The sequence below is a fragment of the Antennarius striatus genome, chromosome 16 (assembly GCF_040054535.1).
Source record: "Antennarius striatus isolate MH-2024 chromosome 16, ASM4005453v1, whole genome shotgun sequence".
Lineage (NCBI taxonomy): Eukaryota > Metazoa > Chordata > Actinopteri > Lophiiformes > Antennariidae > Antennarius > Antennarius striatus.
Genome location: NC_090791.1, coordinates 10,478,985 through 10,623,163, shown reverse-complemented (window position 1 = coordinate 10,623,163; position 144,179 = coordinate 10,478,985). Strand labels below are relative to the sequence as shown.

The window sequence follows — 144,179 nt, the reverse complement described above, 5'->3', positions numbered from 1 at the left end:
TTGTTGGTCTGGCTGACCTTCAGTCCTGCTGAACCGTTACCAGTCTCCAGTTCTGTTAACTCATCACCAGTCTTCTGCTCAGATCTCAAGCCCATGGGTTTCATCCTTCAGTACAACTATACTCCAGTTATGACACCCAGCCTGGTGGCTGTTCTCTGCATGACCGGATTGGAGTCTTACATTGAAATTTGAAATTGACATCAATTTAAAATAAACTTCTATAAATGGCAAATAAACATATTTTCCCTGAATGTTTATCCTTTCCTGCAATCATTCAGTACACTTAGTAGTTTTATTGTGCTGTGTATGCACTTGTGTTGCAAATAAGTAGCTCTGTAAATTTGATTTATGCAATTTGCCTGTTAGAGAGGGGCACAAATTGTACCAAGGGCCGGACGCCCAAAGCATGTACTTGTGAGTAACGTCGCCATCCGCCTCCACGGTAAAATGCTATTAGGGGTTCTTGACCATGCAGGTACACGGCTTCTCTTTGCCCACGGCTGAGGCCTGGGAAGCTGGTGGAGCTGGTTCCAACAATGACGGTGTTATGACTGTTCATACTAAGCTTATTATGAGTGTCTCACTCCAGAACAAAGGAGAGAGACACGTCCAGCCACAGCAGGACCCTAAGCTGCTTCCTCAGCTCCAGTCTAGACGCACAACATAACATGCCAGTGCTAGACATGCAGGCATACATGCTCAGCTTCTCGTGTATCCAGTGAAACGCACATATCCTGTTTTACATTCCTTTGTTCGTCTATTTCAATTGCACACAGCTATAAAAACATTTAACTTTCTAAACACCATTCTGCTCATATTATGCCACGTTTGCACTCACACAGACTGCCGGGTCCGAACATCTGCTCACCACATGAACACCAGTGTATTCATTTCACCGAAGAGGTTAGGTATCTCACAGATACAAAAGTGTGTCAGTGTGACCATAAGTTATGGGTTGTTTATGTTCTTTAAATCAGAGGGAGAACATAACAAAATGTACCATATTGGGTTGTTGTGCAAAAACAGGTCAAAAGTGAATAAATGACAAAACCACAGCTGGACACGACAACAGTGAGCCATCAACTGTGATACAGATTTTAGTGTTAGTAATGCACAGCAATGTCACAAGTAATTAAAAAATTAATAATCAGACATGGTGAAGGTTTAAAGGAACGGATAACACAGATAAAAATTGGCTAAAGACTCTGAGTTTGAATGATCTACATGATTACATTATTTGAACTGAAGGAGCTGTCTCTTTCTGCAGTGGCACAACATAAAATATTGAATATCCATACAATTCTCAGATTATCTTTCTTTAAAAAAGAAACATTAGGTAACAATTCTATGACTACATGGTAAAATAAAAATCATCTAAAGATGACAAATTGCCCAATAAAATTGGACAAACATTGCATTAGCGTTTGCCGTCCTCTAATCCTTTCGGAAACAAGCAGTAATGTAATTGTCTGTTAGGTCTAGTGAAGCGGCCACATGACGTTTGGCAGATACCTGTTGGATGAAAATGAGCACTCTTCTTAAGTATGCAAACATCAAATAATCTGTTCCATCAGCCCATAAACGATAATAATCCATTTTTAAAGTATTGCTTACATTGTCATTTTTATATTTCTATGCTTCTACTCTTCTGATAGTTTTACATTTTTTATGTCTGCAGTTGTCAGCCTTTAAATACAATTTTGTTTCAACATTTCAGTTTTCATTATTTATAGTTACCACTGCCTCCAGTTTTGCCAGGGTGAATTTGCAAACGTGTTGATGAACTATCTCAATACAACTTTTAACCTTTAATGTCGATGCCAATTGTTAAAGTTGTGGGGATGAATGAGAAACTTTCTCCGTTTCTCCCAGTGTCTTTTCTGGATAAATTGATGTTTTTAATGTGTAAAGCATTTTGTTATGCTTTTGATTTTGGATGCTTTTTGATTCCTTTCATGGCTGGTGTAAAACAATTTCATGACAGAAAATGTTTAGAACTGTTGTTATTCAGTAATCATCTTTTATTTAGCATAGTCTCTCATTGTCAAGAATAATGAAGATGCATCATCCAGTCCACTAATGCTATTGAATTTTCATATTCAAAAAAGCAGGTTTTGCATTACTTTAATAGACTTAACTACATAAAAGAAAAGGGCATCTTCTCTTCACAAAAGGTGGTGATCATAGTTTGAGGCTGAGCTTATTCAAAGTTTGCACGTCGTCGCCCTCTAGTGGTCGTGAGCTGAAACAAACAATTACAGAAGTACTCAAACGCAATAACACAGTACTAGACAGTACATGGACAGTTTACAAGAAAAAAAGAGGAAAGGGCTCAAGTATTTCACCATGCTTTTATCAAAGAACAGATACAGGTCTTGAGAACAAAGAAAACACAGCTTTAACAAGATTATTTCTATATTTCTACAAGTACACAGGACGTACTGTATATAAAAATATCACTCTGAATGCATAGGTTAAGTCAAACTGTATTCTGCTTTTTCTAGAACAATGAGTGACCTCACATGAATGTTAATCATCTCCTTTCCACAGAAGGAAAAAAAGAAGATCCTATAAAAACCTAATTCAAACATGCAGCTCACACTCAAACCCAGGGCACAAAACAGCCAAGGGGATCTTCTCCATTCATCCTTCCACTTTCTCCATCAAGTTCCTGCCTTAACACGTGGCATCACTCCACCTAAATGAGGGCTGAACGTAGCTTGAAACTCAATATAAGAACTTTTGATAGTCGTTCTGTCTGACCGCAAACTTTTTGCAAACAAATTCTTTATCCCCTTCCATCATTCTCTCAGATTCAACTGTAGAATCTCTGCTTGTCCCTTGACTGAACTTTTTCTTGCAGACTGATACTAACACAACAGGCCTAGCTGGTTAAAAAAATTAATAAAAAATATATCATAGAACATACAAACACAATAAGAGCTTCAGGTGTAAATGTGAACAGTAAACAGTTACCACTAGGTAATAATCTTTTACAGTGTCAAGCATGCGTAGTGTTCACCAACTGCAATGCTTGAAACGAGGCCCAGCATTGAGAATTAAAAGAAATCTAAAGTGTAGGTGAAAGCAGCATTTTACCTTCTGACACTTCACAGTCCAATTAAATCCTTAATACACAGTATCAGAATGACATTTCCTGTCAGTTTCCATTAAAGTCAGATGCCAACGTTCTGATTAACATACAAAGCAGGAACTTTTTAAAAATAAAAAGGTATATATGAGCAGTAGACTGGCCTGAGCAACCAACCTGAAGCCACATCTATTCCTGTTGCTTTTCAAAGATATCTATTCAATGTACATTAAGTAAATATCTGACATGATGTGAGGCAACAATAACCACAGCAGAGATCATGCTGAAGGAACAAGGAAGCACTAACCAGGCGTCACAAACACAGATCCACACAGCCTTTGCTCTCTTGCTTATGTCTTCATTTTTAATAGGATGGGTCAAACTTTGCCCCTCTCTTCTGTTTACTCTGCAGCAGGTGTCTCTAATGGATAGATGAGTTTTTGGTTTCTATTTCTAAACAGTCAGGCAGAGGGACGCTAAAGGAAGGCGTACTTTGACAACAAAAGTCAAACACAGCGATACAATCTTTGCTGGGACCCGAGGCTTGTGACAGTGAAGAGTACCTTGTGACTCAAATTAGTACAGAAAACTCAAAAATTTAAATAAACCCTTCATAGTTGTCAGTTTGTTATGCCTACAAAAGGTAAAGCGAGGCGAAGCCTCAAATAAAAATGTTTCAAAGTTACTGCAAATTAATCTCTATAAATTACTGATTAAATCAAATGCAAATAGAACAAAATCTTCCTTTTCCTCTGGATGACGTTGATAGTGAAAGCAGTACTTCCACTCAAACGCGTCCAACCCTTCATTGTAGATGAAAACACACCGTGTGTGTCACCATTTTAAAGTACTCGTAGCCCAGTGACTAAGCTTCATCTTGTGTCGGATCACCTCCACCTTCAGAATTAAGACGATCATGGATGCCCTCCATCCCAAATGCTTATAAGACATGGTACACCAGCTAGACTCCTAAAACACTCGATAGGTCAGTGTGTTAGAAGTTCACACTGTTGTGTGTGTGAGTCCACATCAGTGGACTGATAACGAACAAATCGTCAAGACTTGTGGAAATCCTTCCCATCGTCCTCGGCTCTATTTTTAGATCTTCCTCTTCTTTCCACTGTCCGCCGCCACAGGGATGTCGTGTTCGTGTAAGGCTGTCGCAGTAACCCAATCAAATCCAACCTGTAAGGAAGACAAGCTGATGCTCATCCCCCCTTTGTTCTCCCACCATGGCAACAGAGGAGGGGCTCAAATACTTCCGCACATAATCAGGGACACCATGCATTTGTAATTGCTTACAACTGGTTGGAAACACTAAAGCTGCAGGTGAGCCAAGAGGACAGGAAGAAGGTTATAGCTACAGAACCTGCAAAAAAAAATGAAATCCCAGTTAGAAACCTGGCAAAACACTAAATCCAGAAGAAGCTGTATCAAGGGCCTGGGCGGGCAGCGATTTGTAGTGGCTTAAGGGGAAAGCAGAGAAACCCATCGTAAGCGAGGAAACCTCAGGCTCTGTGGCAGCTCTAGTAGGTGAGGCGGGAGGCCCTCATGTTGTAACAGGGTCTGTCTGTCAGGCTCCCCGTCCCAGAGAAGAGGGATAGACCCTCGGCCTTCTCCAACACAACTTCCAGCTCTTGAAAGTCCTGCAGCCGAGCCACATCCTTGTCCTGGACAGTAGAGGAACACATTCCATGTAAACCCCATTCACAAAACATTTTTACGAGGCATTAAGTAAAGAAAATCCCGTTATTATTAAAAGCACAGCAGTGACATGTGTTGGAGTATTAAGACTGCAACAAAAACATAACAGATCCAATCCAACAGCTAATCCAACAGCTTCAGTTTCTCATTTTGTGCAGGTCTTCTTGTACCTTTCTCAACATGGTGTTTGGCAGCTTGCGGATCTTCTCTACGTGTTCAGAACTGATGTCTAATTCACGACAGCAGACCCTCAGGAGGGAACGATAGGTGAGTTCCTGGCGGTCCAGTTCCACTTCAATGAAGTCGTTCTCCCGTGCGTTGGGGTTCTGGATACGCACCTTCAACACCAGCTCTAGAGGACACACAGCGATACTTCTGTTTGTGCTGTTTTCAATGAGTTGATAATAATAATGTCTGAGTCTTTTGAATGAAATCAGTTTTATATGATTCTGTAAAGTAAGTAATGACCCTAGATATAGTTGAACCTGTTTCATCTCCTTTTCACAAAAGATTCTCTGAAACTTTGAACATCTTGTGTTTAAAAATGTGATGTGAAAAACTACAGATAGTGAAGATAGTCAAGCTTCTAGTGACAGTTAAGTCATCACAGAGAGAAATTACAGTACTGTACTACCACTAAGTATACATTTGGCAAGTCAGGTATGGTGACGTCTTGTTTAATGAACTTCACCTGATGCACTTTTGTGTATGTCTATGTATGGATCAGTTTAAGATAAAATAAAACACATGATCACACGCTCACCTTGCACATTGACAGGGAAGGTGCTGGTGAAGAAAAAAGGCTGAAAGGCCGGCATAGACCCACCATTCTGGCTGTAGCTCAGCTGCTGTGGGATGGACTGCTGTCTGCTCATGGCTGGGTTAGCGCCAGCCACCGAGGCCTGGACCTGACCCCCACCGCTGTTGGCCAGGCTGGGGCTCTTCGAGGGCAATGGGGGCGAACACAGGGTGCCATTGTGTGCCACTGTATGTGGCACTGCATGGTTGACTAGGTGCGGTTCGACTGACAGGTCCATGGGCACTGCACAGTTAATAGAATGATTGAGTGATGAGGCCGAGCAGGGTGACACACCGTTTTGTTCAATCACAGGAATCAGCTCCCCAGCATGGGTTTGTCGCTGGGTTGAGGGGTTTGGGGGAGAAGGGGCACCATCAGAAAGGATGCTCTGTGATTTCTGAGGCTCATGAGCTGGGGAAAGAGAGGCTGAATCAATCGGTGTGTCCTCACTGTCTTCTGCAGAGCCATTCGGCGTATGGTGCTGGCTCACCAGGACATCTGACTTGTTAGAGTACATGAAGGGTGGGTTAGACAGGTAGTTGGGAATGATTGGCAACTCTGGCTCCTTGACTTCAGGCATTTCCTCCACTTCAACTGCAGTAACAACGTACACAAAAAGAGGATTTTCTACTTTAAAAAAATTCTTAATCACACTGAAAGGTTAATGAACCTTGTGCAGGTTAGAAATATTCCGTTACATATCAATGTTACATTGACTGTGGAACAAACAAGATCAAAAGGGAAAGAAGTTTTTAGTTTACCTCCTAAAAGTCGTTTGATTTCCAGCTTGGAGGTGAGTTGTGAGGCCAATTCATCCTTAGCCGTCAAGATTTCCTTGTCTGCACCACAGGTGAGCAAGTAGGAAACTATGTGCTTATGGTTCCTCTTGCATGCCCAGTGAAGACATGTCCTGATGACATAATTGAAGCATGAACACAGTTTACTGGGCCAAAAATCTAACATGCTGACAAATATAAAATGTGCATTTATGACTAGAGGTCATTTATCCCCGATATAACATCCCAATTGAGTTGAAGCCATGTGTGACTGTGTGGCAAACCCAGTGGGAATTTTATTGCCTCTCGAGCAGAATTCAAATTCTCTTGCTACACTACTTTGTAGGCAGTGGCAATGGAGGTATTTATGCTGCATTCATGCCTGACAACATGGAATGACTGTGTTGTTTATCACTGATTCTGTAGTGACACGCAATGACTGTTCCAATGACACAATCAAGGTTCTGTCCTTTGTGGAATGAGGATGTGCTTGTTACATGTTCATCTTGTTTTGATGAACTCCAGTCACTATTCACTTCTCGTTATTTTGAGTTTGCTGGTACGTCACTTTACACTCCCAACTATTCCACAATTATACATGGCGGGTTATTTTCATTTAAAACCTGGCTACCAGTAAGTGAGCGCACAGCCTTGTTTTGTCCAATCAGATAACAGTGATCACTTCAAATGTAACAACGCAATGAGCAACACTGAACTTCTCAAGACAACGAGGCCAGTTTCTCGTTGATGTGGTCGAAACACTCACCATCCATTTATTTCGTTCTGTGAATTAACATTCACTCCACTTTCCACCAACGACCGCACTTCGTCGATGTCCCCGATGGCAGACGCCTCTCTTAGTTGCTCCTGCAACTGCTTATCCAACGAAGAGGTGGACATTTTCGTATGGACAACTAGCGCTGTGATGTCATAGGATAACTTGAAGCCGGTCGGATTAAACTGTCAGTGCTGATCAACTAGCGATCCCTCTACGAGTGCCACACAGATAAACTATGAATAGACTTGACAACCAACATTAGCTAACCGGCTAATAGGACCTACTGTCTAGCTTAACGAGGCGCTAGCAGTCTTTAGTGCTAGCTTGTGGCAGCAAACTGCTTCCTCTAATGCAACTTCGTGTTGATAATCAGTCTTTGGTTTATATTCTGAAACTTCCGCCCTCGGCATTCATTTCTCATATGTCACGATCTAGTCCCGCTCTCAACATGCATGTAATCCCTTGGTGGTGTCAGAGCTCCGTCGGAAGGCTGCCTGGAACACCGCCGCCTCATCTGGGGACATTTTAAGGTGTAACAACGGTGACGACAAACTTTAGTTCCCACATGAAAATAGACACGTTCCGGTGTAAATCCGCGTTTTATTAATGGTTCTATCCATTGGTGTGAACAATCAGCTCTAAAAATTTAATTCATGAACGCATAAGTGTGTCACTGTGCTATCATTAACTTGACAGTCACTGGGCTCTAGAAATCATTATTGGAAATTTTAGTCACACAATATTATTTTAAAAAATCAGACTATGTTTTGTTAATGATATAGTTATTAACTTTTAATTTTATGGAAAATCAATATCTTATACAGTCATAAAGAGACAAATGAGATAAGTTGTATATATGAATCCTAAATTTGTGGCATTTAAAAAAAAAAAATTGCATTGAAAGGAACACGTAGAAAGTAACTACTGTACCAGTCTTGAAAACTTTCCGCATGTCCATGGTACAAACTGTTATATAACCAGGATCCTATATATCCTGGTCACTCCCAAAGAGGACCTCGGCATCTTCATCTTTCCTACCTCCAGCTCTGTCTCCTGTCTTTTCGTCACTGACACTGTCTCTAGACCAAACAACATCGCTGGTCTCACCAGTTTTATACACCTTTCCTTTCACTTTAGCTGAAACTCTTCTATCACACATCACACCTTACAATTTTCTCCACCTGTTCCATCCTGCCTGCACACTCTTCTTTTCCTCTTTTCCACACTCTCCATTGCTCTGGACTGTTTGACCCTAAGTACTTAAAATCCTCCACCTTCTTGATCTCTTCTCCCTGTAACCTCACTCTTCCACTTGGGTCCCTCTCATTCACACACATGTACTCTGTCTTACTGCGGCTAACCTTCATTCCTCTCCTTTCCAGGACAAACCTCCACCTCTCTAGCTTCTCCTCCACCTGTTCCCTGCTCTCACTACAGATCACAATGTCATCCTCAAACATCATAGTCCATGGAGATGCCTGTCTAACCTCGTCTGTCAGCCTGTCCATCACCATAGCAAACAACATTTGAAGGATTTTTAATCGTTAGAACAAAATCAAAAATTCTAGAGGTTTTGGTGATACTGCGGTGCATCAAAACTATATTACTGCATATTACTGCATAAAATCCTTGAAAATACGTAAAAGTGCATTTGCCTTAGACCAATGACGTGCAGTCAGGGGAGACAGGTGAGGCACGGCCTCACCTGCCATAATGAGAGAAAAAAATGAAAAATGGAAGAAATTAAAATTAAATGGTTATATTTATCCAATGATGAGTATTATAAAGTTATTTTATATTCAACATCACCAATTTAGGTTATTTTTACTCAAAATTGCTGAATTTTCCCATTCACCGCTGAAATACAGAGCAGAGACCTGCGGTGAGGCTCCAGCCAGCCGAGCCTCACCATGGTTGATCAATGGCCTGGCTCGCTGTGCTGGTATGCTATACAGTGAGACCGTAATGCTATCTCACTATATGTCGCAATTAAAATGTTCAAACACGTTTGCTCTATGAAGTAAATTTCCATAATTTAGCTAATGTATTAGTGTCACTGGAAAAAAAACAAGGTCTATGTTGTGAGATAAAAGTCGAGTTTGCAAGATGTCATCACAGCAGCAGCACCGGCTCCATTCTCAGGTGTGGGTCGGTAATGCCTCATCATTGATGGTGTGTTGTTACTGTACGTCAGGTGGAGGGAACAAAGCAAACACTTCACCTGTAAATTAAAATTGACATGTGTGTGGTTTATTATTGTCTACTGTGTGAGCAACAGAGCCTGAAAATAAGTTTATTAGAAATTAAAATCTACTTTGTTCGGCGGCACCAGTTCTAAATGTTTCCAGACTTGAGATCTTTCTGCTTGGATCCATTGTAAAGTAATTACGACGCAAACTGTCAGCAATCGGAACGCTTAATGTGATCAAGTCAAGAGACATTGACACGATTGTCAGCGCACCGCGCTGTTTCATCCATTGTAACACATCTGGGACCGGCCGGTGTGTCGGATCACCCACTGAGCACTAAACTGTTTCACCTGGTGAATGGAGTACCAATGTGTCACCTGGTGAATGGGGCCCTTAGTGATTCAGCACACGTGTGTGCCAAACGTCATCAGTCACGTCTTTTCTCCATATTTGAAGCAGGCTCCGGAGCAGCGCTTCACACGGGGACGCCCACCGAGGCCGGGGCGTTTATCGGAGCGCCGGAACAAATCGGACATCACTACGTACTAGGAAGCTGAGCTGTCCGTCCGGCAGACCTTCATGGTGGCCCAAGCAGCAGTCAGGTCGCAACAAACATCACCATCGATCAGTCGATTGAATCGGTGATTCAATCGATGTCGGTCGCGCAAGTAAAGGCTCGTTCACTTTGAAGTGAACGACGGGAACCGGCTCCTCTGTGCCTCGGTGTCTGCGCTCAGTGCGCTCCTGCGCTGAGCAGAGGAGGGAAGGGCAGTTCTTATAGTTTAGTTTATTTATTGTTGCACTGAAGAGTAATTATTATTAAATTAATATTGTGTTTTGTTGCGTGTTTTTAAGGAATTCTGTGTTGCTTGACTTTACCTATGTATGTTTGTAAATCTAATTATGATGAGATCAGTGCCTCACCAGCCATGAACCTCACCGCACGTCACTGCCTTAGACATGTTATATGAAATAATTATATTCTGCTTAAAAGCGGTGATGTGTTGTCATTGTCAGTGTCCCTGAGTGTACAAAAGTTGAAATTTGACCTTCACTTAGGTTCCTCAAGTCAAGGTCATCATCTCATTTTCATCCCCTTTAGCACCCGAATAATGTGTTTTTTGTTTGATCTTTCTATCTGCAACGGTTGCGAAGATATTTGGTGGACATACGAACGAACGGACGAACACACGAACACTGACACTTGCAATACTCCACAGCTTTGAAGCGGGATGTAATAAATCCTTTCACTAACATCTAAATAGCTATATTCAAATAGGTATTGTGCTGCTCTTAAATTATCATGATTTACTTCCTCATCACTTAATAAAAACATTTCATATTAAAGTTCATTCATACGCGGCCGTGTGTACATTTGTGCATTTATTCAATGAAACAGTAATTTTACCGTCAAAATAGACGTCACTCTTACACTTCCGGTAATTTCCTTCAAAATAAAACGTGTTGAGTGTGTCAATTTAGTTAATTTTACGGTTAAAAGTGTGTATTGAATGTCAACATCTATTTTGAGCTAAAAAAAATCAGTATTAGACATGTTGTTATTGTTATTATCCATATTCCAGTCTATTTTCTGTCTAATTCAAATATATCTGATCAGAGATATACAGTACAGTATATGGACTGTGACGACCTCAAGCTCCAACTTAGGTTGTTGAATTTCACTTGAAGTGGCAACTTTTACTTCCGAGTCAGAGGTCAAAGGCGCTACTGCTTGCAGGCTGTGGTTGTGCCTGTACGGGCGTTGTTGTAACGGTGTCTGCCATTTTGGATAGTACATACCGCGCAGTGCATGGTTTGAACTAGCTACTCAATAAATATCTTATTTGACTGTAAGCTACACTTTCAGGAAAAATGCTTTCGGCAGCCCAACTACTCGATGAGTTGATGGGCCGAGATAGAAACTTGGCACCTGACGAGAAACGATGCAATGTGCGATGGGATGATGAGAGCGTAAGTTTAGCTTCCAAGCTAATGTTAGCCTTTTTCATTTTAGAAGCTAGCAGAACGTTACCAAAGTAAAGTATTTAAAATAATACCACGATGGAGGAATTGATAAAAGTAAAATTTGCAGATCAGTACTATATAATTACAACAGATATTGATCTACATCGTATGAAATTGCCCTATATAAATCTCAGTGTTGTGTAGCCACTCGTTTTAACGTTGGCACTAGGCATTGCTAATGCTAACAGAAGTGCCTTTGACCACCTCAAGGCGAGAAACCCTGTTATATTCCGTGATAGGAGCCGAAGCTTCTTGTATCTTATGTTCTTCTTCCCACCATATGTGCCTTTTTTAGTGGCACTACAAGGTTAACTGATGCTTTAATTCACGGCTTGTTAGCCCTGGGTCAGAGTTCTTCTTCCGGAGGAATTAATAGTAATTATCGCTGCCTTTTCCAGGTCTGTCGGTACTATCTGTGTGGTTTTTGCCCAGCTGAGCTTTTCACAAACACCCGCTCAGATTTGGGTAAGTCATGTGATAATACATTTTGTACAGCAGAAACTTAGATGTCTAAATTTTCCTTGAAAGTAATTAAATGTCAATTCTTTTACAGGCCCCTGTGAGAAAATCCACGATGAAAATCTAAGGACAACGTATGTTCTGATGATGTTTTTATTATTATTATTATTATTATTATTTGAAATAAATCTTGATAAGTGTACCTTTAAAAATATTTTGCCCACATTGTGTCCAGGTATGAGAAAAGCTCCCGCTTCATGAAGGAGGGCTATGAGCGTGACTTCTTGCGGTATCTGCAGTCCCTCTTGGCAGAGGTGGAAAGGCGCATTCGTAGAGGACATGCTCGTCTTGCACTTTCCCAGGCCCAGCAGAATGCAGGGGTTTGTGCTTAAGTTTTGAGTCGTAATGAATTTAAAACCTGTGCTTGGCACTGCAGTGATATTCATTGTTCACATAGGGTTCATGCTTGCAGGGCCCTGGTCCGTCAGGAAAGAATGATGAAAAGGTTCAAGTGTTGACAGAGAAGATTGAAGATCTGGTCATACAGGTTTGAGAAATGAGACTTTCATAACCTCAGTCATTTGATAGCTGGTGGAACAATAGGACATTGCTACCATCTAATTAAATACAAACTATTTTCTCAGTGATAACACCAGAAATGTAATTATTTAGACATTAGCTGTAATTACTTGAGACTATTTCTTTTTCTTAGATTGAGGAGCTGGGGTCAGAAGGTCGAGTGGAGGAGGCCCAGGGAATGATGAAGCTGGTGGAGCAGCTGAAAGAAGAAAGAGAGCTGCTCGGCTCCACTCCTTCGGTGAGTTTTTTAGCTCCAACTTTGTCCTTCTGGCCGCTTTTGTAACATTCGCTGGTGTTACCAATTCTTTTCCTTCTAAACGTACCCAGACGATTGAGAGCTTTGCCGCCCAGGAGAAACAGATGGAAGTGTGTGAGGTGTGTGGGGCCTTCCTCATTGTGGGTGATGCACAGTCTCGCGTTGATGACCACTTAATGGGAAAACAGCACATGGGCTATGCCAAGATCAAGTCCACTGTCGAGGAGCTTAAGGTATTGACATTATCACAATGCGTAAATAGATGAAATGTAGTTTTGTACGAGTTGTTCATTATTTTTGGAAAAATACTTGTCTGTATTCAGTCATCATATATCAAACATTTTTCCACTTTAACTGTTTAACAGTAGAAATGTGCATGTATTCTTTGAAATTTTAGGAGAAATTACGTCGCCGGTCAGAAGACCCTCAAGGTGAAAACCCAGCTCTCAGGAGGGATAAAGAAGACCGAGAGCGTGAGAGGGAAGAAAGGGAAAAAAAGCGCAAAGAGGAGGAAGAGAAGGAAAAGGAACGGGAGAAAGAACGTGAGAAGGAGCGAGAAAGAGAGAGGGAGCGTGAGAAGGAGAGAGACAGAGAACGGGACAGAGATAGAGACCGGGAAAGGGAAAGGGAGAGGGAGAGGGACAGGAGGTCACGCCGCAGCCACTCCAACAGCCATCATTCCAGTCGAGCATCGGACAGGAAGCGGAGCAGATCCCGTGATCGCCGGCGGTCTAGGAGCAGAGACAAGGACAGAGAGAGGGACCGTAAACGTAGCAGGTACGGGTGACTCCCATTAATAATTTTTTTTAAACATCATGTGCTTCCATCTTCACTGGTTGTGTAGCATAAAACACAACAGCAAATGTGTACCGCTGCATGAGAGGCATTACATATCAAGCTTTGTAGTGTTTTTTAAAATAGTTTTTTATGCATCTTTCACTGGTTTCCCATGTAAATCATTTCCCTCGCTTTCTTTACAGGAGCCGAGACAGAGACAGAGAAAGGGACAGGGAGAGGGACAGGGAGAGGAGGCGCAGTCGTGAACGCTCCGACAGGAAGCGTCGCTCCCGCAGCCGTGATAGGAGGAGGTCACGCAGCTCCGACCGGAAATCCCACCGTCATCGCAGTCGCAGCAGAGAGAAGGAGAGGGAGAAGGAGAAGGACAGAGAGAAGGAGAAGGAGAGGGAGAGGGAGAGAGAGAGAGAGAAGGAGAAGGAGAGAGAACGGTCATCAAAAGACAAAGGTGTGTACCGGGAGATTGGTTTAGTTTGAAACACATGAATTTGCTCTCAAGAAGTATTAAGTTGAGACAACTGATTCAATAATACCATAATCCTTATTGTGGTTAGTGAAAACCGTGGAGACACTTTTATCTTTTTGATGGTGTGTGTGTGTGTTTCCAGATCGTAAGAACACAGAGGAGAGGAGCAGCTCTAAGAAAGACAAGCACGCTGACGGCGATGCACCTTCCATCAAGGTTTTGTCAGAAGCTGAGCCGATGGAGACGGAGGCGGCTGCCTCCGCCTCCTCCCCTCTGCTTAACGGCCAACAAGAGCTCCTCCATTCTGAAGGTGACACTCAGTCCAATTAAAACTGATCTGATAGGACCTCAGATCAGGCTCAGGTAAGTGTGGCCTCCTCCTTGCTACCCCATGGCTCTCACCCCTACCCCAACCCTCTCCCTCAACCTCCCTCACTTTGTTTACTTTCAGTTTGATGCCTATGATTTTGTCTTATGTACTACATGCATATATCTTTATCCTGTTTTCGAACAGTGCATCATAAGTATGCACTGAAGATGAAGGACTAGCCCGATGAATGAGAAGAAAGTAGAAAACATTCACACAAAGCCAAGAGGGAAAAGCCAGTGTAGCCCTGAGCAAACATGCCCGGAGGTACCCTTGTTTTGTATCGGTTTATAACATAACATAGTTGTCTTTGTGGACACGATGGCAGAAAAATATTAACCAGTCCAATCAATTTTCCTGCCTGTGTTCACTTGTTTTTATTTTCAATTATTTACTTTTTTTTTTTACTCTGAAGTAGGAAAGTGTCATTTGTAGTTGCTGAGTTTTTACACTCCGTATGTGGAGAAAGCTTCAGACACTGTGTGTCTACATACATGTATCATAGGAATTTTTTCCTGCTGACATGTAAACACACAGATATCCTGCGAGCTATCATCAAAGGTGTGTGGGTGTGTGATATGAAAAAACAACAACAACCAAGCCATTTATTTTCATCATGACTCAAAATGCCATGGATTTGTTGTCCAGCTGACTGTGCCTGATGATGCCATGCAGTGTGTGTTTGGGGGGTGTTAAAGCACCAGGGGCCTTACGTCACTAACTAACTGGAGGGCAGGGTTTATCAAATGAATTGCAGCTGACTTCCCATACCTCACACAGCGTTGGTGTTTGTGAGCGAGACCACATGAGAAAAGGGCAAATTAAAAATCATGGATACTCTGACTGTCAAACTGTGCAGGTACTCACCCCAGGTACTCCTTTCTCTACCCACATCCATTATCTGAATGCTGTTGCCAGAAGAACAATTCTATATTTCTCCGGAACTTTAATTTAAAAGAAAAACTTGACTGTATATATATTTTCTTGTAATTATTTTTGTTTATACTGCTATTAACATTTTAGTGTGTTGGTGGTTGGTGTCATTCTGTTAAAGATCAGAAGCATATTTTAAATGCTGAGATGCACACACAGCCTGCTTGATATACCTATACCAACGGCTGAAGTTGTGTACAGTGACTTTCCCTGTTGGTCTGTGTTTCAAGACTAACATTTTCTCACAAACATGTCAAATTGAGTCCTTTGATTAGGTGTTTTGTTTCTGTCCTTCATTGGTCATATAATCGTTTCTAAAGATGTCAGGTGTTCTTTGGCGTTGGTGTCAGGAATATCAAACAGGGTTTCCAGTGTTTTTAAAAGATAAGGGTCTATTTTAGGATCTTGAAGACTTTATAGCTCTTGTGTGCAAAATTCTGATCGAAACAGGAGTTAAAACAAATTGAAACATGCAACCCATCAGGATCTTCTGGTAAACTCTTGTGTTTAGCATTTCGATAGCAGTTATTAGAAGTTTCTCTTGTGATTTTGCCCTTTCCTCTTGGGCTAAGTTGAGGGATATATTTGACTAATATTGCTGCTACAATCACTTGTTGTGGAGCCCATGCTAAAGTTGCATTTTGTGGACATTTTCACTCAGCAGGGGAAGCTGGGATATCTGGTGGAGGAAGTTGTGGAAGAGCGCTCCCATCCTGAACCTGATCCTGATACCTGGCTGCTTAAAAACAAGGTGAACCACAGATGTGTAGTGGCTTATTTAAAAACATGAACATACATGTGTAAATGAAAATGAATACATAAATTTTCATGTTCCATTACATGTTTATCTTTTGGCCAGTTGAGGGTTATTGTGGTTCATCTGATATACTTCTTGGTCTGGATATCAGCCGGACATCACTTTAAATACCAAACGTAGAAAACGTCGTCATGGGTTTTTGTGTTCTTACTTTGAAAATCTTTACACATCCTCCTTGTTTTTTGGCATTTAGTGAAAATGAAATAAAAACCGTGCTTGTGGTTTGTTTTGGTTTGTCAGGTCCACTTCGCTTCCTGACCTGATTTTTTTAAGTCAGTTGAACGCATATGTACATTGCTTGTCCCATGATGGGGCATGTCTCTTCTCCTCCACTTAGATTCTCATTGTAAAATGATTTAATTTTGAACAAATAAATTTTGAAGACTGAAGATTTGTTTAATTTTGCCCTGCTTTTAGTGTTGATGTTGTCTTGATGATTAAAGAAAAGGAATGTCTTGAACTTGAATGTGTCTTTTTTTTTCTTCTCCCAGCCAGACTTGTGACGGTCGGTTGGGACAGAAGTGTTTTATCCATGCATGGCTGTATTATACCAGATTTTGTGTGTGTGTGTGTGTGTGTGATCTAGACTTATTATTTTTAATTATTTCTATACATGCACAGTAAAGATAGAAACCAAATAAAGCTGCTACTACAATTTTTAAAAATAAGTTATAATGAAATTAGTTAAAACTCTATGGAAAGAAGTCTTCGTTTTATTAAATTACTTGACAAGTGGCCGCCAAGCCTTACACTCCCTGTTGTGGCACGTTTGGACTTTGATGACGAGGGATGTCTCATGGATGAAGACACCAGGGGCTTTGTGTACAGTAAGATCACATCTTCGAATCAGTCATCCAGCTACAGGCAGTAAACAAGGATTTATCATACTGCCTCATGACCTTGGAAAAGAAATCCCTGCTGGCACGGCTCCAGTTCCAATCGCACACAATCTTTGTGTGTTTATCATAAAGGGCTTATCAACAAAATCGGGTGCCTTTCCACACAAGCAGGTTTGTCCTGTTCTTTTAGATTAAATATTAGCATTCCTTTGATAACCAGAAGGTGAAATATGAGTCAGTAATGGTCAACAGAATCATTACTGGCTAAAAGCAGCTGGGGTAACTCGTAGTTCATCTTGTATGTGTACAGCCTAAAAATATACAGTATGAAATCATCTTAATGTAAATTAAAATCAGAATTCCATAGTCAACCTCCTTTGTATTTGAACAAGGGCCTGGTTTCTGCCAAACTAGTGAGTGTTGCCTCCTGCCTCTGGATATGCACTAATGGCACATTTTAATTCATCATAAGAGGCGAAAGCCTCTTGTTCAAGTATACTTGACTGGTCTGAGTGTGCTTATCCTGCTGAAACAGTCGAAGGTTACCACTTTATTATGCTTGGCCTTCAAAACCGTTGATTTCCTGTTAAATGATTAATAGAGGGGACTTAAATGGGACCAGTTATAAAGCATACAAAAAGGTTTTATCTCGCACCTTTGAATGTGAAAAATATGCAGCGTTTGCAAACAGATGTTCCACTGTTCACTGGCCCCAGATCCACCCAGACACGGAAACTGTTTTAGATATCTTGCAAAAGAATATGTCTCACGTCTATTTTTCCCGGATCTGTATCACAGGCTTATGTCTCAAAGCCTACAGCAAAAGCTTTTCCTTTTACATAGCTCTGAAACGCTGCAGTTCTTTGCAAGTTGGTGTGCAAGGAAACCTTTTCTCTGCAAGTTTTGAGATATCTTTAGGTGTACAAAGATGATTGACTGACTCCCACAACAAGTAATCACATGATGCATTTGTTTTCTGTGTGAGATATCTTACATTTGTTGTAGATGATGATTCGATTGGGATGGATTTGAAAAAGAAAAGTGTTGTCCATTTGCTCAGGGATTCGGCTTCATATTTCACCTTCACACACGCACCCACACACACACCCAGTCTCATAGAGTCTATGTAGGTAGGATTTTAAACACTAAGCAGAGACAAAAAAATTACCTCTGAAGTTTTATACGACAGGCAAATGCTGTAGTTCACACTAAACCAACAAAGCTATGGTCTGAGCAGCATTTGCTGTCTGTGATATTTTGGGTGAGTGCCCAGATTGTTACCCTTTAGAGAATCTGTGGGTGCATATGAAGGTTAAAGTGATTGACTGAAAATTTGAGGTCACTGACCAGCTGTGGGAATCCTCAGAGATAAACAGAACCCCAGTCAAGGGCCACAATGTAAGGCTTCCTGACAGTCTGTCCAAACAGCTGACAAGTCACTAGACAATTAAACATACCTTGTGCACAGTTATTAAATGTTGTGTGTAACATTGTGTTTAACCTGCTGAGTAATTATTAAAAAGTATACTGTATATATTTGTGTTTGCCCTTTGCACTTCATTTTCACAGAGTCCAATTTTGCTTTAAAGATTATCAGTCAGCATCATATCAATAATCTTATGCAACAGAGAAGCAAGGATGTGAGTGGTAAAAATGCATCTAATACATTCATAATACGCTTGCCTACCAACAAGGATGAGTTCACAAGTAAGAATTCATGATGATATGGGCATAGTTTAGCATTATCGCTATGATGTTTGTCTTGTCTTCCAAACCTGCTAGAGATATATCAGTGCCATATCCTTTAGCAGGTCATTGTTTTGCCACATACTATTAATCCCACTGACAGAAGGGAAATCACAGTTTTATATGTTCACATATGAACTCAACAGAGAAATCAACAGATTTGAATGTTTGCTCACCCCAACATCAAATGATTTATTCATTACACAGTCATGCATATGGGATCCTCTTGGATTGACTTGCCCTTAATCAAAGGTGGCAACTCATCCTGTTCAGTCACAGAACACTAAAGCAGTGGGCTTCAGATAGTTTGTTGTTTGTTTGAAATATGGAGCAATTGTGCTAACCCACTGAGATTTCCACCCAACAGCTGCAGATAAACATGATTAGCAGCTGGATTCAGGGGCAGGTGGCAATGAGAAGCTTCCTTCGTGCAGGTTGAAGACGCTTCTTCGTGTTTCTGAACAGCAGGGGGCAGTGTCCACCTATTTCTCAATCAGCTCACACTGGTGCAGATGCATTTACTGTATTTAGACATGGAGTCTAGTAAAGCATGTTGCTTTATACACATGAGCAGGGAGGAGTCCTTAGTCTAGTGTCACGTTTAGGCAACATTAGCTTTCCACTTTCCCTGCAGTACAAACTCTGAACATGTCATTAGGAGTAGCATCATTTCCCCTGGGGAAGGAGATGGAGCTGTACTGGAAGAACTGGGAGATGTAGCAGGAACATGGTGATAGAGCTGAAAACAAGGGGAGAGATAGAGGGAGTGATCGGGATGTGAGGATAAATAACCAGGGTGAAAAGGATAATGGTGATAGATTGTCTCTTCCTTTCTTTACTTCTACTCTTTCGTCTCATAGACAGTCAATCTCAAGTGAAGGTCGAAAGGGAACGCAGCGTGTAGATTATGCAGTGGAGGAGGCAATTCATCAGGGCTGTCGCCGTGCTGTCTGATTAATGACACACACACACACACACACACACACACACACACACACACACACACACACACACACACACACACACACACACACACACACACACACACACACCAGCATGTTATTATGTCAGCTGTCAGTCAGTTCAGAAAGGGGTAGCTGCAGTTTCACCCTGAAGCTGTTTGTGCTGAGCTAGTGCCAATTGCATTATTAGAAACACAACTGTAGCAGAAATATTCCATTTTTGTGCTTCTCATCATGTTATTTCAGGTGATGTAATGATACTATCCTCATAGGAACAAGTGCAGGCTGCTGGCTCTGCAGCAACAGGGTAGCATTGTATTTTTTTGTGTGTCTTTTGTACAAATGCAAACCTGAATTGAATCTTCTGGACTTTGTCAAAAAATATTGATATTTTAGATGAATAACAATACACTGTGACAGGGTCCCAACAATGAATTTATGTGAATTCACATATTTTTAATCCTGTGTGAGGATGAGTAGCAGGTAGGAACATTTAATCATGACATATTGAAAACGTTTTTTTAATTGGTTTTCTTTTGGGTCCAGCCCAATTTCAGATACAATTTCATTTTATTTAAAGCTTGTAATATTATTATTATTATTATTTGTTATCTCACAGTATTGAATTCAAGCTCTATAAATTCAAACAGTCTGAATCATCAGATCTGGTATATGACTTTAATCCACATCAGAATGATGTGTTGTCAATCTTCTGCAGATGTCATTCAGAGAAGGTAATGACACCGCCGCCTTTCTTTGGTGTTTTCACTGTGATTCCTCAGTTTCATTATGTTATATTTGTTACTTGTTTAGGTAAAGGCAGATTAAAGTGCTTTCACACCTGAAAGTCCAAACCATGATCCAATGCAAGATTTGGATTTGTGTTGTATTACCTATATCTGAATAATTTTGGGTTTTTTTCCATGTTATAATTTTCTAAGCCCACGATTCATGACCTACCAATGTCCTGTCACTATAGTCTAGGAGGACTGCCTTTTCTATAAAATGATTGGTTGCCCAAGCTGTCCAGGTCATCATAAAATAGAAAAACATGTTGATGTAATGCACCGCTTTTACTGCTGGCATTAAAGACCTTCATGCAAGTCTCCTGTTTTATACATTATTTTTGTTCATTTAGTTTCATTTCTTTATCAGTCCACCTATTTTAGTTTGGACCAAAGAATGATTCTCTGATCCAGCGTTGGTAAAGGGGTGGTTTCACTAAATTGATGCACTCAAGAGTCTGGGTAATTGTGGTAGGTGTGACACAACCATGACCATTCAGGACCATGTGCACCATTTAGGCAATCAATCAATCAATCAATCAATCAATCAATCAATCAATCAATCAATCAATCAATCAATCAATCAATCAATCCATCCATCCATCCATCCATCCATCCATCCATCTACTGGGAATCTAATCTAATCCGCTGTTCTAATCCATCTAATCCATGACTTTCACAAAGGTAGGTTTGATTCTGCTGGATTTCACTGCTTGGACTGTCAGGTTTCTGTCGAGCTTTCAATGGTTTCACTGCAAAATTAACACTGTCAGTCGTAATAATGGAGCCGAAGTGGATTGTGTTTCAGTGTTTGCACTGCGCTTCGTCTCTCTCTTTGTTTCAGCAGATGGCTCCACCACAGGAATGGGCTCCGGATCAATGAATAACAGCCCAGCAGCTCTTCTTTCTGCCTCTCTCTATGACAATCTCTTGCTTCATGTATTCTCTTTCTTTGCGCAGTTTTTCTTTTACCCTGTGCTGCTTGCAGTTTTGGCCCAAAACGAGCCACCTCAAGCCAAGAGCCAAGGTGGCAGCCAGTGAGATTTCCCCTCTCTGAAAACTCAAGAAGGAATAGTTGGAAAGAGAGAGTGACAAGAGAAAAGCAAACAAATAAAAAAAACCAAAGTGCTAACAAAACTGCTACTGTGTCTCCCAATACAACCGATATGGGAGAGAAACCTTGGAAAAGCCGCAGTAAAATAAAAAAAATAAAAAAAATAAAAAATTCCTGCCAAACTCTTGCTGACTAATGTGAAGCAATGGAAAAAGAAAACTGTTGCTTTCACATGACAAAGAGTACAAATCAAAGATGCACTTTGTTTTAGCTGCACTAACATGAAGATGACTTTGTTGCCCTCTAATGAGCTCCAGCACCCTAAGAGCCTAAACATTCCCTCTAATTATTGATCTTTCACAGTGGTACCCACAGGCTTCCCATTACAAATGAAATACAAGATGCTCCTTTTTAATCTTTGTCAGTCATGAGTGATCATTGTTCTCGATGTTCATTGGTATTGACCGAATCATTGCCTGTAGATTGCCACTAGATCGACTCATTTATTTTATACTCGTATGAAAGAAAGTTTTATTACACTGTTATGTGTTGCAGAAAGATGCACTATTGATTATTTCAAGATTTGTGTTTTTATTGTCCAAGGGACAGTTATGGGAAACTTAAATCATAGATCAGTCATCTTTGATTTAAACTAACTCTCATTAAGGTGGTGCCCTTGTCCCAAGTGGGCTAAAAGAGGGATTATACAGTTTTATCTGAATTACTACAAAAATGAATGTGTGACATATAGGGCTGGTGTCGATAACCTGAACATTTGTGTGGCTAATATTCAAGGAAAGGATGATTATTATTTCATGTACTTATTCTCCACAGTGATGAATTGGTGATTGTCCATCTGGCAGTTCAGTTGTAATAGTAATAATAGTAATATTGTGAAACAAAAATGTAAAAAAAAAACAAAAAAACAAAGTGAAAGTCAAACAAGGGGGGGTGGGGGGTGTTACTGGCTCTTCCCCTCTAATCCAGATCCACTCCAAAATTTAGTGGACTCTTTCCTATCACTTGTCCGAACCATACTACATGAAAATGTGAAAGCAAACATACAAGAAACAGGGAAATCAACTTTTGTGTTTTCTGAAATACTTTGATTGACTCATTATTTAAATTATTTAAAATAATGCTTCATCTATGATGGTATTTTAAATCACAGCATGTTTGTCACACACAAACACACACACACACCAGTGTTCTCATCTATCTTCTCCTTTCCAAGAAATTGCTGATGGTGCGTTCTTGTCTTCTCTCTTTCCCACCCCTCCTCTTTCACAGCTCACTTTTCCTTTCCATGAATTATGTATCTGATTAATTAGGCATGTCATTAGGCTATATGGTCAACAGTAAACCCTCCTCTGTTCTCGTTCAAACATGAAAAGGATCTTTTCCCCTTGTCCTTTCTCCCTTTACCCTCATTTGTCAGTTGTGTTATGAATGATAGGGAGGGCCCTGGGTATTTGTTCCACCCCTCCGGGTGCTGTGTGGCATTGCACATGGGAATACAATGAAATAACAAGATAACAAGATAAAAGCCTGGTGTGCGGCTTCAAAGTGGGAACCTTTACTTGAATAGAAGCATCATTTTCGCCTTGGTGATTTCGACAAAACACATCTGCTTTTGTGGAGGGAAGGGGCTTGAACAAGATATGCAGACATGGGATGTTGCATAATAACACAAACACACACACACAATGGTGTGAAGATACAAACACTGTCATAAATTACCTTCATGTCACACCAAATAATGGCGGCAGCCTGCCTCTCGGCACTGGTGTCATTTATACATTAATATGGCACTACGGCTTATCCTAACGTAATTCGTATTAATCCGAGCCCATAAATGCATTGCAGTCCTTATATTTCTGTTCTCCTTTACACTCCATAAAGTCATTGGCATGTCACCAAGTAACCTAAGGGTGTAAATCCCGAACAAATGTGTAATTCCTGCTAGACCGCAACTTTCCCAGCCTAAGGTGCTGTCTGTGCAATAAATTAGCTTAGGAGGTATTGATCCACACTGTGCTCACAAAGGTTGGCTGTCCTGGCAGTAAAACATGCGTGCTCATACTCTCCAGATGCAGGCAGGGGATATTCAGCCATATAATTCTGCAGGTGTCACGAGCAGGGCTTACTTTTTCTTTGCCAAATGCGCACGCCCACATTCAGGCTTACGTTTTACAAGCTTTAATGCACCGCTCTCACACAACAAAGTAATGGGAGGGTGTTGGGAGGTGGCCTCTGCATTGTGAATCCTTTGGCCTTTCATCGATTGGAGGCTTCAATAGCCCTCTATTGATCGTCCCTCTGTCTTTGAGATCAGTCATGTTCCTGTCCACTAATGCTTTGCAACCAGCTGTGCAGCTGTTCACGCTAACCCAGCTGTGAGATTATGCCAATGGATCAGTGACAGGTAAAGTTTAACATGCTAGAGTCTTATGCTAATTAACACACGCGGTTCAGAGCAAAATCACTCAAAGATTAAAGCATCCTTGAGCACAAGGTTTCTAGCCTCTGAGACAATGCATGCGAATTTGACCCAATGTGTGCAATCATCTTTGCCACAGTTCAGCTGCAAATAGAGCCTGATGGCTTCATTGTGGTGAACAGTATTTGTATGCGAGTAGGTGTGTAGGTAGTTACACCTGCATTTATATGTGTGTGTCTTCGCTCACTCTCCGTTAATCACCCTGTGTGCGCTTGACGTGAGAAATGAAGCACTGGCGGTCTGGTTGATTCTGTGCAATCATGTAAATCAGCATCCAGTGAGGATATTGCAGCGATGTTGGATACTGAGCAGCACAGACCTCCTCCTGGCTGATTTACTCAGCACTGCTTCCTTGTAAATTTCACCACAACACCAGTGTCAAAGATGACAGGAAAGGAGAAAGGCACAGGGAAGAAATTAGACACAAAAAATCTCAACAGTTAGAAAAAATAGTCCTGGATTGCTTCATTACATATTTCTGTGTTTTCAGATTAATGTGTAATTTGGACAGAAAGCATACAGAAAAATGTTAACACCTGCCTTAAATAAAATTAATGGTAAGAACATGTGTGTGTGCTAATACATGACAGTTGTGTGTTATTCTGTGAGGTAGCCAATGAGAATTGACACTTGACCTGATGCGCTCTGACATGGAAATACAGCACAGACTCACAACACCTGATTCTCTTCTCAAACCCTGCTTGTCTGCTTTAGAGCTCTAAGCACAACTACACAAATTTATTTTAAAGTTCTCACTCACAGCATACACATCCAGGTAACAGTGTTCTTGCACTGGTTGTAAGAGAGCACCAGTTTAATAAAGCTAATTCACTTCAAATTAAAAGTTTGTTACCCAATGCTGGTCAAAATGAAATTGATGTTCTGGCCTTTGGCTGCAACGAAGCATCTTTAATGTCAATCATGAAATCATTTAATGTCAATCTGACGTTGTAATTAAATGTAATGGGGAGAAACACAGACTTTAACAGGTGACTCGTGTGATGTTACACTCCTTTATAATAGTCAGCTCTGTATTTCCCCATGTCTGACAATTAATTTACCTCACCTTCCACTGCTCTTTCCTTCCTCAGCCTTTGCAGATTTTCAGGCATTCATCGCTATCAACATTACTCCACATTGTTCTTTTCTCTGATCTCAGACCTTAGCCATTTTCTTGAGTCCGTACCCTCAAGTCATGCCCTATTTGTCCGTGCAGTCAGAGCCATGTGTGGTTTCTGTATGGATATGATTTGTTGGCTTCAGAACCACCACATTGCCTTGAATGTATAACATACAGTATGTTCAAATGTAAAATATGGATTTTTTTTTACCACTACTGGATTTTTAGAAATACAGCAGAATCTGTTCTCTTTCCTTGTTTCACAGATTCTTTCTTGGATGTTTTTGGCTCATTTTTCTGTGTTCTTCATTTATTTCTGAACTCATTCTACCATTCTTTTGCTTTCTTTTGTCCACAGTGCAGTGTGCGCCTCTTTCTCATTCCCTGTCTTTCTCTTCTTCTCTAAGCCAGGTCTGTCTGTCAGTGATATTGTCACCGTACATGAGTACAGACAGACATGGCAAGGACAAAAGACATTTTCTGCAAAGGAAGCCCGGTTCGTTTCTTGATCTAAGCTGCAACAAAAGACAAGAGCACTCAACACTTAACAGATCCTCAAAGCTGCATTCGGAGTGAGGATGACAGTCTCTTCCTTTCTATTTCTCAACACACACACCCACACGCACACACACACACACACGCACGCACGCACACCCACACGCACACCCACACCCACACACACACACACACACACACACACACACACACACACACACACACACACACACACACACACACACACACACACACACACACACACACACACACGTACCTGCAGACAGGCTCTGCTGTGCAGGAAAAATACTTGCCCAGTGAGGACCTACATGTTCAGCGGAGCGCCTAATTGCAGTGATAAATATGAAATGTTGGAGATGGAAGACAAAGGCATGTAGGAACCTTCCTCACATGAGTTTTCAGAAAGGGAGGTGTTTGTTAAATGGACCTGTCGGAGAAAGTTACACATGGACTGTACACTCACACACAGTCGTCACAGAAGAGTGTGTCCACAGAGACATAAAAACACACATCTGGCGCATGACATAGAACAATAGACACAGAGAAATATCATGAAACATGACCTTTAATGTTGCTCTGTAGGTATCCTTACAAGGACTAGTCCTTACACTTTTAATGTCTTATATCCAAGTATGAATCTAATGAATCTCTAAATAGCCAGAGGTGAAGACAGTGGTTACAATCAGGGACCTTGGAATACATTATAGTCATGCTGTAGAAAACTAATAGACTCAGTTTGAATAATAGGTTCATGATGATATTAATTCTCTTGCCAATGTAATATGCAGGGCTCGTTTTTATGTTTATCCCTCTCATAATTGTATTATTGTGCATTTAACTCTTAACCTGTGTGCGAAATTTCCAGAAATACACATGTAAGATCACTGAGTCACTGTTAAATCATCTGTATAATAGCTGAAAGTAGGAATTGCAACCTTGGGCAAACAAGGAGAAGTCTATCCAGTCTTTTAATATAAGTGGAGGTTGTCTCAGTTTTGATAGATATGCTTCCTTTGCTAAATATTTGTGTTTGGAGATTTTGAACTTATCATCAAGACAGCTTTGGTATAATTAGGCTTTAACAAGACTAGGCTAGACTTGCACTGCCTTCCCTGTTATGTATGCAATGTGTGAAGCTAGTACTAGCAGGGTAATAAAATCTTTTCACTTAAGATGACTGATCTTATTATTCATAGATCAGTCGAGAAGCAGATTGAAAGGAAAAGCAGAATAATAAAGATGAATGCAGATAAACAGTTATTATTAACTATTAAATGAAAAGCAGAAGAGAAAAAATATATTTTAACTTGTAAGTTTCTTATCATAAGGGGAAAAAAACGGAATGAAACTGAGGTGAATAATAACGCTTTAAAATAAATATATAAATACTATAAAATAACAATATTTTTCTTTCATGCTTTACAAATATCTTCATGAGCACCCAAGGATCTGAGGGCAAGAGTAAGTTCATGTCTTTGAACTGAGGTCATAATTATGTTTAAATTTCAGACATGTCAAGACACGTTCAGAAAAAATTAAGTGTGTTTGGATGTGTGTGTATAAACAGAATGAACAAATGTAATACTGTTAAAAAAAAAAGTACAAGTGCATTCCTATATAAGTGAAACATCAACAATGCTGAAACCAAGCACTCTCTGTTTGTGCTCTAGTCTACATGACTATGAATTAACTTTCATGTACAAATGCTTTGAAGTGCGAGAGGATTTTACAAGGTTAGCTTAATTAAAGATCCAACTCAATGTGAAATAATTAAATTGGATGAATAAAAACCTGCTGCCTTTGTTGCTCTGGATGCTCCCTGATTTGGAGGCCAAACTACAAACTTTGTTCTGTACACTGTAATTTCACAGCAGAGCAAACTTTATTACAGATTCAGCAAATCTGCATAATGAGTACCCGGTAGCCTTATGTAACTTTTTTTGTAGTGTGAATGATTTATGTTTTTTACTCCTAAATCTTCTCCTAAATCCACTTCTGCATTGTAAAAAGAAGAGTGAATGTTTGAATGATCCTTTGTTTGCATGCAGCAGCTGAATAATTTATTCTGAACTGTGCTCTTACCAACAATCATTAAAAGTAGTTGGGTTGTACAGGAGAGTTTTTGTTTGTCTTTATGCAATTTAAATACACACTGTTACAGATAGAACGTCAGTAAACATGGAAATAAAATAAACCATGAAAAAGATTTTTCACCTCAATATCTGCTTAAATTTAATAGGAAGGTGAAAAATAATGCCACGATCATTTGTTTCATTTTTGGCATCTCGGTGGTTAAAGACAATCAGTAAATTTGGTGTAAAAAAAAAAGAAAGTACCAATCCAAAACACATGGTTACTGTCAGTTTTTGAAATTATTTTGTTTATAAGGGAGACGATAAAAATGTGATAGCATGTTTTATATTTGCATGAAAAATACCTCAGTATGTCACTTCCTCCTCAAAAGAGCCTGTCGAATGACAAACAGTTGCTCAGCATTGCTACTGTATTATTTTCACTATTCTGAAACAGCGGGCCAGGTGTTTATAAAACTCGTCAATCATCCATTGTGATAAGTGCAGTGGGGCTGAAATAAGCAATGTCAGCATTGCTCCAATCTCACAGTTTCAGCTGTCACAGCGTCTCTTTTTTCTCTAAATGGCTTTTTGTTGCAGAGGTACAGCGGAAGAAACAGGTAGAGAGATTGCAACGGGAAAGCAGTCTGTTGGGGGGATAAGCTGCAGCCATTAGCACTGATCCTCAGACAAGCATGCACCTCGGCAGATTCACTCTGGCTGCTGCAGGGGAATGGATCTCTTTCTTCATGTGCATGAAGGTTTCGGTGTGTGTGTATGTGTCTGCATGTGTGAATTAATGTGTGTGAAATTCAAATCATATGAGCTTCACCATTGGAATCTGTGCGGAGAGGGAGAATTATGCTCAGCATCCTCTGAAGTCATAAAAAGAGTTTAGTGCTCTGGCTGGAAAGAGAGGGAGAGAAAGAGGGTTGCGGAACCAAGTGTTTGTCTGTGAGCAGACGGAAAGAGGGCAGAAACAACTGGAATGAGGTAAAAATCCTTGAAAGCAGCTAAAAGAGAGTGTGCATATTATCTGATTGACAGCTATTTTCTCTGACACTTAATAGTCGGATCATTGCTGTGGCACCTCATTCATTCTTTTGTTGAACCACATTCATAACTGGCCTTTATCTGGTTGTCTCCCTGGAGTCCACAATACAATTGATGGGCCTGGAGAACTCCCTGGACAGTTACCCTTGATGGCTGACAGGAGCTGGGTCCCAGACACAGGCTTGATATATGAAAGTCTGCTGTGAGTTTTTACAGAGTGATATGATTAAATAAAATAACGGAAAAAAAGACATGGAGGGGCAGATGTAATAAATTGTTAAAAGGTTCATTCCTTCAATTATGATCCCATAAAATTGAATTAAATGTTAAAATATATAACACTTACTGATGTGATTTTTTCAACCCTTCAAAATGAACTGATATCTCTCTGTAACCTTTCTAGGAAGAATTTCTCATTGAAGCGTGGCACTTACCAGTCCTTCCTCTTTCATTATAATACAGGCCTGATTTAATTTATACATGTTCCATGTTCCTCATTTGAAGCAGTAACTGGGTCACATGACCATTTATTGAAGATAATCTGTCAGCATAAGCTGTCGCTGTGTGAGAAAACACCAAAACGCGGTCCTGATGTTCTCCCCTGGGAGAAAGCTATTGAAGCGATGCACCTAGCAAGTTGATACTGTTAGGAGTCTCCAGTTTGCACCTTTTGAGTACAGCTCAGAAAGAAACACAACAGTTTAGACTTTGTTTATCAGATATGTTTGATAAAGCTTTTGGGTAAGTTTTCCATTTTCATTTTCCAACAACCTTCAGATCCAGAAATTAGTATTTATTTTTATCTACAGTGAAAGGAATCTGAAAGTTGCTTTAACTGTATTGGAGCTGTAAAATTGCAACCAGATGTCATGCTTTATAATTGGCAGTGTGTAGGTTATACTTGAGCGGGTCTTCAGGTACAGCATAAAAAAGAGGAGCTAACATATGAGAAAGAAACATTGAAAAAGGCTTCATACAAATGAAATCATCCCTGCAGCAACATCCAGAAAAGAATATTTAAACCATGCAAGTACAGACCTAATTTAATGTGTTGCAATGGAAAGACACACAGGATCCCAGGAAGCCCATTACATCCTCACTTTTAGATTTACTGTATGCCATAAGAGGTCATGCTCTTACTCCAGATGATGGAGGACAAAATAGATTTCATAAACCCAAAACTCAGATGACAGTCTGAGTACCACTACTATCCATTTAAAGACCTCACAGGAAACCCCAACAATGACATATCCAGTCACACGTACGTGTTTGTGCTTGCAATACAGAAATGCACACAGCCTCTGAGACACATACATTCTCACCACCCAGTGCACACACATGCACCCCTCCACAGTGACATTTGAAGGACAGGGGGCCTGCAGGGAGAGCGTGTTTTGAGAGGTTAGGTGAGGTTGAGGGCTGGCTGCTTGAAGGCGCAAGGTAAACAACACTTCAGAGTTCAGCGTGCATGCCTAATGTGCTCTCTAAGACTGGCGGCTCCGTCGGGCAAGGCTGTCTATTACAAGCTGTGTGAAGTCTCCTGCTCCAGACACATCTTACAGCCTCAGTCTATGAAGCTGTTTGTAAGTTTTACTTTGTCTTCATATCTCATCACTAGCTATCTCCACCCTGCTTTGGAGTGTCCCATCTCTTTTGGAATCCTTTAAGACCACTTACTTAATCATTCAAATGTAAACAATGTGTGTAAAGGTGAAGACTCAACAGCAGTGTTTCCTTGCCCCCAAAATGTAGTTTTTAAAATATTTTTATTATCATGTGAAGCATGTATTGGAAGAAAAGAGTTTTTTGTGGATCAGGCTGATTATTTTGTGATTATAGCAGCAGTCAAAAAACACTGGGGCAGTCCCTTATTACAAGTTTATGAAATGCATATTAATGATATAATAATAGTCACTGGCGGCTTTGTACACATGCAATTTCAAATACAAAGATATGCACATATATGAGTTGTACACTCTTAAGGTGTGTTCAGACTAAAATTAAAGCACATTTCTTGGACAATGTGATCGCATATAAAGTAAACAAAGAGGTGAGGGCAATTTTGTTCATGGTAATGCAGACTGATGGAAAAATGGGCTGCAAAAGTTGAAACTTTAACGAGAAATGTGTACTTCTCACGGGCCTTTGTACTCCATTCCATGAATATATAACAAGAAGAAAGAAGTGAGATTCTTGAAAAATTATAGAAACTGGTATGGAAACACTCTGAGCTACAGCAAGCATGTATTGTACAAAGGCACACTATGCTAACATATACAGTTCCACTGTTATGTAGCTACAGCCGACATTGGGATTGTGGGTGCCTTTCATTATTTGTAGGGCATAAACCCTCCAGCAGTCAAATTTGTGCATCTAGTTTTAGTTTGAGCACACCTTTACAGCTATCTTTAAATTTTCTCTAGTGGTTTGTAACCCCTGACCTGAGTTCAACAATCTTATTTGTCCATGTAGTCCAATTGCAGACCATCTCTCTTCTGATTGGCCACCCAGAGGGCAGACGTCTGATTTGTTGTTAGTTTTGATGAGTAGAAACAACACAGACAGCAATGAATACTGCTCTATTCTGAAAAGATAAAAATCACATTGACATCATTTACTCAGGGCATACACATATAACATTTATTGCTGCGAAATCAGGCTTTAACCTTTGATGTCAATTTCAGTGACACAAGCATTTATTTCAAAAAGATAGGAGAACATATCTTTGAAGCTAAAACAGCCCTTGGTTGCATCGTGTTTTCTGTCTTCATCTAATAATCTCGGGTATCCTCACTGAAAAACAGGACACTTCAGGAAAAGGCAATCACTTCACCTGAAGTCATAAATAGACACACATGCACACATACACACCTACACACTTTCTTTTCTATCACTCATTAATATTGAACACAATGTAATTAAAATGTAGTCATCGGAGTGATTTTGCATGATTTAAAAAGGTCTCACCCTCAGACTTTCTCATATCTAAGTCATTCTTTTTGAGAAATTAAAGATCAAAGTAGTGACCACTTCCAGAAACTAGGCTTTAAGTTGTGCGTCCCCTTGTTGGATGGAGTAATGAATCAAGTGGTAGAAGTCAAAAATAATTTTGCATTAAAAAGATGCAAAGCTATTTTTGTTATTACAGTGTCAGCTTTGATATCAAACAATGCTATGTTAACGGTTTGCTACAACACACTGAATGTGCGAAGAGATGGAGAAGGGAAGGTGAGTGCATCAGGGTGTCATTTCAAGAAAACGCATACTGTATTGCAGTCCCAGAACCATGCTTGAGGAATGAATCCATAATCGATATGTTGTGGTGTGAGTCTGAAATTAAAGCTTTCATAGAGATGGTTTATGTTGTTCGTGGTTTTTAGGATAGGAAGGTAAAAGCAAACAAGTTTCCCAGTGTGCAGCCAGGGATGCCTATGAGCTAGAACAATCCTGATGTGCTGAGTGAATATGGCTGTTCCCGTGTTTGGTTGTCCACTGGGATTCCAACATTCCAACAAAACCAAAAACCAAAAAACAGAACAAAAAAACCAAAAACAAACCAAAACAAAAAAATACATCCAAAACAAAACAAAAACCCCCAAAAAAAGATCCACGAGCAACCAGCATTCCCAAAGAAAAAAGTGCCAGACGAAACAGTCACCTCAGCACACAAAGTCTGTTTGAAATTTTTTGCTTCGTTGATCATATACTGTCCACATCTTTAAAAAAAGTTATAAAATTGGAAGCCGCTGTCAGACAAAATGTCCAAAACAACAAGTCAAAGAGATCGCATGGACTGAATTCAATGAAGACAAATCATGGTAACACTTACACGTGCCTATTCTCTTTTCTACAAAAATAGTGGAATAGAAATCACATCGTTATCACCCAACATTGACACACTTCTCTATACAAATAAAAAAAATCTTGGTTAAATGCAATTCCATCATGCAGTCAAGGACTTTTGCAAGTCTTGTGTATATGTCCATTTCATCTGAAATTCACCAGCACGGTCAGAGGAAGTGGCATCGAGAAATCAGTCTCACTTTATTGAGTAGCTGTGAACACAAGGCTCGCACAGAGAAGTTTCTTCTGATGAGGTTTATAAAGATCTATACATCCTGGTTTTATTTCAAACTGATTCCCTCACTTCGGAACAAGTGTGAAATACTGGAAATAGAAAGAATAATTTCACAAATCACTCCATGCACGATAACACCTCTATGATGTGACAATTCATTTTCATTTTCTGTCGCCACTCAAGGCTATTTTGACAGGAGGCACAAAGCTTTGATCAGTCGTACCCACCTCCTTATTCAGAAATACAGCAGTATGATGAAGTAGTAAGAACAATTTAGTAAATGCCTTGGATTGCAGAGGCAGTGGTCTCACACGCAAACATGCAGTGAGAACACCTTCTTAATCTCTCCACCTTGCCTTTTTCATCAGCGGAAGGTCCTGTCCTAGTATGAGCAGGACCTGTTGTTTCCATCTGCCAGAACAGATGGGCATTATATCTGCTTTCTGGTCACCCAGTCCGACAAATGGCCTGCTTCTCTGTTCTAGCCACCCTTAATATATTCCACCATCTCCGGGCATTCTCCCCCTTGCTTCTGTAGGGTCTCCAAGATGTAAAGGAAGGAAAACAGTTGCTGTTGGCATTGTTAGCAATTTTGATTATTTCCATTTTTGCATTTTCATCCTCAGCACACATCAGACAGAGAGAAAAGGAAACTACAGTAGAGACGCAACAAGACTCTTGGAGTTTAAGTTGTTCTGTCTCTGCTTCAACTGATTCCCTGATATCAATAGGACTCCAGGTTTTTCTGTGAGCACAATCTTCCGTGGCCTCTTACACGTGCATCACCCAAGAGGATCGTAAGACCTATCTTCAGCCCTTGGTAGTTAACCCTGCGGGCCACTTTCTTGTCAGCAGGCCAAAACCAACACCACTCCCCTAGGTCCCTCAAAATAGCACACAGGCTTGTCACAAATGTATAGAAAGGGGTTGATGGGGCAAGATGAGGGTTTGGTTTCGGAGTACAGGACATCATGTGCCATCATGTCTCTCTCTCACTGATGAGAGCAAAGAGACTGAGAGGGACAACAATGGGTTAGATCCAATGAATGGAGAGGCATAGAAAGTATAAAACAGTAGCTTTCATCTGTTTTCCCGACAAGGCCCTACTGTTGTTTGACTTGAGCTCTTGCCCCATCCTTGGTCGCCATCTGTTCTCTCCCCTCGTATTTCTTCTCTTCTTGTATCTGCTAGTACCCCTGTCCAGGGGTTGGCCAGGAAGCCTTGGGGATTTCTAAGTTCAAGGCCCATGATCTCTCTTCGGCCTTCCCTACCTCGTGAAGACAACAACACCCCCCCTTGTTCTAGGCTGCCTGTGCTGTTGCATTTCTTCACTGCCCCTCTTGGGTATACCAGTGAGCTGGGTAATAGTAGTGATGTCAGTGACAAACTGCTCAGTGTCTCTGATAAATGCTCACTGTTGCCTGCTTGGCTGGAGCCACACCCACCAATTGATGATCCAATACCGATGCCCAAATCTTCATCTGAGGGGTCAATTGAGTCATCACGAGTGTAACCTGGGCTAGTACTGCCTCGTCCACTGCTTTGGCTCCGCTGGTGGCCCCTGGTGGCCTGGAGGGTTAGGGATGATGAAGGGGTGGGCCTTGGTCTCAGGGTCTGGACTGGGGAGGAAATAGCTGTGTTGTCATCTGTCAACTGGAGAGGATGCATGAGAGTCTGCAAAGGCAACTCCAAGTTCTGTGGTGGAGAAATGCTGAAGCTCAGGGCTTCTTCCAGGGTGGTCTGGAGGCTGCCCTCGGAGCTTCCTGTAGCCAGGGATGAGTCACTGTGGGATGGGTACTGTTGACAAGAGGTAGGGAGAAAGGGGTGGAGAAAGAAGGTGCAATGTTACTTCATGACAAATATAACAAGCAATGTGATGTAAAACCTGTCATTTTGATTGGACACGGACCATTTTATTGCCTCTCAAAGGCTTACTACAAATTAGCATTCAAATCATAATTTCAATTACAATCACTTGTTGTCAGTGACCAAAAATGCTATCACCTTTACTACGGGACATAAATAAACCGCGATCTTGCTCGAGGCTCTACCTCAAGATAACCATTACAACTCTCTTCTGCATTACCTAATTTGTGTTTTGCCACTTTCCATGTCTCCCCCCACCTGTGTACACAGCATCTTGCTGTGGGCTCCCGGGGAACGTAGTGAAGCCCAGGAGGCTGGCGATGTCAGTCGAAGCCCTCTTGACAAACGAAGGCTCCTTCTACAGAGGGGTGCTGGAATAGCTGCTCCTGCAGGCAATTGGAAGAGAGAGGAAATGCCAGTGGCTCGCACTTTCACTGTTGTTGCTTTATTTGTGATTCCACACACATCACCTTGAGGAATCAATGGGCTGCCTTGTTTTATAATTTTGTCACTTTATGTACTGTTTCCATTATTCAGTTGAGTATCCTCTGCATTATGATCCTATTATATATACTGTTTTGTCCAAACAGCAGTTTAATGGCCATTGAGGCAGAAAGCCATACAGAAGATTGCAGGTGGATGTCTATAGGGAATCCCTGTCCCAGTCTACAATGATGCCCTTAAATCCTTCTGATGTGTTCCCCCTGTTGCGAAATATTTCAGAAGAATGTTGTTTGTGATACTATTTTGTTTTGGTCACACGGCGTCTGATGACTTCTGATGGCCATGTGGCAGCTCATTACAATAATTATAAGTTATACTTATTAGTTGTTCTTACTGAACAAAATCTTCAGACAAATTTGTGCGTTTAAGATGACTGTACTGTTGAATCATCCATCATTTTATTTGGTCTCAAATTAATTTAATTGGCTCGCTGATATTTAAAAAGAAGTTTTAATAAATAAACAACTTTGAAAATATGCCTTGTTGCACAGCAATTACAGTAACAATATGGTGATACTCACCAGGACTATGGTGAGGGGAACACGTATGAGGTTGGTGTGATTGCATCTCATCCTGTAGCACCGTCTCCATCTCACTGTCAGAGCTAAGGGCCAGACAGGGTTGGCCCAATCCCTGCACTTGGCTCTCCACCACAGTTTGTATCTGGTGGGCTCTTGGGTGACTACAACCACCTCCAGCTTCTTCAGAGCTGTGGGAGTCACTGCTGTACCTTCCCTGGTAGGGATAGATGATGTGACATTAAGGAGAAAGTCTTTTCTCACTAAACCTTCAGGATAGAGTAATTAAGTAAATGTGTAGCTTTTCCCAAACCACTTTTAAGAAAATATAAATAAGACAGGACGGGACAAGTTCTATGTAAAAAACAAATACATTTTGGGATGAAAATTGGTGATTAACCCTGCCCCTTTGTTGTTAGCCACTGCAACTCTGTCAAGCTGTCAGCATCGTGCCCACATGTTCATTAATTGCTCTCCCAGAAGAAATATTATATAACATTTTAAAAACAAAGAGAGAGAGAAGCAGACAGTAGGCTATGTATTATTTGTTTGAAAGAAATACCCAAGGTGCTGACTCAAAAGAGAAAACAGATTAAAATGATAAACTAAAGCCAACAAATCACAGTGTAAAAAACAAACTACTACATTACACACAAAGATTTGACTTTTTAAGACAGAACCAAGTCCTTTGGGATGCTTTCCATTGTGACACCAAGAATAAAAGTATGACTCTAGATCTTGTCGTTGGATGCGCTTAAAAAACTGGTTGAGAGTTCCTTGAATTGTTTTCTTCTCCTCCTCAAGAATTTAATCATAAGGAGCGGCAGTGGCTCAGCGGTAGAGCAGACGTCTTGTAGACAGATCGCCCCAACCATCGGTGGATCGAATCCCGCTCCCGCCAGGATGCCACCAGGAGTGTGAGCTGACGGTGGGAGGCATCCGCTCACCTCCAAGCCACTGCCGAGGTGCCCTTGAGCAAGGCACCGTCCCCCCTACAAGCTACTCAATTGGGGCGCGTTCCAGAAGCCGCTGCCCGTCACTCTGCCTCCCTGACGTGTGTTGCTTGATGTGTACTAACTGCATGCTTGCAGGCCCCTTTGTGTGCTGTGTTCAGGGGGCCGGTGTATACATTGATTGTTAAAAAGAACTAACACAACAGCATGTATTGAGTGACTGTGTAATTTCCCTGCGGGGATAAATAAAGTATACTTCTTCTTCTTCTTCAAAAGTTTACTGTGAGTAAACTAATCTGAATTTAAAACAAATCACGAGTGACGATTAATAGTAGATATTGGAATAAAACATACAAATTTTAAGTTGATAGCCATATGACATACAGTAATTCATATGATGAACAGACGAGAAGTCTTGTACTTCCCCATCTCATCTTTAGCCATTTCTTGCGCATTGCTGGTAACGGAGGTTGCTATTGGCTAATAATATGCTTTTATTCTGACTTAATGTACAGTAACATGATATTATGTCCTTTAAAGGGTTTCTAGTGATTTTACAATTCCAATATTTGTGGCAGACAGACGTAAATTCGAGTGAAATGACGTGAGCCGGATTTTTATTTTATCTGTATTTCTTTTTCAAAAACGAACGTATAATCGAGAACGACTTACTTTAACTCGAACTGACTTGTACAGTACCTGCATTTTATTTTATTATGCTGTTTTCTTCTTCTTTTCCTTTCGGCTTGTCCCTTCAGGGGTCGCCACAGCGAATCAGTTGCCTCCATCTAACCCTGTCTTCTGCATCCTCTTCTCTCACACCAACTACCTTCATGTCCTCTTTCACTACATTCATAAACCTCCTCTTTGGTCTTCCTCTAGTCCTCCTGCCAGGCAGTTCAAAACTCAGCATCCTTCTACCAATATATTCACTATCTCTCCTCTGGACATGTCCAAACCATCTGTCTGGCCCCTCTGTCTTTATCTCCAAAACCTCTAACATGTGCTGTCCCTCTGATGTACTCATTCCTGATCCTATCCTTCCTGGACTCTCCCAAAGAGAACCTCAGCATCTTCATCTCTGCTACCTCCAGCTCTGTCTCCTGTCTTTTCTTCAGTGACACTGTCTCTAGACCAAACAACATCAATGGTCTCACCACAGTTTTGTACACCTTTCCTTTCATTTTAGCTGAAACTCTTCTATCACACATCACACCCAACACTTTTCTCCACCCGTACCATCCTGCCTGTACACGCTTCTTCATCTCTTTTCCACACTTTCCATTGCTCTGGACTGTTGAGCCTAAGTACTTTAAATCCTCCACCTTCTTGATCTCTTCTCCCTGTGACCTCACCCTTCCACTTGGGTCCCTCTCATTCACACACATGTACTCTGTCTTACTGCGGCTAACTTTCATTCCTCTCCCTTCCAAGACAAACCTCTACCTTTCTAGCTTCTCCTCCAACTGCTCCCTGCTCTCACTGCAGATCACAATGTCATCTGCAAACATCATGATTGTGAGTGAGTGAGTGAGTGAGTGAGTGAGTGAGTGAGTGAGTGAGTGAGTGAGTGAGTGAGTGAGTGAGTGAGTGAGTGAGTGAGTGAGTGAGTGAGTGAGTGTGTGTGTGTGCGTGTTTGTATGTCTTTATATGTGGCTCCGCAGTGCACTGGCGTCATGCCCGGAGTGTCCCTCGCCTCACGCCCTATGCCAGCTGGGATAGGCTCCAGCTCCCCGTGACCGGCTACGGCGGATACAGCGGTGGTACATGACAATGAATGAATGAATGTACTTGTTTGTGAGAATGCATACATTTGTGAGTCTCTGCAATGGTTGCAAAGGCCAGTAGGATGAGGCAGATTACAGTAGTAGTAGTGTTTTTTAAGCTCTTAAATTGTTTGCTTTAGTTAGTATCATTTAGGAAGTGAGGAATCATTTATCTAGGCTTTTGTGTATATGTGGCAATGCTTTTAAGCCTCCATTAGTGTATTGTATGTCTGAGTCAACCTGGCCCAGCTCCTGAACAGCCCTTTGACAAATCTCAAACAGACTTGGTACCCAAGCATAGTGGCATCCTCAACACAAACACAACACAATACCAACATATTCCTCTTTCTACTGCGTAGGTGTAAAACATTTTTTCTGCCAAGAGCTAGCACCTGTATAAATAGCAGGACATACAGGATTTAGTTTTTTAATAGACCATACTGAAAGGAAACAATTGTATCTTCAGCATTTCTGACAATATACGGAGAGGTTCTTATACACATAAGAAATTCATCTACAAAATAAAAGCTTCATGATTTTTAGAACTATTGGCTAACCCCACATGGAAAAACAACAACTATGGAACGACTAAAATAACAGAAAAAGTGAAAAATAACTCTTATAACTCTTAATCTTAAAAATATATGTCAGTGAAAAATGTACCCGTGAATAGATAAAATTCTTGTGTGCAGCCTTTTGTCATAACAACATTTGGAAAATGTAAGAAAACTTTTTTTCAATGTACTGTAGTACACATTCTATTTTGTATTTTGTTTTTGTGGTTATTCATGCTATGTTTATTGCACTCTTTATTTTACATGGAAATATAGATAAAGACAAAGCTAAACTATTTTCACTCTTGGAAAAGTCCTCAAATTTGAAGATAAATAAACCTCATTAAGGTTTTTTTCTGTTGTTAAAACAGCTGTGGCTCCCTTAAGATAATACAGAGGGAAAGCAAATAAAATCTCTAACCTTAGCTTGTTTCTGACCTTCAGCCATGCCCTCTTAATCTTTCTGTTTCCCTCTCTTTTTGTTATCCTCTAATGAGTAGCATTCACAGCCTGGTGGTAGTAGGATTATTGGGCTATCCAGAACCACTGAACATTACCACATTATAGTGGAGGGTATCTGGAAGGACGGATGATAGGGGATGGCGATAGAGGGAGGTGCAGGAAATGTGTGCAATTACTGGAGGACTAACACTGAGAACGGACAGCCATGAAAGATGACATCAAAAGGAGGAGAGTGGGTGCAAGAGAGGGAAGCACCCTGGATAGCAACTGGGGAGAACAGCTTTATTCATGTGGACTTCTGTGGTGGATATAGACACTGTCTTCTTCAAAGACAAGATCGTTACCACTGACACACAGAGACGAAGAGATAAAATGGCCTTTGGAGCCCACGGTTTATGTCAGCAATTCACAAGAGACCCATATCGTAGCAGTCAAAAGGGATTTTATAACGGTCATCTGTTTTTTGTGCAACAAAATTAATACAAAAAAATCACCAGTCAGCCTCTGCTATTTTTTGTACTCAGCCTCTTAGGGAAGAAGGGCAAAGTGCTGCATATTGTGCATGTAAAACACAAAGCAGTGCACATATTTTGAATTAACAGCTGTGAATTGCAGATGCTAGAAGTGACAATTGTTGTATCTTTCACATTTAGTAAAGCCAATATAAGCTTACGCTGATCTGCTTTGGCTTAAAAGTCTGTTTATAGATGATGAGCAAGTGGACAATCCAGTTCACACTCCAATAAAACAGGCTCTCACTCCCTGTGTCCAACACACACGACACTCTTTCTCCTGCCAAGGAGATTGTTTCCATCTTTGCTTGTTGTTCTCTTTGTTTGTTAGCAGAATGTCTCAAAGGTTCTTTAAATGTTTTACAGACATTTTGGAAAGAGGTAAACCTTGGAATGGGTTTTCAGAGTTATGGACTCTCTATGTGTCCTTGTTATTATTTTCAATATAGTGCTGTTATGACTGGGCAGTGTTATCCAGTGCAACATGAAATTATGAGACATCATACATTGACATTCATTACCAGACACAATATTTCAGATCAATCATTTTTTGTAAGTCTCCGTGTTAAAAAAAATCATAGCATAGATCAGAGTAAATTTTGTGACATTATAAACTGAGGTGTAGTTTTGTACTTTCAAGGTTTTAAACAGAACCCTCCATTTGCTCACACCTACCTTGCCCTCTCGCATCACCAGCTGGTAGGCAGTATGTTCACCCATGCTGAGGTCATCTGGCAGAGCAGGGGATGATTTGTCTGACAGCTGCTCAGACTTCAGCGATGCTTGCTCAATCTCTGCCATTCTGATCTGCTGCAAACATTTTTTGAATATGTTATTCATGTCTCAAGATGGGAAATAACAGAGGACAGCAAAATCTGTCAGTCTGCCACAGGGCAGCTGTGGCTATGTACGTAGTTTACCACCACCAAGTATGAATGAGGTGTGAATGAATAATGGATCCAATGTAAGCGACTTTGAGTGTCCAGACAAGAAAGTGCTATATAAATCTAATCCATTATTATTATTATTATTATTATTATTATTATTATTATTATTATTATTATTATTATTATTATTATTATTATTATTAAAATGACAGAGGACAGAAATTCACATTTTGAGATAGAGCATGGTCAAATCTGCATAATACAGTATGTATAATGTATAGTATGATTCATTCTTGGGTGCATTCAGACCTTACTACATTTTCATTCACACACATTTTACATTTCTAAAGGAGAACAAACAACATTTTCTTTTTCTACACTGTAGTCCAGTCTCTCACAGGCCAATATGGGCTGCACAGAGAAAAACAAGACAGATGAAACCTCCAGGTTTTGATACGCTTCATCAGGTGGTGACAGGTCAAAGTGCAAAGTCCAAAATGATGCAGAACCTGTTTGTCAAGAAAGCAGGGTGAGAAATTTCAAGAAGTAATAACAGCAGGAGAAGTGATAATTTTGTCACCATCATATGTAAAACTATATCCCAAGCAACAGATTATTTGTTTTTTACTTGAATACAAGAGTTGAGACACCAAAATCTCATCACTCTCATCCTAATTTTTTTTAATTGAAATGACTGCTAGTGGTTTTAATCTCACCCCAACACAGCAATACTGAAAAGACACATTAACAAATACTGAATATTAGTGAATTAACAACAGTTACTCTCAACTGTTAAACCTCTTTCCCTAATTTGTCCTACAAATGGCTCCAGCTAAGTTTGTTTCAGCAGGACTGCAGCTGACTCAGGCCATTTAGACACTGGATTGGTTTTAAATTCTTGCTGGATGAGCCTCCTGTGAACTCAAGCTTCTCAGCCAACACTCTTCATTCCTCCCCTTGCAGCACTTGTTGTTCACCATTTCAAAATACACTGCAAGCTGTAAGCTCGAGTGGAATTTCACAGTTCTGGCGGCGCTATGATATGCTCAGGCAGTGTTTCTATATAGAGACAGAGTAATAAACAGCCAAAGAGAAGCATTTAATGCGGCACTTAGAGAGGGCCACGTTAAATCCAATGGAGTGAGGCCATTTAGCGACATATTAGCATGCGCCTGTAGGTGACAAAGACATGGATGTTCATAGAGAAAGATTCATGGATGATATTCAAGAGTAAATTACCATTGCCCAAGTCTCCAAGGACAGAGAGAGAGAGAGAGAGAGAGAGAGAGAGAGAGAGAGAGAGAGAGAGAGAGAGAGAGAGAGAGAGAGAGAGAGAGAGAGAGAGAGAGAGAGAGAGAGAGAGAGAGAGAGAGAGAGAGAGAGAGAGAGAGAGAGAGAGAGAGAGAGAGAGAGAGAGAGAGAGAGAGAGAGAGAGAGAGAGAGAGAGAGAGAGAGAGAGAGAGAGAGAGAGAGAGAGAGAGAGAGAGAGAGAGAGAGAGAGAGAGAGAGAGGAGAATAGGCAGAGACAAAACAATGAAACTCATGAATTTGAAAGACCACTTTGTAGTGTTTGTGTTTTATCCACACGTATCGCCCCTCACTATTGCTTCCATGTGAGAATACCACATCTGCTGACGTGCTCAGTCTCTCAGAGTCGGCTTGTAAATGGCTTCAAAAAGCTCTCTGCGACTCATTGGCTGGTGCAGTTATCCGCAGGTAATGGAAACCACAGCCTTCCTGGTCCCGTACTTTTCGCTGTGCCTCCACAGATGGTGAAAAAAGGGGCACATTGTGTACAGGAAGACTCGGTTCTACAGTGAGTAAAGATACATTAAATGCTTCACGAATAAGATGGAGGACTCAGGCAAGAACCGATTGAAAAATGTTCAGCGCAACCTAAAAAAAAACGGTGTGACAAGGCTTTGCTTCATTCGGTGCAGCTGCAAGGCAATGAGGGGAGAAGATCGTGTGACTGAGCAAGAAAATAAACTTGAGTGATGTCTCACAGCTACGTCACATGACCCATATCCTGACAGTGTAAGCATATGCAACATCATTAATGCTCAGGCGGACACCAGTGTTTTTGATGGACATTTTGACTGTTTTCCAACATGCACCAGATTTCGTCACATCATGCAGTATTGGAAGCATGTTGACAGGCGTAGATTAACATCAGTACTGATTGGTGATTTTTAGCAGTATGACTCTTGAGTTTAGTTATCCTGTGGTTTGACCAGTCTGTTCAGGTAGTGGTCAGATTTATGCTTTGAATATCATTGCAGAAACTCCTATGGCACTTTTCAAGATTTAGACCCCACTTTCATAAAAGCCATGTCAGGAAAATTTTTCGGAGATACTCATGTCTGTCACTGAACTGAACGGAATCCACATTGAACCCTTCTCTACAGATGTAAGTCTTAAAATGGGGGATCTCAGGTCCTTATTACCTGATGAATACTTTCACTGTCACACACACTGAGCTCCACTGTGCCTTCCTGTCTTTTTAAACAGAATAACACTTTGTTTAACTCTTGACAGAGAAAGACTTTGAAGATGGCATACACTCACTCCCTCTTTCACACACAAACAGAACCGTATATAAGTCTGATGGTTAAAGAGGAGGAAGTAGATAGAAACAGGACATATGAGAAAGAGAGCATAATTGATTGATGGGTTGACAGCATCTGCAGACAGGCAGAAAGCAGGGTTGACAAGTGGAGATGTGTAGAGTCTGGTTATTGCTTCAGCTGAGCTGACCTGCTGCACTTTACCACATACAACACAGAACAGTATGTATGTGAATGTGTGTTTTACACACAGCCGCATCACCACAAAATTCATCCAAATGCATGCACAAGTAAAGAAAAATGTTGACGTGTCCTTGCGTGCATGCATCCATATCACAAAGGATTGCTTGTGCACGTGCATGAAATGGGCCTCATTAATACACATTCCTGTACATATGGAAGGTCTTTTATCTTGTGTTCATATTGTGTTCAATTAAGGATTAAATTGTCGACGAAATGATTTATAAAGCATGAACTTAAACCCGTCTTCCCATTGAAAGTACTCTTTGTGATGAATGAAGCCCTGTGCCTGTCAATTAAATTTGTGGAAATGCATCTTCCAACACATGAACCAGTTTCAAACATGCAGTCTCACCCAAAATGTTGTGTGTGTGAGTGTTTGTGTGTGTGTGTGTGTGTGTGTGTGTGTGTGTGTGTGTGTGTGTGTGTGTGTGTGTGTGTGTGTGTGTGTGTGTGTGTGTGTGTGTGTGTGTGTGTGTGTGCGTGCAAGCATATGCAATATGCATGTGTATGCGCAGCTCACAGCCATTATTTGCAGATAAAATATGTTTCACAGTTGCAGTTTTGTAATATGTGTACACACACAGTATGCATGTTTAAGTCTTCTATTCCAAGCTTTACTCATTCGATTTATCAATTTACTTAAAAAATTTATGTAATAAGGAAGTCCCTTGCGATTCAATCTCTTGGCCAAGACGGCGCACTAGTTCAAGCTTGCACATCTGTTGGGGGTTTGTGTGAATTAATTTCCAACAGTTCCTAGGTTATTTTCATCCAAACACCTGGGCCATATTTACCAAGCATGTCAAAGCAGAAAATTGTTGTTACCTGGCCCAAACTTCAGGATATATTTGGTTTTACTGTCCAGCACAAAAATAAAAGCATCTTATTTGCTCAGATCATTCTTCTTATATTAGGGGAAATTATAGCTGAATAAAAACCATTCACGCACTGTGATAAACTTGCGGATAATGAGTTTTGACATTGAATTTGTTCATTGTTTTACCTATAAAGCTATAAATCTACTTCGTATTAAATTATAAAATGATTTTTTGTGGATATTTACACAAAGTGACAGCAAGTGTAACAGCAAACACTAGAATCAATCACACCTACATCCTCACGTCTCGTGAGTTTAGACATGCTTGAAAAATGTAGGTCTCCAGGTTGGTCCTGTAAAGCTTAGTTGAATAAACTCCCTATCAGTACTAAGACAATGTAATTCATCAAAGCAATCTAATGGTAATAATGGCGCCTCTGCACGTGTGTGTATGTATGTGTGTGTGGATGAGTGTTCTGGGAGGTACCTCTTGTGGGTGGCTCTTGCAATCCTTGCAGATTGGTGGAGGAGATGAGTAGTGGTGGAAGACGGAACCGGAAAGGTTGTCGATCATCAGCATCTCCCCCTCCAATGTGTCCTTGATCAGGAGGGACACGCTGTCTAGCCATTGGCTCTCCTGGAACACATACGCACACGGACACATACACACGGGACGCAGGCGGGCAGACAGGTTTTGCACGCAGGCGCAAACGTGCACATGTGGACATGCGAGGACAGAAAACACGCAGGGAAATGCATACACCATTGTAAGGGTTATAATAATGCCATTGTGCACACGCAGGTATGCTGTTACACTTTAAGCACTCATATACTGTACACACACACACACACACACACACACACACACACACACACACACACACACACACACACACACACACACACACACACACACACACACACACACAGTCACATCTGCATGCTCACTTACACGTTGTATGCAGATTTCAGTCTAGACAAGCTTTAAGTTCTAAATTTCCCTACAAAACTGAAACAAAAAATGAACTCTGTCAGAGATGATGTACAAATAACCTTGGACAAATGGTCCTGTCATCCACCATCGGCCTTCAGGGCTAAACGCTGTTGTCTTTTTAAAAAAAAAAACAAAAAAAAAAACAGACTGACTTCAAACCCTAATTAGCAAAGTAACACATAATTTTATTATCAAAGCCATGAGCACCACGAGTAGTGCAATTATATTTGATATATTGCCTCAATTAGGCCATTCAATACCTTGTTGAAACAATTTTAGATTCGCTTTGTGCTCTGGGTATTATTAGGTTTAAAGCAATTTAGGCTGAATCAGTCAGGGCCTTTTCTTCGACTTAAATGATCCCTCCTTGCTAGATTCTCATCCGCCAGATTGGTTTTCCAAAGACCAATTTGGCAGAAAAAGGGAAGGTACTGACAGAACAAACTACTTTAAAGAATAATTCCTGTGTTTCTTTGCAGGATACTCAATTTCACAATGGATTGGACACATTGTGCCAGTAGCACATTCACAACATAAAATAACTGGATTATAGCAGCAGATATTTTCCAAAAAGATGCTGCGAAATAAGGTCACTCCTCTTCAATCCCCACACAAATGCATCTCTGCAGTGCCGCTTAGAGGACTATACTTAGATCTCTTATGCAAAAACTAATTTCTGACTCATGCTGTTAAATTACAATCACTAATGTCATATTCTGAAATGATGGGGGTAAGAATTCCAGAAGAGATGTTATTGTACTTCAAGCCATAATAAGCACCTAAAAGATTCTGGTTTATGAAACAGCCACACTTGGCACAAAGGCTGACTGGCAGCGAGGCTGACTCCACCATAACCAGCTCTCTTTTTAAATGCATGGACAAAAATACTCTCTCTCTCCCTCTCTCTCAGACAGTCCCAAGATAGTGCATCCTGTGTAGGTTGAGAGCTCGATATAAAAATACTGTTTGATTGACTATGTGGCCTATGTGCTGGCTTCCATTAATAAGTGTATTAGGGGACAACAATAGGGCCTGTCTACAGGGAATAGAAGTTAAAAGAGAAAGTGAGAGAGTGAGAGAGAATAGACAGAGAGAGAGAGAGAGAGAGAGAGAGAGAGGTGAAATTAATTACTGCATCTATCTGACTGTCAACGGCTGAGCTATTATCTCGCCTCTCTTCTTCCTTTGCTTCCTCTCCCTCCATGTGTGTCAGCTTCCTGTAGCGTCCCCTCTTGTCCCTGTGCAATATATTAGTGCTGTTTCACCATAGAGCCAGAAATTAATTTCTCACTGAATATTATGGCACATTATCCTTTATTACTACGTCAAATCTTAATACTGTTCCATCAACACTCTTTGAGCACAAATATATAAAGTAATTTGACATCTTAAAAAACGTATTTCTGTTTATAAATATAGTGTACCATAGAAAATGTTTTGTTTTGCTGGAGAAACCAATGGACGTATTATGAAAATACCGAGGGATGCCTAGTTTTCAAGAACCACAACACTAGATGTCATAACACACACACACACACACACACACATACATAAACAGGCACACACACATGCACAAACACACACACACATATGCAAGCACACGCGCACAGACACACATACACACACACATACACACACACACACACACACACACACACATACACACGCGCACACATATACTCTCCAACCTGTACACAGAATAAATTGCATCGCTCTGCCATCTCTCACTGTGTACCTGAGAGACAGAATAAGAAGGGCGAGAGCGAGCATTTTCCTTGTACCTGTTTCGACCAACACTGAGCTAAAAATGTCTTCACTCTGCCAACTTTACCTCTACAAAACTGGGATTCTTTCCTGCAGCAATGAATTTTTCTTTTGTCTTCATATCCGCATTGATAACAGACTATCAGCGATTTAATGATGGAAGTCTCAGATCTCAGATCGCATGAGAGACAAGCTGCTCTTACATACAGATTAGATCAAAACAACGCAACCTGTGTGTGTACGTCTACACAGTCTTAGGTGTGCATTCAAAGGCTAATGAAGCTTATGTGAAAAACTTAATTGAGAGAATGATTAAAATTACCCTAGTATTTTTGCTGACATTGTGGGTTGCGACAAGAACGCACTCTCCAAAAGATAAAAATAAAACTATACGACCCGGCTTTTTCTCTCACCCGCCTGATATTAATTTGGCAGTTAAATTTAGTTTGAGAAAATGCAAAGAAGAAGCAGCTGCCATACTGTTCTTCCTGCTTTAGAATCCAACTTATTATTTTCTCTGTTTGAACCAAGGTACTGATACTATGTAAAGAAACACAAACTGTCAGGCAGCTAGAGAAAGAAAAAAGAATCTGTTAAATTTTTGCCCCAGATACTGATCCGAATTTTTTATTATCAAGCATCTGCAGAGAATGTGCCTAATTTGAAATTCACATTTTCCCTGCATCCATATTTTCCTACATAATAGAGCTATGAGGTGTATAAGTGTAGCCTTCATTTAAACTATTAAAGCAGGTGTTGGAGATATTAATATGTAATGCCGAGCCACTTTACGTTAAGAACAGATCAACAAATTCACCATAACTGGTGTTTATTCTTCTGCTGGACAGAAAATTTTAGGGAGGATTTTAATTGATGCCACTTCTTTTTATCCTCTCAGACAAAACAACAATGTCATTCAAGTGAAAAATGAAGCTAAAAAGGCAAAAAAAATATTTTCCTTCTGGCAAATTTGATAGAACTTGCTGACTAGTCACTCTCCAGTTCCACTGTTTTAAAGGATGCACCCACAGCTATACAAAGACTAGACAAACAACACAGGTCTTTTACACCATCAGGAATGTAAGAACACGCTCTCTCTCTCACACTCTCTGAAACACACACACTCACTTGTGCTGGTGAGTACAGGGTCTGGCTGGAGCCACAGGAGTTGTACGCCACCGGGTGCGCAGTTGCTGCTTGTCGCATCCTCCTCACCCCTTCTCCCCTCTCTCCTATGGCACTTCCTCTCTCCTTCCCCCCTGCCGTGCCTCTGGGAAGAGATCCAGTAGCAACCAGTCCTTTGTCCATCCTCGCACCCCCACAACTGGAGGCGCCCATGCAACAGAGGGTGCCCTGGGCCAACTCCAGCTCAATTTCTGCATCCATCTCCGCCTCCTCTTGGGCCTCCTTGTTGGAGTCGTCCAGGTGCTTCATCAGCACGGCCACCACCACATTGATGAGCACAAACTGGGCGGTGAGCACGAAGGAGACAAAGTACAACGGCGAGATAAACTGAAGGCTCGGGTTGCAGGCATAGTCCACATCAGTGCTGAGGTCTGGTGGGCATTCCCGCAATGTGTCCTACCACCATAGAAACAGACAAAGAGAGGATGAGGAGGAGAAAAAGTCCATAAACAAAGCAGACGAACTATCTTTAACATTTCTGAAATCTATCACAGCAGCAACCAGCTTTTAAAGTTCCAAGTAGTTTTTTTTAGCTTGATCGTATTTTACTCTAAGAAATGACGTAAATTATGAGAATTCACATCGCTCGAGTTAAAGTGGAATAATTAAGTGAGTAGAGATTAGGTAATAAAGGAATGAATCCAGCTCATGTTAACAAGGCTTTGTATTCATGACAACTTGTATAATCATCAAACATTTAATTGTTCTGCCGCTATGCAAAACAACAGGAGTTTGTTTTGCCTCTTCAACATTATTCTGGTGGTTTTCCACTCCGGTTCACACACACTCAGAGGAGTTCATTCAGAGCAGAACCAAAGTGACAAGTGTTTTCTGGAGGAAGAACACATATCTCACCCCTGCTGTGACCACACATAACAATTTTAGCCCTCTGAGCTGAAGCTGGTCTTTTCTATCTAATTTGCTATGACATTTAGACATTTACACACTGCGCTCCTTCACACAACATCTCCATTTGTGCCTTAGCTGTCTTTCTATCTTATTTCTTTGCATAGCTTTGATATTCTTCTAAATCACATCTGGCTTTTGCTTTGCATTGATGCCACTCTTTATTTCTCCCTCAGAGAGAGACGAAGTATAATACATGGTCACGTACTTTGACCCCATTTTCTCACCTTTCCTCTTGAAAGGCATCTCCTTTACTCCCCACTGCACTCCTACCTGCCTTCTACCTCCCCATTATTTTCTCATTTACATATTTACATATCACTTGCCTACTACTAGACCCAAGCAGGTCTCCATTTCTCCTGGCCCAGGTCACCATCTGACGGCTAAATTGACTTTTACTTTGACAGGCTGCAGCATCTGTAGCTCGCTGCTTTGCTGCACGGTTTGCTATCGGAAGCGCCGCCTGCAAGTGTTTGTTTAATGGTCCACCCCCGACATGCTCCAGCCTAATCTCTATTCCCTTTGTAGCCTAGGTGTGCAGAGGAGCACTCATAGCCGCTGGTGGTAGTAGGTGTGCGTTGAGCACAAATTAGTGTTTGTGTGTCTGTGCGTGTGTGTTCAATCACTCCCCTGCCCCTCAGTAAGGAAATCTCTGCCCCTGGTGCTGAGCAAGCACATTTCCTTTACATCAGTAAGCATCACTTGAGTGTAAGAGAGGAGGAGAAGAACAGAGGAGGAGTTTCTTTCCTGTTTTCTCAGTCTCTTTGTCTCTCTTGTTTCCGCTGAAAAACCTAACACTGAAATGTTGAGTTTATGTCCCATACCCTGTGTTTTGTAGGGTAAGACCCGTTCCCAGTTCTCCCAGTTAACTCTAACTTCCTTCCACCCTTCCTTTTTATGCGTGGGGTAGTGTGTCCTGTTTGTTTAAGGGATAGAGGAGTAGTGGTCATTTATCCCTTTAGATGGTTTTCCAAATAAAGTGTTTTCAGATGCAGAATCATAACAGAGTGGTAAAAGAAAAATCCTAGAATGCTTTGCAACCGGAGGCAGCATAAATGAAAGACGGCTTTCCTTCTGTAAAAAGAAGTACGGAAATATATCTTTACAAATAACCTTGCTAAAGTTAAAATATTGTAGGAAGATCTGATAATGTAAATGTAAATCAATACGTAACTGACCTTCTGTAAAGGGCATTTTACAAAAATCACTATTTAAATGTTTTTACCTACGCTATTTTCATGCAGTTTGGACAAGAAACATGTTACTTTTGCCTGTTCTCTTGTTCTGTCTTACAAACTTAGTGAAATATTTTTTAAGTTTCTAAATGTATGTGTAAATGCTTCTATAAAACTATAATGCTTTCAGGATTTCAAGAGACACCTGAGCAAAACAGGCCTAGGGTTGTGCGAGTGATTGGCTTGACTGTTTTATTTGTTCCACATATCAGGTCTGTGATAATTATCTTAAACAGAACATAATTTATCTGCTGATGACGTGACCGGTGGGGTCCCAGTTCCTTGATAAACAAATTCAATCGCTACTCCTTATTACTCTGTTTTGAGGAACAAGTCACAGAGTTGTATTCTATTATGTTCTGAAATCAACTTTGTACCTTCATTATGCCATTCCAGTTGTCGCCCGTAGAAACTTGAAATAATGTAAGAAAGGCCATGCCAAAGTTCTCGAAGGTAGCGTGACGACTCATACCCTCACATGGGTAATCTGCATTGCAAACTGAGGATGAGAGTGAGGTGGGCAGATGGAGGGAGGTATGGGATGACAGGTAAGAAAGAGGATACAGAGAAGGAATAAACGAAAGAGGAAAGGAGCAAGAATAATTTGTAAATCAGCACATCACAGGTCACTACTCCCTTAAACTACAGAAACGCACACTACTTATCACTCAACTGCTTGGATGACTGTCCAACAACTCCATGTAGCACACTGTTTTCAAATCAGAGAAAATGTGAAGAAACACTATTTGTCTTTGGACTTCTTTGCCAAGATAATCTCTGGAATGGCCTCAAGAAAGAGACTCCTCTAATCCCTCCCCCTGCTGAGCTCCAACACCACCACTGGCTGCAGCCGCAACAAATGAGGGAAATGTGACTGTTTGGAAGATATATCTTCTAGCTTCAATGTGGATATTTTAGGACAGCACTGGAGGGTGTGTGTGGCTTGATTCGCTAATGGACTGTCTGATTGCAGGAGTTTTAAGATTTTCATTCTTAAAACGTGAATGAAAGCCCTTTCAGTTGAACAATGCAACTAGAGGAAGAGTAAATGTACATTTCTGATATTTAATTGTTCATAATGAGCTCATTTACTCAACTTTATACTGAGTTTACATATTATTTAAGAAGAACAATGGAATTTCATTGAGCGCTTTAAACACAATAGAGTTGCTGTGCAGCTGAATTAAGTAAATTGTTAGCAGGAGCTTTTAACACTGTTAGCTGTCGGGTGATGCAGTTGCTGTCTAGGTGCTGATGCAGCAATGATGGTGAGAGCTGTCATTGGTTGTCCACATTTGACTCCACACTACTCATTGGCACAGAGTAGATACAATAAGATACAATAACATGCCTCTAAATGAGAGCATTTAAGGAAAATCCATAGACAACACTTTGGCCACTAGGGTATTCAATAATTTATAAATGTCATCATAAAATTTTAACAAAGGCTAATTTGATTGTAAACTTTTTGCCAAATCTGCACCATGCAGTTATGTGAAATCTGGTGTTTGTTTTTAATATACTTTGACGATCAAATCCCTTCTAAATCACCAAAGATTGATTCACAACAAAGATTAAATGTGACGGTTAAAGTTTTTTAAAAAATAGTGTTTTAATTATCCTAATATTGTTTTTTATGGCTCTTATTCTTTCTTTGGTTAAAAAAATATACAACCATCAAATATTCTTCTCATTATTAATACTGTAAGTTCACAGGTGGAGCCAAAAGCCCATGTGGCATTGAAACTTACCAAGTTCTCCAAAAAGCTCTACTCCTAAGGCGGCGTAGATGAAAAACAGCAGCATGAAGAGCAGGCCCAGGTTACCCACCTGCAACACAGACACACACACATGCAGCACATGTTACACACCACCACACCATATTTCAACACCTACAACACAGTACTACCTAAACATTACCATGGATAAGTAATCTAATTGGCCGGTGTTGCAGCTGATTAATACTTCAGGTCAGCCGAACCATGTTATCTGTCAGCTGTCTGTTAAAGACAGAACACCCAACATCCACATGCCATTTCATCCTTCACACTCCACAGTAATAGTGGAAATGGTCAGACCCTGCCACAGAACAAAAAAGGTCACAGAGCAAATTCCCCAGTGTGTTTCTATCTCATTGATTCCGCACCCTGCTTACTGCTCTACACCACACAGCTTTATCTGAGGCTTTTTGAGACAGAGGGTTTTAGATTTAGTCTGGACAAAATGTTCTGGAAACATTTTTAATAAGGATCTCTAATATGTCGTAACCATGGGGTTAATTGGTACCCATAAACTAGTTCACCAATCTTAATCAGTGGTGACACTACGCTTGCTTTACAAATACAAGGGAATCATTTCTATTCTTTGTTAGTTCTTGAGTTTCTTGTGTTGTATTTATAAATTTAAGGTGTGTGAACGTTTGATTGTCCTGAATGATACTTGATACTGTATATAGGACTACAAACAACCTCCTTCAGTCTCCTTTGAAAGACAAAATCAAGAAAAATAGGGATTTAATTATGTTTCAAAGAGAGTTTTAAATCATTTCAGCTTCTCCCTTTGTAGTATTTGGTTTACAATCAATACATCAACATTATGCTCATACCTATAAGCTTTCAACAGGTAACACTGACAACAAAGTTTCTTTAAAAAGATTATTGAAATAAATTATATGGAGAGCATTTTTTCTGTTTAAGGCTTTGGCAAGACTAAACTACAGTGATGCTTAGCTGCAACAGTGAGAATGGCCAATAATGATAATATAATGATAATAATTCCTGGTTTATAGGGAAAACTCTGAGCAAAGCAAATAGGAGCAAAGTCAAATGACTGTGACTGGAGTGATGTTACATTTAATTAAACTGTTATGAGATTTCAGAGCAATACCATTTGTAGCAGAAGGAAAGCTGTATTTATTGGAGCCACTGCTTGCATGTATGTTTGTTCAGCGGGGCTTAATGCTAACCTGTTACAAATGTCCCCATATGGGGAAAAAGGAGCACACATAAATGTACAGGCACGGTAAAAGAACATTCATTTTGAGCAGGACGGAACCAGATAGCAAGACACACAGCAGGGAATATATGTAAAGAGAATACATAAACATACCACAGTGAGGTCTGAATATCCACATACAGGACACGACAACGTCAACCACATAACTGTCTCACCTTGGTTTTGCAACATTTGTTTTCTATTTAATTTTTGATTTCGCCTTGAATGGTCCTGCTTTGCATCACCCCATTGTTGGCTCGACTGCTTGTAGAAAGCTCCTCCCAGACCTCGAAGAAGGCCAGTCTATTTCAGACTGATGGTCAAAGCACTTTTCTGTTTTATTGGTTGAAAAGGGAATAAGCTGACTTGGTTTTTCATCTCCATGCTGTCGACTCTGGAGAGAGTGCCCAGAATGGAGTACCATTCATCCAGGGCAGCCTAAGAATGTTTATTAAGCAAAGTCCAACACCCAGAGAGTCCAGCAAAGAAAATAAGCACCAGATCCACAATTCTAGATAAAACCTCCATGAATATATCAGCAAGGATGCCCTCTGGATGAACTGTTAGGATAATACCTCCGGCAGTGCAAGACAAAGGGAGATGATGATGAAGAAGAATCAGTCCTTCATAAGATGTATCATCAGCAACAATTTTACATCTGACTGGAAGACACTGGCCTGAAGGCTCTGATTGCGGCAGCACAAGAACAGACCGTAATGACCATCCAGGCAGGGGTCGACTACAGAAGACAGATGCCCCTGAGATAATTCAGAACATTGGAGCAAAGTTTAAGATGCACGGACTCAAGAGGAGCAAAGAAGTGACTGGAACGGGAAAATTTGTGCTGAGAATGCTTAACAAGTCTCCAAATTCCGTGGGGGAGGCGCAACAGAACCAAGTTCCTGTGGGTCTCACTATATAAACATGGTAGTGTTTGACAAGGAGCAGAAGGGGCAGCTGTGAAAGATGTGGCAATCCCAGCTGACATAAACATCAGCAAAAAGCAGCACGAGAGAAGGGGATGACGGCTCAAGTGGTCCCAGTGGTGATGGGATCACAAACTGTGGCTCCAGCATCCTACGTCTCTGTCCAGATAATAATAAAACATAGTCATTACTATTGCCATCGTTTTTCTTATCTTAACCTTGTTAGTGTGTGCATGCATGTATTAGTTTTATATATTTGTGGTATTGTCGTGAATGCGGACAAGGATGACAACTCCAGACTTCTTTGGCGACCTTTAATGAACACGTCCAGTCTTAACCATTAACAGTCCCGAACAGTCCGACAAACTCCCGCTCAACACTCACCTTTCACACTCACACGCCCCCTCCCAAGTCTCGCAAACATCTGCACACACAACAGAATGCAGGAGATATCACAGTATGCTCAAATCACAAATGGTGGACCAGCAAAAACATATAAAATATTATAATGAATTGGGTCTGGATTAAAAAAATAGACAATGGAATTGAATTGCAGTCTATCATACCAACACTGTCTTCAGTCTTTTTCATCTTTCACCCGTCGTTCACTTCACTTGCATCGTCACACAATTCTTCTGCGGAATGAGGAGCTCATCATTTTTAAATGAATATCAAAGATTTGAGATAAGTAGAAATTTCTACTCATACATTCTGCTGAAATAATATTTCCGGTTTGCACATATAAACTTGTAGAGGTAATCTGAGTGAAGTCCGCATTCTGTCAAACACACGCTTGCTCTTGCGCGCACACTCTCTCTCTCACAGGCACGCACGCACTCACGCACACATTTATAATATTATATATATAATATAATATAATAATGTATAATTATATTATATTATATTATATTATATTATATTATATTATATTATATTATATTATATTATATTATATTATATTATATTATATTATATTATAAAATAGAGAGGCCATTAAATCCTTCATTTGGAGTGCTGAAATAAATCTACATGTAACTCCTCTGGGGTATACTACGTGTCCCTACACTCAAAAATCTTTCTTATCATTCCAGTGGATGAATATTTTAGATTAAGTGTGTGATACGATGTGTGGTGTGTCATCACGAATTGACACGATGTATCAAACGTACAGAGTGATTCGTGTATGTTCAGCAAAAACACCCGATACATCATGTCGGGTGTTTTGTCTTGACCTCCGTCTCCGCTGAACCCCTGAGACCAACTCACCGAACCCTTAGGGTTCGATCGAACCCGGGTTAAGAAGCCTGGATTAGAAGGAATGTAATGGTACATTCTCTACGAATGTTTAATGAAAATCATCTTACCCCAACTTTAATTAATAATTTAGCTATACCATTGTTTTAGTTTGTTTTTGCACAAATGCTTGAATATTTTGTTATTTTTTATTCTAATTTAGTCTTCCTGCTTTTCAATTCCCTTCATTTTAAAGTAAAGATGGAAAACAAAAATGCCCGTCATAAATTATTTCAACTAATTACGATGAGGAACAGTATTTCTAATGAACAAAAAGAGAGCCATGTGGTGTCTGCAACTGCATAATGTCATTCTGGTGGTTTCTTAGAATTCCCAGAGAAGATATAAAACATCTGGCTTGACTCTAGTGCCAATATGATATAGGCTATTAGAGTTAATGAATGGCGTGTTATGGTCTTTTTGCATCAGTTGGGGAGGAGCAAGTAAAGAGGCTAGAATGACTTTGTCTTACTTTGTCTTTGTAAAGAGGAGCAATAAAAGTACATCGCTCTTTAAATGTCAATATGCTGCTAAGCCTTTTTAAAGTATTTATGGCGAGTATGGATCCCTCATTACGTCTCTATGTCTTCACATGGCCTCTGAAACATATATCTCATGCTTTACTATTGTAACATGTACTTGTCCCTGAGAGCCTTCTTAATGTATTTGCCTATTTCTTCATTAAGCGGTAGCATTAAGACTTTGTTGAAATGTCAATACGGTCTCTGTGTCCTGTGTTACGTAATGAAAAAATGTGTCAGCTTGCTGTTTCATTTCCACAGTGAAGTATTAGAGTTGCCTCAGGTTAATTCTTCACCAGGTGGAACACTTTCTCTCTCCTTCCATACCTCCACATTCACACGAGCCGATATAAAGTCCTAGAGAAATTGTTTAATTAGGCTTAGTTTTAATTACCTCCCGTGCTGCCCTTGGGATGGAGCAGGGAGCTCAGTGTTAATGAGAGGGATCAATAGAGAAAGAAAGACAAAGAATCTGTTCTCCCTCACCTTGGCTTGCCCTCCCTTCACCACACCACCTGTTTCTCTGTTTGTGCCTTCATTCTTGATGGTCAGTGGGTCAGACCATGTGCATGTGTGATTGTATGTTTGAATGTCCGTTAATGAGAGTGGACACCAGTATTTGCATCAACATGATCTGCCTTTCCTTCCTGTAGGGTCATTTTAACATGCTGGGATTTGCTTTCTCAATAATGTCAATAAAGAGCTTTATCATATGAACACAGCAGGGTAATTTAGCAGATTATGTATCCAGAAATAACAAGCAACATAGGTGAGTGTTGTAGAGGTGTCAGCACTAGCAGATTTCAAAGTTCAAACAAATTCTCTTTGAAATACATCACCAAAAAATACAACAAATAAAGATTTAGGTAAGGATAACTAAATAACTACCTTCGTAATTCATGAGATTAGGCCATAAAGCAAGGATACAGTACTTGTATTGAGAACACAACACAGAAATGCATTCTGAGCCCTAAACTGTGATGGCCAACAAACTGCCAGACTCCTTGGAGGGCCACATGAACTACAGTACAGACTGGTTTAAGAGGCTGCAACTGTTTACAGCACAGTGTGGTTGCTGTTGGAGTCTGGGTACTCTCCATGGTGCTGAACTGGAAAACAAGAGACAGCCACCCCCCCAGTGTGTGTGTATGTGTGTGTGTGTGTGTGTGTGTGTGTGTGTGTGTGTGTGTGTGTGTGTGTGTGTGTGTGTGTGTGTGTGTGTGTGTGTGTGTTTGCGTGTGTGTGTGTGTGTGTGTGTGTGTGTGTGTGTCAGTCTTCCAGTCTGTGCTTTGAATGAGTCATCTATTAGAGATGAGCACAGGCCAGCCGAGAGAGGTAACAGGGGGGTTTGCACCAACCTGGTTATTGACAGTAGTCAATGCAAGTAGTCTCTCTCTTTTGGAGCGTGAAGTGTGTGTGTGTTTGTGGGAGGGAGAGGTGGTGTGTGTGAGTGTGTGGGTACCTGAGGCAGGGCTTGGACTACTGTATCCAATAGGGCTCTCATTCCTGTGGCCATCTTCAGCAGCTTCAGCACTAAGAGAGAAGAGAGAGAAGGAAAGTATAAGGATGGGTACATGAGGGGAAATCCCTCAGGAACAACTACAGACTAAATGGCAAACATAAAAATCCTTTATCCCCATGCAAACATTAGTGCACACAAAAATTAAGCCTTTAGGAATGTGCTGCTATGCTGCAGTACCTCGTGCTATCCTCAGTACTCTCATGATCCGAATGATGGTGGGGTTGATGGGTAAGGCAGCGCTGATCTCGATCTCTTCCAGGATGATGCCCATGACTGACAGAAGTACTATGGCCAGGTCTAACTGGTTCCACCTGGTGAGAACACACACATCACGTCTATTGGTAGAAAACGATGACATCACAGTTGCAGTTCACTTGGTTACTTCAAGAGATACTGAATGTGGTTTATAATCAGTCCCCTTTCAACACAATATTTTCTTTTAAGATCCATGCCATTGATGCTCAGTAGTGATAAATGCATCATGTGTTGCAAGATGCTTGTCAGATCATTTATTTGAGACAGATGGGAAATGGGTGTGAATCATATTAATGTGGAATCAATTTGAAGTCACCACAGTCACTGACACCCCATCCAACCTGAAAGCTGTTTAGAATTGAATAAATGCACCACTATGCCATGCTTTCATTTATCCCTCTTCACCTCATGTGACTGCTTCAGGATATGTTGTAGTTGTTATGCATCTTCAGAAATCTCAGATGATAGTCAACAAACACACATCTTTTTCCAAATTATCAAGGTGACCTCACAAAGCCAGGCGCCCAGAGTGATGAAAAAATCTACACTGCCAATTATACATCAGTTTTCCTACCGGACTCTGCTTTAATATTTAAATGACAGCAGTGGATTAACCTTTGCCTGTGACGTGCTTATCTTAATGTACATGATGATGATGTTTCCCTCTGCTCTCATCACCTAACTGACTGGGTCTACAATATATATATATATATATATATATATATATATATATATTGTGGGGTGGTATCTGTGTGTCATCCTCAAGCTCGGGTCCTCTACCAGAGGGAGTCTGAGGGTTCTGCGCAGTATCTTAGCTGTTCCTAGGACTGCGCTCTTCCGGACTGAGGCTTCAGATGTTGTTCCAGGAATCTGCTGGAGCCACTCTTCCAGTTTGGGGGTCACTGCCCCAAGTGCTCCTACTACCACGGGGACCACATTAACCTTGACCTTCCACATCTGTTCCAGCTGTTCTTTCAACCCTTGATATTTCTCAATCTTTTCATGTTCCTTCTTCCTGATGTTGGCGTCAGCTGGAATCGCCACATCTATCACCACTGCTCTCTTCTGCTCTTTGTCCATCACCACTATGTCCGGTTTGTTAGCCAGCAGCTGTTTGTTGGTCTGGAAGCTGAAGTCCCACAGGATCTTAGCCTTGTCGTTCTCAACCACTTCGGTGCTATGTCCCATTGGGATTTGGGTACTTCTAGTCCATACTGGGTACAGATGTTCTTGTACACTATCACAGCTACTTGGTTGTGCCTTTCCATGTATGCTGAGCTGGCGAGCATCTTACACCCTGCTACCACATGCTGGACTGACTCTGGGGCTTCTTTACATAGCCTGCACCTTGGGTCAGATCTACTGTGGTAGATATTGGCCTCTATTGCCCTTGTACTTAGGGCCTGTTCTTGTGCTGCCATGATCAGTGCCTCTGTGCTGTCTGTCAGTCCAGCTTTATTCAGCCATTGGTAGGTCTTCTTGATATCAGCCACTTCCTCTATCTGACGGTGGTACATGCCATGTAGGGCATTTACCACCGTGATGATATATATATATATATATATATATATATATATATATATATATATATATATATATATATATATCTACACTATTAAAGGAGGTCTGTCATCCTCAGTCCTGCAAGACTGAGACCAGAAGGCCACGTAAAAAAAATAATGCTCCATACATAAGATAGATGTTTTCTTATGCCCCAGAGCTTTAATATACACATAACTAGTATATAAATACACACACACATAGAAGATGGCTTCATGTGAGGCAGTGGGTTTGTGTGCTACCTGCTACTCCATTGACCCAGTTCTAAAGCTGGTCTACGAGTCGCCTCAACCTATAAATCACACTATGCACAATGACTGCTCACGGCTGTGCCACTACATAAAGAGACAAAGTGCCAGCTGATAAGCACATGATAAATTCTCTCTATGTTCACCCATTTTTCATTTCATCACACATTTGTGCTCATCTTTTATGTCTTTGATCAGACCAGCTTCCCCCTGATGCATTATTGTTCTCTCTTCCTCTGCCACCTCTTGACTGTTTCTCCTCACCCTCACTATATTCTCTCTCTTCACCTACTAAAATAGGTCAACGGGATTCAAAGGCCATCAGTGTAGTGCATAGACCCCATTCTGTTTCTGCTGGTCCTTAGGAACCACATATACATCACTGTATAGAACAATTAGTCTTCCTTCTGAGAGGTAAATAGAGTAAAGAAATGGGTGCTGAGGTGCGCGTCAAATAAAAATAGGGCTGCAGTTACAATTTAATATTATAATGGATTTCCTATTTAATAGCAACCAAATGTATAATTTTACCAATGATAAAAATGAAAAACTTTCCCAGTGTCCACTTCAAATGCTTTAGTGAAAATTAATTACACTCTCTGATCACCTCAAGAAATAATCTTCTAAAAAATATAAACAACCCACAAAATGAAAAGAACACCAAACATGTGCTAAATCTATATCTCAAAAATGATGCCATAAAATCATGCGACCTGACACTTAATCCAAAGTCATATTCTTAATTATTCAATCTTAGCTTTTCATCAAAAAGTAGAATAATTCAATCTCGTCTGAAAAACAATTTAGTTAAATTGACAAAACAAAATATGGTTTTGATCGACTAGAGGGATTTGAAAAGGATGGACTAGAGCAAACAATAAAACGGGCTTTAAATGAATGACTGAAAGTAAGATAAGATCTACATTAAGTGACAAAAGTAACAACAGACCGACATAGGGAAAGAAAAACAAAAAACATCAATATTTATGAACATTAAGATACTTCATGAGAATAAATTTGTGAAAACTGACAAGAAAAGTGTGAACGTGTATTTGCACCATTCTGTTGTTCAGTAAATTCCTAGCTGAATGTCTTAGAGTCAGCTCATTTATTTTTGACACATTTCCTAATCCTTCCCTCTGTCAGAGGAAGTTTTCCCTGTTCCATTTATGGTGATCAAAGCTAAAGACAGATTTGTATGTTACACTTTGAACTAAATAAGTGTTTATTATGGTGCTGTATATGTTTGCATCCAGAGACACATGGCAGCTGTCTAGAGCTCTGAAAGCTGCCTCAGTGTCTAATTTTCAAACTAAACATGTCATATGTGACTGAGCTGAACACAAATACACGAAGTGATTTTTGTCAACACAAAATCTCCAGCTGTATTGAAATCTTAAGCTCATTTCGCTGTAGCTAATCCAAAGGGTGTACACACAGCAGCATATAAGCACATAGTCACGCTTTCACACTGGCAGAATGGGAAACAACTGCATGCAAAACCACACTGCCAACACAGAAGGTAAAAACACACATTGTACCTATCTTTGAAGAAGCGGCGGAAGCCAAAGGCGATGAGTTTGAGCACTGCTTCCAGCACAAATGTGGAGGTGAAGAAATAGTTGCAGTACTTCAGGGCAAGATCCAGAGACTGGAAAAAGAGAACAAAAAAGGGCGTGTGTGTGTGTGTGTGTGTTTGTGTGTGTGTGTGCGTGCGTGCGTGCGTGCGTATGTGTGTGTGTGTGTGTGTGTAGGGTAAAATATCAGAGGTATGGAATTGTTCCCCCTATTTCTTGAGTAAAATCAAGCATACCAGAGGCAAAAACAGAATACCTTCCATTCATACCATCACACACTCACACACACATTTCTGTAAAATGATGTCAGCAAAGTATTCAAACTCATCCAGTCCAGCTTTTTACAACTTCACTACCTGTGGGTTATTTTTTTCGACTGCTGTTTCCTTCATAAACAGAGATGAAGCTTCAGAGATTCCAATTGTCAAAAGCTGCAGCTGACAAATACGGGAAAGAAAAGTGATATTTATCTGATGCCTGGAATCTTGCTCCATCTTAAAGGTCAACCGGGGAACTTATCTCAAAGATAATCACTTTTCTCTCCTTCACAGGAACAGGCTTCTAAATGTCTATTCATCACATAAGAATGGACAAAAATAAGTGCTGAACAGCTGACATCACACTAACTACACGTCACATCAAATCAGGAGTGCAATCACGCCATCTTTGTGTGGGCTGCAGCTACCCACAACCCAGGCAGCAAAGTCTGGATATACTGCAGTTCCATAGTGGTTGACCAGCCAGCAGTGTCACTCTTTCAGCTTAAGATACTGTTACTTGAGAAAGGGAAGGCTTTATGTAATAGCTGCGGTTGGGTGTATGACAATAGACACAAAGATTTGACAGACATTAATATTCTGCCTAAAGCCAGCATAAGCTCTTCTGACTGAATTGCAGCTTGTGGGAATCTGTCATTTTCTGTTCATTTTTTGTGGAGCAGAAAATAATTTTAAATAAAATTCAAAAAGATGTTTAATATATTATTTCAATAAATTAATTTACTCGATTTGTTGTTGCTGTACTACTGCAGCTTCTGATGTGATGACCAAATTTTTTTGCAAACTGCCACATATACATCTGAACAGATGCAAATTTCCTTACATGAGGCTGGTTGTAGTGCTCTAAGGACATAGTGATGACATTGATGCAGATGATGAAGGTGATGATGAGGTCCAGGTAGTGGTTTGTGCACAGTGTGTGGATCATCAGGCGTATTCGGCCATAGCTGGAATAGTAGGGCAGCTTTTGGGCTTCTGTTGGTAAAAAATGTCATGTAAATTTAATACATTACATTTGCATTTGTATTCTCATCATATGCGATGAACAGTCAAAGCATCAAGGCAAATTTAAAGACGCTGCTGCTGTTACAACTTGGAATGCACAATTGATTGTGTGTGTTTTTTTCATGGAAGACCTTTTACACATCAAGCATTTGGAAATACAAAATTTAAAAGCTTTGATCAAGTTGGAAACGACTGAGAACAGATGAAAAGCTATAATAGCAGAGTACATGAGTAGTTATGACATGTGCAGTTTGGGTGTTTATTATCTGTCTGCCTCTATTATCATATCTTTTTCTCTACACAGTACACATTTTGATTAGTGTTGATCGGAGATCTCCATGCTAATAGAAAGAGATTATTATAAAATCTTTGTAATAGTGGAGGGAGAAAGAGCCTTTCAAGCCCTTCGGTGCTTTTATGATATTATATCTGTTTGTTTGACAAGTGTTTTAGCAAGTCATTGTGTTTCCACAAATGTCTTTTTGTCGACGCTTTTCTATTATAGCCCCATGTGCCTATTTGTCTTCCAGCGTCTCCCCTGTATTCCCTCGATGCCTCCTGAATCTTTCTGTCTTACTTCTCCTCTTCTTTTCCATGCGACGTTGACGCTTCTCCTCACGCCTCTTAGCCTCCTCCACCTCCTGGTGCTGCCGGCACTTGTGGAAGTTCTCCACCACCACACCGACAAACATATTTAGGACAAAAAAGCTGACGATGAGGAGGAAGGAGATAAAATACAGCAGCATCCATGGGTTGTTGTTGGTCACCGGCTGCAGATGGGGTGGTATGTTTGTAAAGCAAAGATAAAGATAAAAATAGATTAAAAATTATGTGAAAAACAGAGTTCAGTCACATGTTGACTGACTTTTTTTTTCCTTTGGAAAATTTCCAGCTTTTATGCTGTTACCTGTTGGTCTACACCAACGGCATCCAGGCCGTGATACATGATGTTGACCCAGCCGTCTTTGGAGGCGAGTACAAACAGGGACATCAGAGCCTTAACAGTGTGCAAAAAAAGAATTGTATTTATTATGTAAAATCAATGAGTCACACACACAACACATTCTGTAAAAGGATAATGTTATCTACATTTCTAACGCAAACATTTTAAGTGCATAAAGTAGACTGACCTGTCCCAGGTTGTCAAAGTTGTACTTATGGTGGACCCACTTGTAGTTCGCTTGTAGACAGTCAGACTTGTTGGTTACGTTTTTGACATCAGGACCAAGGCAGTAGAAAAACTTGCCTTTAAAGAGCTGAGAGAGAGAGATACAACTTCAATAAATAAATCTATGTAGGAGTTTCTCATAGGATGAGCGGCTGCTCCTGAGTGAAAAAATGATTCGGTCAAAGACACAGTTGTAGGAGGGGAGGTGAATGACACCAATAATTCACAGAGGCAGGTAACAACTGCTCAGACAAAACAACTGGACTGTTTAAAGTATTATGTGCATATAATATACAGAATGTGTCTTGTGTCTATTAGGAAAACAGATGCTCCTTTTTACCTACCTGGACTCCAAGTATACCAAAGATGATGAAGAATGCACAGCAGATGAGGACTATGTTGCCGATGGGTTTGAGGGAGGTGATGAGGGTTTCCACTACCAGCTTCAGACCCGGAGCTCTGCTGATCACCCTGAAGAGAGGAGAGGGGTAAAGGGAAAATAAGAGAAGGAGGGAGTAAAAAAATAAAATGGTCCTTTGCTTTGTGTGTGTGATGGACAACATGTCAGATGCTGGGAGAGATGCATTGTTTCATCGTTACATCTTTAAACTGACTCAGACTCTGTGAGTCAGATTTATCTCAGGGATGTCATTTGTTAATCATGTTACTGTTTTCTGTGTGCTGCTGCATTAGGGAACATCATTTAGTTTTAGAACATTTTGTGTAATGACCAGAAGATTTCTCCTCACAGAAAAAAAGTATTTTTGTTTTGGGTGCAATATACCCCCTTGTTGTACCCAACAGGGTGAGGATGAAGAAGAAGAAACCAATGACCTTGCATTTACTTAGGTTTTTGAAGATTACTAATATGCAGTTTTAAAAAAAGTCAGGGGGTTGCATTCTTGAATTCTTGCAAAGTTTCAAGAATATCAATCTAAGATTTTCTTGTTATAGAGCAGACATTAATAAAATAATAAAATAGATGAAAACAGCCTCCTTAGCATAAGTGAAAATGGAAGTCTCTCATCGTACCTGAGGGGACGTAGCGTCCGGAGCAGCCTGAGAACTCTGAGCACACCCAGGATCTTGGCCCCACCCGCCATGGACACGACTATATCAATTAGAGACACAAAGACCAGGAAGCCATCCAGAATATTCCAGCTGCTTCGGAGGTAAGCCTGCTCACCGACATACAGACCCATGGAAACCACCTGAGAACAAGGGAGGTGTAGAAGCCTATCAGCACAAAAATTACATTAGTGCAAAGGTAACCCTTTAATCTAGTCATTAAACTGCTTCACTTTCTCTGCCTTTGCTTGTAAAAAAATATGTGGCTTTACTTCTCTGACTTCGTTTGATGGCTGGTTGTTGTCAGATAATTAATTACATATCCACAGCTGGATTTGATGTGTTGTGAAGTAGTGGTGAGACATCACACCTGCTTCTGCACAAATCTGTAAATGCCATTTGAAGATTTTTGCTAAATATCCATTAAGCTGCATTTCCAAATTAAAAGCAATACCAAAAACTTTCCTGTAAATAAGTATTCACAATTCAATATTTACATAAGTTTCAATCCTTTATTTTAGTTGGATTTTTGTGAAAATTTCTATTTTTGTAACTGCTGTGAAAACATTAGAGCTCCTTTCTTGGCAAGGGCTACATTATTTCTGGTGCTGCCTCTTAAAATAGCACTCCAAAAAGTTCAGCAACATGCTGACCAATTCTTCAGCCCTGCTGTGTGGTGTTTTTTTTATGTAGCTTCATCTAGTAGACAGCACAAAACAGAGCACTGAGGTCCTACAGAGAGATTAATGCTACACAAACAAACGCACAGAGCTACACAAGGATGAGACAGAAGCACGGAGGGAGATGTGTACAACTCTGGGGGCCCAGGGGACTGACAAGATTGTAGGTCCTTGACAGGCTGTGATTGGTTAATAATTGATTGTGGGAGTGCATAATTGATGAACCACTTGAGCCAGAGCTTTTCACAGAGGATACAGAGACAGTAGTAAAGGAAAAAGAAAAGGGGAAAAAAAGTATTTTAAATAAAATCATGGATGAGAACAGAGATCAGCTGAAAGAGGAAATATTGAACAATTTTAAAAAGATACAGCGAAGTTTTGAGAGGACATGAGGAAGGACAGAGTGACGGGAAGAGTTGGACGAGCCACCCATTGAGGATATTGCTTAAATGCTTTGTTATAGAAAGAAAGTACCGCAGAGTCAACCCTGTAAAAGAGAGAAACAGATAGAAACCAACATTCTGGGTTTCTCTCTCGAAGTGACCGGGTTGGATAGGATCAGAAAAATGAGTTCAGACGAACAGCCAAGGTGAGATGTTTTGGAGGCAAAGTTAGAGAGCAAACATCTATGTTTGGAAATGTCCAGAGGAGAAATCGAGAGTATATTGGCAAAAAAATGTTTAGGATGGAGCTACCAGTCAGAGGGTAAGAGGTAGGCCAAAGAGAAGGCAGATGGATGTAATGATGGAAGACATGAGGGCAGTCGGTGATAGAGAGGAGGATGCAGAAAATAGTCCGACATGGAAAAGGATGACATGCTGTGGCGACCCTTAATGGGACAGACTGAGATAAAAAGAAGACGAAGAGTGAAACCAACACAAACGACTCTGCATAGTGTTTGTACATACCACACTCAAGCCTCATTGGTAGTAATAGAAGAAAGTAAAGTGTTACCTTGAGTGTCATCTCGCCCACAAAGATGGCAGTAAAGATGTAGTTTGAGACGGTGAGGAAGACCCTTTCCTGTGCAGGTAAATGGAAGCAGGAGTAAAGGTGTTTACAACCAAAAGGAGATACAGACATTAGGGCCAGTAAAATTTTACTCGTTGTATCTTTTATATTTAATCCACCAAGATTCCACATAAAAGTTACAAAGAGGAGGTACGGCATCTGCATGCACAATGACCAAGACACAACTCAGGTGGATTTACCAAGCTGCCCTGCAGGATCTTGGGCCTCTCCAGAGCAACTGTGATGCAGTTGGAGAAGATGAAGACCAACACCACATAGTCGAACAGCTTGTGGGCTATGATAGACTGGCACATCTGCCTGAACCTGTAGGAGGGGAAGAGGAGCAGAAGATGAAAAGGGGAAGGTAGAAAGGTAAACAAAGTGTAAACAGCCATTAAAACTATTCCTGAGCCAAAAGAGGCTATTAAAATAATTCTATCAATATATATAGGTAAGGTTACGCTCAAAGACGATTTATAAACCTTTTCCCTCCACTCAGGATGGAAGCCAAATTCTTGAATAGTGGATGGGAGCTCCCTCACATGGGTTAATTAAATAGTCTAACCCAGCTCCTCAGTTTATTTCAGTCCTACTTTAAAACAAATTGCATTAACAACATTTTCTGGAGCACAAGACTCCAGAGCATAGTACTTCGCAAGAATACAAAAATTCAAGAGGAATAGAAAAGATGTTGTGCGATATGAAAGAATTGGAAATATAAATACTGAATATGCAATTCAAAACCTGGCATGTGGCACAATGTGCTGCCAAAAAGCTATTAAATATCTTGTCTGCTGGGTTTATTGGAAAGAATGATCAGAAACATTGGATAGGAGACTCGAGCCCAGATTTATTTTTATGTGTTCTGGAAAAACATTCAGACAGTTAAGTATTATTTTAAATAAATAATTAAATAAAAATTTTTATTTGATTTAAACTGTCTCTCTCTACAACATCACAACAAACAATTGCAGGATTTAAAGGTATTATATTTCCCAACTGTTTCTGGCTCTCTAACAGGAGGGAAGGAAATATGAATATTGTTATTTGGAAGGCAACCTGTTCTCCTTATTGACGAGGCGGGGACCAGAGTCTGCCCACCCTCCATTGATATTGTTTGGAAGAGATTCATCCGGTAGCCAAGCAGCAATGTTTGCGTGAGAAGCTGTCTCTAAAACAACTCATATTTTCTGTCAACACCCCTTTTTGCGTAATTGTTCTCCGACTCGATGCCCTGTGCACAACAGATTTGACTGGAAAAATAAAAATGAAAATGTGGAGAGCTGGATGAAAGCAACTCACTTGTTCCGTGGGGAGAACAAGAAGACAGACCAGTCCTCCCTGCTCTCACACCACTCCGGTCTGTACACTTCTAACATCTTCTGGATGCGGAAGCACAAGCTCTGCATTAAAGAACATGTGCATGTGTCAATAAATGTGATATCTGGAGTATGCAGGAGGAGAGCCCTCATGTCACACATAAGACAAACATGACATTAACACAAAAAGAAACAGCCTGTTGAGATTCCTTTTCTAAAATATTTATTGGTGTGAAAAACACTTATTCAGCAACAACTGAGAGGGCATCTTCCAACATTACCATCTGTATTGCTCCCTCTCCGGCTGTCTAAATAGTTCTTTATAATTAACCTTGTTTCTCTTGTAGAAAGACTTGTTTACACTGAAAACAATGGAACTCCCAGGAGGCCCAGGTGATAGTGAGTGCATGCTCTATACCAAGTACTTGAAAATCCTAAACAAGAGGGCAGATTATTGTATGCGTAACATTTTGTTCTTGGTGATGATGGTTCGGGTATTAAAAATCACAGGACTAGATCATCAATATTTGTTCTTATGAGATTCTTATCTCCACCTGTGGCACTGGTGGATTCTGCTTCACATGAAAAGTCATATAAATACATGAGCTGACTTGGCTGACTCCTCCATGTATTATTACTGTTAACCTACTTCTCTTCAACGTACACTTAAAGGTCTCATATTATGCAAAACACGCTTCGACATGGTCGAGATATGTCCCTAGTCTGTCTTTAGATGCCCCAGATATGAGAAGAAAAAAAAACAGCCCTGTCATCAGTAAATAATTCCTGTGAAGCACCGTTCAGATTTAAAGGCCAACTATAAGATCATTGTAGGCTTTGCAGCTCCTCCAGGGAGGAACAACTACAGGTGGTCAGAGTTAGCCGAGTGCACACAGTGAAACAAAGCAGTGGCAAGTCCAAGCCACACCCACTTTCAGGAAAGGTGAGGCTATTTTAAAAATTAATTTGCATTTTAAGCCACAGCCATGTTCAAACAGTCTTTGACCAGAGGGCTGAGATTGAAGTTTAACAGACATCCTACAAAACATGAGCGGTGCGGTGTTATTAGCAAGAAACCTCAAAACACACACTTCAGGGCCATACATAAAATGTTTAAAAGTCCATTACATTGGACCTTGAAAGCACTTACATAGTCAATGTCATCATCCAGGTCCTCCCGATTCTTGCTGCGAGTGTTAACCTGGGGGAAGACGTCAGCCATCACCTGGCTCTGGGGGTTTGCCCCTCCAGGCTGCTCATTTTGGTGTCTAGGAGGGGACTGGAGAAGTTGAGACAGAGGAGTCTTCCCATTACAGTCTTGGTGTACCCCTCCTAAGCCACCCAGACTATTCAGCTTACCGCCACCACCTCGACTGATTAGCATTCCCCCAGAGAAGCTTTTCTTCCTGTGGTGAGCCTGGAGCATCATGGGGGACAGTTGGTGGTGTGGTGGCAGTGGAGGGTGTGGTTGTCCTGGCACTTGCAGCTGGTGGGGCAGCTCTAGTGACAGAGCTCTGCGGTCCCTCTTGGGTACAAAGTGGTCCGTGAGCATGGGATGGGGAAGGTAAAGGGACTGCGGAGCAAGGGCAGGAGTGGAGAGGAGAGACTCCTCCTCATCTGGGTGGACATGGTCATGGTGGCGATGTGGGGATGTCGATGCACGGGGACCCCTGATGCGAAGGCTTCCTCCAACAACTCCACCGAGACCCCCCAGGCCATAGCCGTAGAAGGGCCTTGAAGAGGTGGGGGTGAATGCTGGACTAGCAGAGGGAGATGAGGAAGAGCAGGGGCGACATCTTCCCAGGCTGTTCCAGCTGGAACGACGGGCCCACAACGCCTGGGGATGGGGGGGCAGAGGACGGCCCCAGTTGTGATAACCTCGGCTTGGATACTGGGAAAGAGAAGCAAAGAAACAGAAAAAAGTGTTGTATAAAAGCTGTCATTTGTATTAAATGACCTGTAATATTATTTCCACACACTGTGATTGGTCAATTAACCAACAATGATCAAATATCAGCAATGTACTTCATTTCTATTGCCACTCTAAAATGTTCAAATTCCACTAACCACAGCTTTCTGCTCCAGATTGGCCCGGCCAAGAGAAATTACACTGTTCTTTCTGGAGCCCAGAGCTAAGGTCAACCTTTCTGATGGAATCAGACCGGAGGTGAGCGGGGCCAGGTCCAGGTGCCCATTCGGGGTTAATGTACAAATCTTTGGGTCTACAGGGAAGATAGAGTGGAAAGGAGAAAAGGGGGAGAGGAATAACAGAGAGAAGGAAAGAAAATGGTGAAAACAGCTATTTCAAGACCTTCCCTCTTCTTGTGTTTTCTTCTCTTTTACTACCCTGACAACAGAGATTATGTCTTTCAATTACTTTTCAAAATGTATGTCCTCAAATTGATATTGTCAGCTTAAAAGGTAAAGGATGTTGTAATATATTTTTAACCTCTTGGCAGGAGCCAGGGATTACAGGAATATTGCTCTCAATAGGCAGGTAGTAACCATGAATAGTTTAACTGCAATGTTTTTTTGTTTCTTTGTTTTGTTGTTTTTTGCTTGTGTTTTAGTGAAGCTTATATTTAAAAGGCATTACTTGGGACTTCTGTGATCAGGCATCAACAAAGGCCCTTGTAATTTGCAGCTAAATGCTAGTGTACTACTACTACTACTACTACTACTACTACTACTACTACTACTACTACTACTACTAATAATAATAATAATAATAATAATAATAATAATAATAATAATAATAATAATAATAATAATAATTCACACTTTATTGATCCCCAGAGGGGAAATTCTCTTCTCACTCTCAGTACATGCATATATACGTATGTGTTAGTCTTATTACATCACACAGAATTGTGTACTGCATGACACTTTGGTTGTTTTCTGGAGAGATCATGTTTGCTTTACAGACAGTGAGAAGAGAGTAGAGGCCTGAATGGAGGAGTGGCATTGGATATGCATTATTTAAAGTATGTGCAGCTTACAAGTCAGACCGCGTAACGATGCTTTGGTGAGAAAATCAAACTGCAGCCAATGATTTTGATGCCTGAGGCACAATAAAACAGCTGATAGTTCTGTGGAGTATCAAATAGTTGGGGGCTGGACATGCTAAGACCTAAGAGCACAGATGATGCACCCTTTACAGATCATAACAAAATAAGTAATGTGTGGTGATGTCATTGTAACAGCAATTGTCCATGTTTGCACTTCTACTATACAATATTTTAGAAAAAGATGTTCATTTAAAATGTTCTCTGAATGAACTCTGATAACAAGAATATAACTCAACATGAATAACATGCATCACCAAACATTCATACAACTGTATACATTTATAATACCTGACAGATGCAGGGGGTCTTTGTGTTTATCATTTTCTTCAAAATTACAGGAAGACCTATCATCATCCGAGTATGAGCGATTTGCATCACCCTGTAGAGTCAGAGAAAATGATTAGCTGATATAGAAGAGAGACTCCGGGTGTGGGGGGGCTGGGAGAAATGAATAGTAAGCATGGCGAGAAAGACGTGGCAGCAGACGTAGCGAGTACATGTAAGAGACAGCAAGTGAAAGGTGTAGAAATAATCACAATCAATCACAAGGTGATTTAACTTGGAGCTCCCAATCAGTTTCCCTCATCATAGCAGCAATTTATCTGAAGGGCAATCTTCTCCCAATCGCAAATAGTTTACTTTCACTCATCAAAACTAGATTCAAAACATAAATGTCTGAATGTTGGTTGTAACACTTATTGCTTGTGTTGAAAAAATATTATACATACAATATATTCCACATTTTTTAGACAAAGGTAATCTTTTTTAAATTCATGTGGTTCTTCAAATGGACACAGAAAAATTCAAACACTTTTAATTGGAAAACTGCCTAATAATTTTGCATCAAAAAAATAACAAAACAAAATTATCTACTGTGTCCCTAATCATTCTCCTCTATTACTATATATTATGTGTTTTTTGCTAACTGACTGCAGACCAAATCAAATTGTCCTACCTCAGCTTGGAAGCCCTCAACCAAGATAGCCACCAGTAAATTGAAGAGCACATAGTTTCCAAATGTCATGAGAGCTACAAAGTAGAGAGCAGCACACGGCGAGGTGGATGCCATGCCGTTGTACAGCACCATGTTCCAGTCCTCCTGAGTCAGAATCTGCAAGGGAAAAAAAAAACAAGCTGCACTTTCAATAAAGCATTCGTGATTCGAGTGAAACCACAGTGTTGAGAAATGGTGTGTTGAAATGACCTGGAAGACAGTGACGATGGCCCAGAGCAGGGAGTCAAAGTTCTTCCTGTCTGGGACGGTGTCTCCTGCCTCTGTCTTCAGACTGAACTTACAGCCAAAGATGTGCATTCCCAAGATACTGCAACACACAAGAGGGTCTCTCCAGTCATTCATCCATACATACTGTCACAGAGACAGAATGTTCTTTAAAAGTACATGAAAGATGAGAGAAATCACACATACAGTAAATCAACGTTTGTTAACATATTTTTTACTCTCCTTCCTTCCACTTTCATTAAATAAAAGCTTTCTTTTGTCACTGTGACCCTGAAGCAATGTCATTTATATTCATAGCTGTTTTATCTAGACAAATTTCTGGAGAGGATTGTAAAGGAGATGTCTTAACTGAGTACATTAAGTGCTCACTAAAAGCTGCAATGGCCGAAATAACAGAGCAAAAACCGTTTGCTCTCTCTGGCATTAGCTGGCTAAAAGCTCTCATGCCATCTGTCCTGGTATGCATTTGCTTGATTGCTGTTCCAAAGGGGTAACAAATGGTGGACAGGTACGCAAACATATGAAGTAACAAACACACACACAAAATAAAGACAACAGCAGGGCTGAATATAAATTATGCAATGTGTGCGTATGTGTGTCAAAAGTCTTATATCAGCAGTACTGTTTTTACATCGACATAATAGTAGATTGATTGAGTCTTTAAATAAAAGTGTCAAAGTTATACATTTAACAATTATACACTTAAAACTTAAACTGCTATTGTTCACTTAAATTTAAACTACTTTATCTACATGTAGTAGAATTTCATATTAGTTTCTCTGTCTTAGAAAGCATGTGATGAATATAGTTTGACACACATTATGAGAGATCTGCCAAGGAGAAAAGACTCGACACAACTAACACACGGTTTGGCCAAAAATAAAGTGGAAGTCCAATAATTAGAAGTTTTGATCCCATTATATTGCAAAAACTGTTTTCAGGCATTTCTTTGTGCTGAAATACTTTTAAAAAAAAATCTCCTGCATTTCTATCACAGCCTTAATTTTCTGTTCAAATATTTGGAGTGGAAATAAATCAACCTGTCTTAGACTGTTCAACAATCAGGTGGCACTGTGCATACATAAATACAAATTAATCCAAATAAACTGTCGGGCTATTCTGCACTCAAAGCATCTCCTCTCAATGTGTCCTAAGCAAAGAAACCATATGGCAATCTGGGGTCTAGGAATCCTGGGTATTATGTACTGTACCAATTGTAAAACCCCTTGAGGAAAATCTGTGATATTGCACTCTGTAAATGAAACTGACCTGACAATCAGCATGTCACACTCAGGTTACACACTGGAACACACACAAAGACATACAAACACACATCTGAACACAACAACAAGCAGCTCTCTCTTATTTACGCTCTATTCTCCTCTGTGTCTTGCCCTTTTCTTGTCTCTGAGTCACATTCCACATTTAAACATGTCTGTGTCCCTCTGTTACCTAAAGATGAAGATGAAAAGCATGAGCAGCATGCAAAAAGTGGCCACATTGTCCATGGTCTTCATCAGCACCACCAGCTGCCGTCTCAGCGCCGGCATGAACCTCACCAGCTTAATGACCCTTAGCAGTCTGAAGGTCCTCAGCACTGACAGACCGCCGTCTGCCTGGCCGATGATCTCACACACACTGGGGAATAAGAAGCACCGGGTGTGTGTGTTTAAAAAAGACAGACAGAGATAAAGTGAGAATCTAAATCATGTAGAGACTTTAATATAAACTTGAAGACATGGCATACTAAAATTCATGTTTTTATGATTGGGGAATATGTCGAGATGATTTTAGGGGGGAACCCCAGATAAGAGAAAATCAGATAAGTTAATAAGTTGGCCCTTTATACTAAATAAAAACACACTACTGCAAATTTTTCAAGATAGAAATACAATAACAAAATGAAATCTAGTTTGATAAAGGATGCGGCTATATTTTACACTGTATATTTTCAGCCCATCCTGCTTAAAAATGTTACATTAAATGAGTAAGCAACTTAGATATAAAGGTAATATACAGAGAATGATGGGAGATCTTAGTTTTTTTTTTTTCAGATGTTTATAACAGCTGCAAACTATTCACTTTCAGGATATTCAATTTGCAAATTAAAAGAAAGCATAACTTAACAAAGAAACAAATTCTTTTGTCGTAGCAGACCTAATGATGACAATGATGCCGTCAAAGATGTTGTACGGGTTCCTCAGGTACTCGAAGAAACCAAAAGCCGTCAGCTTCAGGATCATCTCCAGGGTGAACATGCTTGTGAAGACAATGTTGCAAATCTCCAGAACGTTGGTCAGCTCATCAGGCTGGGTGGAGAAACACAAATAATAAATAAACAAATATGATAAAATATGTCACTGCTTGAGTTGCAAGCATTCCACTTGACAGCAAAGCAGTAGGAGACATGAAGATGCAGCTACAGAGAAAAAATACTGATTTTAATCATTGTGGAAAAAAAAAAAAAAGGAATACTGAGGAAGACCCTGCAAAGAAAACAACAGCACGCAAATCTACACTTGTTTTTATAAGACTGTCACTCTTATGAAAGGAGCATTCTCCCTCACGTGACAAATAAAATTAACACACACACCTTATCTTATACCAAGGTAGGGGGGTAACAGACAAAAAAATATGGAAACAAACTGTGTTTTTCATTTAGCCATAACAACGTGAATGAAAATGTTGTGTCAGCAATAACAGCCAAGTGAAAGGGAATAAACAAAGTGTATTATTGTGTCTCACAAGGTTTCACACACTGGCTGGAGCTGAGATAGGAACACATATGTACACTTACACAGTATAAATTCCAGGTTTATTTCCACTGGTGTGTCTGTGTATGTGTGCATGTGTGTGTGTGTGTGTGTGTGTGTGTGTGTGTGTGTGTACGGGAAGACTCGGTCCATGTAAGAGTGTTCTGAGTGTGTGTGAGGTTAATATGCATTATGCACGATATGGATCAGATGTGTTCTCTGATACCCCCTGTGAATTTTCTGTTTCAAAGCCAGCAGAGAAATAGTCAGCTAGCTCTGTCAAAGTTGGCAAACCATGTTAGAGAAAAACACATTCTCAGCCCTCCCTTCCTCTAATCCTCTTTTCCTCTCAATCTATCTCTGTCTCCCTGGTTCTCCATCCTTTTTTCTTTCTCTTTCAGATTCTCATTATCAGGCAGACCCATCTCTTCCAAATCAATATCCTCCTGTCGATCAGAGAGGGTAGAATGGCAGCACTAGAGCTCTGGTGTAAGGGAAGGAAAATGAGAGGATTTTTTTTTAACGAAATGATGGCATGATGGAGGAAAGGGGAGGACAAAAATATGCTTGAACAGAGATGAGAAGAATGATAAAAGTGATTAAAGGGAATAAACTCGCAAAACCAGCCCAGACCTTGTTTTCAATTTTGGCTACAAAATTTTGAGTCTGGCAAACATCAATTGAGGCTCAATTCAGTTTGGTGTAGTTAGAAACTTAAAATCAAGATAAAAAATAGATGATGACAAAACATAACCTCAGAAAAACCCCCCAATATAAATATATAAAAAGAGATAAAGCTTCCTGGCGAGTTATAGTCAGAAACAGGAGTATTGCTAATATAGAAGGAAGCAAAAACGTATCAACATCAAGTTCTGACCTTGACCTGTGTTCCAGAAATCACTCACTTGTCATAAGTCCAAAGACAGGACATGAAAGTTATTGCTATTGACAGAACCATCACAGCTACTGACTCCGGTTCACCTCAGAAAAAACACCATCATTCTTCCCTCCTTACCCTGGAGGTTCTCTGCTTTTTGTCATCTTGACCCAATATCTCTCATTTAAAGTTTATTCCTTTGTTACCTCTACATTACCTCAACCCTAATTTCCCGTGTCCCAAATAATATTTCTTATATAATTCTTACATTCAATCAACCTGTCTCTGTTTCCGTCTTGAAATGTGTCCTCACTCGACATGTGACTGCTGTCTTGAATATGAGCTAAAGCTTCCAAGCTTGAATTCCAGTTTGCCAATTTCTTTTCCTTGCTGATAAAATCCTCATGCGAACTCACACAACATGAATGCAAAGAGACGGCATCTCTTTGGCTGAACTGCCTCATCCTTTGTTGAATTAGAGGAACAATCTAACATCAATTTTTAAAAATTTATAGTCACCAATCCCAAACCAATTACACACTGAATTTTTCAAAATTTATTTTCCTTTATGCAGCTTGCATGTAAGGCGGCTCTGGGGATTTCTTTTCAAGTCTGGCTCATCAATTTCAAACTTCCTGTTTTTGAACAAAATTACATGAGGTGAGACGTCTCTGCTGCAGAGCAAAAACAAACATTTCCGTCGCTGCTTCTGTTTCAGCCTGTGGAAACTGTAGAGGAAAAACTCAGGAGACAGAAACACAAACTATGTGAGTGCGTGCACATGCATATGTGTATTCCTGCATGCATGCCCACAGTGACTCACATACACACTTAGAATTACACAAGGAATTGAGCTGAAAACTGCTGTGTAACCAGCGTCTGCCTCCTCCTTTCTCCTGGTTTGTCTCTTTTTCTTCCTTCCCCCACAACCTTCGTTTATTTTTAGAGTCTTCAGAGATGAGAAAAAGCATCTACTCTGTACGCTGTCAAAGAGTGAGTGGGTGGATGAAAGTGAGAGAGTGGGGAGACGAAGGGTGAAACTGAGGGAGGTAACAGAGAGTCAGAGTAGATGAGACACTTGGGGTAAAACAGGAAGGACAGACGGAAGGAAGATGGCAAGAAAAAAACGTGGGGGGGGGGAGTGAGGGAGGAAGGTGCACTCAGGGATTTGTGGAGTCTATAAGGGAAGAGAGGCGGAAGTAAAATTAACAAGAGAGAATCAGAATGAAAAAGAGAAAACAGTGAGGGGATAAAGCAAAGTGGCATGAGAAGAGACGGAGATGAGAAACAGAGGAAAAAGTTGTTTTATATAGCAGTTGTGAGTATATTTACCTGTGTGTATTTGTGCTAGTCCATGCATACAAATAAAAAAGAGTATTTGTTTATGTGCGTGCACACACTGAACACTGAACTAAATTGTATGGCATGAGTGCACACAGTTACTGTAGGTGTTTTTGATTGTGTGCATCCGTGCATGTGTGCTTTCTTGGCAGGCTTTTCCCGTTCTCACTCTCCTCTCCCTCTGAAGAGCCGGGCCAATATTAAAAGCCAGCTCTGTTTTGTCTATAACTGGTGTAGTGTTTACACCTCTGTCATGGAAGAGCAGGGCTGTGATCCTCTGCTGCCAACGTCATTCTTGTTAATGTCAGCTGCTATTATGATATTTCCAGTGGCAATGCTTCATCAACAGCGACTGTGGCTTATCAGCAGAGGCTGTAATGATTTGTTAGAGGGGAGATAGAAATGATCACACTAACAGTCTATTAACGTTTCAGTGTCTCTGTATATTAAAGCTGTGGCATGAAGACCATTAATCACTTCCCAAACATTCACCGAATAGACTGACACACTGCAGGTATTTGGATCATTACAAATAACACAAATAATCTACATAGAAATTATTGCCAGTCCCAAATAAAGACCTGGAATGGAGTCTCAAAAGTCTCAGTTTTGAAGATTTTTTTTAAATTATTTTATGGTGGTAAATTAAATGTTGTTTCTGCTTCTGATATTAGCCCGTCCACAGAAAGGTTCACCACTGAAAGCTAAACCGTTATGATGATTTGAAACCATATAGTGTGATATGAAGAGCCTAAGTCTTATATGATCAAATTAAATATTATAAAAACAGATAAAAAAATAAAGAAACAAAAAACAAATAAATGAAGGAACATCGATAAATGAATTACTGAAGTATTTTTGTCGTATCAGTTCCAAAATAAATTTCTCTAATAAATTTGTTTTGTTGAAATGACACACAGCTTCACTGATAAGTCAATTGATCATTTGTTCAGCAGAAGAAATTTAATCACCACATAAGTTGAAAATTAACTGCCTTTCAAGTCATTTTCATGTAAAAATTGAGACGATTATCTGGTTCCATAATTTGCTGGTGCTCTTTGTCATTTAGAAAACACTTTTTAGAAAAGAAGTAAGAAGTAAAAAGAAGTAATTCGAAAATGTCCCGTTGCGTCCTGGGAATTTATGATCAGCATGCTCCACAGTCTTTTGACACATTACTAACTAAACATTTGAACATATCACTGTAAAACTAATGAGTGCCTTAATTTGCCATAAAGTGTTACTACAGACATGAATAATACCTGATTGTGATGCTCAATGCCCATGCTGATGGTGTTGATGAGAATAGCGATCATGATGCCTCTGCTGAAGTACTTGCTCTCCACGATGCCCCAGAGTTTCCTCCTCAAATCTTTCCAAAAGTCTTTACAACGTCCAAAGCACGTCCTCCTTGGCTCTCCATCTTCGCTCTCCTCTAGTTGTTTATCCTCCTCACCAGTTTCTTTGACTCCATCCTCCTCATCTTCCTCACTTTTGGCAGAGTCGTCTCCAGCCCTGGCCCTCTCTTTCAGTGCCAGAGCACATATTGGACAGTCCTCAGAATCCTGAGGGACAGCCAAGCTGATGGAGTTGGCTAACGGCTGGGAGCTGTGGTCTTGCTTGCTTTGGTGCGAACAGTGACATGCTAAACGGAGGAGGTGAATGAACAGAGTATAAAGTCGGATGGAATGGTTGCAGTTCCAAATATCAAAAATTTATTTTGAATAGAACAGTTTAAGCTTCCATTGACAAATCACGATAATAATACAGCCTATTAAGTAGCACAATTGAAACACATTGAGATGACATTGCTGGGCCTGTCTACTCACATCTTGGGTGCCTGGAGTGATGCCGTTCTCCATTCACATTGCCTCCACCACGCCTGTTCCCTTTGCCTCCACCAGCAGGTGGGGTCTTGCCCCTCAGCGTGTAGTAAAGAGTTGCCGACCTCCTCTTGGCCTTTCGTAGGACGTGGCAGACGAGTTGGAAGATCTCCTCGTAGCAATCTCCTGGCTCAGCCATGCTGGCCAGGGTGGAGGAGGACAAGCACTGCGCCCTCTGCTCCTGCATCAGCTGGTGCTCCCGCTGTTTGGTCTCAGAGAACTGGGTGGCGATGACCACTAGGCACAGGTTGATCATGAAGAATGAACCAATCTGGATGGAGTTGGAAAGAAAGATCATGTAAGGATATAGAACTTCTTGGGAGATGGGATGTGCTCTGTGTCTAAAAAGTCAAAAACAACACAAAGATGAACTTAAATCTGGAAATTTAGTCCCTCTAAAAATAAATGGGGTGAAGGGTTAATATAGCAACCAAGTTTGAATGAGGCAAAGTGAGAGACAACTTGAACTACAACAAAAAAACATCCAAAGCAGTCTTGTTTAAATATGTGGCTCATGGTTTAAGCAGATGCTGCTTACTTTTGAAACATTAAAAATGTCATTAGAATTATCCAATGGCAAACACTGACTTTGTTTAACACCAGGCTCACACTGATTCTAATAATGTTTGCAAATCCCTCTGAAGATATATTAACTCAAATGCTAAAGGTCTCTGTGGGCTGGCTTCTTACTGAACCCAAGCTGATTGGAGCTGACAGAAGGAGCTAACACACGCCCAAAGGACAGTGTTTATCTTTCCTCGGTCTCTCTCTTTATCTCGTTTGACTCTGACTTGACATAAATCTGCCTCACACCCCTCCAATTTCAAGACTGTCTTTATTTTTGTCATGGGCCACAAAAGTTCTCTCTTTTTTCAACATATCCATTGTCTAGTCACAAGTGAAAGTTGGTATTAGGGGATGGTTATAGAGGACACATGTCAAAGTCAAGGCCCGCGGGCCAGATCTGGCCCGAAATGAATTATTTATGGCCCCCCTGGACTATTTTTAATTACTATAAGAACTGGCCCGCAGGCCACATCTGCCCGCTGGTGTTTTGCATGCACTAACACTACATTCCCCACAATGCAACGGTAGCGTAAAGTTACTGCAGTGCAGCAAGCGGACTTCAGTTTCATTGTTTATGAGCAGTCAAAGCGGAGGTTGAATTTAGCTACCCCCCTCAAAACTGCCCTCAAAACTGAGAGGGGGTTTCGAGCCAGCTGGGAGTCAGAGTGTATGTTCAAAGAGGTAAAAGGTAAACCTGTGTGTCTTCTGCTAAGTTTACACGTTTCATCCCTGACACAATGCCCCAGCTGTGCATCCAAGCTCCTTGGACGCTCTCTATGCTTAGCAGCACAGACCTGTGTGAACAATTGTTCTCTCTGATGAAGCTGAACAAAACATCACACAGCACAACACCTTCACTCAATCCTGAGGATTTCCTCAGCTCAGAGTCTGACCCCAAACAGTCACGAACTTGTACGAAAGAAGAGACTTCATCAAATATCAGGATCAGTCTCAGACAAGTGAGCATCACAGAACAATAACGTATTTTTAATTTTAAATTCAGTTAAATTTTTACATTTGTTCATTGTTTTGCCTGTGTGCCCTAGATTTTTGTATTTTATTTTATTTATGTATATTTGTTTCAGTTGAATAGACTCAGGGCAACAGTATTATTGTGCATGCAATAATTCATGCACAATAATGCATTTTCAGTTAATAATGCATGCAATTTCAATTAACTTGTTATTAAGGAACTGATTTTGTTTTTGAAGGAAATTTACTTTTTTACGGTTTGTGTTTTTTAATAAACATTGAACCAGTCCGGCCCTTGGCTTGGAGCGTATTTGTTTTTTTGGACCTCCATGTATTTGACTTTGACATCCCTGTTATAGAGAGAGGAGATAGCTATAAAGAGAGGATCCAGTTTGTTGTGAGCTATGCGCTGACTGACTCTTTTAGTGGAAGTAATAGGAATCTCTACAGGATTGCTGAAATGGCTTTCATTGGACTCCTCCAAACTGGTTACGGAACAACGATTAGATCAATATAAGCTGATGCTGAACAACTTGAAAACCAAACAGCTGCTTGGATTTAAAAGGTTGAAAAATAATGTGTCATTGAACATGTTACCCTGTTGCTGTTTCCAGACATCTATACACACATACGATTGGAAAACATTTTCCTTTCATCCCGGGTTGCAAAAAAGTGCAAGGAAAGGAGTTTGAAGAAGAACATCCGTGTGTGTGTGTGTGTGTGTGTGTGTGTGTGTCTGTGTGTGTGTGTGTGTGCGCGCGCGTGAGTGCATGACGAGAAGGAGGGGAGATGTCCATCTGTGGCCTGTGGGCCAAAGCAGGTTTGCAGGTGTGAATTTCCTCCAGGCTTGGATCTGTGTGTGTGTGTGTGTGTGCGTGCGTGTGTGTGTGTCTATCCTGTGATTCTAATCAGTAGACAGCTTGGCGCATAATCAGGGACGGCAGTCCACTAACACGCATTCAAATGATCTCTGCATTATGCACACACGTATGCTGACACACACACACATCAGCGTATACCTCGACAACGTGTGATCGTATTAAGATTAAGATGAGACGCTTTGCAGGTGTGCTTCTGTGCAGCGGCTGCATTTATTTGTCATTATTCTTTGCTCTGACAAACACACAGATACACACACGCATTACATAATTGGTATTATGTTCCGGTATTGACGTAAAGATGAGGCTCTGACACTGTTGGCAAACATCTCTGAGAATAAACACTTATATGATCGACTACCAACACAGAGAGAAAGAAATAGATAAGTTAAAAAGAATGAACGAAAGCAAGGTAAAGGCCACCCTCATAAAGTCAAAATGACGTCTGGGACCTATGAGAAGTGTCGGGTTGAAACCTATGGTTTGAGCAAAAAGCTTGAACTTTAAAGTAAAATACCCCGTTTTGTTTTGGGAGCTCTCCAAGCCCAATTATAGCAGTTCTATTGGAGCATCAAGTTTGACCTCAGATCAGTTGTTCGGTTCAGTTTTGTGCCCTGTGCTGGATGTTGTTGTGTAGCACGGGGCTACATAATCCACACTGCACACGATTGCGATCAATATATCCGAATAAACCCGGCAAAAGTAACACCCGTCAACTATAATTGGGTGCCAAAAGTGCTTATACTGACAACTCCTCAGGTCAGATGAACCAAAAAGGGGATGAAATTTTCAGCTGCACCCATGTTGTCAATAATCAGGTCAGCCTAATGAGGCCAGTGTTGTGAGGGGAAAACTTGTTGTCGGACAGGCCTCACACTCATGTTTTGATCCATTTCATTACAGCGTACAGTGAAATTTGTAAAATGTGTTTGTGGCTGATTGGTGTATTTGTATTCCTTACAGCATTTTCCATCCTTTGCTCAACATCAATTTTTTTTAACAAACACATTGAAGACAGCAAGAGAAGGCTGAGCATTTCCCAAAGGGTGAGACGTGTTCTCAAACGTTATATTCAGCACCTGCTTTTACATCATTTCACCACTGAAAACAACACGTAGACCTTGGATTAATCCGAAACAGAGTCAGATGTTTCGGTTTTATATTTTGGTTGTGATAGTTTATTCACCTTGATGCTTCTGTGAAACTTCGTAAGTTAAACGGCTAACCTCGGTCACACTCATGGAACTACAATACTGTATACTGCTCTACTTCCTGTCACATGTGTTGAGCTATTTCTGTTAACAGACAGAAACAAAGAGATCAAACTAATCACTTTACCTTTTAGGCATTGTGATTAATATTTTAGACACATGGATGCAGAATTAAACAGTTGTCATTATGGCCTTGTGTGGCTCTCCATACGAAGATCTCCATATGATAAACAGGATTGTTTACAGAAATCTGATTTCTGTAAACAATCCTGTTTATCATTGACTTCCTCAAGTCTATTAACACTTGAAATTTGAAAACCCTGTCCAATTTATTAATTACAGGAAATCATGTATGTCCAAATCAATTGAAAATTGTAAGTGTTATAAGGGAATTTGATTTTCAGTCAACATATACACGTCATTCTCTTTTTTTTAATTATCATTATAGCACATCATACCTTATATGTCGCAGTTAGTAGGTGTGGAGTAAAAATATATTGGTATTTGTAGCACTGAATTTACTTACAATGATGAGCAAGATGAAGTAGATGAAGTTGTAGAAGGAGTGGGCATCCATTACATAATACATGATCTCCACCCAGCCCTCCAGAGTGATCACCTAGGAGGAAACACAGTTTTACATTTGAAATATAACAAGCTTCCTTAGCAGAATGCTGATACAAAAAAGTGTAGTAGCATTAAACCACTTAAAAGACCTTAAAAATCATTTACGCTCTGTCAAGGCTTTCTGTACGCTTGCTTTAATTCTCTACATTATCATGTGTTTTTAAAGATGTTAGGGATACATGTGAGATGGATGTGTGAGATGGATGAAATAGATTGGTACAAAAGCAAATTGATGACAAGTTTTAAATGATCTCTGTAACTAACACAGAGTGTATCTTTACCTCCAAAATTACTTTCAAAGTACATTATTAAAACCTGTTACAAATCTGTCACTGTCAAAACTTTTGAAACTTCACCATCCAGTTTTGATGTTGTCCTAAAGGACATATGGAAGTACGAACAGGTGGATTGACAGAATGTTTACAAAGGGACATATCCATTTGGGTATTTAGAGGGACCATAAATGGACCCTACTGGAATTAGTGTGGTTAAAACAGAACAGATCAGCAAAGCATTCTCTGATTGAACTGTTACCTCATCAGTCTGTATGGAACATACCTGAAAAATTACGATCCAGGCGTAGACAATGTTGTCAAAATTGATGGCGCCTTTGTGAGGATTACTATTTCCCGTGAAGCATCGAGTGTAATACTGGTTCCAGTTGATACACAGACCTATTGCTTCACCGCCACCACTGCTGTTAGCCAGCGGCTCTGGACTCAGGCCCAGAGCCTGTCTGTGGAGCGCATCCTCCTTGTCCATGCAGCAACTGCGACCTCCTTGCCGCCGTACCGGTACATCAGAGCACGACATGATGCCATTATCAGATGCCAGGGAGCAAATGAAGGGGCGCTCATCATCCTCCTCTGGCTGGTAGTATGGAGGAGGCAGGGTCATACCTGCAGAGCTGCGGAGGGGTAGGGTGGGTAATAATTTACATTAGTTGGTTATGAAATTGACTGCATGAATAATATAGCACGGTATCAATTTTTATCCCATTTCACTACTTCTTTGGAGAGTTTCAGGTGAATTTCAATGAGAAGCAGAGTCAAGAGGGAGCATGAGGGCAGAAAGAGGAATACAATCACTGAAGTTAATATCAAGGACCAAGCCTGTGAGACGGCTGCGCCATTGAAGGAAAAGTATGAATTAAGAAATGCAAATGACCCTGCCTCAACAGGGAGTTAGACGCTTTTTCTTCCAATACAATACGTCCTAACTTTATAAAGCACACGGCACTCACATGGGTGCACACTTCGTGCACATTTCTTTTCCACACATTTTTATTCAGTCAAAAATAAACCCTCTATTCCAATTAGACAGAAAGAAACTGTTAACCACACTGGAAGAAGAATGTTCTCTGCATGGATCTCTATGAAACTCTAAGTCTTACATGCATAATCAATCTATGACACAATATCTAATCTCTTAAATTCAAAAGGTTTATTTGCACCTGTAACATTTACTTCAGCATTTGCCCTCAATGTTCTCTCATAACTTTATTTCTCCTTGTTGTCTCTTTCGCTTTACACCCCCTGTCTTTGTCTGTATTATGTCTGTAGAGATTGTTTATTACTTTCACCTGTCTCCAGTCCTCACCTGTTCCCCATCTGGCCTTGTTATCCTTGTGAATTTAGTCTGTGTTTTTCTGCCTTTCATTGTCAGATCGTCTGGGCTCCCTTCCTGTGGTCTCCTGGGTTGTTCTTAAATGTTTTGCTGTGTTTTCGCTCTTTTTTGCTGCAAGTTCTTTCCTCTTGTTTTGTTTTTTAGCTTGAATTTTATTTTCCTCATTTACTCATTAGTTCACTTGTTTTTTTTTACTCAGTTTGACTCTATTTTTTGCCCATTTTGTGTGTTTGGCATTTTTCTTATTTGTTATCCTGCAGTGAACTCTTTACATGTTCCTCATTTAGTCCCTTTTATTTTGAACTGTAGCAGAACAACTCAAACAAGATATGAATAAGTATTTATTGAATCCTATCTAGGAATGATTAAAAGCAATTTACGACTAAAAGTTTAATGCTCCACCAATGCTAATTATATAGAAAAATATAAAACAACTATGAAAATGTGTAAGAGCAGAAACTCTTCAATGCTGCCCTGATTGTGTTGCTAAGCACATATACCGTTTGCAAGTTTTGATAGGCAAAAATCACAAATTCAGGGCTTAAGTGAGTGCAGAAAGATCAGAATGGAAGTCCATATTTTATCGAGACTGAAGTGTGTCATCAAGCATTTTTATCGAGCAGTAAGGTGATGCAAAATCAAGTGTATTTATTGAACCAACTAAACAAATGAGTACATTACATGTGTATAGTTATCATTAGACAACTAATGTCAAGCAAACAAACTGATGTGGAAAGTGTATGAGACATTCTGTGTGCCTCAGTGTGAAATCGGCTGGAAACCAGATTAAACTATCGTACACTGACATCTAGTCCATTCCATAAATAAACCCATTCCTTCCCTTGTGCTCCTCCTCAGGCAATGACTGTAACAATGACACAAATCTTTAAATTCAGAATCCAAATTATTGGCACCATCTAAAGCAGTTCATTTCCTGCGGCGTATCTCAACCCTCCCAATTTTAAAAGAAGCATTCCAAAAGGTCTCCTTTCCTTCAAATGCATGAATTAATCTAAAAGAAATAGGCTTATGTTTGAGTATTTATTTAAAAGGAAGTTAAACTAGGATTACACTTTTGCAAGTATGAGAAAAAAGGAGGAAATACTAAAGTCTTCCTTGAAAAAAATAAAGACAACTTTGCAGCTGCAATCAAAGAATGCAGAGGCAGCAGAAAACTGCAGCTGAGCATTAAATGGCGTAAATGAAACATTTAAGGAAATCAAGAGGAAGGGTTCATTGGTGTGTGTGTGTGTGTGTGTGTGTGTGTGTGTGTGTGTGTGTGTGTGTGTGTGTGTGTGTGTGTGTGTGTGTGTGTGTTTACATCGAGATTTAGAGGTAAACAAGAGAGTAGAGCTGTGTGTGTGTCCTGATATCAATGTGGTGTAATTGAGGGCTTATTATGCATTTACAGACACAGTATTGTTTGAACTGGGGGAAGACAAAGACAGACCCTCACTAGTAGTTTGTGAGCTCACACTTAAAGTCAGCCAACCTACAATATTTACTCATTGCAGTGCAAATGTCCATCGTATCATTCTAACTTGATGGCTTTTGGTATAAATTAGTTTTGTGCATGGAGACCATTTATCAGGGACAGACACATTAATGCACACACCTGCACACCGTATGTCAACCTGCCATGTGCCCAGATCGACTGTCTTAAATGTAATTTTCATAATGCATTTGGGTAACTCTCCTTGTTCCTCCGCCACCCTTCTGCCGATCATTCACTCTTTTCTCTTGATGCCTTTCCTTCTTTAGCCGTTCCTCTCTCATTTAGATTTCCCTCTATCCACTTTTCAACTCATCTGTTCATTTCCTTGTGTTTTTCTCTGGTCATCCTGTTTCTCCTAGTGTCAGTAACAGAATAGATGCTGCTGACATTCAGTGGAGGATAGAATAATCATTTTTCCTCAAAACTTCAAACCACATACATACACCCTGGTTCTGGGATCGATGTCAACACTGACCATATTTGGCAATGCCACCCTCCACTGAGAGTCATCCAAAACCCATGCATTAATTTGATGGCAAAGCTTGCAGACATGCACTGAGGAACACTCTGTCTGAACTGTATAGTAAAAATTACACAATAAAGGAGGACTTATTAGACGGACCACAATGATTATCTTAAAGTATGAGGGAGGGGGTTTTCAGTTTGGTAGCATTCAATTTGGTTATTTGCTCATGATGCTAAAGTTGATGAAGAGACCCAGAGAGGGGGGAGGGAAAGAGGGGCCTTTTAAAAGTACTGAAGCATAGATGAAGGCTGGTACTCCCCTGCTGTTGACTTGGCATCATAGCATGACATCAGAAAAAGCCTGGTACCACACTGAGAGCACACCTGGGATTGCTGGGAAGGAAGGAATTCATGGGGGGGGGGAGTGGCAGGGAGGAAAATGGGACAAAAAGCACGATTCTGCTCTGGAAGTGCATTGGGTAAAGTCTGCATTACAAGAAGAGAGGTTTCCTGACATGTTCACTATGGATGCTGGTGAAATAGATGTTTTATAAAAGAAGAATGTCTCAACTTGAAGAAATAAAGGATTGCAGGTGGGCTTGTAAAAATGTTATGAGAATGTACGGACACAAGAAAAAGGCAGAATGCAGCATGAGCAAAGAAAGACAGAGCTTAAGAGAGGGAGGGAGTTAAATGGTAAAGTAAACGTAACACTTGACTGCAACACTTAACCTCTCAGGGAGCTAATGTTAGGTCTTTATTGAGCATAAAAGTCCTCAAGCGTTAACTCCCAGCAACCTTTGTAATTGGGTACCCTGACTAACCTGCGTAATATTTTAGCTCAATGTTTCAAAATGGTAGGTAAAAAACACTCTTTTATTAATTTATTAAAGGCACATAGAGATCATCATGAGATCCATGTTAAAAATGAGTTGACCAATGTTCTGGAAACTGTTCAGAAAGGCTGGAGGATAATCCGCTGCTCCCCCAAGATCTACTTCTGCTTCTACTCAATGTGGGTTTTCCTACTAATCACCCCATCTCAGTGAGAACACACACAGGACACATCAGTTAGAGTGGGAGGGATACACATAGTTTGGTGCAGACAGGACTGGGCTAGCGTTGTCATCTGTATTCACTGTGCCAGAATAACCAGAGACGGTGAACAGAAGCACAGAGCAGCCTAAGTTACTTAAAAATCATATTACAGCAAACACAACTGGGGGTAGGCATCCTCCTCATCAGCTGGAGCCAGCATTATAAAGACACTGAGAGGATCTCCTGAAATCAAACACTCCTGAATACAGGAGAATGTACACTCACATACACTGGTGGGAGATGCTGTCAGGTAGGCTTATGAATATGGAGGCATGCGGTCCGAATCAAATCAGAATCATGGTTGGAAATGGAAAAAAAGATCACTGTTGCTGCATGAAAGAGAAGAACAGGTGTAAATGTTGGACGTTATGCAGATAAATGTGTTCAAGCAATATTAAATATACCCACAGTTTTGTTTAGAACTAATGTGACAGGGGAGACAAGGTATGACAAAATCAATTATGACTTCATCTTCGGTAGAATGGAAGCAGACATTATTTTTTGGCATTTCTGTTCATCTAAATGATGGAAATAAACGGGGTAGGGGTGGGGGGTGTATATGGGGAATTCCTATCCATGCCGCTGCGGTGAGGGCTGACCCAGGAGAGGTCTGAGGGCAGAACCACATTCACTCCACCTCAGCAGAGCTTTCAATTTGTGGTCCATCAGCCACATTTTAGACCTTGTGCTGAACACACACACACACACACACACACACACACACACACACACACACACACACACACACACACACACACACACACACACACACACACACACACACACACACACACACACACACACACACACACACAGTGGACTCAGTGCTCAGATACACAGCAGTTAACTCACAGGGTGAAATTTTCCTCCAGGTAGCAGCGGTTCCTCAGTAGCCCCGCCCACAGCTGCACGCCGATGATGCCGAAGATGAAGAAGACAAAGAAGCAGAGCAGCAGCACATTGCCTAGCATGGGTAGAGTGTCTAGCAGCAGGTTCACAAGGATACGCATACCTGTGAAAGACAGTTTATCACCAGGTCACACTTGATTCTACTCAAGAAGATCATTCTATCACATAGAAGTTATAAGGAGGCAGCTGAAAGGAACTGTGGGTAAGGTAGTCCCTGATCAATTTGATCGGTTATCCTGAAGCAAGCACAGAAAGTTTCAACTGTGCTTTGATCAAAAAGTTTGTGAATATTATAGTTAAATTTATTTAAAAGTGTCCTAAATTTGCTTTTTAAAGTTCTTGCTGTGGTAATTTAGCTGTAATTGAACCTGGAGAATTATTTATCTGGATTGCGGACTGACTAGATAACACAAATACTAACTACCAACAGTCCCCAAGAACAAAGTGATCCAATCAGGCTGCACAAGGTCTCAATCATCATTGGATGAAACTTAATTTCAAAAACCACAAGCATGTCCTCTGTCAAACAATGATGACCTTACCTGTCCTGCAGTGATGACATATTGAGAAGTGAACAGAGAAAGATAATGACAGCTGATTACAACAAGAAGTGCGACCCATTGATTGTGTGATGAAACAGTATGTGTTGCACATCTCTATTAATGTGTATCTTTTAGTGGTCAAATTGGGATTTGAGAATAATAATTTAACATGAACACAACAGTGTTTCTAAACTGACAGGAAAGGAGCAGAGAGAAAGGAGATAGAAAGAGAGAGAGCAACAATTGTGATATACACACACGTAAACAATATTTGCATTTGTAGTTCAAGCATCATACGAAAACACAAAACCATGTCAACACAGTAGGTAGCTGTAAAAATCTGCTCTGTGATTAGATCAGTGATTATGTGCCAATTTAAAATGTGTTTGTGTTTACAGGTTTGTTTATCCAAACAACCGTCCTCTGTGGAGGTAATTGATTTTGATTAGTTTGCATGTTGTTCTTAAAGTGTTTCCAGGCAGCATTAAGTAAAATCAAAGAACAATGTACCAACCACTTAATGTTGTGTTCTATTGAATGTCAGGGCAGGTATTCCCTTTTTGATTATGAATATAGATGGGGTTTTTTTTTTAATGAAATGAGACTATACAAGTAAATAAAGTTTCATCTCAATTTAAAAGTCAAGCATATTTTTTTTACATAAGTACATCTTTTGCATTTTTTTCCCATCTTGTGGCTAATTTGTCTCATGAAACGGTATTAAACGGAGAGCAGTGGTGGCACTGGGGTGTAGGTGTCTGTGATGGCGGCTGGAGGCGAGTCTAAATGTGTTTGTTCCCCAGAGTCCTTCTCATTAGGCCACTATTCCATTAAGCCTAATTGGGCAAGGAGAGTGAGAGACGAATGGAGGGAGAGTGACAACAAACCAGAATGAGACACAGCCTGCGGGTGTGCCAAATAATAGTGAGACAAAATAGGAAAGAAAGCAGGAAAGATCATGAGAAAAAAAATACTGCAAGAGTATTAAAGGAAAGAAACAGTGTGCGTCACATAAATAGGTTTATTCTTCTCCCTCTACCTGCCTCCACCTCTCTGCCTGGTGGCTGCACCAGTTTACCTGCTCCTGCTGCTTCCAAATAAAGATGGATGCCATCCCTCGCCCCACACTAGACACACATTTCTAACTATATGCCGTGTTATTCACCTAACACCAGTGGAGTTCTTCATTCCTCTTTGTGTCTCCTTACTTTTTACTTTCTTAATTTTAATCCACAGTTTTCATTTCTCTTTTCTTCTCATCTCCTCTAACCTTCTTTAATTGTTTCTGACAATCTCACATGATTCAAACATTATTCTATCTCAAACAGACAGACACACACAGAAAACACACACACACACACACACACACACACACACACACACACACACACACACACACACACACACACACACACACACACACACAATGATTATCTGCTATTTTGGTGCAGGGTTACAAATTGAGGTGTGTGAGGGGTCAGATTGTGCTCATGCTCCCTGTCTGTCTGAGGGCAAAATAACAATCAAACAAAAAAGTGACAAACAACTTTGTCTCCATGCTTCCTCACCTCTAATGGGGTTATGGATAAGTGAAAAAATCTGGCTAGCACTTACTCATGCAGCTTGCTGATAACAATGTTAGAGATAACAGTATACACACACACGCACACACACACACACACACACACACACACACACACACACACACACACACACACACACACACACACACACACACGGGCAGATAAGGCTCATACACACACACACACACACACACATCTCCAATTCAAACACTCAACATTAACCGCACTTGCTCACATCTGCTACGTCTAATCCCACTCAGGGGTCTGCATTCATTCTATGATTTATAGACTGATATGATGTTTTCATTTATTTTGTATGGAAATAATTATCTGTGCATATTCTGTGTGTCCCCGACTGTGTATGCCACTTCTTGGCCAGAACACTTAATTTTTAACCTCAATGAGACTGTCAATCACTGAAACATACTAAATGAAACAAAATTAAGAATTAAATCAATAACTATTCAAGGGCACACATTAGTGGTGAACAGGTGACTTTTCACTGTCAAAATACAAGTAGACCCCACCCCATTTTGTTTATTGGTTTGAAGGGACGCGACGTAAAACAATGTACCTCGAATTAACTTTTCTACAAGCTAAACCAAAAATAAATATTCCCATTTATGAATGCATTTTCAATAAATGTATAGTTATTATGAATTTGTTTTAAGCTTACAAACATCCATCTGGCCATTTTCTATACCCGCTTCATCCACCATCGTGGGTCGGGGGTTGCTGGAGTCTGTCCCAGCTGACTGGGGGGTCCGGGCTTACAAAAAATGAAATTACCGTATATCTAAGAAAAACATCAAAATTGCAGATACAATTTGGCGATGTTTACCATACATTGCGGATACTTTATTTATGAATAAATGATCAAATAAAAACCTTTCTAAGATTATAAAACAAGCACAGGAATTATGATAATTCATAAATCGAGTAAAATTATATGGATTGATTATTTCTAATTGAAAACGACTTAAATTTGAAACAATGTAAACGGAGGTGTAGAATGTATACGATGATTTTGAAGAAGAAGTGCTTTTGCATACCACCATCATATACTATGTCTAATAATGGAGAGATACATCATTTGATTAAAGTGTGAATTGATCTTCACAAAAACAGTGAAGCAGCTCCTGTAACTCCTCCATGCTGTGGTTGATGGAATGACAGGAAGATGAAGCTGACGTCTGAGCATTAGCTGTCAAATGTAAACACATGATCATCTTTGGAAAACCAGATTTGTTTACTCTTGTCCGAACATGAGGCATCCTCTACTTCATACAAGATCCACAAATCCAACACGTTTTGCAAGCACAATTAATATTCATGCTGAGTGCTGCCTTGTGTCTGAAATACTGAATATGTTCACTGTTGTTGGCTTCACCTAAAAGGAAACCCTGGTTTGTGATGGAAACTGCTGAAGTAATGCTTTTTCAAGTAATTACACCAGATGAGTTGAATCTGCCGTGATTGGACACTTAAGTGGTGAGTAAAAATCTGAAAGAATTTGCTCAGGGTAGAAGAGAAGTGACTAACTAATTTCAGAATAAGTGCTTCGGTGGCTGTTTCAGGGATCTGTTGAAAGCAGACATTGAAAAGAAATGAGACGATACATAAGCTGAAAATGTTTGTGGAAAGAAGGAGATGGAGCAGCTTTAGTTCATGACTTGTAGAGATAACATATAAAAGCTCATCGCTTTCCCTCTCATGTAAAACCTCCTGCTCATACTCACAAGAAAGACATCTTTTCACGACAGAATCTTTCCCCAAGGTCCAAACTGAATTAGGCATCAAGGCTTTCATGCAATCACCTCCATCTGCTGTGAATTCATTTTATGATTATATAAAGGAAATCTAAGTTGAATATCTTGAAGTCTCCCTCAGCGGAAACTTCCCTTCTGTAAGTTTATTCTTTGCTTACCCAAGAGTTTCTGCAGGAAGGGTGAATTCCAGGCCACTCGACTGATCATTAATTGAATTATAGTGTATTTTGTAACATTAAACCTACAGCTGTAAAAGTATTGAACTGTTTCAGCTTGGGTTTTTTTACAATTCTGTTTACGTTTGAACGTCTTTATGATTAAATCGATATCCACTAACAAAGCAAACAATAATAAAGATGTCCGATAACCTAAACTGAGGTATTCATAGGAAGCAACAGCTGCTATTGCACGGCTAACTGCTGGGACTACGTGGCAAGGCGAGACGAAGCCTAACACAGGCAAGCTAATTGGTGCTTACAATGATTAAGAGCTGCTGCTTCAGGCGGCAGGACAAAGAAATCAATTGGAGTTTAAAAGTTTGGCCAAGAACTGAATTTTAGATGAGAGCTATGGGGTTATGGTCACGGACCAATCAGTGAAGCAGCATTTATGGATAGCTTGAAAATCTGATAAAGACGTGACTCATGACCCTGAAGTCTGTGAGATTAAGCATACGTTAAATGTTTAATGATCTGTAAGGGAAACAGGTGACAGGAATGTGTCTTAAGAGTTCAAACATATACAGGAGACTGTAACAGGTCAGAGGTAGGACCCAAGTACAGCACAAACTGAGACCAGAGCAGGACAAGTCCAACAGTTTATTCTGAAGCTTCGGACAGAGTGGCAGCAATATTCCAGAAAACAGTCTCAACAAACAGGAATCCCAGGTGACAGGTAGCAGACAAGGATCGGCAGGCAGGGTAGTCAAAGACAGAAGGCTGGTCAGATTACCAGGGCAGAGACGAGGAAGACAGGTCGAACACAGGCAGGGTCGAAACCGAGGGAGCAGTCCGGAGATAAACGCGAGAGAGCTATGCATGATACAAAGACAATCTGGCAGAGACTGAGAGGACTGGGAGGGTATATGTACAGAACAGGCAGGTGATAATCAGGTGAGGAAACACAAGTGAAGGCAGTTGCACTGATGAGGTGGGAGTGGAAGGCAGGTAGAGCTGGGCAGATGAGAGGAACACCAGGAGCGGATTGTGACAGGAGACAGATCTTACTTGGCACTCTATTGATGGCTTTGAGGGGCCGGAGGACCCGCACCGTCCGGATGGCCGACAGGTTGATGTTCTGCAGGTCCAGTGAGTACTCCACCATCCTGGATTAAGAGACGGATCAGAAAGCACAGTGAGGGGCAGAACCTCTCTCTTAACGTCTCTGTAGGTTCCATAGTTAAGCTGATGAGTCAGAATAAGACCCATAAAAAAATGATTACCACAACTCCAGCTGGATCACGATCTAGTGGTCACTCTTTGATGTAGTCTCACCTGTCACCTTTGCATGCTGTGTGAGCTTCGGCAGAGCAGGGAATGTAAACCACAGTGCTTGATGCACTTCAGAGAAATTGATGAGGGGAAATAGTGACAAAGCATTGAAAGGGGAGAATAAAATGAAAAGGATGTGGGGAAAGAGATTCATTCTAGTCTAAGTGTTGCCTGTAGGATGTTGTTGCTCAGTCAGAGCCTGGCATCTGTTAGCAAGACGTTTCCACAGCATGGCTAAGCTGTTTGTGCCCCCACAGCCCTGAACCACTTTAACACGGGAATGACTTGGGTTTCCATGTGTTCCTATGCACAAAAGCCTATGCACAAAAGCAGTGCGCTGACAGTACACAATCACACTATAGGAGTCAACAAGGCAGAGATATGCCAAGTGGATGAACTGATTTTACGGGGAATGCTTACATGAGAGCAGAAGATGTCATTGTGTACAGCTAGTGCATATGGTGTAAAAGCAGTTAAGCCTGTTTGTGCACAGAATTGTAACAACAGGGGCGTTGTCAGTATCGGGCCAGCGTGTCACCAGTGGCAGTACAAGCTTATAACACCCAAAGCACATCCACTGGCGCTCACAAAACAGGCCAGGCTCACTGTCTCTCACACAGACAGACATATTAGCCATATTAGTTACAATAATGTGATTTTAATCCCACGGACTTCCCGTTTGCTCCTCAGCACATTGCAGTCACTGACGAAGTAGCACCCCAACTCACATCAGAGGAGGATTAGTTGCTCTAACAAGGTTTTGAAGCACCGTACAGCTGACAGGCAGCTGCTTTAATAATAACTTATTCCTCTGAAATGAAATATATAAAGCTAAATTTACAGAGATGTGTGCAGTCTTTAGACCACACTTGACAGGGAGATGCTTGCTCCTTTTTGACTCGTGGCACCAGTATAATTCTTTTGCTCTTACCAGCGAGCTCATGAGAATTAAAATTGAAAGAGTTTTTAAGAGGATGCTGAGGCACTTCACAGCACAATTATCTTAACTGGTGTAGTCTGAAGCCTAGAAATGCCACCCAGCAGCTTGATGAAAATGTCAAACATAGCGAAGGGCATTACAATTGTTTTGGGAGCAGGCTTTATTACAACCTGCCTCAAACATTAGTGTCTGTGTTGGTTGTAACGATCCGATGTGGGCTGCTGAGAGAAGTAACAGAGGGATGAAATGTCAAAACCCAGTTCTGACACACAAATATTATTCTCATAGTGAGATTGCAGATATAAAGGCAGTTTCTTTTATATTGCTTGATAGGTTAAGGTTACAGGGCAAGTAATAATCAATTAGAGAAGATGACACCCATTAAAACATAATGTATGTACCGTTTTGTTCATAATCCGGTTGCGTCTGGTGGGGATGAAATAAATATAGTGAAAGAGAGAATGAAGATCACAGATGCGCCAACGTCTTTGTAAGCATGTACACGCACACATTGTGTGTATGATGGTGCGCTCCATAGAAGTGTCACCTCCTGTACATATCAATCAGGCCGCTGTGTTTAGAAGGGTAATTAGTGGACTGCCGGAAGCTCCCTTTTTATGATTGTTTTCTATTTTTCACGTTGCTTTTCTGCTCATGATGCCTTCATCTCATTCATGCTTTTATGTGTGTGTGCGTGTGTGTGTGCGTGTGTGTGTGTGTGTGTGTGTGTGTGTGTGTGTGTGTGTGTGTGTGTGTGTGTGTGTGTTTACATCAAGATTCAGAACTTAAAGGTAACCAAGAGTAGAGCTGTTTCAGAGAAAGGTTCATAGGAACCTTTAACATTTAAAGGCAAGGACTGAATCCAGAAATGAAACGTTTGCAGTGATTTAACTGTCGAATTAACAACGTGTTGTCATCAAAGTTACCATTGAAGTTGAGCTTCAAGAAAGTCGTTTTTTCTTCATTACTTACACAAAAACACAACATTCTTGCATTTGACCGTTGCAAAAAGAAACGAAACATTCTCAACTGAGAGGAAGGTAATTAAATTCCTGAACTACAGCTGCACTGCACTTGTTTTGTCCTGTTTAATTATGAATTGCTACTAAAGGGAAAGAGGGTACGTGCAAAAAACTGAATCAGGTCATTGCTTCACGTGTACCAGTACTGTGTGTACCTGAAATAAATGCACCAGGTGTTTAAATGGTGTGCAGTTCCCTGATTGAACCAAGGTTAATCTGAATAAAAAGTCATTTTGACTTAGGGTTAGAGAGTCTCATATTTTATTTCACCTGATCTAATATTTCAAACCCATATTATTATTATTGTTGTTGTTTTAATTTTTATATCACTGCACTAAGTTGTATGGTAGCACAGGGGTCTTGTGAAAAGAGTCACGCTTTGTCCTTGCATCCAGAGTCTTACTGGATAAACAACAAGGAGACTCTCTGGGTTAGGCCAAAATAAAAACACACAAAATAAAACTCAAGGAGCTACTTTTTTTGTGGCTGGGTTACATTGCAAAAGCATGAAACCCCCTTTAGAGCCTGTGTGGATGAATGCCTGGTGCGTTTGGGGTGTGAAGGGTGGAGGACAAGGGAGGGTGTTCAGTCATGCATTTGAAAAAACAAAGAAATAGTTTGAGGGAGGGAGGGAAGAGGGTGAGAGAAGTAGGTGGTGCCCACGGGAAAAAGAAATGGAGCTCAAGGCAGGCTGTCAGCTGGGATTTGGCTGGCAACTTGGGCAATGCCCTGTGCAATTAGCCTAAACGCTAATCTAATGGACGCTGCCCAGAGGAAAATAAAGACAGTGACTGTCCAAAAATTCATACACACACAGGTACACATGGATGGATTAAGCAATGTTAAAAGGATTTTACACACACACACACACACACACACACACACACACACACACGCATGCACAGACACATACACACACGCACACGCACGCACGCACACACACCCACGCACGCATGCACGCACACACACGCACGCACACATGCACGCACACACAAGCACGCATGCACGCACACACACACACGCACACACACACAATCTGTGAGCATCCACTGGGGATCTGCAAATGAAGACGAATGATCTTACAATCACCCTGGTAAGTCTGCTGCTCTACCTTTCTACCCTCTGTTACCCCACTCCACTCTCTCTCTCTCTCTCTCTCTCTCTCTCTCTCTCGCTCTCTCTCTCTCTCTCTCTCTCTCTCTCTCTCTCTCTCTCTCTCTCTACTTCTCTAACACACACACTTTTCTGAGCCTCTCATTTAACTTCCCTCAGCACAGGTGTTTGAGCAGGTCTCTTTGCTATTGCTGTATGCACATACTCCATAGAGTGTGCTTGTGTCTAGTGGTAACAGTGTGTATCAAGGACACCAAGGAGCCAAACTGATGCAACATCGCACACAATTAAACAATGGATACTTATTTTCCTGTGGGCAGGTATTATGGATGTTTCAGCATGTGTATCTGTTTGCCAGGTTTCCTTCCTTGCTCCATTACTCCCTTCTTCCCGTCTTTCCTTTCCTTTCTTCTGGCATCCTTTTACTTCCAATAAACATATCTGCTTGTCCAATACAAAAAACAACATTTTTATGCCATCTACCGCAAGGATCACAAGTATTCCCATGAATATTAAAGTGTATAGATCTGTAAAATTACAGCATGTTTGTATCCTTTCCCAAAAATAGTTTATTGTGCCAAGCCAATTCTTCTCTTAGCCTGTGGAGTCTGTGGCAGTCTACCAGATATTACAGCTTTACTCAATCGGCAGTGTATTCTTTTTTACAAAGCCATTCTTTACTTTTGTCTCCTAATTTATAACACTCAAAAAAGTTAGCAGTTACTGTCTTCACTCCTGGGAATTATTCCTTCTATCATATATAAAAACTGGCTTTTGGGTAAAATGTTTTCTCTGCTTGTAAAAAGTTCCTTATGGGTGTGGTTAGGAACTAAATGCAGTACACCAGGGGAAGAGTCCACATTCATAGTTTTAATAATGGTTGTCTGAGAAACCTAAAGAGTAGGATGAAGAATTGACAATCTGGACCTGAACTGGGGTCAGAGCAGAGCATAAGTAGGGTGGAGCCTCATTGGAGATGGGAAGCAGATGGCTGCAGCAACACAGGTGACAGGAATGAGTGGATCGAGTGGGAGTGAAATCAGGATACAGACGACAGGGGGGACAACTGCAACCTGTGCCATGACACAATTAAAATGTTAACTGAATCTTATTAGAATCATTAAGCTTTGTTGTATTTGATATGGATGCAGCAACTCTGCATGGGTTTACTAATATAGTCCCTGCTTGATCCCTGAAGTTTGGACAAATAATCATACATACTACTGCTATACTTGCTGTCTAAATGTAAATGATTGATTATATTGTGTTTTACACACTGTAAATTGAGTTTTCTTAATTTCAGAGTGAATTTTCCCCATTTAATTAAAGATTTGATTAACAAAATAACAAATACGCTTTTAATACAATGAATTAAGAAAGCCATCCTTCATCTTATTCACCAGATCTTAATTCTGCTGCTTCTTCTGTACAAAAGCCCAGGTCGCGGACAATCTGCCACAGCAGCATCGGTCTTCATTTCTACCAGCACTGATCCTAGGTCAGCTGCCCTCTGGCCAACCAGCCACCGGCCGGCTCCACTCCCACGTCAGCTAACCCTATCATTGTCCAGGGTCAGGAACATCCTGCTGCCTAACACATTTGACAAGTACTGTAGAAGTCACAATTCCCACCGTCCAACGGTCCAGAACTATGATCTTTGAATTATATTCCCATCCATTCATGTGACAATTTCTTCCCATTTTCCATCGACAGCCACGCTCATTGGTGCTCATGATTCTCCACTGGAGTCCTGACCAATAGTTTGCTCCTGTTTTAACCCATTTTGAAAAGCCTGTTCAAGCAAAGGCTACTACTCCTGTATTGTGTCTCAACATCTTGTATAAACATTACGACAGTCAAATGGGGGTGCATCATTGGTGTTCCACTTCCAACACCACATCTGTAAAAATGGGTGTGATTTGTTGTGTGTAGAGTAGCATTTCCAGGTAGTTCAAAAAAAGAATGCTTTGTTTGTCTCATGTAAACAAAGACTTAATAAAGAATGTTCTTCATTGGGGTGTCATATTGGAATCTCTGGGGTCTGTCTGATGTAGCTTTACTTGTTGGAAGCAACTGATTCAACAAATAAGATGAGATTGCATTCAATGGCATTCCTGTTTTTTATGTGTTCAATAGGAATTCTTTGACATGATTTATACTGCTGGAGAACTTACATTGATTGAACTTTGTTTAGCACACATGTTGCAAGAAGTTATAGGTGCTTACCCCGCCATGACAATGAAGAAGTCCAGCCTGTTCCAGGTGTCTCCCAGGTAACAACGGCGACCAAAAATCCCGAGAGCCACCATCTTTACCACCATCTCCAAAGCGAAGAAGATGTAGATGAATGCATCAAATGCCTGCAAAATGAAGAAGAAAGAGGAATTTTGCTTTAGAAACACAATACAAGCATGTCTCTTTTTTACATTTCTTGGATCACAAAAAATGTAAAGAAAGAACAGGAACAACAAAGTGTGGGAGATCCATGTCAACATCACAATAGAAAAGAGAAGCTCCAGTGACAGTAAAAAATGGAAACAAATGAGTTCATATTTCAGCCATGTCCTGCTTGCGTTCTTATATAATATAATGCAGAGCTCCTTTTGTATTTTCAGAACAAACCTCTTCCCTTGTGTTCTGCCCTAGGCTATAAGACTGTTTGCTACTGTGTTTCATTTTCTTACTACATACAGCTTAAGCTGCTACCACTAGAAACTATAATTTCATAGCCTGAAAATTAAAAATGCAATGAAGCTGAATGGATGTATGTTGGCAAGTCGTTGGTGATAATTTGGATTTAAGGTGATGGCAAATCTTGCTGTTTGTTCCATCTTTCCATCCCCAGATGAGCACAAAAGCACAGAACATAAACCCAAACCAGATAACAGTTTTGCAACCAAATTATTGTAGTCAAGTATGCTTGCACATCTGCTTTGATAATCTTCTATGTGAAAATGCAAGGATGTTGGTTTAAGGGCAACCCAACAATTTATTTTGTAAGCTATTAGTCTCAAATATAATATGAATACCAAGGACGAAATATTATTAATGATCTTTAGCGAACTTTCCAGATAAATTTTGCTCTGCTTTTCTGAAGTATAGGAGGATGCCCAGAAAGGAAGGCTTGTGCTCTTCTCAAATCAGATGGCAAAAATAAACTTACGTGCTGCAACAAGGAAAGTATTTTCTCCAAGGTTATTACATTTTAAGGGTTTCTGGACAAGTCAAATAGCAAACTAGAGCCTCAACAACAACCCAGAGCAGTCAAACAAACTGATATGCGGCACATTTCAAGATATGAGGGTTATGCCAGGGGTAACATAGTTCAGATTTTTTACTCAGCAGTGTGGAACAACAGTGGATGGTGTTTGTGGCTTTGGACCACAGTGAATAAGAGAAATGGTGTTAGGATGATTTGGGATTTACTCATCATGTTGCACAGACAGAGACAGGAGATTGCAGGCAGAAACGACGTGAGTGGAAAAAAGACACAAACACCAATCTATTCCTTTTTTTTTTTTTACACGTTTTCGCCTGTCTTTAAGATTGTTTTATGTACGTATTAGAGTAAAGATATCCCAAAATTCAGAGGGAAAAAAAGCTAGTCAAATTTAGAACTTGTGGTTGTATGAATACACGCATGCATGTGAGTGCACGAGACTCTGACACCTTTTTTGGCGCTTGTGCAAGAACAGTTTTGTGCGTGTTGTGTGTGTGTGTGTGTGTGTGTGTGTGTGTGTGTGTGTGTGTGTGTGTGTGTGTGTGTGTGTGTGTGTGTGTGCGTGTGTGTGCGTGTATGTGGGGGTGTGTGTGTTTGTGCCTTGAAACACACTGGAAACATTCACTCACACACATACAGCATACAAAGCTGGAAGCTTGCAATGGGAAAGATGAGAAGACGTCTCACATGCTGTTTAAATGGTGTTTTGATAAATAATGCAGTCTGCGCGCTTCACATGTAATCCGACATTGGCTGCACCAGTCGGATCCCTGTCGCGTTCTGCTCAGAGTGAAAGGGGAATGAATTCATCATCGTTATTTGTCACTGCTTCCTCTTCAGTCAGCCTATCAGTTTCTATCATCAACACGGTTTGTAAAGAGGTTGAGGTCTTGTGATGGGCTCTTTCATGATTTGCAATAGGAGCTGGTGCAGAAGCTGCTTCACATGCTGTCAATGCATCTCTTATTTGGCAGGAGTTGCAAACGTAGTAAGTAGGTCATCAAGATTGTGACGGTGGACTATGTCAAACGAAATATGAATGTGTGTCTTATTATACATGTGTAATGACCGGATGAAGAGTGTTATCAGTGCCTGGATCCAAAGGCAACATGAGGACAAATATCCATTTCACTATCTCTGATAAGTAAGACAAAAATTCATATGAACTAAAAAAGTCTATCTGTATTTCCTGAATGTTTGAAGCTCAACTATAAAAGTTGAACAAGAGACGCTTTGATGACACAAGTTCGGTCTCATCCAACTCCAGTTCGCTTGAGATGACTATGCAAAGCAGAATCAGCTGGACATGACATCTGTACAACTTTCAACACCAGTTGCTGCTTCTCTTGTGAGCATGTTACCTTAAACTAGATCTACTCAAGCATTAAAAAACATTAAAACCCAAGAATTATTGACATATAATTGGTATTTGCTGTTCTTTGTCTCATCCAAGTAGGACTAAAGCCTTGCTGTGATTGTGATAAATTTGGTTGGTGAGAAGATTTTGGCGTTGTTGTTTCATTACAGTTAGCATTGAATAGATACAATTACACTGGTGACGACTCCTGCAGATAGTTTCATATTGAGGTTTGAGGTTCTAGGATGTATCAAGAAACAACTGTCTAGAACCAGCTTACTTCTACTAACCTATCTTCCATTTGCAAAAAAAAAAGCATCGGGCACTGCTTTATTCATAGCTCCTCAGTTCCAAAAGGTCACTAAAAGGTCACGTAAACAGTTGATGAGGGGATCATGAGGGGTGAAGGAGAGGTGTCTGTAATTTTGAAAAAAACATTCCTAAAGTTTGCATTGCACAGACACTGGAAACTTGAAGAAGGAGCTACCACCCTGATTTGTTCACCTACTAATTTATAATCAATCAATCGGATTTTATTTGTAAAGCACTAAATCACATTAAAAGACATTTCAAAGCGCTTAAAGATTAATTTAATTCACTTAACATATCACAAAAAAACTTTCAATTAGGAAAAGTGTTTAATGGCAGCAAAACAAACAATGAAGTCTATTGATGAAACATTTTTGTATTTTATCAGATTGAATAGAGCTCTGTCATTTGTCTCTTGTTACTGTGCAAAGATAATCTAAACTAAACTAAGGTAACCAGTTCCCTATTAAGCTGTCTCTTGCTTCTCAGGAAGTGTGCTTCGGGATACTAATATAATATATACAGAGGGCCAGAGGAGCATGATAGGACCACCCTAACAATCTAAGCTCTGTCAGCAAAATCACTCCTGTTACCATTATCAACCATCAGAACATAACCCATCAGACTACCTAGGGAGAAAATATGCTCGTTAGAGAGGAAAAGAATGGAGGAGATGCAGGGAGTGTGTAGGATGGGGAAATAGGAACATGGGGAGGAGTATTGGAAGAAGAAGTAAGAGGAAGAAGAGTTAGTGAAGCAGGAAGATGTGTCACAGTTTTAAAATAGCACTGAATTTCTGCTTGAAATCTCCACAGCAAGTAGAGAAAATCCAGTGAGATAAATAAACCAATTACAGTTTGGTCCGAGGGGTTTCATTTGATATGATAATCCACCATGATGTGATGTGGGCAAGTGAGATATGGCAGTAAAATTGTGTAACAGCATAAGCCACAAACCAGCCACAGCTCAATACGAATTAATGCACAACGATTTTCAAAGTCGATAAAGATTCAACCAACATGAAGCACGTGAGGCAGAATTAGTCTGTCCTTGTCATACCTGCAATTTATCCTGCCATTCCTTCATTGAAAAGCAATTAAAATACCAGAGGGACGCACTGAGTCTGCAGCCAGATGGCAAATTACAGACAAGTAACCAAAATACAGTAAAGCATCTGCTATAACAAAGTCTAAGATGTCAATCGACCTATTACTCATTTGTTCAATGATGACCTGCAAATAGATCAATCTACAGGCAATAAAGGCAATGAAATTAACCCATCATTCAAAACACCAAGAAGATCAGTCTTCTTGAAAATGAGCTGCCTTGTTATTCATTATGCATTCAATTATGAATTAAATGCACTGCATGGGACCTGCATTAGATATGTACGCAGGACAGTGGTGAATCAAAACACAGGTTGAAAGAACTCATCAATACACACTGAATGAGACAATACATTTTAGCAGAAGAAGAATTCAATCCTGTGAGTGAAACTCTACAATTCCACTAGACTGTACAGATGTGTTCCTCTCCAGTAGCGCATTCGCGTCACGATGTGACAAAATCACAGGTGGCTCTACAAGAGCATATTAAAGAAAACTAAATCCCAGCTTCCAGTTCAGAGAGCAGGAGAAAATATAAACTTTCTAGGAAATATTTTAGCTACAGCTCCTGTATGAATCAGTTTGAGGGATGGTGACGAGGAGACAGGCGAGTTGAGTTTAAGTCAAATATCTGAACACTTTGTTCCTTCTTTTGATCACTGTGTTGACATGGGCAAAGACACAGAAACACACACACGCTGAGATGTCAGTTCCAGCATATGCTATTTAGCCAAGCACTCAGTCTGACTCTGTGGTGTGATCTCTTTTGGTAGGGTTATCTTAGGGGCACAGCTGGATCTACATTTTGCGCTGGTGTATAATAAGACACACTGGTGTCCATCTCTCAGTCATCCATTATGAAGTCATGCTTTCATTTGTTCCCAAGTAGTCAGTTGTTGTCTACAATAGCCAGCTTCCCTTTTACCTCATCCTTCTTCTCTCCAGTGTGGTTTTAATGTATTTAGCCACATCAGCTCTTCATTACATCCTACACAATGTCAGCAGTATGAATACCCTGCCCTTCACCGCACTGATTGGCAGCATTTTTTGTCACGTGTCATACTTTCTGCAGAGATATTTGGCTGTGAGCCATTCTTAACGGCAAACAGGTGTTTGTTCATAATGTGGTACAACATAAAGCTTTAATGTTCACAGCGTAACAGTGTGACAACTTTCCTTTGACATTGTTGCGACACCTGCCTTTATTTACCTTCACTTTTAACCCTGACTGTTCTAGCAGTCCTAACAACACCATGTGTGTCTGAAATTATCTCAGAAACCAAAACCTATAACTGGTAAAATATTGACAACGGCTGATGATTAATTGATCGCTGACATTCATAGCTCACATAAACAAACATACACAGGGGTCCATCTTACCTGCAGTATCTGGCAGCGGTCCGAGGTACAGTCGATGTTCTCACAGGGTTGGTACATGCCAAGTGTCACACAGTTAAGCAAGATCACCATGATGCTAATCCTCTCGAACCATGTATGAACAGGACTGGGGTTAAGGAGCATAGCGGCACTGAGGAGAAAGTCACAACTATACCGACTACAATCGTTTCAAGGTGGCCTGTAGGATAAAAATGCAAAACAAATGTCATCATTTATTCCCAGAATGACTCAGGAATCACTTTGATTCAATGTAGAAACTGCTTTAAGATGCTGCCTTCAACATATATGCAATGCCTATTGTTCAAGATTCATTAAATATGGAAAACAAACTGGAGTGGAAGAACGATGGATGCCCAACAAGTGAGTAATGTTCTGGGAGATGAGACAAGAATGAAAAAATTTGATGTAGGATTAAAAATGTCAGAGAGCAATGACATTTTACACCTGAGGAAAACCAGAGGATGAGGAGTACATAAAGTCCCAGCCTCCAGGTAGTCAAATGTTTCAACATCATTCAGCTCATCTACAATTATATTCACAGGTGGCAAAAATATGCAAATGTAATAATTAAGTCTTACTCAGTTCATTATTCTATCATCATTATGCAAAAAAGAACCAGCTTATTGAAGCTGTGTAATCACTTGCTCTTTTCATTAAAATACAACTGTTACATTTTAATCTTTCTATTAAAAATTCACATTCTAAAATATTTCATATACTGTATCACCTTTAGGACAGATTTACCTCACAGACTTTTAGTGACAATGTAGCGTTAAAATCATTCCCCTCACTCCATCCCAGAGACTAGAAGCTGACCTGTGTACACCTGCTATACACACAGTCCTGTGTGTGTGTGTGTGTGTGTGTGTGTGTGTGTGTGTGTGTGTGTGTGTGTATACGTGCGTGCGTGCATGTGTGAGTGTGTGTGTTTGACTGACTCTGTGACTGTGACTGACAATCTTTGTGCTCTCTGTGCAGTCTCCATGGAAATATGAAGAAAGGCAGTGTTACTTTTTTCTAATGTTGGGGTCACTTCAGGAAAAGTCATTTTGGGTCGAAGACAGCAAAAACATGAAGAAACGTGTTGTTAAATATACACTGTTGTCTGTCGTAACTGTTTGAACAGTTGGAAACATGGTTAGGCACCAATTCTTGTATTCACCAAAGTCAAGTACAGTATAGAGGATTCATATCACACAGTTCATTATGTGCATAACTCTCATTCAGTGTGTGAAAGTAACAGTGTGTAAGCCAAGCGGTCATACAGCCAGTGAGAAATTCATCAATTAAATGGAAATGAGAAGGTTTTTCCAGCCGACCTATTCTTTTTACACGACTAGTGTGAGTCATAAAGTCAGACCCAGCAAACCGACTGAAGCTCAGAATACATTTTCTGATATTTATGTGAAATGATGAAATACACAGCCACCCAGTCACCTTGCGGAGTGCATCACTGAACTCATTTACACCTGCACCATATCTGCTTTCAGCCTACAGCACAAGCTTTAAAGTATTAATGTAACATAATTATGGTGCGCTTTAATGTGCAAACATGAATAAAACTCAGATGGAAGACATATACTAAATGAATATGATGCAAATGCCAGTGTGTGTGTGTGCGTGCGCGCGTGCGTGCGTGTGTGTGTTTGCGTGTGTCCTGATATCACTGTGGAGTAAATGTGTGCTGTTTAGTGAGTGCAAATGTGAATCCAAGGCACAACTGGGCTGCATTCAGTCTTTTGAGTAGTGATAACTGTGTATCACAGATTTAAAGCATTACGTCACAGCATCTATTCCCTTTAAAAGCCATATCTACTGTAGCTATACCTGGTGCAAAAACAGAGGATGTTTCAACAGAGGCATTTGACTACATTTACCAAAATACAATTAGTATGTCTCCCCATTAAATGAGATGCTGCACATTTATGCACAATGCACTTTACTCCTTTTCATTATTCAGATCTCATGTCATGCCAACAGGATTGGTTTGCCATTGTTAATTAAATATTCTGGGTTCCTCTTCAAACCAAAAGGTCACCTACACAGTTCAGGTGCACGCAGTGAAAGGTTTGGAACAAAGCAGCTAATATTTCCCACCTCATCAGAAAAGCCAAAAAATATTTCAGTCAGAGTTTAACCGTTGAATTGTATCTCCTCTGTAGAGTTCCCTTTGTCTTATCATGTTCACAACTATGGCTTAACTTCCAGTTAAATGAGAAGGCTGTTCACTTTAAGTCTTGGATCTGCAAGAGATTTCTGCTGGTTTTAGATGTTTTTCCTCATCATTGTTACCAACTTATTGCTAATGGTGGATTGTTGTGTCTCTCCATAATAAAGCATTGATCTCAACCTGCTCTTCTTGTAATGACCCTTTATATAACATATGTTGTAAATCAAAGTTATATTAATAAAATAACGACTGATATTGCATGAGCCTTTGACTCCCTGGTGAATGCCTTTGTGTGTGGCATGCAAAAGATCTGCACACAATTACAAAATCAAAGTTGTGAAACCATGACACTGTGATCAACTAGCTTCTACATGAATGGCTGATACAAATATTATGTCAACAGAAACAAAAAGGCTTTCAAATAAATAAAAACAAATTTGAGGTGTCTCCTGAAACACACTCTCCACTCTGCTTTGACCTGAATGTCTCCCCATCCTGCTGGCTCCTCTCTGTAGCTTGGCACCAGTCTCTGGAGGAAATACAGACAAATGAGGACAAATAATATCAGAATGATGTGTGGAAAAAAATATAATCAAGGACTGTCTGTGTATTTTCTTTTAAGTTTTCGTCACCTAACAACCATCCCTTTCTTTGAAATAAGCCCTCCCCTTTGGGTTATGCCATCTTTCTACAACTCCTCACCCTCAAAAACATTTCAATTTTCCCATCTGTTGCCATTCCCCATTTTCCTTCCATCCCTCCCTTTGCTCAGCTTTTCATTCATTCCCAGGTGTGACAGAACAAATGACATTTCTGCCCTCCAAGCAAAAGCAAAACCAAACACTTTGGGACATATCTTACCTCGTCAGGCAAGGAAAAATCAATCAGGCCACCGTGTGTATAAATGTACTAGTATGTGTGGTACTCCCATAGTACAACTAAACAACTTGCCCCGAGGTTTAGTGCTAGCAAAGTGAGAGCCAAGAAGGCAGGCATGCTTTGAACAAGCAGGGAGACAGACAACCTAAGATAAATATCACATTTATACAAACTGGGAGAACACAAGACAGGAGACATGAGACATGAGACAAGAGTTATTCCAGTGTGTTTCAATGTTTCTCTCCCAAACCTCATAGCTTAGAGTAAAGAATACACAAACCTCATTCATTACATGCAAAAGCACCAAACCCTCACAGACACTCACTCTTTCTGAGCTGCATCAGCAGCCTTTGTGTTGACATGTTAAGTGACTCAGCGCTGTTATGACTTTTTTACATCACACCATCCCTGGACTTCTCCCTCCCCGGGGGAAATGAAGCAGCAGTTGGCTGACTTACATCCAGCTGATTCTCGAGCAGCAGCTGATGGCTGGTCGTGTCACTCCCTAATCATGCTGGGAGGGTTACTCACTGAGCTTGACACCAGCAGTGCTTTAAGGATGGAGGACAGGAATCATGTTATTAAGACTCAGCTAATTTGATTTTCTTAAAGTTATCACTTGTGGCATATTTACCTCAAAATGGTTAAGAATCTTCCCATAGACCATGAAAGTGTGGTTGCTCTCTTGTTCTACATATAACATTCTTTAGATGCACACAGGTCTCCTCTCGGTATTTATTTGTCTATCATCTTTTCCAGATCCCCCTTTTCTCCCTTTTTTTTTGCAAACGTGTGTCAGTACAGATTTGTCATACATTCATCTCCCTCCCTCTGGTTTTCTTTTATTCTATTTGGGGCTTTCCAAATTTATCAAGCTCTCCGTATCTGCATGACAAAACAACTCAGGATCCTCACCTTGTTGCTGATGCTGTATTGGTCACTCCATCTGCCAATGCCATGTATTCAAGTGTCAAAAAGGCAGAAGTAAGGAGATCCAGTTTGATTCGATTTTTTCCACTTTTACTGGGAAAACGACATTCAGAAAAAAAATGTAATAATTGAAATGTAAAAATAAAATTCTGTGGGTACACCGACACGTACAAACTGCAGGACAGGAAAAAGATAAACTGCTTTTGCTTCCTATTCACACACATACAAAAAAATGTGTGTGTGCATTTGTGTGTGTGTGTGTGTGTGTGTGTGTGTGTGTGTGTGTGTGTGTGTGTGTGTGTGTGTGTGTGTGTGTGTGTGTGTGTGTGCGTGCGTGCTACAGTGAAGACCCTTAGGATCAGTCTCATTCAGATGGAATCAAAATCACATTCTGCTTCTCACAGTGTCCCATCTCCCAATGAGAAAGCAGCATGATAGGTCACTCACTGCGAAACACACACTGACACATGCGCGCACACGCAAACACACACAAACATGAGTTGAGTGCAAGTAATCCAAAACATTCCTGCATTCCTGCTTTTAGCAAAAAAGTCACAAACACATTCTCCTCCAACACAGTTTTTGTTGCCACCACTGTCCTTTGTGCACCATCATAACACAACAACAGCAACATAGTTGTGACTCATGTCACCAGATCAGCTTTGGGATGTGACACAGTCCCAGCTGCTGGCGGAACAATCCGTCAGTGCAGAGTAATGTCCAGAACAACCAGTGTTAACACTGATAAAGTGTCTGCACGCTGTCCTTATCATTACAAAGTTCTGTGATTGTTTTGACTCTGTGACTGCTGTGTTGTGCTCTTCCGTTGTGTCTGCCTCTCTCTCTGTCTTCCTCACCGCATGGAAGCGTTAAGGCATAATACCTCACTCTGCTTTCTCCCCTTTCACAGGTATTTTTCTAGTACCTCATCAGCAATTGGACCTTCTATGTGTGCTTTGGATTGGATCACCACCTGAACTGCTCAACGCTTTCTCTCATATCTATTTGTGTATTTGTGTAAAATAATACAACATACAACTTACATTGTTTGGATCAATATTGTGCTTTACTATTTCTTGCTTGATTGTTAAATGGGCAAGAACCACTCTAGCAGGAGAGAGAGGTGTCGCTGCGTGTTCACGTGCCACCATCGTATCCTATCCCAAATAGGTTTGTCGCGGCGAAACCCAACAGAACCCAACAGAACCCATGATAAGACAATGAGCCTCACGTGAACTGTATGTATTCAGAAGAAAGAAAAAGAAAGAAATGTACTTTAATAACACCCTTGGGAAAATCATTTTTCCTATCAGAGTGTATATTTTTTACACACATATGTGCGTACAGGCACTGAAACACCCACACAGACACACACACAAGGGGCTTGTAAGTATGCAGATATATACGGTATGTTATAGTGAGCGGTAGAGAGATGGGCAGATCCTTGTTGGTGCAACCCAATGAGCAACTTGTTCAAAAGCACCTCAGCAGTATTTAGGAGTTGAACTGGCACCTCTCCACGACCCGTTGACACTCTAAACTTTTTGTTCCACATGTGCCTTGAACCGGCCACCCTCCAGTCCCCACAGACCCAGTGGACTGAGCTACTTGCGCCCCAGTAAGTGCTGCTTCTCTCTGGCAACAAAACTCACACTTTGCAATCCATTAAAAAAAGTTTCATCAGACTGTTTCTGCCCCCCCCCCAAACCCCTCCCTTCTCCCGTTAAAAACACTGTTTCAAATTTATGGACTTCAAATATTTGCATATTTACCCTACCACTAAAAATGGATCTTTGCTCGATAAAAATGTTGACAAGACCTTCCCTAAATAAAATAGCTTTTTGAACAGTGTGTCATGCAATGAATTTAATTCGGTCCAAAAAACACAGATAAACCTTCCTGCTCCATGAAGAAACAGTAGGATGTAAAGAAGCTTGCTTTAAACCTTGAATATCTTGTCGTGGGGCTTTGCACAGAGGACACAGCTTGAGCTTAATATCATCTCACTTCCCCTTACTCAAGGCAACATACTGTGTATGAATATAAGTCAAGTCATGTTTAATGATCTAATGTGATTAAGTTTGAACGTGTAGAAGGTATAAATGGGTCAATAAAAGCTACGCAGAGCTTGAAAAAGCAGGTCTATTGCACTGAAAAAGTTGTACTTAAATTTATGGATGAAAGAATGACTTGTAATGAACTGTAACCTAATAAAGATGCATTTTTGGCAAATACTAGCTAGGCTGTTTTTAAATTAAGCATGGTTAGTGTTGCCACAAGCAATGTGCAGCTTTGCCTAATGCAGATATTAATGAATAATATCAATAAATGTTGACAGAATGATTAAAAGACAACAATTAAATCAAATCAGACCTTTTTTATGCTTTTAATCAACTCTTTATCAAAAAGTTTTAAAGTTACCAACTCTGCTGTGAATCCACCACCGACTGTTGGAACTGATGCCTCTCCTGGAATGTGTGATGAAGTTTCCTCTGACAGAGCACTTGTTTCACCTCCGTCCAGTGATCCTTCAACCTCAGTCTCCTGTGCTTCAGTGTTTAACAACTTTGAACCCTTGGTCCTGCCCTTTGTTCATGATATTGTTGATAATTCTCCTGAGGATGCTGTTCCTCCGCAACTTTTTAAAGAAGTTTTCCAGCCTGCTGATCCATCTTTTCTTGCAGTTATTAATAGCATTTGGTCATCTGGAGTGGTCCCTGCTAATTTTAAACATGCAGTTTTACAACCACTTCTCAGAAAACCTGGGCTGGATCCCATGATAATGACAAATTTTAGACTGATTTTCCTTTTTAAAATCTTATTTGCAGCTCATGGACTTTTTAAATGAACAATATATTTGCATTTCAAACTAGTTGCACAAACTCAATCATTTCTATCACTTCAAAAAGGTTTTAAGCATGAAGTTGAGGGTAAATGTGCACAAAATTTAATATCAGAAATTAAATAAAGATCCAACAGTTCAGTTTGGATAAACATGTGGGGCACACATTAACATTTAATCCGGCATCATAGCGCAGATCAGTAAAGGTTCCTTAAATGGTTCTGAAATTGTTGAGAACATGCTTCACTGATGAGCAAATAACTGTCTCATTGGGCACTGGAATTGTATTACAGTACTACAAAAGAAACATTTAGATGTGTTAAATGGCATCACTGTGGTAATTTAGAAACTGATGCCCTTTTAATGCAAATAGGCACTAGGGTTGATCCTCTATCTCTCGTCCAACAAATTGTAAACACATTGTCTGCCATTTTTGCAGGGAAAAAAGCTATTATGAAACAGTAACATAAGGGTGGGGACTCATTGCAGGCTCCAATCAACTAATTCAATTGTTGCACTGACTCATTTATTGCTGGTGAAATAATGTGTTGAGTTCTCAGGTGCTTCTAAAATGGCCCAAAGGTGCATACACTCAGATCTATACAGTGTATCTATCTATACAGATCAAACAGATGTACATACAAATGCACAACATATAGCAACAACTAAAAGAAGCAGCGAGACATGGTCACATATCGTCAACCAGAGTCTGTCATGGCAGGAAGACACCTGAAGCACCTCTCAAGACAAGGCTATGGCCTGTAACCAAGGCAACAGTAGCCGACAGGCGACAAACTGTGTTTGTCCATATTCATGTATGAGTGTCTGTATGTGTGTGGGTTTTTTTCCACCATTTCAAAGCACACTTTTGTCTACAGGCAAATATGAAAAATATTCTAAACGTGTACAAAGTTGTAGTTGCATGCAGCATTTGAATTCACATACAGAGGGTGATTACTTTTTCATCTGGATTTGAACATTTTAAAGCTGTGTGCACATTCCCAATATTTGTCGACTGTGTATCTGTTATTCTCATATCAGCTCAGCACAGCAGGTGTCTGGCTCCAGTGCATTGCTGCTGCTAGTGAAGCTGAATGTATTGCAGATGCCATGGGAAATTTAAGCCAATACTTTTTTTGCACTTTCTGTGAGATGGAAATGAGGAAACCTAAAGAGAGACAGAAAGAGTTCAACATAAAGCTGAAGTATAGAGGCCGATCAGGGTGAGAACGGATGTTGGTAAACATAGCCGGCAAAAAGTAGAAAGAGGTATACACAGGGAATGAAGATAAAGGTAGAAAGAGGAGGGGAATAAAGGAAGAGCCTGCCTTGAGTCACTTGATAGTGCCAAATGCTGTATGGTTAGTAGCTATTAGTTTGAATTTGACACAGGTTCAGAGCATTGGAAACACAGGACAGAGAGAGAAGTGAAAAAACAGAAATCCAATAGCATAGCAGAGCTCCAGACATCTAGAGGGACTACCAATGGGTGGGAAAGAAACAAGCAATGTATTTCAATTCTGACCAAATTTGGAGAAAACTGTACATGAGAGGAAACTACGAATTGCTCTTTTACACCATTTGTAAAAGTGCTTTCATGAAGAAAACATAATTTATTGGCTTCAACACAAAAACATGCCAGGACAATTTTCCTAAGTAGGATTTCAAATGATTGCTAGTTTTCATTCCTTTGATTAGGGCTGTCATTTGCTGGCTGAAGTCCAATAGACTCCATAATCTTTATGATTTTAACGTTTCATAAACTTCTTCTAATAGGACATGGCCAGTTTGACCACTCCACCCATTTGACCAGTACTGTATGTGTAATACGCCGGGATCACGTCTACAATCAAGGGATATTTAAGTGAATGCTCTGTGCTTCTCAAGATCATGACAATCTGTGCAGCTAGACACAATATTACAAAAATTTCAACTTTCAACCCCCTGTCACATGCAGTGAGTCCATCTGCACTCCAATCTCTCCACCAACTTCCAACCTCCTCACCACCAATCTTTTGGAGCAGTGGTGACATTCTCAGCTTATCTATGGCATGCAGAGATCAGAAGCACCTGTTTGCCTTTACACCACCCGTGAAAAGACAAACAGAAAAAAGTGTTTCCAGATGATAAATTAGCGTCACAGATTGTTGCTTTGAAATGAAGACTTTCAAGATATTCTCAAAGCCTTTGTTCCAATTTAGGGGTTACATTCTCTTTTGTTTGAGTACCAAAGACATCATGAAGTAACAAGAATGTACCTGTCATCAGAGATATTTTGGAGTACACAAGACATGCATGAGGACAGTAGATATTACATGATGTTACATTTCAATTTGTAATATTCAACTTCAGATGGTTGTGATTCAACGCTAAATATAACAACTGACAAAACAATCCTCTGTCTAAGATGTTATGTTTGCATGGAGTTAATTTACTGTGAAAGATAATCAATACCTGGAATATGAAAAAGCAGAAGTTATTTGACTGCATGAAATGCTATATTTATATGCCACACACAAGTTATAGAGAGGCCGTTGTGTCGAATGTGGAAATCCAAAGTGTCAGATTCAGATCTGTGGGTGGATCCACACAACAAAATCACATTGGTTAACAAAACATTTTCTTTTTTAATGAAGTATGTGATCAGGAATTTTTCTACTGGTATGATTCTTTGATCATTATTATTTCAACTTGCTGATATTTTAGCAGTACTGACATTTGACAGCAACAAAAAAAGACCAAATATCATAATTTTGGGGTTGAAATCATGAGACTTTTCTTGAAGTAACCAATAAAAAACCACAAAAATCCTGTCCTTTGGACAGGTGCTACAAACGTTTGTTATTGCATTGAGGAAATTCTGGGACAAGTCTGACTACTACAAATTCTTTTACATACACTGGTATTGATGGAGAATTGTGGTTTTCAGGGAATTTTCAACTGCATAGGCACAATCATGTACAATGGTATAAGTCAGTGGGTGCTTTGACACTCCTTGACACTTCTGGTCCTACAAGCACAACACTGCAAAAAATAATGTCATATCTCAAAACAAAACCCAAAAACTCATTTATTCTTGATGTTCAATGTTTAGAGATTTGTAACTTTTAAAGTATAGATGCAACGATAAAAACACATTGACTTCTTTGGATATAAAACTAAATTTACATTTTAATCTTACTCTATTCTAAATTGAATTGTCTAATACCTGTATGTCCTGTTTATGTAGTATAAGGTGGGCTTCAAGGTTTCATTTCATTGTGCAACACAGTGTTTTACAAGAGTAAATAAATTGCCTTTATTCCTTGTAGCTTACAGAGCTCCTGAGGGGCCACATAATGAGACACATGATTGTGTCACAATTGGCCCATATGGTCTCATAACACATAATCTTAGATGTGAAAACTGTGATTAATTCACTGGTCGATGTTCTGTCAGTAACCGCCTGCAGCAAAAGGCCATTTTTACCTCAGACTAACCATAACTAAAAATGTAATTTAAAAAGCCTGACCAGAAAAATACTGTGACTTTTGGTTAGAGTTGATTAGAAAAAGGCATTACTGTAGATTAAGTCAAATGATTTAAGCATTTTTCTTGAAGAATGCATGTGACACATGATTTATATTGAATTTTAGGTCTATTTCTCAGTAAAACAGAAACGTCTTTTGGAGTGGACAGAGGAAAACGAGGCTAGCGGATATCAGAAGAAGAAGATGGGGATGAAGAGGATCTACTCGAGGAGGGAACAGTAAGCCCTCATTGCTCTCATCTCTTCATCCATATTTCAACAGGGGTCTAATAGGCTGACATGATCCCTTGTTACAAACACAGGGAGAAAAATGGCTGAGACATCAGCAGGAGGAAGCATTGAGAGATAACCATATGTGCTAAAAGGAGAATGCTTTGATTTAAGGTTTTTCTCATTTCTTACACATTGGCTTATGTTTCATTTTGATTATGATGAACATGCATGATGGAAAGATGAAAATGATCCTCAAAGCTATTTTATTATTCTTCTTGTATTGTTTTAAATAAGAATCAAATGACATTATATTTTACTGAATAGGCCTAACTAGAAATTGATCTATACTCAAAGATGCATCTTTCCTGAAACAGATTTACTTGAGATTTTTTTAAGCATGTTTAATTATATGTCTGTAACTGCAGATAATGTGAGTGGATCCCTGAGCATCACAGGTGTTTCATAAATGAACAAATAAGCTGAGAGTACCTTGGTAGATGAATGAAGCAGCAGAGAGTGGAAGGAGTATGAAAGACATTGGAACAAAAAGAATCATTAGTAGGTGATGATTCAGCCAATATTCTAGCATAAAGGTGAGAGTTTATTTGTGTCTGTTCTTTATTCTGTGAGTGCACAGCAATGAGGATGTGGCCTTTAGACAGCATTATTGTGTATTTGTACATGTTTCCTGGCTCTGGTTTAGGTGGAAAGGACATCCTACACTTCCCGGAAGGTCAATAGTTTGAGCCCCAGTTTCCTGATTCTACATGCTGATTTACATGCCGATTTGAACCATCCTCAGGGATTTAACCAAAGCGATTTGCCCAAACTATTTCCCATATAAGATTTATGTCTTATTTTTAAACAAACAAGACAGCCCATCCAACTCAGTCACTTCCCCACTAAGCTGAAGGTTTAAAAATGTATTACTAGAAAAATGAAAAGCACCCTATGGATGGACAGAAGAAGAAATTGAAGTGCTTTCAGTGGTGAACTACTGTATGTGTATACTGTATGTGTATACACATACATATACAGAATTCAACAGAAAAGCGGATACAAAGATAAAATTCTAAAAGGTTACTTTTTATGTACAGTAATCCCTGATTACTTGCGGTTGATGTGTTCCAGGACCACCCATGAAAAATTAAATTTTGCGATATAGCGACAAATTATTAATTATATTTACAGTAATTTAAATGTTTATAAAACCCTCCCCATATTGATATTAAACCACATTATATTTGTATTACCTTTTCCCACACTCTTATAGACTGTTTAAAACACTTTTGTATTAAAGAAAAGTGTTTCTTTAATACACGGAAGTGTGCTGCATTCCATGAATCCTGAAACGCAGCACACTTCCAGATGCTGTCAGTCAATAGCACGCACATACAGAATCACGGACCACCTACTAAAAATTCGCAATGTAGTGAAGCCGTGTATCTTCAAGCATGTAGAAAACTTTTCCCATGTGTTCAACAAATATGTTGCAAGATTCTTTGCTGTCAGTAATAGAGAAGTGTGTGGGAACAGATGGACTATGTTGGTTTGAAATGTGATTTTGTTCCGACTGGAAACACGCCCAAACAGGCAATACACAGAAAGTAATCATCAATAATGGAGACTTAACCATGCATAATGGTTTTACCTAGTTCATCAGCTTAGTTTAACAAGCCACTGATTAGCAATGAACAATTAAAATTGAACTTTAAACACTAGAACAAGAGACACAAGCATATACTGCACCTCAGAGTATTGTCTCTTGTCTTAAATAAATCTTTGAAACTTTTGAAAGCTACCAGTCCTCACACACAACATACACAAACCTACAACTGGATTACCATAAGCCACACTTTTCTATTATATTTCTGTCAGATGGTACACTTCAGAAGGTCCTGATTGCTTGTGTTGCAGCAAGCATGAAACAAACACTGCAGGTCCAGTGGTTAGTTCCCCAGGGCGTGTGGAATCTTGCAAAAACCCACTAAGTGCTTTTGACCTGACTTGGCTTTGATTGTTTTTCAAGAAACTTAAAGAACTTTTGTTGTGAAGAGCTCACAGGTTGACTAAAGTGGATTACCAAAACACAGAGTTTTGTTACACAGTTTGTCTTTTTGGCCACCATCGAAGTTTTAGCAGGATTTTTGTCTAAATATATGACATAATGCTATTTAGATATATCATATATATACAATAAAAGAATCACCATCTCCACGCTTTAAATTATGACAGCTTTCATTGGGCAGGATCACTCCTACGAGAATCAGACACATACTTCAGCTATTCATTTTGTCACAGACTCAGCACATTAGACAGATCATTCTAATTGGAATAGGCCTAAAAAAGATTTCCTAGTTTCTTCCTGCCTTCAACAAATGAACCTCTTCAATAAAAGACAGACCATGCAGTTATTTTCCAGCTAGGAATAGAGACCATCATAGCTATTTCTACATATTTAAATGTCAGTCATGACCTATTGTCATCTAAAACCACTTAGTCTTTTCTTCAGGACACTTATTACATACATACTGTATGTCATAATTGATAACAAATTTCAGCTTCTTTGGCATCCAGGTTTGTGCCCCAGAAGTAAGTCTAACAGATCACCTGCTTAACCTGCCATGCATCAGGCATGGAAGTTATAACCACCACACTCTTTTGTTGCTTGGCATCTGTGTTTTCTTCAGTTGCAGGAAGCTGTCCCCACGATGAGCTGGCATTTCATCCTGGGTGTACCCTGCATGTAGCCTGAAGCCAGCTGAGATTGTCGCTTTCTCTTCCACAAGATAATGGATGGATGGTTGCAAACAGTTGCAAAAACTAAAGAAAAAAACCAAACACTGCAGGTACGCAAGCTGTGCACATCCAAAGTCCTTAAATCCCACAAAGTACTTCTGACTTGGCCTTGTTACATGTTTGAAGGAATCCATCCATCCATATTGTCTCGTCTTCAGCCGCTTATATAATTTATCCACTTGTGAGTCACAGGTCTGTTGCAGTCTATCCCAGGACCCCACATTTTGCTATGGGTAAAAGGCAGGGTACACACCGGATAAAACACCAGTTCATCGCGAGGTCACAAAAAAAAAACAACACTCACATCCATGGACAATGTGTCCTCCAAGATACATGTTTTTGGAGGTGGAAAGAAGTCGGAAAAGCTGGTGAGAGCCATGCAAACCCTGAGAGAACATGCAAAATTTGTATAGATAGGGATTGAACCCGGAACCTTTGTGCTGTGTGTTAACAGCACTACCCATTGTGCCACAGTGCCACCCTGAAAGAATCATGCTTGAGACATTTTTCTTGAAAAAGTAAAAGGTTCAACAAAGGCACTGGATCTACAACACCCTATTCATTTACTTTTTCTACTCTACTGCTTCATTTTTGGTCCTTATCGGGCTGCTACAATATTAATCTACCTGTGCTACTAGACTGAAATAAAGTAGAAATGGGACTCAATAATACATAGCATCCTTTCTGTGTCGCTATCTTCAGGCGAGCCTTTAGGACATTGAATTGGGACAATGAAATGCAGGGAAAGCTCGACTGGTTGCAATAAGTCTAAGTTTACTTTTTAGAAAGTTTGAGGCCATGATACAGTCTCTATGTGTGACTATTTGGACTGTTGGCAAGTCTCTTGCAAATATGTCAACCCAGCAGGAGAGCCAATGTTCCTGTCTGTTAATTACTGCCTGACACACACACACTTGCCCACACATACACTTGCTTCACATCCATGCCCAGGCTTCAATTTAAATGCACAACAAAATGTTTTTGAAGTGTTCCTATATCCCCTCACTTTAAATCATGTTTTCTTTGGCTGGAGAACAAACTGAAGAAGCAGATAATGCAAAATGATGAAACAAGACGCTAGCTTCAAATAAAGGCGTCTAGCATGACAGCAAAAACGAAATGTGTTGGACAGCATGACACTACAAGACAGTTTATACAAAATTCTCTACATCTGTTCCTCTTTCTCCAATTGCGACCACATCACACAACTGTAATAGATGTTTTATTCTTCATTATAAATTCACCTAGCTTTGCAATGGTGATACTTAATGCATATTGTTCCAACTCTCATAACTATTATTTATTGTCCGCAATTGTCGATCTTGATGCTAATTTTCATCCCAATAATCAAATGGCCACCGATTCACTCTAATGGGTCTAATAATCTGTCTACTTGTGATGGGCATGATGAGCGCATGGCTGCCAAATCTGTCTGCCAGAGTAATAAGCTAAAAAAAAAAGTGATCTTAAAAATTGCCAGTGGGTTGCCAACCAAATATTACAATTGCACATTATGAATCGGTACATTTTGGATATGGTGACAACAGGGGACACTTGGAAGTGATGCGGGATGCAAGTTGTTCTCCTATCACTCAGCCATCAAGATGAGTGGTATTTAATCTCAATAATGTATGACTATTTGAAGCAGAGTGGCTGTCAATGAACCGGAACACACCTTAGAAAAAAAAGAAAGAGGTTTGCATCACAATTAATTATTAAATGAAATTTTCATAAAAGATAATGAGCGTGATCAAATAAAGTTGAAATAAAATGTATAAAATTATTGTTTCACTGTCAGTATGGACCTGTCTGCTTAAAAAACATTTAAACAAAGAAGGAACTCCAAGACAGCGATAGGTGCAGAGATGTGTTTGCCATTTCCCTGCCATTCCTACAAAAACAACAGGATTCCTCTTTAATCTTATAATCTATTTTCAGAAATGGCAGTTGTGTCAAAAATTCATTACACTATGACACAAAACTGAAGATGGAGGAACAAAGGAACTTTCTCCTCTTATTTCATCATTCAGTGTGTTTAAATAGCAGCAATGTCATTCATGGAATAAATCTAATCTATTTTTCTTTATATTCCTCTCAGAAAGTTTCAGTCTTCCTCGTCTGCATAAGCTACTTCCTCCTGTACCACAATTTTGGACCAGGGCTGCTGAGAGACAAGCTGTGTTTATATCTTTGGTTATAATCAAATGTTGTTAATACAATGCAGAATTCAGAAAGCAGTCATTTGTGACCATGATGTTTGAATGATCTGATGTGATAGGCAGGCAATAAATAGACATTTTAATAAGCTTTAAGGATTAAAGTTAACCAAATTTCACATTTTCAAAATGATTTAAGCAAAACTTTGAGGTTAAATTTAAATTGGTGGTATGGCCTGATGCATATTATAAATATTTCAGAATTTAACAGGCATGGAAAGCCAGAAATCCACAGAAGAGATATTCTCATAAACACTGGCTTTATTGGCCCATCAGTAAGCTAACCAAGGTCAGTCATTGCAGCTCAACTGGTTCCATGATATTAATAGGCACTGGCAGCGACTTCACCCTGTGGGATCACATCTCTGCAGGTTGGCAAGCTCAGGTACGGACAAGTATAATATACACAGGAACACACTAGGACACAAAGACAACTGAGCAGACATGCGAGGAATCACAAACACACATTGATCAGAAAGACACACAGAAGGGAGGACATACAGCACATGAGAAAATTTAACAAGAAGAAAATAAATTCCCTTCTTTCCTTATTTCTATCACAGATAATTACAGCTTGCACAAAACAACTAAATACAAACACCACAAATACCTGCGAGTCAGCCTCCTGACTACTTAAAACTCAAATGAATGAAATAAAACTAGCACGCGGTGGTTTCATGCCCGGAGTGTACCCCGCCTCACGCCCTATGCCAGCTGAGATAGGCTCCAGCTCCCCCTGACCCGCTATGGCGGATGAAGTGGCAGAAAATGAATGAATGAATTAACAATGTGAGTAAGGGCAGTGAGGAGGGCTCTGGATAAGGGAATAAAGAAGGCCAAATCCACTTATGCTCAAAAGATCCAGGGTCACCTGACGTCAGGGGACCCACGGAGCATGTGGAAGGGCATCAAGTGCATTACTTGAACACCAGGAATGCACAAGGCCCGACAGACCCCTCCCTAGCAGATGCCCTCAATAAATTTTATACCTGCTTTGAGGACCCCAACACCCCCCCAAGCACCAAACTAACACCCCCCCCCCCCCGACGACACGGCCCTCAGTGTGACCACAGAGGATGAGAGGAGGACCTTGTAAAAGATCAACCCTCACAAGGCTGCAGGCCCCGACGGTGACCCAGGGAGAGTACTGAAGGACTGTTCCTACCAGCTGGCAGAGGTGTCAACAGACATCAACACCTCACTGCAGCTAGCAATGGTCCTCAGCTGCCTGAAGTCCGCCACCATCGTCCCAGTCCCCAAAGGCCACTCGGTGAAGGAGCTGAATGACTATCGGCCGGTGGCCCTCAACCTGATAGTCATGAAGTGCTTTGAGAAGCTGGTCATGGCACACATCAAGGACTCCATAGACATTACGGTGGACCCCCACCAATATGCCTACAGGAGGAACCGCTCCACCGACGACGCCATCTCCTCTGTGGTCCACACATCCCTCACCCATCTGGAGAGCAAGGACTCTTACATCCGCCTGCTCTTCCTGGATTTCACCTCAGCATTCAACACCATCATCCCCCAGACCTTAGTGCAGAAACTGTTAGAGCTGGGACTGTCTGCCCCCACAGGAAACCGGGTCCTGGACTTCCTGGCAGACAGATCACAGACTGTCAGGATCAACAACACGGTCTCCTCCCCCATCACCCTCAGCACCGGCTCCCTACAGGGTTGCGTGCTCAGCCCCCTCCTGTTCACCCTACTGACATATGACTGCTCAGAGAAACACCCGAGCTGTCATATCGTAAAGTTCGCAGACGACACAGTAGTGGAGGGATGCATCCACAAGAATGATGAGTCCAAATACAGAGAGGAGATGAGCACCTGGTGCACTGGTGCAGACGCAACAACCTCTGCATCAATGTGGGGAATACCAAGGAGATGGTGGTGGACTTCAGGAGGAAAAGACACTTCCCTCCCTCCCTGCACATCGGAGGAGCAGCTGTGGAAGTGGTCCCCAGCTACAGGTACTTGGGGGTTCAACTCACTGAGGACCTCACCTGGAGCTGTAACACCTCCTACCTGCTCAGGAAGGCCCACCAGCGGCTCTACTTCCTCAGGAACCTGAGGCGTGCTGGACTGGGGAGTGCTGTCCTGAAGGCCTTCTACAGGGGAGCGGTGGAGAGCATCCTCAGCACCAGCATCACGGTGTGGCACTGCAGCTGCTCTGCAGCAGACAGGAAAGCTCTGCAAAGGGTTGTGAAGGCTGCACAGAGGACTGTAGGGGGGTGGCCTACCTACCACCACAGAAATCTACACAAGTAGGTGTAGAAGGAGGGCCACCCATATCATGATAGACCCACCCACCCAGCACACAGTCTGTTCCAACCCCTCCCCTCAGGCAGGAGACTACGGAGCATCCGGAGCAGGACCACCAGGCTGAGAATCAGCTTCTTTCCAGAGGCTGTTAGACAGCTGAACTCCTGTGGTGCTCTGTAGTCACCCTCACGACGCCCCGTATGTCACCACAGACACACGGGGATTTGCTGCAATATGGTGCTTCATCAGGTGCAATAGATGGAACACCTACACACTTAAGCTGATACATTGTAAATAAATTTTGCTGTTCAGACACTTTTCGATTTACACTTTAAATATCTAGCATTCTTAACTTTTCTCTGTTCTCTTATTTATCTTACATTTTTAACCCTTTTTTTCTTAATTTTCTTAATTTCTTATCTTATTTATCGACCGGGCTTTCTGGGACCTTCAGAGACATATTTCGTACTGTCATACGTGAAAATGTGTGTCAGCATGACACATAAAGACTCTGATTCTGATTCTATTACTATTGTAAATGGAAACTTGTGATACATGCCACTTGACTTGCTGTAGGCTCCTTGGGCGATGCCTTCATGCACATACAGCAGATCCTCTCTTTTTCCTTTGTATTGACTTTATCTCTCTGACTTTGCCTGAGATGGGTTGGATGCCTGTGAGGATGCAAGAGAGACTGAAAAACAAAATTGGTCACGCCATGATGAAAGTGAGAAAGAGGCAAGGTCCCTATTCACACCTGGCAAGGACGCAGATTCAGCACATTTCTAGGAGTTACTCGTGCATCAGCAGCAGGTCTGCCCTCTAATTAAATTGGCAATATCCAAGTATTTGTTTTAATGTATCATTATGGGATACATATTGATTACACAATTTAAAGGCTGTAGAACCAAGAGAACATCAGCAATAAGACAGGTTTCCTATAAACACTCCTTTCAGTAGGAGTTTTATTGGCCAATAGTCTCACAATAAAGGTCGACTGGAGATTTAGATGGATAGATAGATAGATAGATAGATAGATAGATAGATAGATAGATAGATAGATAGATAGATAGATAGACAGACAGACAGACAGACAGACAGACAGACAGACAGACAGACAGACAGACAGACAGACAGACAGACAGACAGACAGACAGACAGACAGACAGACAGACAATATACTGTATACATACATACATACATACATACATACATACATACATACATACATACACACACACATACATACATACATACATACTTACATACATACATACATACATACATACATACATACATACATACATACATACATACATACATACATACATACATACATACATACATACATACATACATACATACATACATAGACTGACAGACAGACAGATAGATAGACAGATATCTCTAAAATATACAACAGGGCAGTCAGAGACTAACATCCCATGACCCCCTGAATTCAACATTTTACCCTGACCTTCTACACTTTGTGGCTCTGGCTTCCTGAAAATGTTGCTTTTTGTTTTGTGATTATATTTCATCAGGTTTTAGAGATCCATCCATCCATCTTCCACCACTTATCCGGAGTCAGGTCGTGGGGGCACCAGCTTCAGAAGTCCAACAACATAACACCGCTCGGGTTTAGATCAGGGAGACCATTCCTCCCAATCAGGCCCTTCCAGGTTTCTCCATCATTGCCGACATGTTCATTGAAGTCTCCCAAAAGAACAATGGAGTCCCCTACAGACATCCCATGAAGGACAAACACAAACAACAGTCAGAGTTTTCCCTCCCACGGCCTTAAGGTGTAGGGAGGCGACCATCTCGTCCACCGGGGTATACTCCAACACAGTGGCGTTGAGCCGAGGGCTTATGGGTATCCCCACACCCGCCCTGCACCCTCACGCCTGATGCAACTCCAGAGTAAAACAAGGTTCAACCCCTATCCAGGAGATTGGTTCCAGAACCGAGGCTATACCTGGAGGTAAGCCACACCAGAGCCAACAGGTAATACTCCAGGTCCAACACAAGCTCTGGCTCCTTCTCCGCCAGTGAAGTGGCATTCCACATCTCCAAATCCAGCTTCTGCCATCCAGGTCTGGTCTGTCGTGACCCCTTGTCGTCACTGCCACCCATATGGCAGCACACCCGACCCCACTGATCACCCATGCGGGTGTTGGGTCCTCAGGGTGGGAAAAATCCAAGTTATCTTTTCGGGCTGAGCCCAGCCGGGCCCCGTGGCACACCCGGCCACCAGGCGCTCGCTGATGGGCCCTCCATCCAGGCCTGGCTCCAGACGTGGGCCCCGGGCTTCCTCCAGGCAGAATCACATCTTTCCCTTTTCGGTTTTTCATGGGGTCTTCTGAACCATCCTTTGTCTGGCCCTTCACCTGAGACCTGTTTTCCTTGGGTGACCCTACCAGGAGTACAAGAATCCCGACCATATAGCTCCCAGGATCCTAAGGGCACTCTTAAACCTCTCTTATCATGGTGGAGATTTCAGAGATGTGTACCTAAAAAGGTATACAGTGCACCATCATTCCTCGCGGTTAATGCGTTCCTGGAACCACATGCAAATAAACGAATTCTGCAATAGGGCCACAAACAAACTGATATTAAACCACCTTCTATCTGTATTACCTTTTCCCACACTCTTATCGACTGTTTAAAGCACTTTTGTGTCTCACGGAGGTCCGAGACTCACAGAACGTAGCGCACTTCCAGATGCCGTCAGCCAATAGAATGTTCGAATGGTATCACATGACAGCCTTCCAAAAATCCGTGATGAGTACAAAAGTTGAAATTTGACCTTGATGTAGTTTTGTCAAGGTCATCATCTCATTTTCCTCCCCTTTGCTGCTAAAGTAATGTGCTTTTTCTTTCATCTTTCTATCTGCAACAGTTGTGAAGATATTTGGAGGATGGGCGAACGCACAAACACTGACAATTACAATACATCATGGCTTCGTGGGATGTAATTACTTAATACTATATTTTTTTAATATATTTTGTTGTTTATATTAAAACACTGACATTTAAAAATTCCAATTTTAACAATTAACCTTTAAATACAATAAGTGTTTTATTTATTTCATCTGACAGCTATAGAAGACTATTTTGCCCTCAGTAGTGTCTGCAAGCAAACTTCTGAAATGTTGCAAGTGCACAATAATAACTGAAGATGGCAAAGGCAAGGATGAGTAATATTTGGACGCCTGTTTTTTTTAAATTGCAGGCATTCAATAAGGAAAGGAAACGTGCATTCACAAATTTGCTCAAAACATCAGCTGTTTCATCTAGAAACCAACATATTAGGCACTCGTGCACCGTCATAGACCTTTATATTGTACTAGTCTGTAGTACTGTAGTACATGCTATGACCAATAAGTTAGTGAATTAGTAACACATAGCCTCATGTTCCCGTCACAACTACAATAACACATAAACAGAAAGTATGAAGTGGTTAGTTAAATGTTAACTGAGATACACAGTGAGTGAAAAATATAGATGAAGTACAGTGGAAGTGGAAACAAATGCATTTCGATAACATCCTTTAAACATAGCTCGACCCTCTAGCTGCCTTTGAGCTCCCTCTCAAATTTGTTTAACTGGGAAAATAGACAAAAGAATGGGCCTAAAAGACCACATCCCTCTCTCTCTTCCTCTCTATCACTTTGTCTTTCTCTCTCTCACTCACACACGCGCAAACACATGCACACACACACCCTCCATTCTCTGCCAAGATACTAAATTGTACAGAATTGTGCTGTCAAGAGTCATTTGTGAGAGGAATAGTGCATTGGTTATTACTTGAAAACAGCAGGTCATCTGGTGTGTTCTGATAATTCAGCGTCTTCCTGTATGTAAGTTTACGTTATAATGAATACGGTATTATTTGTCAGATAAATAAACAGTGCAATCGCTGAAAAGGAATTCATAGAGAGATATAATGTTATGCATGTCCCATTCTTGGAGGTGCAGCATAGGTAAATACACATGAAAAGGTATCGAGTAGTTTTATTGCTGGCCTTGAATGCAGAGTGTTGCAGTAATGAGAAAGGTGAGAAACCAAAGGTGACAAATCAGTCATTTTTCTGTACCAAAAGTGAGGGTAAAGGGTCAGACTACTGAAGCAAAGACATAGTCATGCACTTTTCTTTTTTTTTTTAAATGATATGAATTCAATTTAGAGGCCAAGGTTGGAGCAGCATGCCTGGCTTGTGAAGAATGTAAATTAGAGAATGGTGTGGAATTGAATCGCTCACTTTACTTCAAGTGCAAGTGCTCGCCCTTCCTTTATGGATAGGTTTATTCATCCATCAATTCATTTTGATTTTTCTTTCAATGTTAGTAGCTCTCAGCTCATTTGGGTAATGGTCCATGTTGGTGCCAACTTCTTTGTTGGCCCGGGGAGGAGTGTAAAAATCCCATGTGTCTGTTCCCACACACCGAGTCACCAGATGAGAGGATGTTTACCGAGAGAGTGCAACATGTGCAGATTCACGCCTCTCTCCAACAATTTTTACATTTCCATAAAAAGAGGGTTTCCAAACAATGCATTATGGGCTTCATTTTATCCCACAATCATTTTATACAACAAATACATGACAGTTTTGTCTTTGTTCCTCTGGAATCCCATTAAGACATCATTTAGTTATTCCTTCATTTTGGATTTCATTCTAACCTTGTCAAGAAGGTAAGGTTCTGTGCTGGTGTTGGTTTGTCTGCATCTCAAAAGGATCACGTGCTTGACCAAGTGAATATGGCATTAAATATATATTTTTTAGCATGGGAGAGACATACAGCCACATTAAATGTGGAGGATCAGAGAGAGGGATCATTAATCTGCAAGTTTTGCCGATTTGCACGGATTTTTGTTTTGCTAATGAACTCTAGTTAGACAAGACAGAAGTAGGCATAACATGAATATCTTAATAATTTACAAGTATCTAAATATTTTGAATATCTAATCATGTTTTTGACAAGTTTCTTTCAAACATTGAAGATAGATGATCAACAGAGGGGATTAGAAGTCATGAGATACTGAAGTGTTTCCAGAACAAAATGCAGATGCAGGACATTTTATTCACTCTTTTCCTCCCCTTCCCCTCCCCTCCTTGTGTCTTGTGGTCCCTGTGTGAGATGAGCTTGTTGCAGTGACTCAAGAACTGATTCAGTGACATGACAGCCTGTAGAGTTTTATCAGAACCTACCAACTCAGCTACTTGGGAAGTCTGTGTGTGCGTAATAAGTTGAAAGCTGGTCTTTATTGACCTAAGCCCCAAGGCTCATTTGCCAGCAGTCAACGAATGTTCAGACATGTGAGCGGTTACGCATGCAGCACGCACGCGCACACACACACACACACACACACACACACACACACACACACACACACACACACACACACTGAGCTTTTATCATTGGCCGGAGGAAAGGATTTAGCTTCCTCCCCGACAGATGCCATGTACACAACAGTAAACACACACACACACACACACACACACACACACACACACACACACACACACACACACACACACACACACACACACACACACACACACACACACAATATACGTTCACAAAGTATTACGTTTCCGTATTTCCATTTTCACAGGATCTCAGCTATTGTGATAATGAATGGCTTTGAAATCAAAGATTTAATTTACTAATTCCTTGAACAAGTTAACTAGGGGAGCTGTACATCTGATTTATGAGATGTTAGCTGTAGCTTTATAAGCGACACAGAGACCATCCTGTGTGTGCATGTGTGCGTGTGTGTGTGTGTGTGTGTGTGTGTACATGTGTACATGTGAGACTGTGACAGATCAAGCCTGTTCCATCAGATCCCTGGTGGTCTTTTTTCTCTCTTTTGACACTTCCTCTATCAACATTTTCTTTGTCCAGCTTCCACCACTGTTGAGAGCTGACGTAGCAGTAAGTGAATAAATGAGGAGAGAGGCAGTAAAGGTTACTGGACAGAAGTCAAGGAAATAACCAGGACCTACTTTGCAAATGTGTGATTTGTGTATATCACCTTCAATCCAAGTCCATGCATTTACATAAGGTCAGTAAATTATGCAAGGGTGAAATGAAGAAATATTCATTTTACGAAATGTGACATACTTCACAAAATCCTTGAAACACACATCTAATGACTTTAATGGAAAAAAAAATTGAATATTCTTGCAAGATCTGTTTAGTTGAGCAGGCATTGGTAAATGTTACTGAAATGCACTTCCCAGTTATTTTTCACCAGCATTTCAATACTGCAAGTGCAAATGACACATTTGTTACCCTATTTCAGTCTCAGCTCTTATTAATATATTCACAAAGTCATAAAATATTACTGCGTTTCATTCTCAGAGTCATACTGCTTCTTTGGCATTCGGCCTGGTTTGTATGTGATCTCTACTATTTGTCAAAGATTTCTGCAAGCTGTTTATTGACACTTCATTTAGTCTCTCTTCCTGTGACCAAGACCTTTTGTATTTTTTTAACCTGATCTCAGTGTAACTCCACATTCTCCTCCCACTCCCCGTCTCTCCCCCCTTCACTGTGGAAGAGGTCTGACGTTGCATTCACCAGAGCAATTAGAGACTCCATGCTCCTCCTCACTGTCGAGAGGAGGCAAGAACACACACACCCACACACACACGCACGCACGCACGCACGCACACACACACACACACACACACACACACACACACCGTATATACTGTATAATGTATACACACATGACACATGGACACACACACCATCCGTCCTCTGTCGTCCTCTGTGCTGACAGGCACTGGGCAAAAGTTCACTCTGCCACTGTGGTAACAATCTTCTGTCTTCTCTCGTCCTCGCTCGAACCATCTCCGCCTCACGCACCGTCTTTTCAAGAAAAATACCAACCAGTAGTCTCACACATCCTCTCCTCTCTCTCTCTGTCTCTGACTCTCCAAGGGCTATCGTCCTTCTCTTTTGGTTTATTCTTTTTTTTTTAACTCTTTTATCTCTCAGAGAGACATTACAAGTTTGTCCTTCGTCGCGTCTTTGCTTTAACATGTAACTTTTTTGATGTGTATCTGCACAATAATTACTCTTTTTTTATCCATCAGTTCCTTCTATCTCACCGTCTCATTTTTTAATTCAGCCCATTTTACAGTTATATTCTTCATTTTCAGTATCACATGTTTGCTGTAAATGTCTACTCATCCCCACTGTTCATTTAGACTTCTGACAACTTGTAGAGGTAGCGTGCATGAGAAATTCTGAAATGAGCAAAACATTTATATTGCATACATTTACTTGTTTCTGGCTGAAATAAAATGAAAAGGGATTAAGTTGAACATCAACAGAAATTGACAATGAACTTCTTTAGTGTGTCATAATAGACAATAGGCTTTTCGTTCACCTTAATGTTCATCTAAGACATTTTCCCATAAAATAGGTAGTGTTAAAACAATCAAAGTGCCCTGATGAAATTAAATTTCACCACATGTCACCCATGTGAAATGGGATTTGATGTCTCCCAGGTGAACACCGGCTTGGTCATAAGCCTCCTACTCTCTTCATGAGACAGGCATTGAATGGCAATCTTCCATCACAACCACTGCGGTGTCACATTCTGTTCCATCATTCATTTTCTACTGAGTGTTATGAGGGCGGCATCACAGATGACATAGGAAGAGGTACACGACTTTATCTCTGTGAAACTTCGACCCTGCCAGGACTCCATGACTACCTCTTTACCAGGAAAAGACTTGTTTGACGTTAGCAGAGTGCTAAAAAAAAGGCCTCATATAGCTAGGACCCAAATACAGACAAGCAGCTCAAAGGTCATGCAATCGACTGGTGTCCTTGATATTGTAATGAGTCTTTTTTTTCTGCTAATGTGCTCATAAGCAATCATTACTGAAGGGCAGACCTTGAAGCCTGCAAGACAAGTGGGTAAATGGTTCCTGCTCAAGTATATACTAATGATCAATCAAACTGAACACTGTCCTCACATTAAAGAAAAAAAAAAACCTGGAAAATTGCACTGAAAACACTTGCCAAGTCATACAAGCTGTTTTCTCGCCTTTTTAAAAACTTAGGAATTCAACCCTGCTCACATACCTCCACAGCCTGGCAGAGGTTTCAGCACAAGTTTAACGTCACATAATGTAAAGTACAGTCAATTGAAGTTACTCAGACACTTTTAAAATGAGTGTAACTGGTTTGAATGTCATGGTTTGTGTAGTTTGAGGTCTTTGCTTTCCTTCCACAAATCTTTGACATCTTAATTAAGAATCATTCTACCCATGTTTGCAATTAAAAACATTTGTATTTACAGGAATACTTTATACAGACCAATATGTTTTTGCACATTTTAGAGTATGTTATTCATTGCTTTTATTGCTCTGGCCACATGCAAAACTTGGCTGAATGTATTCTGAAAAGGCAAAATGTATTCTACAAAGAACAGACTGTGAGCTGTCACATTTGATTTATTAGTAATTCTGTCTGCTGGCAGTTTAGCTCTCGACAAGACAAGAATATTTGGAGTAGAATAATTATTGCTTTTCTTATCTGTGGCTGTTTTTACTGCTGCCTCTAGTAATAACTGCAAAATTCATATTCACACTAATAATATGTAAGATTTTGTTGCTTTTGTTCCAATCCCCATTTTCAAGGATGATGCCGTACAGCGTTGCCCTTCTGTTCTGAGGGAGCAAAGGACGGCAAATACGAGTTGCAGCATCTATTTCATATTTTTATCTTTAACCCCAGGCTAAGAGTTGGCCTGTCACCAATTTATTTCCAATTAATAAATGTCAGCATCACATCCAAAGAAAAAGTTTGGATTAACTGTCAATAATTTTCAGAGTAGTGCAAGTAGTATTATGGGAGATTAGGAGCAACACAGACATCTAAATTTTAAAAAATATTTTGTGCGTGTTTGGTTCAGCTTGGGTCGTCCTTGGCTTACACCCTACATACCCCCAACTTCCTCTGCCCTTTACGGTCTGCAACATTAAGCATTATGAATTGAAATTGTGACAGGAACCTTAAACACTGAGTCAACACTGTGAAGGGTAGAACATGGAAAAATCCTTAAAAATGTAGCCTGCTCGGGTAGATGGTGACTATTGATATAGAGATGTTAATAATTTGAAGGTTAAATCATATATAGGATAACAAGAAACTCATATACAGGATAACTTTCTTGACTCATAGCAAGAAAGTCCTTGGTTTGATTCCACCTGAGGCCTTTCTGTGCAAAGTTGGCTTGTTCTCCCTGTGTCTGTGTGTAAGCATGAGTGGGCGGCTGTCTTTCTGCGTGGTGCTGCCATAAACTGGTGGCTTGTCCAGGGTGTACCCTGCCTCTCGCCTCTGGAGTCTATCCCAAGTCAGCTTGGGATAGACTCCAGCATAAATCCATTTTTCGATAAGTAGCGTCTCGTCTTCATGAATGAATGAGAACCAAATTGTTGCAGTGGGGAGGAGGACAAGTGTTATCCTTCACTTTCATTTTAAGTCTTTTATGATTCTGACTCCTATAAATAAAAGTAATATCCCTCATCTCTGACATGGTATCTAATGAAATTCCCCCACTATCTACGTCAACTTATTATTTCTACGACGTAGCGAATGTAACAAAATGGTCACAGCTGCTCTCTATTTTCATATGCAGCCCTTCTAAATAAACAGCTATTGCAGTTACTGAATGAGTGGAGGGGGGGGGCGCAGTCTGCAGCTCACTGAGTGCTGAGGGGCTGGAGCACTGCACTACTGCACCACAAATAGCCATGACATAACTGTATATTAACGTAAATTAAATGGTGTTGATGCTTGATATGCATGAAATCCAGTATCAGGATGGCTGATTTTAATTAAACCCAATTACACAACGTCAAATTCCAAGTCCAGTCCCGCTGGAGATGCTTCATCAAGACAACTGTTCAAAGGGAGCAGCTAAAGCAGTGAAACGTCAGCTCCCATTGGTGAACGACGACTTAAACATTGTTTTGCCGTCACATAAATGTCCAATTCTCTACTAGGAACAGGCCTGTCCCTGCAGTAAGTTATTCAAGCAGCTGGTCAATCATGATCGCTTCATTTCAGGCTCATTATTGTGATCTACTTATGCATCCATATTTTTTTGAGGGAAGCTATATTTGAAAATCTCAAATCTGTTCAGGGGATTTTTTGGGGGAGGTCAGAGACAAAGAACAACTCACTGCACTGCTGAATGACTCATACAATTTACATAGCACTTGTGGATAATAGATGAGAAATAGCAAACTACAAAGCACTCACTTGGATAAAATGTACCCTGCAGTTAGTGATGATGGAGCCATTAAATGACTTATTAAATTCTTTCAAGAGCCCCAGTTTGTGTAAAGCAATACATCTGAGTTGAGCCGACATTAAAAGGAAGATATGATTCTTTTATGAGTTAAAAAATAAAGCAGGAGGAATGTAATGATGACAGGCAGAAAACAAAAAAGAGAGATGAAAGGTTGTTTTTATGTAAGGGGAAGCCTGTATAGTGTGTGTGTGTGTGTGTGTGTGTGTGTGTGTGTGTGTGTGTGTGTGTGTGTGTGTGTGTGTGTGTGTGTGTGTGTGTGTGTGTGTGTGTGTGTGTGTACACTCCTTTGTGTGTGTGTTTATCTCTGACATTTATCTGTGCGGTTTATCCAAAAGCAATCTGCCCCACTGTGACTGAATTCAGACAAATAGGCTTAGGTGACGCGGGACACAGAAAGGTATAAGGCAAAGCATGGTGCCAGCAGTAGGTGGATAATGTCCATCAGACATGTGAATGTGACTCTCCTCCAAAATGTGACATTGTGCTAACCAATAACCTCATTACGGGTGCAATTCCAGAACTGTCCATAATGTCTAGCCATAATTCAATAGAGGAGGAACATTGTAGCACTGAAACCTGTTTGTCTGTGTGTACATAATGCGTGGACATTTAGCAGACAAATGATGTCAAAGGTATTTAACACATATAAACCATCAAACACTGTGATTTGTTGCAACGAGAGCAGTAAGAATATCACTCATGAGAAATAAGATCCGTCCTGGACCGCTTAGACTGAATGTTAAGATCTCAAGGGGTAAGCAGTGTTTAAACCACAGATCAACACTTTCCTAAATTTTATTTCTGATTAAACTAAAGAGACCCTAAGCAGACAGTGGTTTCTAATTTGCCCAAGACGAAATGGATGTTTTTTTGGAAATTCACATGATATCGTTCATGGTATGAAAACTTGATGAAGGATGGGTCGGAAAACTTCCCTCAACTTGCCCGATGAAAAGAGATGATTCATAATTGTCATTGAAAGATTCATGGAAAATGGTTCAAATCTGATGTCCTATAGGATTCAAGTAAACTAAAACAAATGGAGATGCATAAAGAACCAAAAATGTAGCAATACTTATTTCAAAGTCCCTATTTTTCTTTTATCAATTACAAACTGTGAACATGTTATAAAAACGCATTCTCAGTGCAGGCTAACTATGAAAGAAATGCATGTGGAAACAGGTCAGACAGAGTGTGTTTGCACTGAGGGTCGGTACTACAGCAGTCATTAAAGTCACTTTAAGCCCTTCATCTTTTCTCAACTGTTCCCCTCTCATCTCCTCATCCTCTCTCATACTATAAGCACTAATGGAGTTTAGACTAGACCTGAGGGAGAAGAGAGGCAAAGATGAGAATGGGGGAGGAAGGCAGGATCAAGAACTGGTGATTAGAGAACGATAATCATTAGAATCATTACTAGTGTTAACATTAGCGATGGGACTAATTTTGGAAATATTCACATTAGTCTTTAATATATTTTATTTTTCCTTAACGGGTGTTCGGAAAATGAAAATTAATGTTTGTACCTCTTTCAAAATGGAGATTTTCCCCGGGGTAAAAGGACAGCAGTTCATATTTGAAGCAGCAGCTCATTAAAATAAGCGTAACACTCGTATTATCGTACAAGATGAAGGCATTAATGGTAATTTGGGGAGAGACAACATCTTAAGGAGGGGGGAAGTGATGCACAAAAAGAGTGATTTAATTTGTGAGTAATAATGAAATTAAAAAAGAGAGATGACAGAAAATAGACTGGAACAAGAAGAGGAAAGACAAAGGAGTGTCGCATTGAATTTAAGACAGACTTTTGATCTTCTGTAACAGAATGTCAGTCGACAACCAATCAGTAAACATCATGACGCATACCTCACAGCAAATGTCATTACAAAAGAAAATAAATCAAGCTGCCATGCACCTCCACTGCAAGTTTCCCAACTATAGAAAATGAAAGGACAAGCAAAAGTTAAGTGTGAGAAATAAAGAAAGAACCGCAGAAAGAAGGAGCAAATGGAAAGCGAGTCGGTGATGTGTCCCAGGTGTGTGCTCTATCCCCGGCAGTAGTTAAGAGCAAGGCACAGCAATGCCTCAGTCATCCGTCACCATAGAGATAACAAGCTGTCAGGGCCAGAGAGGATCATGGGCCACAGAGGCTGGTCACTCTGCCTGAACACCACAAGAGCCAATCAGGGGGAGAAGAGGAAAAGGTGAGATAATGTGAAGAGAAGGTTACATGCTGGCCTCGAGCTCTACGTAGGAAAAAAGAGAGAGAAAAGTTTCAAAAATGGTGCAACCGAGAGCAGAACTGACAACAGAGGGGGAGGATGATGGGAGAAAGTCATATCATGTAAGAGTGGCAAGACCAAGCTAATTTCAAGGACAGAAAAAAAGTAACAGGGGAGAAGGAGCTGGGAAATATAGTGAAGCGCATGCGGCTGTAATGATTACGGGGAAAGACAAAGGATGGCGCCCAGAGGCATACATCAGTCAGCGCTCCTCATCTAACAACTCACACATGCAAGCACATTTCCTTTCTAAAATGCTGTATACTGCAAGTAATTACCCTGCATTTCCACACTGAAAATACAGCTTATTCCTAAAGGGTAAAGAATGACCTTCCATGTTTAACGGCAGAGAGCATATCTCCTCAAAAACAGAATGACAGAATTCAATCACATTTCGCACAATGCAGGGACCCTGAAGATGTGCATCAAATAATTGATTTCTTAATTTGGCATTAACCAGGCAGTAACCAATGTAAAGGTGCCTCAACCGTGACAGTGACATCATATTCAGCCAACAGCAACATTCAATGTTCTGCAGTGCTCTGCTTGCATGCGCAGTGTTTCCACTGTCCTTATATCAGCTACTGAGCAGCACAGCTTTCTGTAATATACATTGTCTCCAACATGAAAACATCTCCAATTAGTGATACGCCACTCACAAGCATGAGTGAAAATACGCATACCCAGTAGACACACTCACAAAACAAAAGATTATTATTTATTTAATTAAATATATTTAATTAGTGGAGGTCTTTGCCAGTGGCAATATTAGGGATTTCATGAGAAGGAATATTATTAGTTAATGACAGAAAATTTTTACTCAGGGAGGTGAAACTGTCCAATTGGAGTTGATCCAGGTAATTTTAGTGACATTACTTTCAGCAGTAAAAGACTCATTCATACTGCACTTATTTACTGAAACAAATATGTCCATATCAAACGCTGTGGCAGTGCAGTGTCAAAAAACACACACATTAGAGCAGGTTGTGATAATCTGCTAAAAAATACAAAGCAGCTCCATGACTTGCCTTGAGTGTAAAGACTGGATTGTGTTTTAAAGCTCTTTGAGTGGCCATTCTAAAAACATGTTATGTTTAGTAGTTGTATTAGCACAGCGTTCTTTTAAACTATCAGGTTGAATTCTTTTAAAAAAATATAATTTACATAATGTGACTAGACAGAACTATGATCAGCTTTGTTGTGTATGATTGCAAGAGCAAATTAATGAAATGTACATTTATCCTTCATTATAGTGTATAATGTAATTGAAAAATTAAAAAATCCAGGTGAAGCATTAGCTAATTAATTATGATAAATAAGAATGAGGTGCTGAATTTGTGAAGAATGAGAGTGAAACAGAGTGAGAGTTAACTATTTTATAGACTCCACAGAGTATGAGAGTGTACCTTGCAGACCAAAAACAATAAGAGAAAGAACAAGTGTGTAGGGTCTAATATAGACAGGTGCTCCAGGTGCTCTGCTGCAGGCAGGCGTGGGCGACCATCACTGTGGATTGGTGTGTGTGTGTGTGTGTGTGTGTGTGTGTGTGTGTGTGTGTGTGTGTGTGTGTGTGTGTGTGTGTGTGTGTGTGTGTGTGTGTGTGTGTGTGTGTGTGTGTGTGTGTGTGTGTGTGTGTGTGTGTGTGTGTGTGTGTGTGTCACTGAATGCCTCTCACATCTACTGCCGGCAGAATAGGATTATTAACCTTCAACAAAATTCTGGAACAACTGTATATACTACAACAACCACAAGATGAGCACTATTCAGTGGTGGAACATCAAGGCTTATAGTGTCATTTTGTTGCAATGGTCTCGTACTTTATCATCTCAAAACTAAATAAAAATGTGCTGTATTCATTTCGTCAACACAGAAGCACTCTGACATATCTATATATATACACTACTCTGCTGCGATCAATACACACTGAAATGGGCACAGTATGTTGCTCCAGTGCACAAAACATCAGATACCACAACTCTAAACCAGTTCAAGTCCCCCACACACACATGTTGCTGGTCTTACACAAGGCTTGTGCATACAATACCTGCCAGCCCACACAGAGGGGCACATCCAAACACACATCTACAGTACTTTTGTCAAACACACACGTGTGCGCACACTCATATACACACACATACACAGAATTTTATTCTCTTCTCTCACAGTCACTTGATATTTTTTCTCATAGCACTTCTCTCTCTCTCATTCACAACCACACACACACACACACACACACACACACACACGCGCGCGCGCGCAAACCACTTGCGATCCAAGCTCAGGCGATGTGAAATAGGATCCAGAGTGTTTTCACTGTGTATTCCACAGGGCATGTTTTTACCCTGTGGAGTGGGACCTTGAGAGAGCAGCAGAGCTGAGCCATTAGCAAACACTGCACCCCCCCACCCCAACCTCTCTTCCTTCAAACAGTGAAGATGGAGTCTGAAAAGCAAACAGAAAGATCTCACTGTCCACTGTCCGTCTGACTGGCTGTTTTCTACATCCATCTTCCAGATTTTCTGGTCCCTCTGTTTGTTTCTCTCTAATACAGTTCTTTTGCACTGAGTTGAATAAAAAGTCAAACTCCTGATTTACAAGGCATTTCATCGATTTGTGCCTCGCTTCACAAGCTTCCTGTCAGAAAAAAAATCTGTCTTTGTGTTTTCATTCAAAGTCAATTCGTTTAGCACAGCCGCAACGTGACTTCCATCATTCGTTTTTCTTTTTTATTCTCATATTTCTCTGCAATCCATCTTGTTCTGCTCCTTAAAATTTTAAACTTTGATGTTGTCAATTCATAACATTTAGTTCTCTTCAATGGGTTTGTTTAAAAGACATACTGTCAAATGTATCTTCAATCACTATCAAAGTAATGAGCAATATTTTTATGTTTTCAGTAAAAAGGCCAATTTGAAAGCCAAGTTAATATGTGAATGTTTAATTTATTTCAAAATAATAGCAGTCTCAAATCACTAGAAAGATAAATCAGTTTTGTTACAATTTTAACTTTTACACTGCAAGTAAGTTCCTAGAAGGTTTAGTAAAGGTGTAGAAAACCAACAGACCCAACAGGCATTAGGTGCATGCTGCTGATTCTGTGAAACTGAATCATTAACTGAAAGAGGCCTGGTAAAAAAAGAATATCAGTGCTGAATTTATTAGTGAGATTATTGATTATATGAAATAATTAAGCCTTAAACAGGTGGCCTTTATTTAAGGATCAAGGCAACTAACATCGCACATGCAGGCTGGGTATTTGTCCTTGAGAAAAATTAGTCGTTCAAGGCATTGTTTAGAAGAAGAGCATTCTTTGATTAGAAGTTAATAAAAAAGAGGGTAAAACCTATAAAAGAACCTGAACAGCACCTGAACAGCAGTGAGAGAGAAATGTGCAACAAGGATTTCAAAGCTAATACCTGGTGTAAGACGATGACCAACTAACCAATCAGATGTTTTACATGACTTAGAGCCTAAGATTCAGGTCAGTGGAGTAAACTGGGCCTTTCCTGACACACACACACACACACACACACACACACACACACACACACACACACACACACACACATACACACTTACAAATACAAACAGCCCAGTGTGGTTTTGTCTACCCTAACTTAAAAAGATCGTCCTTTGTTCTGCAGCCACTGTCAGCATAGTCAGCAGCTTGATCACAAGCAGACGCAAATGCACAAATTCCACTGTTCAACCAGAACGATGCTGATCACTGCAGGTGTAGTTGGAAGGAAAAGTCAAACACACTTACTTTAGGATGATTCTTGGAGGTCTGATTTACTGTAGGGGCAAATCCAAGAGATAAAGAAGTGAAGGAGGGCAGTCAGGATGGATGAGGGTGTATCAACGGAATACAAATTCGAAAAAAATACAGAAGACACCTCAAGGAAGATAAACTGTGGAAAAAACAGGTGATTGAAAACAAGAGAGAAGCCTCTGAATGGATAACAGGCTGGAGAAATGACAGAGACTGAATGATGCCTGAAAGGTGTTGAGTAAAATGATGGTGCAGATGTTAAACAGTTATGTGAAGTACATCACATCAGAACGGTTTCATCTTGAGATTGAACTTGTATTTTGAGATGGAAAATTAGAGGAGGGAAAAGGTGAAGTAAAGTATAGGTTATCTTAAAGGTTAAGGGAGTCTATCCTGCTTGTGAATCAAAGGATATGGGCTGGAAACCATACGGATGCACAAGTTGCGAGGAAAGGTGGTCTGCTTCAGGCAGAAGAAGACCACAGGTGCCAGCTCTGGGAACGGCACCACAAGGGTGCTCAGGTCACTGCCGATACTGACATCATCACCTTGACCCACTTCCTCAATGATCTCATCAATATGCGGCGAACCATATTCCTCAGTCCGCCCTGGCCCTGCTGTGGAAATGCTTCCCAGTGGCACAGGACACTCCTCGCTCGTCATGGTAACCCAGTCGAAATCTGAAAGACATCAAGATCAGACAGAAATTAGGGGCTTGAATATTTACAATGTATAATGCTTCGCACGTCTCTGAGATTTTATGTGAAGAGTGATTTCATTAACAAGCTATATTTGCACTGCAGCAAATTCTTGATAATTGCATTAATTTTTGTCGTTAAAATCTGATTGGTCTCGGTGGTTTTTATAGTGCAGTAACTCCCACAGATAAATGTCATTTCCATGTAAAATAACATCACTCTGCAACTTCCACTCTGCAAAATCAAATGGCCTGTTGATGAAACCACTTGTCTACGAAAAGGAATACAATCCCCACTGATAACAATCATCACTCACAATCAAACAAACACAAAGACTAAATCCGCTGAGAGTAAATCACTGTCATGCTCATGCACTGATGACTCTTTTAGCCTCGTCAGTGTTGTGTTAGGTATACACATATAAGTATAAAACATGTATAGAATAGTCTTTCCATTTAGGAGTTTATGTAAAACCAAATTTTAAGACCAGGAAGTGGTATAATATTAGATAAAAGAAGAGAAAAGAAATTCAGAATGACAAAACATGCAACCAAGCATTTTCTGAGCAGGTCAGTCACCAATGTGTGCAGATTTACATGTTGGACTAGTCTTCTCTTTAAACTGGCAGCCATGAAAACTAAATCTGAAAAGCTGGAAATATGGCACACACAATCTTGTATACATATACATCACACACACACACACACAAAAGACAGAATAATTCAAAAGTTGCCATATGTCTTTATCGGTTCTCAGTAATGTATGGATGTAAGTGGGATACAGCAGCATGGTTATTTTGAAAGGCGTGGTAAAAAGTAAATGTTCATCTTTATAATCACTCATGGGATATTTACATACTTATTAAAGTAGAATTTTCCTCTCTTACATGAAAGATGTGTGTGTACACACATACGTGAGTAAACGTGTTTTCTCACACTACATGCTACGGCAGGATTAAATGCCAGTGGGAGAGCCGACTTTGTTTTCATAGGATAATGTTATTAAAGGCTATTCATTACAAGAGACCAAAATAGGACAATGGCAATTTGGTAGCTGGTGTTTCTCACAGCTCTAAAGCTAATCCTCTGATGAAATGTAAAAACCAGGAGATTGTGCAAACAGTGCTCAGTGGCATGTTGGCATGTTGGCTTACTTTTTCAGCCAAAGTAATCATCCATTCATATAATTATATATCCATTCCCTATCCTGATGCATACAGTATACATACTGTCTCCCAAAGAGGGTTAATGATTTGCCTTCGGAAAACAGATTTTAAATCACTTTCACCACAACTGTTTCCCATGGAGGCAGGAAGTTCATTGTTACTCTGCTGTGTTTCATTTCCCTTGACAAAGGTTCTGAGGGTCCCTGCAGCTACCACCAGCAACTAATCTTGAGTAGGAGGCGTCTATGCACAAAACATTGGAAGTTGTGTTATGAAACAATGGCATTGCTTGTAAGTTTCGCTGTGTGTTCAAACTTTTCTTTGCCATAATATTTCTGTTTCATCACTCCCGTTATGATTTCATTTGTGTAAAACAGAGAAACAGAAAGAGAGAGAGAGAAAGAGAGAGAGAGAGAGAGAGAGAGAGAGAGAGAGAGAGAGAGAGAGAGAGAGAGAGAGAGAGAGAGAGAGAGAGAGAGAGAGAGAGAAAGAGGGGGACTTCAAACTGTGATGGTATTCACACACACACACGCACACACACAAATAAATAAATTCACACATTCTCAGCAAGCACACTCTCACACATTAACACCCTTAATTGGGGTAGCGGATACAGTCACCCATTTAGCTGCACTATGAGCTAAAGGCTGTGATGAGCCATGGAAAATCTTGCTTTCCCCCTCCCACATACAGTCACTGCGACAGTCTGGGACAGACACAGAAAGTGGCTGGATGGAAAACAACACCAGAAAACATAGTGTGCATCCGCGAGGGGTCTGGGCAACACATTCTTCATTTCATATTGACAATTTGAAAATAAGAAAAGCTGTGAAGGCTCTATTTTCAGTCATTACTGGTTGTTTGCGCAGATCAAAAAACTGATGTGTAATACTCAAGGGATACAAATAATGACTAAAATTCACAACGAGTGGTTGACTGTGCTCCAAAGTGAAGCTGGGAAATGAGAAATTGGGGGTATAGAAAAGAAATTATGTGAGTTTCCGGTGTTGTCAAATCACATCAATGCTTACAAGTCAATGTATCAATTTGTGACATCTTTCTTTTCAAAAATGGCTGGCTGACCAGTTCAAATAAATGTCAAAAGCAAGAAATCATTTTTTCTGTGGGAACTGCAAATTATTTCAATAGTTCACCAGATTACAACACACAAGACTCAAAAATTTATATCAGAATCTAAATGTAATATAAAGACAAGTTCACACCACAGGAGTCCTGAAATCATAACCACTTTTCAAATCTGGGTTATCCAAAACACATAGAGAATCTTCAGAGAAAATCTCAAACTAGTACAGGATATAAGTTGTGAAAACGCCAAGCATAATAGGAAATCATTAAGATTCCAGGGCCAGAGGGAGCCATAAATGTGCTGCTTCATGTGATCTCCAAAGAGATATCTGTGTACACAAACAAAGGAACTGGGGAAGTTAACGTATCAATTGGCTCAGTGAGAAGGAAACAAGTGTGGGTGATGAAATAGTCTAGAAGATGCATGTGGTATGTCTGTTAGCAAGAACTGGAGGTATAGCATGCTGAAAAAAGACAAAAAAATTCCCAAGGGGATTATTAATGTGAATTTCTGTCTTCTTCGTCGTCGTCGTCTTCTTCTTCTTCTTGGGGATCTCCAATGGAGGATTTTACACGGCGCTGTGGTTGTCAACAGTTTTGTTTCTAGTTTGAATCCAATATGTCGGAAAATATCCAATATATCCATTCTGTTCTCGCAGTGAAACTGTTTGTCACTGCTTCCTACACTATCAGAGACTCGACAATCTGTTCCTGTTTGTAGAGACAATATTTCTTGGTCTTTTTTTCAACAAATAGGTATACATTATTGGTTTGAAACATAGGAAGAATCAAAAAAGGATTATGACATTCTAAACTTTCTCCTTGGCCGAGCACAGATGGCGATTTATCTAAGCAGGAGGAAAAAGGTTGAAGGTTCGTCTGACTGCAGTGTAGAAGCCATTTTAAGAAGAATGTGTCAACCAAGAATTAGAATCAGTTTTAATTAAAATGTCTGATTCATTTATAGAGCTATGAATGATCCCCAGAATGTCGTACAGAGGTCGAGTTTTAGTGATAAACAACCTGGTAGCCTCACAGCTGTGGCACTGCTTGGCCTGTATGGACCCTCCATCAGGGTTTCTAGCCCAAATCCAGACCAAACTTGTTAACTTTTTGAGGGATGGGCTGCATTGGGTGCCTCAAGGAGTGTTGTTTTTGTTGTTTTTATCAAGAGAGGAGGGGGGACAGGGCCTCATCCACCTGGCTGGTAGAACAGCCACGTTCAGATTACAGTTCATCCAGCGGTTTCTGACTGGACCAGCAGATCTGACATGGAGAGAGGTGGCCAGCTGTATATTCAGACGTGTGAGTAACTTGGACCTGGATGCTCCACTGTTTTTTGCTGTAACATCAGATGTCGCTTAAAACTAGAATTTGGTTTCTATAAAATGACAAAAGACCTGAATAACTTTAGGAACATCTGGTGTTATAAAAATGTCCTATGCACTTTAGTTGATGACCACCTCACTTTTGCAAACTTCCTATTATAATGCAAAGTTTTATATTGTATTTCCGTTTGTTTATTGGTTTTTAGTGTTTTTGAAGCACTTTAATGAAAAATTGTAAAATGTTTTGAATGTGATTGAAGTGTTTTTGCAAAAAAATCTTCTTCTTCTTCTGAAGCACTTTAGTGCTTTCATCTAATGTAAAATTCTAAAATGTTTGAATGTGATTAAAGTGTTTTTGCAAAAATCCCCAAAAAAAAATCTTCTTCGTCTAGTAGCATACTAGCTGACATTATTTCAAAAATGGACAAGCAACTTTCATTCTTTCATTGGCTGATGGAATTTCACTCTGAGAAGCAGTAATCATCTAGATATTTATTACATCAACATATCTGAACATATAGTATATGGGCCTTCAATGATACGTCTTTTAGCAGGTAGGTAGGCGTAAGACTGGAAATAACCCATGCACATGTGACATACTAACATTCCACATAAGGAAAAGCACAGATGTGAATAACTTAATGACTGGTTTACTGACTCTACTAAGGCCTAATATAGACAAATCTCCAGTATTCAAATAGATAAAACAATGCAGGTACTACCAAATGGCACAAAATTTTTTTTTGGATGTGTTCAGTTTTTAGAAATAAAAGGAACTCGCTGCCAACCAATAAAATTATAGCAAATACATTTATGCATATGTTATTCCTTCCTGTATGCATGAATACATTCCTGTCAGCATAAAGTCAGCTCCTCCAGCA

At 40.4% G+C, this 144,179-nt stretch overlaps 3 protein-coding genes across 8 annotated transcripts; 1 reads left to right on the top strand and 2 right to left on the bottom strand.

Moving 5' to 3' along the window:
- Positions 1-2,332: 2,332 nt before the first annotated feature.
- On the bottom strand, positions 2,333-7,662 carry ankrd40 (ankyrin repeat domain 40). Of its 2 annotated transcripts, XM_068336778.1 has the most exons (6): positions 7,137-7,662; positions 6,356-6,504; positions 5,559-6,188; positions 4,966-5,147; positions 4,599-4,761; positions 2,333-4,460 (listed from the first exon to the last, which is right to left on the bottom strand). In XM_068336778.1, exons 1-5 carry the CDS (start codon positions 7,268-7,270, stop codon positions 4,618-4,620), a joined length of 1,239 nt encoding a protein of 412 aa, XP_068192879.1. In that variant the 5' UTR covers positions 7,271-7,662; the 3' UTR covers positions 2,333-4,460; positions 4,599-4,617. The 2 variants fall into 2 exon arrangements, with proteins under 2 accessions (XP_068192879.1, XP_068192878.1); XM_068336777.1 differs by having other exon boundaries at positions 2,333-4,761.
- A 3,420-nt stretch (positions 7,663-11,082) lies between these two features.
- On the top strand, positions 11,083-16,423 carry luc7l3 (LUC7-like 3 pre-mRNA splicing factor). Of its 5 annotated transcripts, none has more exons than XR_011038403.1 (11): positions 11,083-11,308; positions 11,761-11,827; positions 11,916-11,955; positions 12,057-12,201; positions 12,279-12,368; positions 12,534-12,638; positions 12,728-12,889; positions 13,054-13,433; positions 13,637-13,899; positions 14,060-15,156; positions 15,882-16,423. XR_011038403.1 is itself a non-coding variant. In XM_068337401.1 (11 exons), the coding sequence occupies exons 1-10, from the start codon at positions 11,210-11,212 to the stop codon at positions 14,245-14,247; spliced, it is 1,539 nt and encodes a 512-aa protein (XP_068193502.1). In that variant the 5' UTR covers positions 11,083-11,209; the 3' UTR covers positions 14,248-14,280; positions 15,882-16,423. The 5 variants fall into 5 exon arrangements, 3 of the variants coding, with proteins under 3 accessions (XP_068193502.1, XP_068193503.1, XP_068193501.1); XR_011038402.1 differs by having other exon boundaries at positions 15,879-16,423; XM_068337401.1 differs by having other exon boundaries at positions 14,060-14,280.
- A 14,128-nt stretch (positions 16,424-30,551) lies between these two features.
- On the bottom strand, positions 30,552-139,684 carry LOC137609164 (voltage-dependent T-type calcium channel subunit alpha-1I-like). The gene is made up of 36 exons (XM_068335985.1): positions 139,437-139,684; positions 104,759-104,870; positions 99,613-99,746; positions 94,048-94,145; positions 88,871-89,030; positions 83,893-84,241; positions 83,234-83,326; positions 79,026-79,350; positions 78,459-78,841; positions 74,383-74,534; positions 73,678-73,863; positions 72,190-72,307; positions 71,941-72,096; positions 71,274-71,364; positions 69,985-70,139; positions 69,068-69,808; positions 67,901-68,001; positions 66,799-66,922; positions 66,542-66,610; positions 64,872-65,050; positions 64,184-64,310; positions 63,802-63,927; positions 63,579-63,668; positions 63,249-63,441; positions 62,490-62,641; positions 61,353-61,462; positions 57,926-58,059; positions 57,689-57,759; positions 52,244-52,322; positions 50,870-50,991; positions 48,295-48,747; positions 44,896-45,045; positions 40,570-40,704; positions 35,651-35,864; positions 34,884-35,095; positions 30,552-34,556 (listed from the first exon to the last, which is right to left on the bottom strand). The coding sequence occupies exons 1-36, from the start codon at positions 139,682-139,684 to the stop codon at positions 33,840-33,842; spliced, it is 7,059 nt and encodes a 2,352-aa protein (XP_068192086.1). The 3' UTR covers positions 30,552-33,839.
- Between the last annotated feature and the right edge of the window lie 4,495 nt (positions 139,685-144,179).

Bases quoted from the DNA above. Each gene is read 5' to 3' on its own strand.
- ankrd40 (XM_068336777.1), bottom strand. From the start codon at position 7,270: ATGTCCACCTCTTCGTTGGATAAGCAGTTGCAGGAGCAACTAAGAGAG. The intron at 6,505-7,136 runs GTGAGTGTTTCG...TTATGTCATCAG, and splicing joins CAGAACGAAATAAATGGATG to GACATGTCTTCACTGGGCAT. The intron at 5,148-5,558 runs GTGAGCGTGTGA...TGTGTCCTCTAG, and splicing joins CTTCCCTGTCAATGTGCAAG to AGCTGGTGTTGAAGGTGCGT.
- luc7l3 (XM_068337401.1), top strand. From the start codon at position 11,210: ATGCTTTCGGCAGCCCAACTACTCGATGAGTTGATGGGCCGAGATAGA. The intron at 11,309-11,760 runs GTAAGTTTAGCT...TGCCTTTTCCAG, and splicing joins TGCGATGGGATGATGAGAGC to GTCTGTCGGTACTATCTGTG. The intron at 13,900-14,059 runs GTGTGTACCGGG...GTGTGTTTCCAG, and splicing joins ACGGTCATCAAAAGACAAAG to ATCGTAAGAACACAGAGGAG.
- LOC137609164 (XM_068335985.1), bottom strand. From the start codon at position 139,684: ATGACGAGCGAGGAGTGTCCTGTGCCACTGGGAAGCATTTCCACAGCA. The intron at 104,871-139,436 runs ATATCCTTTGAT...TCCTGTTCATAC, and splicing joins ATCCGTATGGTTTCCAGCCC to ATGGTTCGAGAGGATTAGCA. The intron at 71,365-71,940 runs GTAGGACAATTT...CTGACTCTACAG, and splicing joins TTGAGGGCTTCCAAGCTGAG to GGTGATGCAAATCGCTCATA.